The sequence below is a fragment of the Eublepharis macularius genome, chromosome 3 (genome assembly GCF_028583425.1).
Source record: "Eublepharis macularius isolate TG4126 chromosome 3, MPM_Emac_v1.0, whole genome shotgun sequence".
Lineage (NCBI taxonomy): Eukaryota > Metazoa > Chordata > Lepidosauria > Squamata > Eublepharidae > Eublepharis > Eublepharis macularius.
The window spans coordinates 51,710,334-51,854,512 of NC_072792.1; the positions used below are offsets into that span (position 1 = coordinate 51,710,334).

Sequence of the window (144,179 nt, forward strand, 5' to 3'; positions counted from 1 at the left end):
AATAAAGTTCTAGCATTGCCCCTTTGGAGTACCTAGAACTAAGCAAACAATTTCTACTGGTATAATGCTTAGCTCATGTCCGTACACCAGGGCTGGAAGGACCAGCCACCATACATCTCTTACAGATGGATATCCATTCTACTTGATGGCAGGGGCCCTTCACATCCATCTCAGTGCACCTATGAAGCTCAAGGACATTGCTGTGGTGTTGGTTGGAGTGTGGAACTTTGGCAAGGTCCCTGAGACCTTCCATTTCAATGGAAAATTCTAAAGCACCCATAACCCCACTAGAGTGGCTTATGCCAGCAGTATCTCCACTTCAGCTGAAGATGCCTCTTCAATTATAGTGGTGCCATTTATTGTACATACCAACATAGCTAAGCAGCAGTTTACAGAGGAACTGGAGAAGGATCACTCACCCATGAAATCTGCTGGGTGACCTTATCCTAGTCACCACCATCTACCTGCCAGGATTGTCACAAAGCAGGACAGAGTGAATTCCTCAGAGCCATTTGGATTTATTTTTTTAATGGTACTAAATAATAAACCAGGCTGCCAAAATTATGAAAGCCAGAATGAGGAAAGAGGAGAGGTTTCATAAGAACAATTTAAAACTGCAGCTCATATGTTAGCATAGAAGGGGTCTGGCAAGCGACATGTTGCCCAACACTTCTTCTGAATCCATTTCAAGCATATGCGTAACTCAGTGGGAAAAGAGTGGAATAAAGTTATAATAAATAGATACTATTATTGTTAGAAGAAGAGGATTTAATGCTATTCCTTTCCTCAGGTTTTAGAGAGGGACAAACCAGAAAGTAAGAAAGATAGAGAGGTCAGGGCATCTGTTTACTCCTTACAGCTCTGAACAATTCTTTGATGTATAAATTGCTAATTTCATGACTTCCACCTCCTGACATCCTTCTCTTCCTCGCTTTCTCACACAAGTATCTCTTCTCTCCATCTTGCACCATGGATACAGGACTTGTCCTGCAATCCACGCCCATTCTTAGACTAGATAGGTAAATAGGAATCTATCCTCTTTCCTATCAGAGTACAGAGTTCCTATAATGAAAAACTCTTATTTCTTTTGTAAACACAAACTAAGTGTAAGTTTGTAATTTTCTCTCTCACACTCACATCAGCCAGCAAGCTCCAAAAACACCCATCACGTTTTCTCTCCAATTGAGGCTACTCTGGCTGTTGTGGGTTTTCCGGGCTGTATTGCCGTGGTCTTGGCATTGTAGTTCCTGACGTTTCGCCAGCAGCTGTGGCTGGCATCTTCAGAGGTGTAGCACCAAAAGTTTGGTGCTACACCTCTGAAGATGCCAGCCACAGCTGCTGGCGAAACATCAGGAACGTCAGGAACTACAATGCCAAGACCACGGCAATACAGCCTGGAAAACCCACAACAGCCATCGTTCTCTGGCCGTGAAAGCCTTCGACAATACATTGAGGCTACTCTGCTACCCGCCTACTAGTTTATTGTCCAGTTTTTTTAAAAAAAAATTACACACACAACATAATCCTTAGTTTTAACAGCAGTTAAAAGTAAATGGCAGTTTTTAAAAAAGGAGAACCTAAATGGCCTCAGGAAGCCTCCATTGGGAGAGGAGGGGCTCCTTCTCCCCAAAGCCATTTCCCCATGTCACAATAGCATGGAGGGTAGTTTTGTCCCCGTTTTTACTACTCCATGTGCACGGAATACTCTATGTAGAGCAGAAAAAACAGGGGGGAAACCTCCCTCCCCTGCTAATTTTGGCATGGGAGAACAGATTGAGGGAGGAGCCCCTCTTCCCTCTGTGGAGGCATTCTGAGAGCGTTTAGGTTCTCCTTTATTTTTTAACAGCCATAAAATGAGTTCAAGACACCAAAATACCTTTATCCACCATGCAGACACTGATGGGGACTGACTGATTATACTAAATGGATTTTTCTCGTAGCCATTCTTATTCCCTTAATCAAATTTCCCCACATTGCCACTCACCAAAAAGGATTGAAATGGAAGTTGTACTCTAAAAGTGCAACCCACTGATTCAAGATCTCAAGATAGCAACACAATATGCGCTGTGTCCTTCAGGCATTCTCTTTTTACTAAGCTACACAGTAGAGAAAGGGCAATTTGGCTTTTGTAATTCAGCTGTTTCAGCTGTCATCTCTCTTTAAGTAGTATATACATTTATCAGTTACTGTTCAGATGGATTTCCAATTAAACAAAATATCATGCCTAAAAAAGAATTGAGTTGCATGACTTGTTTCTAAACTGCTCCTAAAAAGAATCCAGAGAGGTATATGCCTTCCCAGAGAGCCAGTTTGGTGTAGTGGTTAAGAGTGCGGGATTCTAATCTGGAGAACCAGGTCTGATTCCCCACTCCTCCACTTGAAACCAGCTGGGTGACCTTGAGTCAGTCACAATTTCTAGGAGCTCTCTCAGCCCCACCAACCTCACAGGGTAATTGTTGTTGTGAGGATAATAATAACATACTTTGTAAACCATTCTGAGTGGGTGTTAAGTCATCCTGAAGGTGATATATTGTTATTGTAAGGTTATTGTTGTTGTTGTTGTTGTTGTTGTTCCCATCCTCCACCTCCACAAGAGCAAAATCCAGTACCCAGTCAACATGAAACTAAAGAAATGGAGCCTATCCTTATGTTTCTCCTCCTTCCACACAGGGGCGGGGGGTGTAGCTCCGGCAGCTGTCCCAGTGGCAGGCCAAGCAGCCTATAAGGGGGCTTGACAGACAGCAACTGATCAGCCAATGGATGGGAGGAGGATCTCCCATTTCTTTTCATCTCTCTCAGTACACCCTGGGAAACAGGCCTCCCAAGGTGTGGCCGGTCAAGAAGGGGCTGCATTCTCCAGAGTCCACCAAGATGTAGGTGGCAAAGAAAACAAGGGAGCAGGGGAGGACGAGAGTTGCTGAGAGGCAAGGAAGCTGTAATGGCAAAGAGGGATAACAAAGGAACAGTATTGGTTCATTTCTCTTTATTTTCCTTGGGTTTTATTGCCCAAACTAATTAAATAGGCTTTTACAGCTGCATTTTTCACTACCAACTTCTAGAAATGACCTAGGGGGTGAGCAATGAAGACACATCAGCCAGCCCCTTTGAATTTAGGAATGGCTCTGCCTGTGATGGGAAACTGGGGGGCTAGGCATTATTTTGAGAAGTTTTATTTAATTAGTAAAAACAAAAAGAGTCCAGTAGCACCTTTAAGACTAACCAACTTTATTGTAGCATAAGCTTTTGAGAATCACAGTTCTCTTCGTCAGATGAGAACTGACGAAGAGAACTGTGATTCTCTTCATCTGCATCTGACGAAGAGAACTGTGATTCTCGAAAGCTTATGCTACAATAAAGTTGGTTAGTCTTAAAGGTGCTACTGGGCTCTTTTTGTTTTTGCTACTACAGACTAACATGGCTAACTCCTCTGCATCTATTTAACAGTAGGGATCCATGGGATCAGGCTCTACCTTGTACTTCGCCTGGCTGACCCCCCCCAGGGCCGCAAAAAGCCTCGGCTGCTGAGAAAGAAGGGAGTTGCCACCACCTTGTTCCTCCACCTCCCTCCCTCCCCAAGCCTGTAGAGAGCATCTCCTCCTCAGCTTCTAGAGAGCCTGGAGCCTCCTCCCTGGCCTGTTCTTTGGCCCCTTATATGGGTCATGTTTATTCATGCACAAGCCCGAGAGCCCACCTTGCTCTTCTGCACCTGATGGACTGGCCACAACCGATAGCAACGGCCTCTTAAAGGGGGTGCTCGATGAAGTGGTGTGCTGTACTTCAGCCAGTCAGATGGTGGTGGCTTGTGGGAAATTAGGGCAGCCATTGGGGCCATCAGCAACCCAAAGGCTGGAGCTGGTGGTATGCCACCCATTGCAGTCAGGAAGAGCTGAGGTGGCGTTGGGGCCTGCAGAAGGTTCTGTTGTGGACATCCTCTTCCCCTTGTGGGGTGGGAGGGCTTAAATAGCTGGGACAATGCTGGACTGTGAACCTAAAGAGAAGCAAAGAAAGGTACCATCTCAGCGCCAAAGCACTGTGGACCTTCATGCAGGACATCCACTTTAAAGGGCATGGTCAGTGACTAGGATGAATGGAATGTTGACTTGTGCAAGGCCCCCATGCTGTTGCAATTCCAGCCTGTGTGGGGTCTGATTTGGACTGGGAACACATTGCATGGGGGTGAAGGTATTTCCCTGACCTGGAATGGCCATGGGGAGCAACTGTTTACCCAACAATAAAACTGAATTAATACTGATAGCTACAAATCAGTCTTCCCAGTGGAGCAGGCAGCACACAGTCTGGCCTCAAAAAGTTCTCAAAATTCCAGGACAGCCCCACATTACCCCAACACTATTTTGTAAGAACAGCACAACAGACACCTGCACTTAACTATAAAGTATTTAACAACAGAAGAAACTGTTCTCATGATTCAGACAAACACCTATCAGCCCAAATGTCCAGATTTGAACTCTTCAGCCATAGATGAATTATTGTTTTGGCTGATTCAAAATAATTGCCAGCAAGACATAAAACAGAGGCTGTGGCTCAGCAGTAGGGCATCTGATTGCCATGCAGAAAGCATCAGGTAGTAGGTGAGGTGAAAGACGGATGCTTGAGACCCTGTGCCTGTCCCGGTAGAGAGAGTGGGCTGTGTTCCCTTCATAGATCCAAGGGAACAGCCATCAAACAGGGAGGAGGTGCTCTGGCTCAATGGTAATGCATTTGCATTGCATGTAGAAGGACCTAGGTTCAATCCCTGGCATTTTCAGCTAAAAGGATCCAGCAGTAGATGTGAAAAACTCAGGAGATTTGGTGTCAGTCAAAGCAGACAGTACTAACCTGGATAGACCACTGGCTGGCCTGCCTGGGTGGTATTTCCAAATAGAAAGGATCTGGGAATAATTATATACATTATGGACTTCAAAGATATTCTTTTCTTTGTTTCTGTCAGGGAACTAAGTAAACTGTCAGATAATCAGTCTTGATTCTTTGTACTAGGGATTTTTTGTAGATTTTCACTTTCAGGGTAGTGAAACCCTGCCAGCTTCTGGCTTCAGCAACCACTGCTGTGGCTCATCCACTCTCCTTCCTCAGGATTACACTCTTTTTCATGTCCTTATAAATAGATAAACGGTATCAGAAAAAGTGCCCAGGAAGCCATAGATCAGATACTGAAAATTCTGTGAAAAGCTGAACGCAAATGAAAGTGCATAGATTTTGTGGCGGATAAAATTATTACTGAGAAGTTGTTTTCAGTAGGAGATAATATCTCTCTCTCTCTCTCTCCAGACCTAAGTTGGCCCTTACTGGAAAACTTTGCAATTGGTTATAGACCATTCCAACAAAGAGTAAAGCAGTTGTATAACTCTGCTGCAAACAGAAATTGAGGGACAGGATTGAAAAAGCTGAGTGTATAGTCCCTCACGATGAACAAGCCACAAATCTCTAACAGCTTCTGAGGTAGGCTCCTCCTCAGTTATTGTGCTGTAGCCTTTGTGATGATCCAACAACATGTGGGCCAATTGTCTATTTGCTCCTGGGAAAGCTGAGAGTTGGCTCAGCATTAGTCCAAAAGCAATGCCTTAACTGTTGGCCCACATTTTAGGTGAGTAGCCATGTTGGTTTGCAGTAAACCACAAGTATTGAGTCCAGTTGCACCTTAGGGTGTAAGCTTTCGAGAATCAGAGCTCCCTTGCCTCTGTGAAGAAGGGATCTCTGACTCTCAAAAGCTTACATCCTAAACATTTTCTTGATATCTAAAGTGCAACTGGACTCAGATCCTACTGTTCTGTTGGCCCAAGCAATCATTGCTCAGGACGGCAACCATGTGTGGGCATCATCATGGCTTAGCATCAATTGTGCATGGTGGTGCCCTCGTACTACCAACTTCACAGCATACACCATCAATCATAGCATACACCAATTGTTGCCTGGGACCGCCCCCACCCTCCTGTTATGGAGCCCACTCTGAACTGTGCCAGTTTCCTGCCTTGCTGTTTGAGGCTCTGCCAAAGACTCTGTTAGGGGCAGCATTGCCTATGCCTGCTTCCTACCTCCCTACCAGTATGGACTGTGTTCACCAATGCCTGTTTCCTGCCTCCTTGGACACCTACTCCACCTGGGCCCAGAGCCATGCCACTAGCAGCACAATGCCAGCTGGAGGGACCCTCCGCGAACCTGGCCAGGCACCCCCTGTTCAGTTCCCACGGGGAGTTCCTTGCAGGACGGTCACTGGGTCTGCCCTTGCCACTAGGCAGCCTGCTAGCCAGCCCGCAAGATGTGCCAAGGAAGAAGCCATGTTCCCAGGCAGCAGAGATTCACCATGGACAGTTTGTTCTGGGGCTGCCATTTCAAGACCAGACTCCTGTCACATTCACGGAACCCAGCCTCACCCTGATATGCATATTGCTGGAAGCCGCCCTGAGATGGAAGCTACGTGCCGACTGTCCAGAACACCTAATGGACGCGTGTCAATACAACCACCACATTCCAGGGCAGGTGCCATCAAGACAACTCCAGCTTCCTGACAGATCTGATCAACCTGCCCGGCACTCCCATCCTTTGTCCCCTCTTCCCAAGGTGTCACTATCACACAATTAGACTCTAAAGTGGCCCATTAGCGATAGTTATAGAGCCATCAAGCTTTTGTTTCCCCTCCTGAGAACCACATGGAAGGCCCCCACCTCAGGGTACATTTTGGGGTATTTAAGCAGGCTCTGCCGGACACTTGGTGCTCAGCACCGTGCCCAGTGCCCAGCACCGGGCTCAGCCAGGCGCTGCGCCTCATCCCCAACCTCGCTGCTGGAATCTCTACTTCTCGCCATGATCAGGTAATTGTATTGCCTTTCTCTGCCATCAATCTCAAGTGGGAACCTGCTAATGCAAATATCTCTGTAACTCTTTCTAACTTTTATTTCTGAATTCTTGTATGTCTGCTGTATGTAAGTGCTATGTCAGGCATATGCAACACTGTTAGTAAACATTATTTATTTGAATATTAGCCTCCCGTTTCTTGTCTGAGTAATCTGATAGACTGAGTCTGGTATACATTGGTTAAAGATCCGCACTAGCTCAAGCCGAACTGCGTGCTAATTTCCCCTATAAAATAGCAGTTCTGGTAACACACCAATCATACACCAACATACACCCCCACCCACCGTACTGTCTTTTGCTGTTGTTGCTAGAAGCAGGGAAGACAGAGAGTGACGGGTTTCAAAAATCAAACTGGAAACCAGGGTGGGTAGGTGTTATTCCAATATTTCTTCTGTGTTCATATCTACAATCTGCATCCTGAATATAAATGCAGTTTTTTTTCCTTCCTGTAATTTTGCATCTTTAAAAAACACAAATTGTATTAATTTATGTTGCTGAAGATATGCTCTTCCTAAAAAAGTTTGGAAATAGGGTTTCCAAATAAAGCAGGAAACCAGGAAAGATATATTTTTTAAAAAATATCTTAGTATTAAATGCAAAATGCTTCAGGGTGTGCCAAGATACACTGGGGAAAAAGCACTGGCTGCTCTGCCTGTGAAAACATAAAATACAGCATTTGTTCACATCTGGCCCTAGCATACACTGGAACACTCAAATCTTCACAACATCTCCCTCTACCAAGAGAGAAAAAAAATGTGGTGGTTCTTATGTCAACAAAACTGAAGTTTCATTTTTGGTGGTGGATTATGAATACAAGCTACACTGGTAGAATAACCAGTCACAGTCTCAACCTAACCTACCTCACAGGGTTGGTGTAGGGGTAAAATGGAGGCGAGAATAATGATGTAAGCCATTCTGAGTCCCCATTGGTGAGAAAGGTGGGGTATAAATTAAATAAATACATGATTTGCAGGTCACTTTCAGTATTTTGGTTTAATGTTTTACTGCAGGTTATATAGAAAATACACAATCTAATATAAAACGGTACACATGAACACATGAAGCTGCCATATACCGAATCAGACCATTATTCCATAAAGGTCAGTATTAGCTACTCAGACTGGTAACAGCTCTCCAGGGCCTCAGGTGAACGTGTCTGACATCATTAACTACCTAATCCTTTCAAATGGATATTCTGGGGATTGAACCTGGGACCTTCTGCATGCCAACAGATGCTCTACCACTGAGCTACAGCCCCTTCCCCATGTTCATAATTTATCATCCAATTATTTCATGAACTGTATTAAGTATTAAAAAATGAATCCAGCGTATTTGGTAACATTTCTTCAGACATTTCTTATACTCTTTATCAAGCTTTCCAAATCAGCCCATTTGATGTACATAGTTCTTTGATTTCAAAAATAAGATGATTGCTTTGCAGATCATAATTCACGTTGTGTACAACGGCTCTTTCTCTCTGCTGATACAGTAAACACGCTGCAGGGAAGCAGAAAGCCTGGGCCCACTGGTTGTCAAGCACTGTCCGAGGAAAGACCCTATTCTCCTGGCTTAACACTTCAGACTCCCTGTGCTTTGTACCTGTGAGAACTGAGCCATGTGTACCAGTCTACAGAGCTGCCATCTTGAAGGATGAGAGGGCTTCTCAACCTAAATCCTGTTACAGGACATGTACTGTATGCACTGGCCACACAAAATGGAACTGCACTCAGGGCGGCCCAAAACCAGTTGCTCAGTCATTTTTTTTTTAAAAAAAGATTAATCTAGGATGCTTTGGGTGTCCTAAAACTGACAGATTGACTACATTGTTGTGGTCACCTTGTGATAGTCATTACTGGATTGCTATGAACCTGTGGCAATAAGTGGATTTCTGAAAGAGACACTGTTCTTCTGGGTGGCATTCGATACCTCACATTTTTCCAGAATCGTGTATTTGCCAATTGAGATTCTTCTGCAAAGTTCTTTTTCCACTGGATTGCCCCATGTTTCTGTTTAATGTATTTAATCGACTCTGGCATGTTTGTGTAGTCCTCTATCTTCTCCATTTCAATCAGTATCACTTTAATACCACAATGAACAAGTGCATTGTACATGGCTATGTGCTGTTCTGATGTTTCTTCCAACCTGCTGCAGCTTGATAGTTCTGGCTCCAAAATGATCATCAGCCTTCTGCTTTGTTGAATAGTATCTTCAGTTATGCTGACCACAGCTGTAAATAAAAAATAAATAAAAAGATTTGCTACACAGCCTTAAACAAAGTATCTTGTGCATAAGAAGCCATGGATTTCGGTCAACAATGACCTTGTCTCCTGCGGTCAGGGAGAATAGTATTCTACATTCATAGCTCAATGACACATGCATGGAATGCAGGAAGTCTCAGGTTTAATCCTCAGCCCTCCAGTTAAATGATCTCAGGTAAAAGGGCTCCAAAAGACCTCGACCTCTGACCTTGGAGAACTGCTACAGATCTGGGTGGACTGTACCAGACTGGACTGGACACACAGACTGATGTTGTAAGTCCGCTTTCCTATATCAAGAAGACAGTCAGTGTTTTTCCACAAAGGAGGATCCTATCCAATAGGAATAAGAATTTACGCTATCCTGCTGTCCCATTTAACACACTAAAAGCAAAATGACATTTGTATCTCCTCAGTCATGCACAGTTCATTTGGTGACCTGCATAGCGAGGAAATCCTTCAGGTTCTTTGTACATGAAGGCTTTATATGAACTACACAGGAGTTCAGCAAATTTTTTCTCCATGCAATTCCTGTGATGAACCAGGTGGTCAATGGAATATATGCAGGCCTTTTCATAAGTTCACAAGCATTGTCATCAGACAAGCGGCAACCCAAGGAAGAGCCTTCTAAGCTGTGGCACTGAAACTCCATCCTCAGGGAAATTCGTCTGTTTCCCTCCACCGTTGCCTTCTGCCTATTGTTGCCTTCTTCTTCGTGGAGTTTTTTCCTACATTCCCTCACTAACTCTTATCAGCCCTCCTCCCTCTTTGTGTGTTTTTGTGTGTCTATATACTTTGTTTAATTGTTTTAAATATTTTATATAATTTGCATTTTTAATTGTTTTTAACGTTGGAGATGTTTTAGTGTTCCATCCTGAATTGGGTAGAAAGGCAGCACAGAAATATTTTAAATAAAATAAATAAATATTTACAGCTCCTGCAATTGTAGAAATCATTTCAAAGACTAGTGATTATAAAAAACGGGAGGGTACATTTTGGTATATTAAACATACCTTGCCCTGGTATATCATCCCTTCCAACTATAAAAAGCTTGTATCCACACTGTTGCTCCAAAACCTCAGGTAGCAGATTTAGAACAAAGTTATCCAAGTGGTACATGTAAGCCACTGCATTGGTTGTTGGGTACAAGACAAAGGCATCGTAGGTCTTCCCATCTGAAACTATAATGAACAAAAGATGTTTGACACGCGTTTTCCCCATTCTAGTTATATGCAGCCAAACTGAGAGGTAGGGGCACTGAGAAGCATGAGACATGAGAAGCCACATACAGTTCAACCACCACTAAGGATATCCTTGAAAAACTGATGGTAACTCATATATCACATGTATGATTTTGACACATCAGTGCAGTCAAAGCCAAGATGGTGAAGGAGTTAAGACTATTTCTCTGGTTCCTCTTGAGCATAATCTTGCACTTTATTCTGTGCAAATGAGTAACACATTTTGAGGCACTGATATTATCCTTACACATCTCTTATAAATGCTTTTATTTCTGATAAAATCTTGTGACAACTGCAAATCTATGTAATCCACTACAGTGAGAAGAGGACTAAAAATAATGTACAAATGTAATGTAAAAAAATCTTGATTTGCCTTCAGGATTGTAAATTCTTCAATCATTCTTCAATCATATTCCTAAATACATAACCATAAGACCTATCAATTAGAAAAAAGTATAAACTCCTATACTGACAATATTCAGCCCAACATATTGCATCTAATCTAATTACTTGAAAACACTGAAAAAATTTCATGGCATAACATATTCATAGAATAATTTAGTAATTTTATGGCATTCTATAAAACCTGAGGCACTCTCTTCCCAGATGCAAACAGATTCTATTAATTTTAACATTACAGATTTCTAGAGCTTCGCCTTTGTACAATGGCATACCTTCTTTACTTGTAAAAGGACAGTGGAAACTCCGATACCAGAGAACAATATCTACCTTGAAGAAAGTGTAGAATAATATAGTAGCTGTTGTTAGGAGAAACCCCACTACAAAGATTCCAATCAGTGGTCCACGAAAATCTGGGACTACCTCAATTCAGAAAGTGGGGAAGGAAAAACATTTGTTAGGTGCAGAACTTTCAAACAAAAGAATCCAATAAACAAACTGAAACACATACAGACTTTGCCATTTATTTTCTTGCTTGCCGCAAATTACTTTGGATTGCTTCAAAATCATGCATATGAAAAAAACTTCTTAAAAATACTCATTACAGAAACATAAAAGTTTCACAAGACATGGGGGAGTGCAATTAATTTTTAACGGGATCACGTATATGAGCTGTCCAGGCACAGGAAACAATCTGACCCACCCACTGCTTTCAGTATACGATTGTGGATGATACCAGGGTCAGAAACACAAAGTGATGAACAGAGCTGGTTATTCTCAGTAATTCTCAGCTGTGTTCCCCACACTGTGAAACAGTCTCAGGGGATACCCTCCAGTCCCATCACTTGCTGTGTTTCACTGAAGGTTGAAGACGTTTATTTGTAAAAGTTTTTCCAATGGATGAATCAAGTATCTTGTAAAATCTATGTTGGCTTTCAGTAACTGGTTTTTGTATTTCTGTTGCAGTCTTTTTGTTTCTAGTGTGATTAATGTAATTGTTGTTTGGTAAATTACATTTACAAGTTGGTAGGAAAGAAATAAACTCTATAAATAAAATGAGAACAGGAATGGATTCTAACAAGTAATGCCCAAAGTCAGAACTCAGAATAAACTTCCTCACTTTTGGAACTGGATTAGTCTTTTAGGTGAAATGTTAAAAAAAGAGATGGTTCACTGCTGAGAACTTCACAATGTATAGACAAGATTTTCTGTCACCAGACTTCTGTGCTTGTGATTACACAAGTCTACACAGTCCTCACACAACTTTAGCCCCCCATACAGCAGAGAGAGCTGACAGGGAAAGGGGTCAGAAGGAAAAGAATCCTAAAGAGAGGGAACCAGGTGCATAAGGGGAAAAGAAAGACATGTCAAAGGATTGGATCTTCAATAACTTTTTGTTATCTAAAGGCCCTTTCATATTTCTGTTTTAACTCAGTTATTATCTGTTGCTGCCTTGACTTCATGTAAAGTGATGGGGGAAGTTTCAAACCTCATTTCTATCCATTTCTGAACTGTAGGTAAATCCCTGAGGCCATTTCAAACAGAACCGGTTTTTCTGGTGCTGAAAGAGGCAATCCTCCTCCCCTGGGCCACGAGGGCTTGTGGGGGCACAAAAATATCGCTATAGCACTGTAACATGATAGATGTCACAGGTTCTCTCAATTTCCAGCTTTCTTTTTTTTTAAAAGTAAGCCACTAGCTTTTTCCATTGTGGAGATAAAAGGCTGGGAATTCAGAGAACTGGATATATTCATTGTTGCAACACTATAATTCTAACCTATATATGTTCAAAAAAAAAGAGTGCAGTCAAAGTGGGTGGGAAAATAAAAAGGCAGAAGTCAATGGACATTTCAGACAGCATTCCACAGCAAACGGGAAGTGTGCTGAAAACTTGAGAGCAGAAGAAAACAATTTTCAACAAAAACAGCTCGACCCTGAATTACAAACAGGATACAAGTGGTTTTGTCCAAAATGATTAAAAGAAAACTGTTATCAGCCAGCAGCCAACCTGGTTCTGTCTGAAATGGCAGAAAAAAATTGTTAGCAACCAGAAACTAAAATGGATTACAAAGTCTGTGTGGAAATGGCCTTATTTGACACTAACCATCATTGTAACATTTTATAGCTTGGTATTTCATTTCAAAGGGAATGTCAATGATGAAATTCACACAGCATTATTGTGGGGAAGAACCATGTTCCTTGGAGAAACAGTGGTATAAAATATGACAAAAAGATTATAAATAAAAAAGAGATAAATACAGGCTTACCTTTGTGTCTGAGCATAACATGTGCTACAGCTTGACCAAAAGAATTCAAAGCATGACACACAAACACATTTTCATATTCCTTGTCACTGACTTTTGAAATGTTCAGTCTCACTGTTAAAAAAGACTTCCCTTGAAGGAAAATTTCTTTCCTATTTTTGTAAAAAAGAAAATAAAAGGACAGCACAAATTATGAAAAGGCAACACAGAAAAAAATACAGCATATGAACAAGAATACAGGTGATAATCCAGTTCCTTCCTTGTACATGCGCACACATGCACGCACACACGCACACACAGTTCTATGAGGGATGTGTCACTCCTTCAATATTCTTAATCAGTTTCTGATCACTGGCTGTAATCTTCTTCGTCAGAGACTGCTATAGACTGCTTTGTCTTTTGTTCATCAGTTGCTCATTTTATAAAGAATCCCCAATCCATGGCTCCATGTTATAGCAATGCTAGGATGGACAGCATGTTTGCATGTGTTTCCTTTTCGTTTCAACTGAGAGGATAGTTTGCACTTAAGTCTATTTTTATTTGCAGTTGTACAACTGTTGCTAAAGTGAAACAGAGTGTTGGAAAGCCCTTGAGGTCAGGAGAATTCTGTACAGACACGGAACGTCTGTGGTTATAAAAAAACCCACTTAGATTTGGCATTCAAATGTCTATACAAATGCTGAGATAAAACAGTGGTTTGGAATGCAGTGATCCTTGACCTTACAGTGGAACACAACTCAGTCACCATTAGAAACTCAGTTATAACTGAAGATGGGCAGTATTAATTGCAACAGAAATGTTGGACACAAACTAGTCAAAGTTAGAGTTGAATTTGCATTCTTAGCAGGGGAAAAAGAAACACTATACTTAACTGTACTTTCAAAGTGCTTAAATTTGACAGGATCAGGTCCCCTAGCTTAATGATTCCTAAGGCAGGGCTAGTCAACTTCAGTTCTCTTGAAGGAATCTCTACTGTTCCTAGTGGGTTTGCAGCCCAGAAGTGTTTTTGCCACCCGATTTCCCACCTTCAGGATGTGTTTCTGTGATAAACAAGCATCATCTAGCAGAAATACTGAACCACAGCTACTGTAACAGATAACTAGAATACACTGCATACAAAAGCTAAACATAATGTTACATTATTCTATTTCTTTACAACTCAGAGCCAAAACACACGTTAAGAAATACCTAGGTTCAGCACGTGTTCTCTTACCTCAAGGTTTGCCGGGATCTGTAGGCATCCTGGAAGCTTAAAGTTTAGCATTTACAGAGCAGCAGGGAGGGAAATACAGGCGCCTGTATTTCCCTTCCCCTTCCTGCTGCTCTGTAAATGCTAAACTTGTTCTCTTACCTCAAGGTTTGCCGGGATCTGTAGGAGCCCTGGAAGCTTAAAGTTTAGCATTTACAGAGCAGCAGGGAGGGAAATACAGGCGCCTGTATTTCCCTTCCCCTTTCTGCTGCTCTGTAAATGCTAAACTTTAAGCTTCCAGGGCGCCTACAGATCCCGGCAAACCTTGAGGTAAGAGAACACATGCTGAACCTAGGTATTTCTTAACGTGTGTTTTGGCTCTCAGAAACATTTTCCTTTTTCTTTGGGAGTGAAATTGTGCCCAGATATTTAATTAAAATCTAGCAAGGCCACTGGGAGACAGATGAAAGGGCATCCGGTCTGAAGACCAGAGTTGATCACAGTTGCACTCGAGGAACTAAAACATTTCCTAGTCTTCATTTTAGATTTCAAATTATTTAATGATTACACACTATTTAAACATCTCTGCAAATCACAACACCGGTTTTCACAGCTTGAAGGATAAGGGTTATTACCATATTAAACATTAAGTATCTTGTTCGGAGACACATTTTATACTGTTCAAGTTATACTGTCCAAGTTTTGCATGTATGGAAAAGCCTACTTACTCATAAATTTCAAAAACATTTTTGCTATGCTTATAATAGTGATCAATGTAGGAATCGTTCACTGTCCAGAACACATGATCTACTTCAGCACCTGATGTATTACAGTCAATTATGATATTAGAACCTAAAAAAAAAAATCCACAACGGCATTACTTAATTTAAAAAATGCAACACTGCATACCCAAGAGTCAGAGAGCACTTACGTCCTCTCAAAGCATCCTCTTCTTGAAAGCATGCGAATTAAAATGCAAATCTGCTATAGCCCCACATTAGAGATCGGCATGAACCAAAATACGAACCAAAATTCGTGATGAACCAGGCCGGTTCGTCAGATCCGATTTCTGACGAACCGCCATGAACTTTAGGCTGGTTCATTTGGTTTGTTTTTTGGTTTGTCACTGCAGACAGCCGGGTGCTGATCAATCAGTTTCCTAGGCAACACGGGATGGACTTCCTGCAGACCTTCTGCTAACCCGGAAGTAACCTTCCGCTGGCCTGGAAGTGACGATTTTCTAACCTGGGTGTGACGTTTTCATGAACCAAACGAACTAGTTCGTGAACTGGGGGGCAGGTGAAAGTTCGTGGTTTGTGAAATTTGATGAACCACAAACCACATCGTTCATTTTTTCCCAGTTCATGCCCATCTCTACCCCACATAGATCAAAGAACAGAGCAAGCATATATTTCCCACAGATCTGATAATTACAACATAGAAAATACAAAAAATGTCCTGCAATGTGATTCAGTACCAACAAGGTTGTCTTAAGGTTTTTCCAAGCACTCAAAGCAATACCTTCCCATAATACCACCTTCAACTAGAGGGTCATAGGTTTTAACGATAGCTAAACACTATTTAAATACATGTCTGGTCTCCTTTGTTCCCTCCCTGCATCATTAGGAACCTTGTGTTTCTGAACAACAATTCTGATGATCCCAGAGGAAGAACAGCTGGTCTTCCTCCTGAAAACTCAAAACCAAAGGAGTAACAAATGTCAAGTATCCGAGAGAGAGAGAGAGAGAGAGAGAGAGAGAGAGAGAGAGAGAGAGAGAGAGAGAGAGAGAGAGAGAGAGAGAGAGAGAGAGAGAGAGAGAGAGAGAGGAGTGCACCATGCTGCACTGAAGGAAATACATGGCCTCCATTCAATGTATCTTTCAGTTCACAACTTTAAAGATAGGGAGAAGAACTGTGCTTGCGGTTTTTCAAGGAAAGGAAGTCTGCTGTTGATTACTAGGAAAGGCATAGCATAAACACACCAGAAGGTTTGAACTGTGGGGCTTCCAGAGCTATCAACACAATGATTATGGGAGCAATAGTCAGGCAGAAGATTCCGCAAGATTAAGCGATGAACAGACACACAGTCCCTCTCCACAGGAAAGATGCTTACCAAGTTTTACTTCAACTGAGTGGTTTCTCGGGGAAAAAATCTCTGGAGGGTTCCTTGGAGGGCTTTCTAGGAATAATAATAAAAAAAGAGGCTCTTACTTATGGCACCAGTTTCATGGACAAGTATGATAGTTAGCACAGTTTTTGGAACTGCAGCCACGGATTATGCTGAGCTAAGTATCTGCCCCTCCTCTTTTTCCAGGTATCTGAAGACTGGTCTTGGTCAGAATCTAGGGCCTGCATGAGTCACGTCAGTGGAACAAGCACAACCAGACATGTCCTTATGACTCATCATCTGCTTTAAGACTGTAACAGGGGGCTGTTGGTTTGTGTATACTGTAATTTTCTTTACATATGTTTCTTTGTTGCCCTGACCTGGATAGCCCAGGCAAGCCTGATCTCATTAGATCTTAGAAGCTAAGCAGTGTTGGCCTTGGTTAATAACTAGCTAAGAGACTTCCAAAGAAGACAAAGGTATCTAGGCAGAGGCAGGCAGTGGCAAACCACCTCTGTTAATCTTGTGCTTTCAAAACCCCAGCAGGGGTCTCCATAAGTCAGCTATGACTTGATGGCATTTTCCACCACCGTATTTCTTTGTTAAGACACTCTGAGTCCATAGTGTGGAGAAAAGATAAAATGTTTAATAAAATAAATAAGTTGCCCCTCCTCCTCTTCCTGCTCTAGTCATCCTTACGAGAAGTCAGCGTAATAACTTTGAAATGGAACACTGAAACAATCCACAACTGAGGTGGGATTTGTATACACCTCTACAGCCATAATTATTTAGTTATTTTTCACATAAAATGTATGTAATGACAGTGCAACATATTTGAAACCTGGAGGTGAGGACTGACAGCGGTGAGAAAGGGTCCCCCCACTGCTATTTTTTCATTCCCTATCATCCCCTTCCAAAGTAGCTTTTGATGCAAGTCAAAACAAGAAACAAAAACAAGCGTGATGGTTGTTGTGGATTTTCCGGGCTGTATAGCCATGGTCTTGGCATTGTAGTTCCTGACGTTTTGCCAGCAGCTGTGACTGGCATCTTCAGAGGTGTTGCTACACCTCTGAAGATGCCAGTCAGAGCTGCTGGCGAAACGTCAGGAACTACAATGCCAAGACCACAACTATACAGCCCGGAAAATCCACAACAACCATCGTTCTCCGGCCGTGAAAGACTTCGACAATATATCAAAAACAAGAGTCATCATGCCACCATTTGGCCCTTAACTAAGTTTGCTTACCTGAAAATAAACTACACATTTTCCACACCGACTCTGTTTGATCAGTCCACCTTACATATTCCTCATAATGAAGGTTGTTTGTGGCACATATTTGTTTTAAGGAGACCCAAGTAGATCCTACAGCTACCATATGCCCCCCCCAATGTTTATTTAGAACAAACATTACAACCTATTTTTAAAATGTACTAGAACCAAGTAAGGCAACCTTTGCTTAATGGGCCCTGGGCCACACTGGAGTGTGAGAATGGCCAGCTTTAAAAATATGATACTGAATTCTATGGAGCTTTTCTGTTGGCACAGCAGCAGTTCCTCTGACAGAATGGTTTTTCTGTTTGTGGAGGAGGGGAGGGCAAAATTTTACTAATTCACTCCTGCAGGAGGTTTTCAGTTTGCCCCTGCTCCTTCAGTAGCACTGACCTGTAAGTTCCTGATTTCAGGAGGCAAAAAGGGGTCAGTGAGAGGGGGGATGTGGGGAAGTTGCCTTCCTCTAGTATGAATCCTCTTGCAATGCTTAGGATCCAAGCTGCAGTGTCCAAATGCTTGGATACTTGGAGAGTTTGGTCGCCCCTTCCCTTATATGACTTCCTGCAAGATTGTGGTTCTCCCCCTTCAAATGACTCACCCCCACCCTAGAAATGTGAAGGCCTGGGAAAAAATAACGGATTATTTCCATTTTTATTCTAAAGCCAAGACCCCAGCCTAAAGCTATCACAAATAAAAAAGAGTTTACCTGTAACTTGTAGGCTTATGTCTCTTGAAACATTATATTGTTTTCCCATGTAATTGAATGGCACATGGCATGTATAGTTTCCTTGATCTTCCATAGTCGTATTAGCAATCATAAGGTAGTTATCCAAAAGCTGAAATCTTCTGTCCTTAATTAACTTGCAATCCTAAGTAAAGAGAATCAAAAAAGTATGCATGTAACACAAATTTGTCAGGTCCCCAGGAGCCAAAGCGAGGTGTGCAGGGGGGGCAGGAAGCAGCTGGTTTGAAGGAGATTTTTAATGAACTGGGTTTTAGTACAACCCGCAACCCCCCTGTTGTGGCAGAAAATAACATCATTTCCAGCATGATGGGGGAATGCTGGAGTGCGCAAATATTCACGCTGTATTGCAAATATTCAGATTGGTTGCCACACAAAAAAAGTTATCCATCCCATCCTGCATGTAATCATGCGTGCAAAAAAAAAAAGTCAATTCAAAGTGAAATTGTTATCACTGTGAAATTCAACAGCATCTCTAAACATAAGTATATACTTGGAGAAAACGGCAAGGTGGGTCCCTTACCTTGTACCAGAGAACGGGTAAAAGGTGGTTTTCATTTCTGAAATCATTCAGATTAGGACACACAATTTTTGAATTTGTTGATGTGTACACAGACTGAGGGATGGCAAACTTGGCATTGAAACATGAGCCATTGCTGTTCCGAAATACTGTTAATTTTACATACATTTTGCTGCAGTGCGTCGAATTCCTACAGCAAACCAACAACAAAAATTCAGAAATTAGTTCACTTGAAATAGGATGTTAGTTTATCAACATTCTTAAAATGTGCAACTTCCTCCTATCCCATCCCCAAAAAACAGCATGCTGAAAAACTTACCTTTCTTTATACTATGTCAGCTTTAATGGGATAGAGTCAGAGTTCAAATTGCTGCAGAATATCTGCTTTGGAAAAGTAAAGGTGACCTCAGTAGCCTTTACAACTCATTCGGGTCTGCATTTGGTATTAACATCTAACAGATGACCAGGTATATTCCTGTTCATAATGGTCAGAAGTGATAACACCATATGCACAGCCTTTATAGTAGTGTCCTGTTCGGAAAAGGGCAGCACAACTCTGGCTCCAAGTGTGGTCCACCCTCTCTCTCATTCTCCTTTCTATCTTTAGAGACCCTTTAAGGCTGGAAAAGAGACAAACAGATGTGCAGCAGTGTAATGTTTTACTTTCCAAATAGTTTGGATTTTATTTCTGCTTGTTAGTGTGGGGTTTTTAAAATATTTGTTACTGTAGATTTTAATGTAGGCCGCTGAGGAAAGAATGAGAGGGGCTGGATAGGTGAACGAAGTGTGCTTTGATTGGACAGTAGCTGTACCCTAGGGAGCAGAGGCAACTGCAGTTTAGTTAGTGCTGAGAAAAGAGGTTTTCAGTTAGTCTGGGTTTCTCAGAGAAAGGATTCTGGCTAATTCAAGCAACTGTGTAGAAACCTGAGAACCTAATTCTGTCTAAACTCAGGCAAACTGTATGTGTGTCTGGGTCAGTTTGTGTATATCTGAGAGAGTGATTCTTCTGTTTTGGTCTTGTGTGGAAAGGCCTGAGTGAACCTAAGTCTGTGTGGATTAGATGAGAATTTAATCTGTTGGTGAAGACCTGTGTGGAAAATTATGCTGTGTGACTGAGTCTGTGAATATATCTTCATGAAGATATCATTATTTACCTTTCCCTTCCTGTCCAATAAAGACTCCTCAAGTTTCAGGAAGATTGGACACTGTGGTCCAATTCTGTGGGTGCCTGAACAAGGTGCCTCCTGCCAATCTCCATTGTTTCCTACGGAGGAAACATTTCCAAGGCTTTTCAGGCAAAGAAACCTTAAGCAAAAAGGCAGCCCCTGGCCAAAAGCCAGTCCAAATGCAAGTCCCAATACAAGCTGATTCAACAAAGCCCCACAGAACCAAACTGAAGCAAGGGAACCAACATCAAACCAAAGACAAGGCAGAATGGCATTTATTTCTCTCATTCACATTGTTTCCTATGGGGAAAACATTTCCAAGGCTTTTCAGGCAACAAGAAACCTTAAGCAAAGGCAACCCCTCACCAAAAGATAAGTTTCACTCCCAGTGAAAGATGAACCAACAAAGCCCAACAGAATCAAACTGCAGCAATAGAACCAATGTCAAAGCAGAGAATCCCAATTTTGAACCAGAGAATCCATGTCGAACCAGAGAAACTCAAATTGAAGCAAGGGGTGAGGGACAAGTTGGAGAATTTAAAAGGCGGCATGCAATGGTGGCTTGAAGGGCTTTTTTGGAGCTCGGGGGGGAGATGGTGAAAGTCAGGCAGCTCTTTTGTAGCTTGGGAGTAGGGGTGGAGAAAAGCAGGCAGCAGCAGAGGCAAAGCAGGCAGCAGTGAGAGGGCAGCGGCCCCTGGTACCAAGTGGCTCAAGTGCTGCCAAGGCAAGCTCCATGGCAGGAGAGCTGTGTGAGGCCTGCACCAGCAGGTAACAGGAGGCAGCAAGTGGCAGAGAGGATGGGAGAGCAGCCAGCTGAGAGCACGGGGAGCCGTGAAGGCACAGGCTGAGGGAGAAGGTCTTGCCTCTCTGCTCCATGCCTAGAGCGGAAGCTTAGTGAAGCCAGCCTGCTGTGTTTGTTGGATTAAGCTGAATTAACTCGATTTAAGACGGCCCATCAGGATCCAGCTCCCCAGATTCGATACAGGGTTCTCTAATTTGATCTGGCATAGCTGGATTATGACGGATCAACATAAATAGCTGGATTAGGATAAACTGGATTGCATACCCTTAATACTTATTTTTGAAACTACCAAGCTTAGGAACTATTCTGAAACCAATACAGTTATCAAAACTCTGCAATCATCAAGCTTATATACTCCATCTATAACAAGCCTTCCTATATTACCACTTAAACTGAGAAGGTTTAAGGCAAAAGCCTTTGGGGCAGCAAAAATCTTTTGAGGGAGTCAGGGAGGCAGCGATATATTGGTCATACAAACAAAAAAGGAAAGGTGCTCTTGAGGTAAAAGCCTGAGTAATGTAGAGAACATGTCAGCTCTGCGTGGGGGGAAAAAGAGGGCTGGTTGTGATCAGAGCCCTCCTACAGTATAAGGGCCAAGCTACAAGTGATGAATGACACTTGAACGGCAAGTGGATTGAGTGGAGCGCAAGTGAACAGGGAGAAATACACTTGCCGTTCAAGTGTCATTCGCCTAAGTTTAACGTCATATAAGGAGGAATTGAATTAAAGGTACAAAGATAAAGGTTTAAAAAGAAAACAAGCAAGCAAATCTTTACACTGACTAATAAATCTATAAAAGAAGCGTCTCAAATCCAGACTTGCCCCTTCCCACAAACACACTTGCCGTCAGCCTAAAGAATGTGCATCCAACCACATGATCTTCAAACCCATGGCATGCTCACCTCAGGTGGCCTGAGTAGCCCTACTGGCTGGGTTGTGACTCCCCCAGGTGCCATTTTTCTTCATTTTAGAATGGTCTGCCATGAGTGCACATGTTTAGAGAGCAAGGGAGTCACTCCTCCTGTCTCCTTTCCCACATGCAGAGAAGAGCAGCAGGACAGTTAAGCAAATTCACTCCAGGGTGGATTACATTTTAGTACTGGCAGGTACAGACACACAAACTTTCTAGTTTTCTCTCTCATCTTCCCATTAGCCAGCAAAGCCTGGACATCCCACCAGTGCCATTCAATGATCGGTACATGTGCAAAAGCTCTCTTTGCTTCTCTTTCACCCACAGTTTCATCTGATAACCCCCTGTGGCTTCTCCAAGGCTTTACTAATATTTGCACCACAGGCTTCCCCTCCCCACAGGTGAGATCGTAACTCTGGCTCCATCTTTACCCATCATGTGATGGTACTGTTAGCAGATGAATGTCACATGCTGACACTGGAGACTGAAGAATGGATGACTGGTCTGGGAAGGTCCTCCCACCCAGCACAATGCTCTAAAGTAGCTGTTGGTGGCTGCTGAAGCCTATCCCAACATGCAGGTGCTTCTTAGGCAGACGTGTCTGACAAGGTTAGAGAATATTTTCTGTTTGGCATACACCAAAATCACTACAGAAAATTCAGCTGCCATTCCAAAATCCTTCTGTCTCCATATAGCTAGGGCTCTTATATTGAATTCTAATCTTATAGCCTCTAAAGGGTTCTCTCTAAGACAGGTCAAAGAAATTAATTCCTCCGAACTAGAATACCAAGAAGATCATAGTCATATGTTTTGTCATACATTTTTAAATCTATCTTTTCTTTGCTCAATCTTTAACCAGGAGTTACATAACCCATTCATCATCCTGAAGTCTCATGGCTATAGAAATGGCACCCTCATGTGGTCAAATCGCAGATTTCAAGCCCATAAAAAGCCAGACAGAGATAAGAGTATCACAGTTCAATAAAACTTGGGCTAAAAGAATACTGAGTCAGAAGCAACAGTGCTGTCTTCTTCCTAGGAAAATGACATTTAGACTAGCAGAATGCAACTGCCATTGGAAGAAGAGGGGGGTGGCAACTTTTTTCAACGTCCTTTTCCTACTGGAGTCCCAGCCCCAATTTTGTCCTCAACATTGTTTGTGGTCCTTTTAACCCTGGGAGCAGAATGTTGGGAGACTCAGGAAGATGCAGGGGGAGAAGAGAGAGAGGTGGGAGACCTGCGCCCCACTGATGTCAGTTTTCATGCAACCCACTGTCCTCAGACCTCTCTGGCTTTTGAAGTATACAAAACTGGGCTTTTGGCATAGTTTGAAACTACTTAGATTGCTCTAAGTAGTAAAGGGCCCAAAACATCAGAGACAGCGGGAACTTTCCAAAATGCAAGAGAGTCTTACGTAAAAGTTACAGTAATATCTGTATTATTATTTATTGTTGTTAATCAGGTTTGAATTGTTAATCCTCTAAAAATAAAAGAGTGTTCATAAAGAGATATTAATGTAAGCTTGTTCTACAATTTTCCAATGGAAAAAATAAGGGCTTCGAATTTTGTTCCATAATAAAAACTAATGCTTAATTATTGGCTCCCAATATCAAGGCAGGCCTTATCACTTGTGTTATATTTAATCTTGTCTTTCTGCTAAATCATTTTAAGGAAATGGAGCCAGAATTAAATCTGTTTGAGAGAGTTTGGAAACTTGAAGATCTGGAAGAACTAAGGCCCTCTATAATCTAGCAGATTCAACTACCATAACCATAATTTAGGAGAGGAACAGGCAAAAATACTGAGACAGAGACTTGCTCCAAAAGTAATTCTGTTTTAAGATTTTAAACGTAATTTACTTTAAATTTTGAGCAGTGCAGTCTACACAAAAATCCTTTACCTTATAGCACATTCGTAAGACCCTGAATCTTCTAAAACAGCAGGAAGGAACCAAATGGAGCTTGCCTGCTGCTGAATTCTGGAATGTGGGTCTTCCAGCACAGGGGTGTGATGGCCAGCTTGGTACCAGGTCAAGCTGTGCTCTCCAAACTCCAGATTTGGCATTTTGCTCAACAAACAGTTGATAGCCAAAGGTTGGCCTTCAAGTACAAAATGCTGTAACTTGCTGTTCAGATTATATACATTGCAGTGATCTAAATAAAAACAAAGATTAAAGAGACACTTTGAACTATAAAAATACATTCATAAATAGCAACATGGTGTCTGTGTGTATAAAATCCTGGACATACCATATATATCATAATATATATCATACTTATCCCAAGAAAGGAATTGTCTTTAACTAAATAAACATGCCACTTTCCAGCTTAACAGACAGCATCCTTGTAACTTAAGAATGGAAAATTATGCATGGTATGCCAAAGCTATGCATGCTGTTAGATGGATGGCAAAAAACTGTTTTTTGTTTTATTGTATTTACTTCATTTATACCTTGCCTTTCTCCCTAGTGGGAACCCAAAGCAATTTACATCATTCTCTTCCCTGCCATTTTATCTTCACAACATTTCTGTGAGGTAGGTTAGGCTGAGAGTGTGTGACTGGCCCAAGGTCACCCGGAAATTTCCAAGGCAGAATCAGAATTCAAAACTTGGTCTCCCAGATCCTCTGTTATACAACATTTGTTATTTTATAGGGCCTTGGGAGCATTTAGCTAATGCATCTATGCTTGTTTTGAATTCCAGCCTCCTGTGATATTGATGTTGCTTTGAGTGTTTTGGTAAGATTGTTGGCTTGAAAAGCCCTTCAATTCTGTCTACAGTAATATATTAATATTCAAAGTAGAAATCTGAAAATAAGGTCACCACAGGTTTGTACTACAAATGGCACTACAACTGAAGCACATTCTGATCCCATCAAGGTGGAGCAGAGTTGCTTTACAAGAAAACCCGATGCTGTTCTTTAGTGATGACTACCCTAACTTTGTTGCAGCCTCTGTAGCGAAAGAAACCTACAAGTGGAGGGTAGGAGAAGAGATTTTACAGGACACCAAAATCTGGAGTAACAGCACTGAGAGTAGCTATTGTGCTGGGTCTATGTACAAAGATTCACAGCACCTGGCCATAAACTGCAGTTCTGACATGGGAAATGCATCACACCATGCATGGAAGCAGAAGCAACTTGATTTTGTTTATGGCCCAATGAAGCAGAAGTGTACAAAGCGGCATGGATTTGCTCCAACATACAATCCAGTGTTCTAAGGGTGAAGACACATTACAATTAAATCAGGTTGTCTACTTTGTTCAATAACAGAATTCCATGAGACTATGCCACAATCATATCATGCACAAATCCTCATAATTATATTATGCACAAAAGGGTGACATACTTGGAGGTTTTCTGTCAATAGCACAGAGATGATTGATGCAAAAGAAGGCTTGTATGAATTAAAAAAACACTCTGTGTGTGTAAAACCCAAACTTTCTAAAGCCCAATAGTAGCACACGATGGTACTTGACTCCTAAGCACCAGTAGAAAGGGAAGACCTGACTGATTCCACATAGAGATTTTTCTCCATTTCAGCAACTCTACCCATGTTGTGTTGTCCTTCATTCCTGTGCAAATTTTGAACAGTCTTTTTTTCTCCCTGCTAAAAATTGCACTTTTTTTTTAAAGCCCCTTTAAAAAAAAGATATTTCCTGGAATGGTGGTGGTGTGACAATCTTCTTCACGTGCTCAGAATGTAAGTCCCACCCTGAGTAAATGAAAGAGATCTCCCCGCCACACACTGTATTTTCAGCGAGCTGATGTCAACAACAAAACTGAGAATGAAAAAAAATGGGATCAGTAGCTGTCAATCTAACCTACATGACAAGATTGTTGTGAGGATAAAATGAAGGAGAGAATAACAATGTAAGCCACTTTGGGTCCCTACTGCGGAGAAAGGTGGGGTAGAAATGAAGTAAGCAAACAAATAGAGGGCTCTGCTCTCCTGACTGGTATTTGGAAAGTTCCTAAAGTACCCCCACACTTGGAGGCCAATCAGTCTTTCCAATGGAGATGACCACAACATAACATTCAGTACCATCCAGCAATTAGCATTATTAAAGGATTCAAGGATTGCTACACATGCATAAAGAAATATAAAAAGGTGGGTGGAGAATCACAAAGACAGCATGACAACTGTGTGGGGAGGGTGGTACAGTCTCCCTCTGATTTGAATGGGGAAAAGGGTGAAAAACCAGTTTACACTGTGCAGCATGAAATCTCTGTTGCAAGTAAAAATTGAGCAATATTGTCAGGGTCCCAACCTTTTTGAGCCTGCAGTCAGAGGAGGTAGAGCCAAACCTTTGAAAAACCTTGCATGAACACATGAATCTGCCTTATTCAGAGTACAGCCATTGTACCCTGGAGAACAAAAGGGTGGGCTTCTTACTCATGAACAATTAACTACCCTCATGGAATAGCCCAGTTCCCTTGGCTCTAAGGCAACAACAAAGCTCTCCCTCTGCTTTGTAAAGGAAGCTCATGGTAACAACTACTCAGGCCTAAGCAGGAATGAAACCCCACACTGGTGCTTCTTAACAGTCCCCGATACTCCAGAGGCTGTGGTAGCATTTACAACCATGGAAAATGCTTTTGTTTGAATGAAAGCAGCCATTTAACAAGCCTTGCCCACTTTCTGAAAAAGCCTGGTGGGCACTGGTAGAAGGAGTGGTGGGTGCCATGGGACCCCTGAGCACCCCACTGGGGAAACCCTGGACTATTGCATTAGCAACAAGACCCCCCACGGATAAATCCCCTTCTGTGGCATCAGCCCTTTTTGGCTCCACATGCTGAATCAGAGAAGAGTTACTGTTGCCACTACAGGTACAGAACTCAACAAACATCTCACACAGGGCAAAAGCCCTGTGAATCGGTGTTTTCATGATGCAAGATGGGGAGGAAGAGGAGAAGGTCTGTAGACTTCAACAAATGTTGGAATTGAAAAGAAAAGGACCTCAAGTTCATTAGCCAAACAACTAGACAGATCGGCTGAGACAGAATTGCAAAACTTAAGAAGCTTAATATAGTTCAACATACCTGCTTTAATAGAAGAAAGGAACACTGTTGTTAAACTGCAGGAGAATAATGTTGTCACTTTCATGCTGTACTACAAACAGGAGGAAATGACGTATCAATAATGTCTCCTTTAAAATGTCTGCATTGTAACTTGCTCAATGCACATTTCAAAATTAAGTATGCATTTATTTTAAATAGGGGATTCATCCATAAAAGCAATATTATCTGCCCATTATTGACCAATGAAAATGTTAAGGATATACCTTTGGTGAAAAACCATCACCTTGCAAACCAAAGGAAACGAAGGAAGTTGGAACAACAGATATAAATATATATAAAATCGCTGGAAATAACTAAAAATATAAATTAAAAACACTTTAAATTATAAAGTTTAATAGGGGCTAAAAGCATCACATAGTTGTACATATACATGCTAAAACCTTGTATATAGACAAAATAAGATATTTAATATACAGGTATAATAGTACAACTAATAGTCATAGGTACAAAACCAATAAAACTAGATGTTTTAGCCCAAAGGCCTTCCTCAGTGGTACATTAATATCAAAGACAGCACTCCATCAATAAAATGCATGAATACAACATACATGACCTAGTACATACTGAAATAGAGAGAAAAGGAGGTGGGGGGATAAAAATGTATAATGGTTAATATGAGGATGGTAAATTGAAAACCAATATCAAACAAATACGTTTTAATAAAAATTACTCACACTGAGATGAAATTAAAATAACATGGAGTAAACTCCTTTGAATTCTACACCAGAACAGCATAAAAAGAAGTCAGGGCACTGATACATAATAAGAGTTGTGCTTCCTTTGCCCATAAATCTACAAAAAAGAGATAAAGCCAATTAAATCTCAATAAAAAACATTTTTTAAAATGGAATGGGCCAAATCACAAAATGAAATATAGGAAATTTACCTCATAGACAGGTCAAGAATGTAAAATTCAAGATGGAGTGCTGGATACCAACCAAAGATTAAGCAAATGAAACAAAAACCTGCCTACATGTCTAAGATATATGCTGTAGAAAGGGGAGGGAGAAATGACACAATAGTATGAGAGACAATGAGGTATAGGGCAGCCTCTTGAACAATGATTGCATCAGCTCAAAAGTACTTTGCCCTATTTTCTGACAGCCCACTAAACTCCCAAAAAAGAAATACCTTGAGCAGCAAAAGGCCATACATCAACATCATTTATACACACAGTCAGTCGATTTTTTCATTTAAACCTTTAGGCACCAGGGTTTCCAGTGTGTATAATCTGAACATCTCTCTTTTCTTCAGACATTGGAATTGTTGTGAATTCTGCACCTATATTTTCTCAGTTATCCAGAACCTTAAATCCTTAACAGAATGGTTGAAGGCCAAGAAATGCCTAACCAGCAAAGACCATTTTTTTTTCATCCTGATGCAGCTTCTATATTTTATAATCCTTATCCATACAGGGCAAGTTGTGAGACCTACATACAGCAAATTGCACGGGCATTGTATACAATAAATAATGTCTTTGGAGTTACAATTGACAAAAGATCTAATATAGTAACTTTTGGGCTTCGGAGAATTGAAACACATTGGCTTTAAGATGGAGACCACAAACAATGTAATTGCCATATGGAAAGTTGGTGGTGGAGAGTGCTCTCAAGTCACAGCGAACCCAGGAGGGGTTTTAAAGGCAAGAGAGTAACAAAGGTGGTTTGCCATTGCCTGCCTCTGAAACCCTGGTCTTCCTTGGAGGTCTTCCATCCAATTACTAACTAAGGCTGACCCTGCTTAGCTTCTGAGATCTTATGAGATCAGGTTCACCTGGGCTATCCAGGTCAGGGTATACGGAAAGTTACCTTTGGGAATTCCACTTCCAACATTCAGGGTATTATCTGATCTTAGAGTGTGTTCCTTCAATGTGCTCTGACAAGCACATCTTTAAGATTTTTTGCTCTCCTGAAAGTGAATAAGGGGTTGGACTTACATCTTGGAATCTCTGACAAAAGTTAACAATGTTTTTCAATTATATTTCACACTCCTGAGAAGGTACAGTCATGTAGGTTAAAGGAATAACCATTCTGTTAGTGTTGTTATTACAGACCCTAGGTGTTGAAAGAGATTCTCTGGGTGCGTTCCTTATAAAAGGCTTGTTTAAGAACATCCTCTGTCCTTCAACTGGCTCATTAGTATGTTGGCTTGCCTGTGTTGTGTGTTGTCAAATCACTTCTGGCCTATGGCAACCTTATGAATGAAAGACCTCCAAAACGTCCTATCTATTAGAAGTCCATATCCTGACTGCAATTCCTCCTGATTCTCAGCATCATCTAGCGGAACGGCAAGTTCCTTTTCAAGTAGAAAGGGTGAGAACACCAGCTAAAAAAGAATGTGTGTCTGTGGGTTTTCTGAAAAGATCTGTATATATCATCCTGTCTTCCTTCTTCACCAATACATCCAAAAATTAACCCTTGATCATTTCAAATTTAATGCTGTTATGTATAATATTGATAAACTGACCAAACTGAGTAAGGAGATCCTCAGAGCCTTTCCAAATGATAAAAATGTCATCCAAAAAAGTTTGTAAAGAATAATGCTTTCCCTATAAATGTTATCTCCCTGGAGGATAAAATTAAACTGCAATTAAAAAATGCATATTCGAGTCCCCCAAGACCAAAAGTCTATGGAACCAACCCCAACAGCACTTCTGCAAGCGCAGTCAGGGGATCCATTGTGAAACAAGAGGGATGAATGGAACAAAAACAGAATCTCTGGTTTCTCCTTGGCACCCATAACAGCATCAAACACCTATAACTCCTCAGCTCCCGCACTAGGTAACTTGATTCAGAAAATTCTTTTTACAGATAAAAAGCCCTTCTCCTTTAAATGAATTTGAGACGTGGTGCCTTAGAATTCTTGTCTTATTTTGCTGGTCTATGACCTTACTAAAAAAAATGATTGACCTTGGGATTTTTGACATAATACTAAGGAGTTCTGTTTCTCGTTTGATAGTGTAATATGCTCGTAGGCTGTTCTCTGCTCAGAGGCTGACAATTTTTACCTCTAGGGGCTTTTAAACCTTTTTTTTTCTTTTCTCTCCCTCACTATTCTCTACTGAGTTTTCTTATCTTTATCTTGTAGCTCTTATCATTTCAATGTAGTTATGTAGACTTAGTCCTAAACCCACCCACCACCCACCCCACTTATCTATATAAGGAGAATAAGGGAGTAGGAGTGGTTATAAAAAAAAATTGTTAGGACTTGTTAGGACACTGGAGGTGGTTTTTGTTTTGCTTTCACACTGATTTTAGCCTTCTTTGCAGTTTAATTAATAGTATGCATGTTGGTTTATGTTTTAACTACGACTGCCTAATAAGAGCCAATTCGCTTGAGGAGGAGCTGTTTTGATTTCCTTGGGCAATTTTATCTTATTTTACTTGCTATTTAAAATGAAATTGCCTTTTTGGAAATAGGCTAGGGAACAGGTTGATAGGCCATAGTAGTGTACTTTGGACACTATAGAGCACCTCATAAATTATTAGTTTTTACAGGCGAGGAGACTATGTCTAGACTGGGTCCCTCCCTGCTTGTTGGTTTGCCGGCTTCTTCATTGACTGGCTGTTTTAAAATCCAAATTTTACTGCTCTCATTCTCACTTCTTATCTTATGTGCTAGTTGTTTATTACCTATGTATTTATTTTGCTATCTTGTGCTGAAGAAATTGTGTCTTTTAAATCTCGTAGTATCTACCACTTTTATCATTTTAACCAAAATCATAATTTTAAATTTATTATATTTTTAAAGTAACTAATTTATCTGTTTAACTTTTTTCCACCGATCACATTACATACTACCATAGATGACTGGAATGGATAAGAAGAGGAGCTGTCCTTATAACTGTGTTAACTCTCCCAACCTGAAACAAAGCAAGTTAGAAGTATTTTTTAATTTTGGAGGTGAAACTTAAAATAGATTCCATACCCTACAAGGTGAATGGTCAGAGAACAATGCTACTGAGGGACAAGGAGGACTTCTAGACTCTACTGTCAATGCTGACCAGGGTTTGCCCAAAAAATGTTGTGCTTTGAAAAAGGGGGAGGAGAAAAAGGATTAGTCTGATATTTTGGGTATTATGGCTTCGCAGACATTCTTAATAACAGAAACCCTCCAGAAAATATATAAGGTTAATTCCCATGGGGATAAATTAGCTTCTCTTCCTATGCTGAGAACTGATTTTAGTAAGCAAACAGATGAAGGCCATCCTATTTCTTCAAACAATAACAATAACAAAGACCCTTTGACAGCGTCCCTTTTTTAAAACTCACCTCTCTTTCCTTCCACTATGGCTTTAGATACATTGCCTATCTTTTTCTTTTGGGGAAGAGTGGTATCTTGGCATAACAAATGGTGCATCTTGGACATAAGGCCAATTGACCTAGGGACTACATTCTCCTGGGTGCACCAGGATGGCATGTGGGGTGGGGTGGGGGCTGCATGGTCAGTCTCCCAGTCAGCCTTTATCACAAGCCTTGTACAGCTGCTTCAAGTGGTAGGGGATGGGGAGAATTTTAGATCTGTTTTTCCATTCGTTTGGAAGGGGACGCAGTGAGAACAAGCCAGAGCAAACTGAAGTTTTGTGTTCATAGTCACACAAGATTGTTGCTTATTCATTATTGTGCTGCTGTGCCACAGTGACATCCTGAACATTTACCATTTTCTCTTACGCTTCAGATATTCTTTGTCAGAATTGTACTGTAACCAAAGAAAATGAAAACCAACTGGATATGGTGGTATGTGTGTATGCATGTGTGAGAGGAAGTCACTACTGTTTGTTGGCATTTCAGCCAAAGAAATGTGTGTGTGTGTGTGTGCGTGTGTGCGCGCGCAGAGTGAAGGGCAACTGGCAGAGTGGTTTTTTTTTTAATAAATCAGTAGAAAACACACCCTTTCAACTTGGCACAGATTTGTCACGCAGGGCATTAATTCAACTAATGAGCAAGACTAACCTTACTTTATGAGTTATGCAAATGACAGAGAAACAAAGTGAATATAGGTAACTGCAAAGGATCATGAAAGTCAAGAATATAACTTGCTGAATTTGGTGCATTCTTGAGTAGCTCATACTCGGAGGGAAAGTGGTCCAGTGCAAGGGATCGTATCCCCCTATTATTCCAAAACTGTACTAAGCCTCAGGCACAACTAAAACCAGCATAACCACCTTTGGTCAGAATCTCCAGAGAAATTTCCCTTTCACTTCAATCTTTAGGCAAATTACACACCACACATGTAAGATTATCCAGATATCCCTCTTTAAAGTGGAGAAACTTGTTCTGAAGGGGCACTCAGAACTGAAGAAAGAGGGGTGCTTTCCCCCAGTCTATAATTTCCTTATTCAATTATCTTCTTCCAACTTGCTCTTGCCCCTGCCCCCGTGGATTCCAAATGCATGCAACTGTGAGTACCTTCTTTTCTACTTAAGCACAAATAAATAAATCTATAAACTTTAACAGCAATAGGATACAGAAAAAGAACAAGTTACAATCTGTATGCTGAAATGGATTAAAAATTTTGGAGAAGAAATAACATTTCAATAGTGGGAAAACTTATGGACAAAGGATATAAAATTTACAGCAAGTCAAACACTGAGAGAAATTTGGTATAAGATGTTTTTTCAATGGTATATCACTCCAAAAGACATTGGAAAACATGGATAAGAAGTACATAGGGACATGCTGGGAGTATAAGAAAGTAGAAAGTACTTTCTACCATATGTAGTGGACATACAACCCCTCCCCCCAAATTCTGGAAAGATATGCGATTCAGAAGATTTTAAACACTGATTTTGCTATGAAACCTGAGACCATGTTTCTGGGAATAATACCAGACAATATTGAAAGAATACTACACGAATTATTCAGATATCTGATGGCAGCTACAGTAGTAACGGCAAGCAAATGGAAAGAATGTCTAACCAGAGAAAACTGGAAGACAAAATGTTAGTATATGCAGTAGTGGCAAAACTGATGAATTACAGACCGATGAAAGAATTTGAAGATAAATGGGAAACCTATTTTGCCTATTATAGATAAAAATTGGAAGTAAGACAAATTAGCTTTTTAAATTTCATTATGAGTTTGATTATTAGAGGCTTTAGAGACGTTGTTCACTTTAAGCTTTAAATTTTTGAGATGGAGGATAGAATCATAGGTTGATTTAATAATGAGATTCTCTAGGAAGAGGAGAGGAAGTACACTTGAGTTTTGTTCATGTTGCTTATTTGAAAAAACATTATTTAAAATGTTTTATGAAAGCTTTTATGAAAAGCTTTCATGAAAAGCTTTTATGAAAGCTTCCAGAAAGCTTTTGACAAAGTTCCTCATCAAAGGCTCCTAAGTAAGCTCAGTAGCTATGGGATAAAGGGCCAAGTCCTCTTGTGGATCGAAAACTGGCTAATTAATAGGAAACAGAGAGTGAGTATAAACGGGCACTTCTCACAGTGGAGGGTGGTAAGCAGTGGGGTGCCACAGGGGTCGGTATTGGGTCCAATGCTTTTTAACTTGTTTATTAATGATTTGGAATTGGGATTAAGCAGTGAAGTGGCTAAATTTGCAGATGACACGAAATTGTTCAGGGTGGTGAAAGCCAGAGAGGATTGTGAGGCACTCCAAAGGGATCTGTCGAGGCTAGAAGAGTGGGCATCCATGTGGCAAATGAGGTTCAATGTAGCCAAGTGCAAAGTAATGCACATTGGAACCAAAAATCCAAAATATAAATACAAGTTGATGGGGTCTGAACTGGCGGAGACTGACCAAGAGAGAGATCTTGGAGTCATGATAGATAACTCACTAAAAACGTCAGCACAGTGTGCGACTGCCATAAAAAAAGCTAATGCTATGCTAGGGGTTATTAGGAAAGGGATTGAAAACAAATCAGCCGGTATCATAATGCCTCTGGCTATTCCATCTTATTGCTATTCTTTAAAGATTCCAGCTCAACGCAGAGCCTTCACATTGGCTAGACTTAACTCCTTCCCCTCTAAAGTGCTTTCTGGTCGTTTCTCTGGACTCCCTTATTCTGAACAAGTTTGTGACTGAGGACAAGGAAAGTTAGAGACCTTGGATCATATAATAGTTTTTTGCCCTAAGTGGAGTAAGGAAAGAGAGAGATTTATTATTCCTATTATGTTAAAAGAAAAGCTTCCCTTCCTTCCTTGGGCAATCTCAGTGCTACTGTCTGATAACTTTCCTGACAATCAAACCTCTGCTATAGTGGCTTCCTTTTTAGCCACGGTGATAAAGAAACAAAATCTTCATGAGCTTAGATAGTTTAAAGTGATAATGACGAGTTATGTCTGTGTGAATTGGGTCTGTTCAAGTGTACAGTTCATATTTTGTTGGTGTTTGTATGGCTTATGGCTTCGGCCGGAAAAGCAATAAACAATATTATTATTATTAAAAAAATAATGCCTCTGTATAAATCGATGGTGAGGCCTCATTTGGAGTACTGTGTACAGTTCTGGTCGCCACACCTTAAAAAAGATATCATAGCACTGGAAAAAGTACAGAGAAGGGCAACTAAAATGATTAAAGGGTTGGAACACTTTCCCTATGAGGAAAGATTGAGGCGCTTGGGGCTCTTTAGCCTGGAGAAAAGACGACTGAGGGGAGACATGATAGAGGTTTACAAGATAATGCACGGGTTAGAGAAGGTAGAGAAAGATGTGTTTTTCTCCCTTTCTCACAATACAAGAACTCGTGGGCACTCTATGAAATTATTGAGCAGTCGGGTTAGAACAGATAGAAGAAAATACTACTTTACACAAAGGGTGATAAACACATGGAATTCGTTGCCACAGGAGGTGGTGGCAGCTACAAGCATTGCCAGCTTCAAGAGGGGACTGGACAAATATATGGAGCAGAGGTCCATCAGTGGCTATTAGCCACAGGAGATAGATGGTATTCTCTTTGTGGGAAGGTGGTGCTCTGTTGTCTTGGTGCTGGAAGGAAGGCAGTGGGAGGGCTTCTGGTGTCCTGGCCTCACTGACAGTCCTTTAGATGGCACTGGATTTCTAGCCACTGTGTGTGACAGAATGTTGGACTGGATGGGCCACTGGCCTGATCCAACATGGCTTTGCTTATGTTCTTATGTTCTTATGATCACTAAATTCTGATAGTCCTTGTAACACATAGTTTGAAATATTTGTTCCCCTTTCCCTTTTCTTTTTTGTACCCCTTTATCTGTTTTAAAAATAAAAAAATAGATTATAATAAATAACTTAAATGGCAGATGTGCATGCCGGCACTGGAGACAGGCAGCAGCACACAGCTTTGAAAGAACCAAATTTAAAATGGATAGAATTCAATAAAAAGGCAGCAAGGCATCGCTGTGGGAAATGTAGGAGCGGGAGGGGATCCCCTGGCAGTCACTCACTACTACTTTTTCCTCCCTGCTCTAAACGGACTAGGTGATTAAGCCCTTGCTTGAGAAAACAAAAAAATTAAACATATTAGTAAAATGGCCCAAAGAATGTGTCATTATCACCTCGGATTATCTTTAGACAAATGGGAAGCTCAGGCAACTGCATTCCATTCATCACTTCCGATTACAACAGGCACGTTAATAGTCATGCAGGAATAACTGCACTTATCTCCGGCACCAAAACACTGCAGATTTAGTAGTAGGAATATGAAGTTTTCAGCACAAGGAAACTGTGCTGGAGAACAGAGATCTGTGCATTCATGGTGCAAAACCTGAACAGCGGGATAGGTCCTTGGAACCCACAACAATCTAGATGGGGGGGCAGAGACTTTTAATCATTTCCACTGGTGGAAAAGGGGTCAGTTCCATTGATTCTCCCGTTCATAGCAGGCTTCCAAATCCAAATCCCCTCTCACACGGTTCCTGGGGCTCCCCTGCCCCCCCCAAGAGCAGCATGTCAGGGGGCCATTGTGGGTTGTAGTGGGAGGAGGGAGGCAGAAGTCACTCTACTGCTAGAATCCTCTTCAATCATCAGAGATTTTTAGTAGGATTCATGTCAGGTATTGTAAATGCCTGACATGAATGAAATGAAATACAAAAGTGAGTGTAGTGTGGTGTACTGGTTAGAGCACCAGATCTGGATGATCAGGGACTGAATCACCACTCTGCCATGAAGGTCACTGTCTATGTCAGGCTAAACGACCTCACTGAGAGTTTGTGAAAATAAAATGGAGAAAGTTGCTCCTTGAAAGAAAGACGGGATAAAAATGTGGTAGATATAAAAAGGTGACCCAAATCTTTCTCTGGATGGGGCTGTGACAGGTAGTGTAGTAGCTGAGCAGGGGAAAGCCAAAGTAGGAAACAGGAAATTTTTGACAATGGCTGTTTTATCCTTCACCTTTTCAGGACTAATTCAGGTTCTTCATGGAAGTACTTGCATTGGAACCATTCCAGTCCAGCTTCAGGCCTGGATTTGGTACTGAGACAGCTCTGGTGCTGCTGCTGATCTCCAACTCCACCTGGTTAAGGTAGACATGTGCTGATTTTGTTAGATTGGTCAGCAGCATTTGAAACTCTTGGCCACTTAGTTAACCTCTTGGCCTCACTGAGGGTGGCTTGGTTCTCTTCATTCCTCCATGGACACTCTTTTAAGGTTGCCATTGGGGAGGAGAAGTTAGCCCAGCGGGAACTCTCCTGTGGAGTCCCTCGGTGACCAGTTCTTTCCCAAATGCTATTCAATATCTATTTGCTCCCTTTAGTAGATATCATCAGAGATTTTGGAGTTGGGTGCCATCTGCATGCTGATGACATTCAGTTCTATCCTACGGATAAGCAACCAGAGGCAGAGATCTTGGTCCTTGCCCAGTTCCTGGATGCCATAGTTGGTTGGTTGAAGGATACTTGGCTGAAGTCTTGCAGCTGGCTCAGTCCACAGCATTAGTGGGCCCTGATCTTCCATCACCTGATGGGAGTCCAGCTTACAGCCGTGGCCTCTGTTAGGAGTTTGGGAGTGTGGCTGGATTCCGTTCTATCCAAGCAAGTGTCCATAGTGGTGAGGTCAGAATTCTACCATCTCCACCAAGCCTGCCAGTTATCTCCATATTTGTCTTGGTTTGACCTTGCCAGTTATTCATGCTATGATTACCTCTCATCTAGACTACTGTAACTCACTCTACATAGGCACCTTGAAGGTGCTTTGGAGACTTCAATTGGTACAGAATGCAGCTGCCATACTGCCAAATGGCACATCATGGCCAGTGCTGATTTTGTTAGATTGGTCAGCAGCATTTGAAACTCTTGGCCACTTAGTTAACCTCTTGGCCTCACTGAGGGTGGCTTGGTTCTCTTCATTCCTCCATGGACACTCTTTTAAGGTTGCCATTGGGGAGGAGAAGTTAGCCCAGCGGGAACTCTCCTGTGGAGTCCCTCGGTGACCAGTTCTTTCCCAAATGCTATTCAATATCTATTTGCTCCCTTTAGTAGATATCATCAGAGATTTTGGAGTTGGGTGCCATCTGCATGCTGATGACATTCAGTTCTATCCTACGGATAAGCAACCAGAGGCAGAGATCTTGGTCCTTGCCCAGTTCCTGGATGCCATAGTTGGTTGGTTGAAGGATACTTGGCTGAAGTCTTGCAGCTGGCTCAGTCCACAGCATTAGTGGGCCCTGATCTTCCATCACCTGATGGGAGTCCAGCTTACAGCCGTGGCCTCTGTTAGGAGTTTGGGAGTGTGGCTGGATTCCGTTCTATCCAAGCAAGTGTCCATAGTGGTGAGGTCAGAATTCTACCATCTCCACCAAGCCTGCCAGTTATCTCCATATTTGTCTTGGTTTGACCTTGCCAGTTATTCATGCTATGATTACCTCTCATCTAGACTACTGTAACTCACTCTACATAGGCACCTTGAAGGTGCTTTGGAGACTTCAATTGGTACAGAATGCAGCTGCCATACTGCCAAATGGCACATCATGGCCAGTGCATTTCACTTTGCTTTTGAAGCAACTGCTCTGGCTTCAGGTTGGCTTCCAAATCAAATTCAAGATGTTGGTCTTAAACTTTAAAGCCTTTAACTGTCTGGAACCCTCATACTTACAGGACCGCCTCTCCTGGTATAACCTCCCTGCGTGCCTTATACGCTACAACTCAAGGCCTGTTGGTGGTTCTCTGACCTAGGGCTGTTTGACTCCCCGTGACCAGAGGGAGCTTTTTCATGGTTGTGAAATACCTCTGAAATACATTAATAGAGGAAATACACTCCCTCTGGGATTTGGTGAAATTCTGGAGGGTCTGCAAAGCAGAGATATTTTGTCTGGCATTTAGAGGCTGATTCAGATATTTCTATTGGCTTGACTCCATATGATTTATTGATTATAGACAATGGGCAGAGTAGGATTTAGTGATAGTGCTGTTCTTTTAGATGCATAGGCTTTACTGTTTGTATTTTAATATGTTATTAGCTTCTAATGTTTGTATTTCTATTTTAATACTGCATTACAGGATGTTAATGTTTGTATTTATATTATTTTAATAGTGTATTTTATATGTATATTGTGCACTATTGTGCACCTTGCACACTAAATATGTTGGAGAGGCGGTAAAGAGCACAGAACTGGACGCTCAATGGGGTCTTGACAGCTGCTTGAGCGGTGAGGAAATTCAGCACATGCTCAGAAAGCTGCTCCTGATGAATGAGCTCTTCAACAGGTGGCACAGTCCTTGAAGAAATGATGGGCGCCCCATCATGTTTGGCCACTTAGCTCAGAGTCCTACAGACTGATCTACACGGGAGGGTGGCGGGACAAAGAGCGCCCCTGGGTGACAGTGCACGGCTACCGGCGCTGGCATGCTGCAGAGCCCTAGTAGATGTTGCGCTGGCGTGCAAACCAAAGTGCGTACAGCTGCTCTGCCGTACCGTTTGGACCAGGTACCAAGGCCCTGCAAAGTCGCCTGGGGACGCCCTTTTGCCTTTGGAAAATCCCGTGCTCCGGTTTCTCACGTTCAGTCCAAAAAGGTTTCCTGTACCTGTTAAAGCTGCGACGGCGGCAGCATTTCAACCGGCGCAACTCTGCCCGTCCCCCTGCAGCAACGCTACAGCCCTTTTCACGACTCCTTCCATCTATAAAGGCAAGTTCTCAGCGTCTGGTCCTGGCAACCGGACCCAGCTCCAGGCTGTCCACATAACAATTCCTGAATAACATGAACCTCCCGTGGATTCTCCTGCTGCCGCCGCCGAGTAAGTTGCTCCACTTCTGGACGTAGAAAAGGCGCCGCCTGCTCATTTATCTGTTAAAGGAGACGGGGGAAAGGGGGTGGAAAGGAGTCCCCTCCCGCCAATTGTCTTTGCCTACCTTGGGCTGAGTAATTAGCGGGTGACGCTGGAAAGACGCCGCGACAGTCCAACGCCAGGTGGGCTCTACGCAGCCACTATTCGCCGCACTATTCAGGTAGGTGCCGATGGCGGCCCCTTACTGGCCGAACTCGCTTTCAGTGGGCGCCGCCCACAAGCTCCGCTGCTCCCTACACGCGGCGGTTGGGCGTGTGGGAAGAAACTGGCGGAGAAGCGCTCATCGACGCCAAGCACCGTAGAGCCCGGGGCGTTACCCTCCCTCGCATTGTATTTCAAGCCGCGTGGAGGTTCGGCTTGAGACACGCCTTTGTATAAGCCGCTGTTAAACGCGATTAGAGTTCTTTAAAGGCTTGTTGGAGGCGCTTGCTGTGATTTTTTAAGATGTCACTTTCTGAAGTGGCAATACTCCTGGCTGTACCACAGAGTCAAGGAGGCTTAGGAGAACAGGCTCTGCTTTGCATGCAGAATGCGCCAGATCACAGGAAAGCCGTTGCCGAGCTTGTAGACAATACTAATCTTGGTAGGACTGATGGTTTGATTCGATATAAAGGCAACTTCGTGTATTCAGAATAATACGAAACTTTTAATTGAATCAAAGTTGCAGACTTGTCATTGGAAAACATATCCTGATATACAGTGTATTTCCGTCTGTGTAGGGCAAAATCCTTCCCCCATTTAAATTTGTGTTTGCTTTGTAGTAACTTAATGCACAGAAAACACCAGTTGGGGTGAAGGTGAATTAATATCCAGCATTTTTTTCAGGAAAAGTTATTCATGCATGTTAGTAATCATAATTCAACTCTGCTTACTTGAGTATTCTAAAACAGATGTAAGTACAAGTTCTACAGCTTTCCCAGGGCTTGAACAAGCCCATGTAATTTAGAAAAAATCTGGCTAGGAGTAGGATGGTTACATAAACCAGGACCCTGAAGCTAGGCTAGAAAATAATTTCTAATAAACTAGATATAGCACAAGTCTACCTGGGAAGGCCAGCTCAAGGAAGGGGAACTTGATCTGCTCATGCACATGGAAAGATATGATTTAGTAGGCATTACAGAGACTGGGGGGATGTTAATTCCCACAATTGGAATTAGTAGTGGATGGGTATGAGTTACTCAAGAAGAACAGGAAGTGTCATAGAGGAGGTGCAGTGGCACTGTATGTGAGGAAAGGGCTTGATTGTCAGGAAATACTTGAGGAGGAGGAGTGACAACCCAGTGGAAAGTATCTGGTTGAAGATAAGGAAGGATGAGCAGTACTGTGATTGGGGTCTCTTGTAGACCGCCTGACCAAGGTGATGAGGTAGATTCTGCCCTCTGTGAGCAGCTTAGTAGAGTATCCAAAAAACATGGCCTTGTAGTCATGGGAGACTTCAGCTTCCCTGATGCATGCTGGGAGACCAACTCTGCCACATGTCCAGGTTCACGCAAATTCCTGACCTGCCTGACTGACAACTTCTTTTCTCAATGTTGGAGGGAAAGATGGGGGGCTTGGCCATACTGGACTTGATATTAACTGACAAGAAAGAGTTGATTGATGGGGTAAAGATAGTGGGAACCTTAGGGAGAAGTGATCACGTCCTCCTAGAATTCCTTTTACTATGGGGTACCAAGGGAGTTTGTAGCCAAACATGCAGGTTAGATTTTAGTAGGGCAAAATTTAATATAGAGATATGATTAGAATTATTCCATGGACAAGATTGGTGGAGAGGAAAGGAGCAAGTGAAGGGTAGGCTCTCTTAAAAGAGGAGTGGTTACAAGCTCAAGCTATCACTATTCCAGCAGGACAGATATGCAGTAGAGGATCTAAGATGCCAATGTGGCTGAACAGAGAGCTCTGCAATGAGCTAAGGGGAAAAATCCTGCAGTCACTCCATTGGCCACCTATCAGTTACAGTACTCCGTTCAAGGTATTGGTTTTCACATACAAAGTTCTTCACGGCCTTGGTCCGGCATACCTACAGGACCGCCTCCCTCCCTATGTTCCTCCATGGCAACTTCACTTATCTGAACAGGGTCTCCTGCAGATGCCAGGCTGCACGTGGGCGAAATCAACAGCAGCTCGTACATGGGCTTTCTCTGTGGTGGCCCCTACCCTGTGGAACAGCCTGCCTGAGGAGTTCAAGAGAGCCCCCACTCTCCTGGTTTTCCACAAATTATGCAAAACTGAATTATTTAAAAAGGCTTTTTACTCAGGAGGGCTATATTGTAGGGAGGGAGCCTCAGATGCTATGCTAATGAAGTAGAGACCATAGACTTCACCACTATGTTGCCTTACATACTATCTGTTTCTTTAAATATGTACTCCTATGTACTACCTGTGCTTCATGTTGTCTAATGTCTGTCCTAGAATTGCTTTATGTTCTGTTCCAGCATTTCTTCAACTCTGTATTGGATTCTTGCTAATGCTGTGTCTTTGTAAACTTGTATTTATTTACCCTATGGCATTGTTTATGGAAATATCCTTGATATTGATTGTGCTAATCTCACACCGGCCATTACCATACACGTTGAATAATGCACTTTCAATGCACTTTAGCAATCCTTTGGAAGTGGGTTTTTTGTTCCACACATGGAAAAGCAGTTTCAAATGTTCACTAAAGAGTATTGAAAGTGGATTATCCAATGTTTGTGGAAGCAGCCACTGTGTAATCCACCTTGAGTCTCAATGAGAAAGGTGGGCTATAAATAAATAAATGGAGATGTTCAAGAAATGGAAGGAAGGAAATGCATCCAAAGAAGAGTATCTAGTGGTAGCATCCAAAGAAGAGTATCTAGGGCTAGGCACTGCAAGGCAGCCATCAGAGATGTCAAAGCTCAGAATGAGCTGAGACTGGCCAGGGGGGCTTTCTACAACAAAAAGATGTTCTTCAGATATATGAGAAGCAAACAGAAGGTGAAGAAGGTTCACCATTCTCACCCTGATTACTGGGTGAGAATGGAGACAGAAAAGGCAGAAAGGCTCAGTGCCTAGAGATGGTAGTAGGCAAAGCATGGGTTCAGGGCTGCTGGTTGACTCAGGCAGAGAAGTTGTAAAGAAGCATCTTGCTGCACTGGATGTGTACAAATCCTCTGGGCCAGATGGGGTGCACCCAACAGTGTTTAAAGAACTTTTGAAAAAGCTTGCAGACCCTTTGTCAATCATCTTCCAGGCCCCATGGAGGGCAGGTGATGTGCCAGAAGACTGGAGGAGGGCAAATGTCATCCCAATCTTCAAGAAAGGGGAAAAGGATGATCCTGGGAACTATAAGCCAGTCAGCCTGCCCCCTGCCCCAAAGAAGACACTGGAACAGATATTAATGGTGTCACTGTCAACCTGTAAGCATCTGTTGCATTTTGTGCACTGCTTGAAAAGTGCCTTCAGCGACATGATCAGTGGGGTACTGGTAGGCCAAGGTCGGTCAGTCCAAGTCAAAAGTCAATCAAGCGTATAAAATACAGTCCGAAAGGCGAAAATCAAAAGTGAAGAGACAGTCCAAGGTCAAAATACAAAGAAAAGCCAGTCTGAAGAATAGGTTTTACTCACAAAGTTCAAGTCAGATGAACAGAGCAAAGATCCTCTTATCACAGTGGCAAAGAGAACTGAGGGAAGGCATTGCTCCTCCCGTTAGTCACGTGCCCATTTAGGTATCTATGTGACTTGGAGAAGTGGCCCCTAATGGAGCTTTTAAGAAGCTCTCATGTCATTTTGACATGTCGTTATTTGCCTCCATTCCGCCTCCCAGCAGAGAGAGAGTAACCTGCATATAATGCTATGTCTGTGGCCAGGTGGCTACAAGAGGTGGCACTACATGACAACTTGTGGTGTGTGCTTTCAGGTATCACAACAAGATACACTTAGCAGATACTATGTTAACAGACAGCTATGAACTATAGTGAGGAATCCTGGTTTGATGTTGTGATAGGCCTTTTCTTCCAACTGAAGGAACCTACACAGACTCCTATAATTTTGGGGAACTAGGGGAGGATTCCACATGATCAATTTTGATTGGACTTTCTGAGCAGTCATGCCGTGGTGGAGTCCTACGAATCCACTTCTCCCCGATTCCACATTAGGCTTTTGTTTCGCACATTTCATCGGCTCAAAGTCCATCATGCGGAATTTTTGACAGGATAAAAATCGATTCCTCATTGCTTTTTCCGGGGGAAGTGTCGAATGATGCACATCTTCATTTTTTAAAAATTTTCCCCCCAAAAAAACATTGCTATACATAAACGTTGCATCAAATAAACATATTGGATAGGCCAGAGCACTTCCCGCCGATATTGTGGAAGAGTATTGGCTATTGACATTTGGAGGGAAAATTATTACCAATGACCCCGCATCTATCTTTCCCGCTTTCTTCATGAGCAGTGTGGTTTAGTGATAGGTGTTGTGTTGAGGACGGTCTCTTTCTCCCTCCATGAAATGCCTAGACCACTAGTTGAACGCTGAAGTCCCTCCATCACACTTTCACTCTACCTCAGAAGCTGTCAGCTGTCAGCGAGCAACAAGTAACAAATTTGGTGTGTTGTAAAATGGACCCAATATTGGTCAGCTGTTGTCATGTGACACAGGATATGTTTCTGCATAGGTTTGTAAAAACGTTGCAATGTTTTTTTACATTTTTTTTTTAAAAGCGGGAAAGGGAAAGGGTAGTGGGTGTAGCTTAGAAAACATGATTGGCCAGTCAAATTAAGTTGATTCAAAGGGCGAGAGAAAAGGGCAAGGGTGGGGAGAACATCGGATAAAGAATTCCGCATGATTAAAATCCCTAATCTGCTGCACATGGACAAATAAGTTGGGGGAAAACAGGATGGAAAAAAATGGACAAAACGTGCAGTGACTTCGAATCTGCTGCTAGGATTGCCTTCCCACGTGTGGAAACAAGAAAAAATGGAGGTCATTTAGAAGCTGAAGCAGGGGAAACCATTAGTGCGGAATCACCCTACGTTTGTTTTGAATTGTGAATCTTCCCTTCAGCTGTGAGATGCTTATACGGTGGCAAGTAAAGAATTTGGTTCTCTGCTGTGAGATAAGTTTTGTAGTAAGAGATCACTGAAGTAGGAGTTTCATAAAAATAACAAAGATTTATGCATGTCTAGGTTATTTCTAAAGACCAGATCAGCAGCTCAATCTCCCAACTTTCAAAGGAGAAACCCGGCTGAGGCACATACATTTATGCTAGTTATGGCTTCAGATTGTGATTTTAATTCCTTTTAATGCTTTCCAGTACAAACAGCTTTCTCATACTAGCCCCCAGGTTAGATCCTTTCACACACACGATTCCACCCACACTATCCTGCCCTTTTCCAAGAGTCAGATTAAAGGGTCCAAGGGCTGCTCATCACCAAGACAATCCCTCACAACTCTGCCCCAATATTAAGCAGAGCTATACATGACACTGTCTGCTCTCTCATTGAGGCAGACCTGCACTGAACTGCTGCTCTGTTTCCCTCCCAACATTCTATCAGCTGAGTGGCTGTTTTACCTTTCAGGAGCAGGGCAGCCTCCTGTCCATCACAGATGCCAACCAATAGATTCTCATTTATTATACCCTCTGCATTCAGCTGTCACAGTTAGCTGGGGTTTAATCAAACCACACTATTACAATGTCTCAGTGCAGCCATAGTTGATTCAGCTTTGTATACTATCTTTCCTTATAGTCTATTCTGTTCCTTTGTACTATGGCATTCATGTCATCCCTATCTCCAACGAGCATCAACCACATGCCCATAACTGCATTTTCTAAAGGTTTATTTAATTTTAAAAAATGATACCTTTGATTGGCAAGGAGGTGACTGCAATGCTTTGTGAGGTATTTTGCCTTTAGGAAGGTACTGTGTTCCAAGCTTCAAAATAAGGTGGAAAACCCATGGTTATAGCAATTGTGCAGTATCTTGCACGACTGAAAAATTGCTTCTTGACAGCCCTTCTCCACACCCATAATTATACAAGCTATGCTATAAATCTTGTTCATTATAGAAATAAGCCATGTAAATACAAGTAAGGAGGCATTTAATTTTCTGAATGATGATAAAAACTGAAGCAATACGAATGATCACAATGCATATTAAACTTTTTAGTCTTTACCAATCAGCTAATATCATCATCATCATCATAAACTTTTTATTGGCATAAAATACAGTAAAACAAGATAAAAAGAAAAACTCGAAAGGTAGGTACGAAGAGGGTAATATGGAATCTCAGCCAGTTAAAAACCGTGATAAAATAAATAACACAACAAAAAGGTACACACAGTAAAGTCTAAGTATTGTAAACTCCTGCCCTTAACATGTGAAAGGAACTCAGCGACAGATGCAGTGATTTCAGGGGACTTATCAGATGACAAAAAAATAATTTCATTATCAGTCATGGATTTTGCAGAAGACAGAAGAAGACAGAAGAGGGCAAATCAGATGATGATTTTGCTAATACTTAATAACACTGATCCACACCAACGATTCAATAAGATGAAGACCCAACTTGATGCGGAGAGTAAAATAAGCTACAGAATTGGGGAGGCCGAGGATCCTGTGTAGGAAGATAGCATTAATGTGTTCTACTTTGTTGTTGAAATTCTGGATCCACACAGGAATCCCATACAGCAGGCATGAGATGACTGTAGCCTAAAAAATCCGAAGCGCAGCTGGGACAAATTGGTTACCTCTTTGATGAAAGAAGCATGTTATGGCCGCGATAGGGTTGCCAGGCTTCCTCAACCTCCCGGCGGGGGATAGGGGCCTGGCACTTACCTTGGGGGTAAGTGCCCCAAGGGGGCATTTTTGAGCCCCCTCAAGTGCGATGATGTCACTTCGGGAGTGACATCATCGTGTGGCCCCTGAAAGCGCACCCAGGCTCTGCAGGGGCTCAAAATGGGCCCGATCCATGCTGAAACGGGCCCGCTTTGAGGCTCTGCGGCGCGCAGGAGTGCTCCTGCGTTCCACAGCACCCGAAAACAGGTCCGTTTTGCTGTGAATTGGGCCCATTTTGAGGCACTGCAGAGCACAGGAGTGCTCCTGCGCTCTGCAGCGCCTCAAAACGGGCCCGATCTGCAGCAAAATGGGCCCCATCTGGGCCTGGGGCTTTGCTAGACTTGAGAGTATTGATAAGTTCAGTTACTTCATGGAGGGAGGCAGGAGACCAATTGGGCACATCCGCTGGCATTAGAATGGCATTGATCGAGTCAGAAGAGGGTGGATCATTAAAAAGATCAGCGTAATAAGCACTCCATTTCCACACTGGAATATTACATGTGGAATAAGCTCCATTTGAAGAGTTAAGGCCTGCTACCAAGGACCAAAAGGTTCTATTATCATTACTTCTAGCAGCATTATAAAGTTGGAGCCATTTCTTCATATAGAAAGAGTGTTGCTTTTGAGCTAACAGCAATCTCTCTTTAGCTTATAATACAAAGAGGGGGTTCCATGGGAGAGTTCCCAGTTGAAACTGACGGAATAGCTGACGCAATCTGCTTTTAGCAACGAAGCATTCGGTGTCAAACCAGGCATTAAGCGAGCATTTCTGACACTTAAAATCAATTGATTTTGTAAAAAGAAAAAGATTATCGATAATAGAGTTGAAGGCTAAGAGCACACCTTCTAGGGATTTAGCATTGGCAAGGTTGTAATTTAATTGCAGTCCTAGATCACTGGACATCCAAGTTTGAATCTGGGACAAAGAGGAAGAAGTACAGTTTATCTTTTTGTATTGAGGGAGTTCAACTTCCATAGGTTGAGGGAAGGACTGTCTGTCTATGGCATAGCTTGTCCTAAGGGACAGTAAAATAGGCAAATGATCGCTTTCCAGTTACCAATAGAGAACTTAATAATAGAATCTCTCAGATCCATGGAGGATATTGCATAATCAGCTAATAAATGTTAATTGTGCACCACTGATAAATCAAAGATGCAGGTATTTTAATTTTACTCTTCAATTTCACCTATATATTTGCTACAATTTAACACAACTGACAAAATGTAAGATTTTGTTCCAGATTTAACTTTTTGGTAATTCTGCTGCTATTCTGTAATCGGTAAACATGATTAAATGAAATGTATCTGGAACACCTCCCCCCTAGAACTTCATATTTGTTTCTGGAAATGAATCATAAAAATATTTTCAAGATTATATTTAATAAATATAAAGTTACAATTGCACCAATCCATCAGGGGCCTACACATACACACAAAAGTAGGCTTCCATAGACATCCCTTGAATTGGTTTGAGAGTTGTTGTAAACAGGTATTCTATGTATAATTCTCACGATTGATCCAACAGTTATATAATGGTTTCAGTCTAACAATATATGTATGAAAATAGTAAAAAGTCCAGTAGCACCTTTAAGACTAACCAACTTTACTGTAGCATAAGCTTAAAGGTGACACTGGACTCTTTACTATTTTGTTACTACAGACTAACACGGCTAACTTTTCTGAATATATGTATGGAGCAGCCTGTGGAGCAAGTATGTTGCCCTTTAAAGCTAAGCCTTGTTGTCTATCGTTTTGGAAGGGAAGTTGGAGACCGGGTTCACCAAACCACTAAGCAGCAAGGTCTCAACTTTGTTCAGTCTGTGCATGGGCAGCCCTGGCTCTTGTATGGACATTCTGTTTGATTATAGCCATTATTTACATGGTCTCTTACTAAGGAACAGCATGGGAATTTTAAAAAATCCTGTTCAATACACCTTTATAAAATGTGTTCTTTCAGGTTTATTTTCATTTTAAAATAACTTACAGTGCTTATGTACATGAGAATACTAATTATGTATAAGTACATTTAGCAAATGCAAAAACATGAAAGTCCATTTTCTGGTGTCCAAAGGGCATCCATCAAAACACAAAAATCATCTTCCTATTGTTTGACATGTGTTGAGCGATGTTTCCACCAAAGGTAATTCTGAGAAAATCTGATGTCCTGGTGGCATTCGATACCTAACTTTTTTCCAGAATTTGGTACTTGGAGAATAAGATTGTCTCTCTGTGAGGTCCCCTTTCCACTGGATGGCTCCATGTTTTTGTTTAATGTATTGAATGGATTCTGGCATGTTACTGTAATCCTTGATTTTATCCAATTCAATCAAGATTACCTTCATCCCGTCATGAACAAGAGCATTGTATACAGCTATCTGTTGCTCAGGAGCCTCTTCTAATAATTTGTAGCTTGGTGATCCTGACTTTAAAATGATTATCAACCTTCTGCTTTGCTTAATAGTTTCATCAATAACACTGACCAGAGCTGTAAATTACAAATGATAAATACAAAATAAATTACAAAATAATATTATATCCTACAAAACAATCATCTACTGTAACAAATACGAACATTCTTGTAACAGCTGCTGGAAAAATCCTTGAATTTTGATCATTTGTGCTTTTAGAAATTTGGTACTGGGATCTAAGAATTTGAAATACTTATTTATCATCTATAAAGTAGTATTAATGTTAATAAACAAAAGTCAAAGGGTACAGATCCAGTGATATCATTTTTCATCTATACAGCACATAGCTGGTGCTTAAAGCTCATCTGAATTAAACAGAAATTTAGATACGAGTTACCAGTTGCAACACCAATGTTTTATTGGGTTGGCATATGTCTTTCCAAAGTTTACGTAGTAGTTTGCTATAAAATAATAATTATGTACTGTACACATGAGCCCCTGGATCACACCCCAAATGAAAATTCAAGATGGCTATTTTTTCAAGTCATCATTTAGCATAGATACAAGACAAAGATGAAATCATATTTTGTTTAAAAAGGTAAGACTAAACATGAATATATGAAGTTTTACCTTTTCCTGGTAATTCATCTCTACCCCATATAAATAGAGTATATCCACACTTTTTCTCCAGAACCTCAGGAAGTACTTTCAGTACAAAGCAATCTGGGTTGTGGGTTTTTGGATACAACACATATGCATCGTAGATCTTCCCATCTGCAACTGAGCAGCATAAACAAAAATTATTTGCAGAACTAAACAGTCTCAAATTTCAAGTATAGTATATATCGTGTCCTCTTTTAAAGCTACCAATTACCAGCCAATGGAGCTTGGATCATTATTTGAGTAAGTTATGAATCATCTCGATTTAGAGGTCATGGTTGCTGATTCCTTGTGTTTGTTTCCAGTCTCAGTCACTGCAATAATATTTTGAACTGTGGAAACTGCATGGGAGGGACTGGTAACGGGATTACTTATAAAGCCAACATCACCAATCCTTGCTAGTAAACAGAACACAAATGGCTGGAATGAGAATCCTGTCCATGAAGTCTCTAATGTTCAATTATTACAGACAGTATGAAAAGTGACACAAAAAAAGCATCAGTCACACCATTCTCATAACATAAACACTAGTCTCCATTCCTAGCAGTTACCAGCAGCCTTCTTACCCTGACATCTGCAGCAGTTGCTGCTATTTGCCACTGCCAGTCTATTTGTTGCAGTTTTTCTTCTTTGCCGTCTGGTTACAGATACAGCATTTATTTAATCCATTTACAGTAATTTAGAATGTAATATGGAACTACCTTTTTTATGAAGAAATGGATGACATGACTTTCGGTACCAAAGTATGATGTCAATCTTGAACAACAAGTAGATTAATACAAGAAGAGCTATAACGAATACCAGTGCAGCAAGACTTCCAACCAAGTATCCAATATAATGTCTAGCTGCATGAACAAACAAACAAAAATAGAAGTGAAGTCAATCAGGCATATCCAAAGCAGGCAAACAATTGTATATAACGTAAGTGCAGAGTGCAGTTACAACTGGAAGCCTATGGGCAAATCAATCCCATTGCCCGGATGCCACTTGGCCTTCCAAATGCAAAAGCGGTGCCCATGGCCCCCTAATGTAAAGTCAGAACACTTAAAGGGACAGTTAAGGCGACTGGCCCAGCAGTTTCGTATCAAATATTAGAACTGATTCAAAATTTGATTTGCAAACAATTCTATTATAACATTTAATTTTTGGAAATGTATATTCTTGTACATTGCCAGTACTGTTATGCACCCATGTTTTTATAAGCAGACTGCAATGAAACATAAAGATTACTTTTGAGGAAAAACAAGTTCCCCAAGAGGCACTGATTTTCCCACGATTCCCCAACCCCCAAACATTGCATTAATATGACACGGTATTCAATTAAAACAATATTTCTAAAATTTGTCATTATTTTCCCACTAAAACTGAAAGTATGGCAGTAGCATGACAAATTAAATTAAAATTTCCTAAATTTAAGGGCACTATCTAGAGCCATCCAGGCAAAATTAAGATTGAAAATTCTCAGTGTATTGAAAACAGACCTCACTGCAATTAATAGCACTAACTTACAAGTAAATACACCGAGGATCAGTGTGCAAGTTTCAATTAAATCAATGTTATTTAAGCATTTAACTGCCCAAAGGATTTAAGGATTCTAAATTTATATTAATCTGTATAAATGAAAAAATCTTTTGAGCTGGTATAAAATTCGAGATGAAACTGCAATTTAATGTTTGATGCCTTTCAGAACACAACAGTGTTTTTCCTGACATACAAGATGCTTCAGGTCTGATTTCAAATGCAATTGATATGATTTCCTACTTGCCAGAATAATGTCAGACTTACAATAACCATATTGGAGAGCTGGTGTAGTATAGTGGTTAGAGTGTCAGACTAGAATCTGGAAGACCCAGGTTTGAATCCTCACCCTGCCACAGAAGCTTGCTGGGAGACTTTGGGCCAGTCACACACACTCAGCCTAACCTACCTCACAGGGCTGTTGTGAAGATAAAATAGAGGAGAGGTGAATGATGCTTTGGGTCTCAAGCAAAAGTCCTTCAAGGCTTGGTGAAATAGTGGAGGACCAGCCTATGAGCTACATCCATTATTCTGAAATCTCAACTCTTAAATTATATTTAGTCACCACTGTCGAGATTCTCCCAACTTTGCCAACAGCGGGTTGCACGTGCTAGCCTCAGGCAGCTAAGTTTTGATAGGAATAATGGGAAATTGCAAGGTTTCAGAGCTTGACTTGAGGTATCAGGGATTTGGCCTTCTCAGGATCTTCAAGGAAGCAACAAGGATCAAGGTGAGGCTTGAGAGCTTGCTCTGCCCTGAGTCCATCAGGTTTCACTTCTGAGAAACCAGGCATAATCAGCCTCTTACCCATTCTCTGCCCCACCATGTCTTATCTGCCAGACACCAAGTTTTGGCTACATCCTTTGAGACTTAGGAATCTGAGACAGAAGATCTGGCAACCCTAGAACTCTGAAGAAGCCAGATTAAAGGTGCTTATTTGGGTAGGAAACTACCATATTTTGTTCAGCAACTGTCGGTGATTTCTGAACACACACACAATACACACAAATTAGTCCTATGCTTTGCTGCCTTGCCACTGCATCTGAGATATCCCAGATTATACAGAAGAGATATAGCTGGGAGGATGAAAGGGACTCCTCTTCCATCCTTTTGCCTTGGCAAACCACCGATAACGGCCAAAGCAAGGATATCCTCTTTGCATTCCTCTCCTCCAACCCTCCCTCCATCACCATATTTTCACAGGTCTCTAGTATTTCCATTTGGAAAACCTTTTATTTCTTTATTCCCTTTTAAGTCAGTTCACTCTTCCTTTTAAAAATATTTTTCACAGTTAAAACTTAGTATTAACAAAAACTAGATGACGTACTTGGTGCTTGCACTGTGATGTAAGCTGCTACTTCTCCAGCATAGCAGACAAACTGCTCGCCATAATCATCACGTTTCAGTTCTGTGATGTTCAGAGACACTACGGAAAGCTCTCCTCCTTCTGTGCGAAAATCTTTCCTGTCCAAAATGTAAACAGCACATTGAAGATCTGCACTGAAGATCCATTGTGCTCTCATGAATAAAGTATTGCAATCAGATACGGAAGGAGCTGGTGGTACTAACAAAAAGCTCAGCTATAAACTACTTGTTAGAGGTCACATATCAACCATATTCAGGGCAGACTCAACAGTACAAAAATTGACATGCTGTACTTCTCTCAAGGAACTGTACCCCTTCACTTTTTATATATGGGTGCAGCATACACGTGTCAACATGTTGGTAGCGTTTTCACTTTCTGAAACCAGGGAAGACTGCATCAATTTGTCTCCAGAAGAACTCTTTAAGCATTCAGCAGAAAGTTCTATGGTACATGAACGCAGAGTTTTACAAGCCTGCTGAGCCTGCCCATTGTCCCATGGGAACTGAAAGATACAGAACACTCTCCAAACTCGCCTGCATCTGCACTTCTCAGGAAAGATCTGCAAGTGGGAAACAAGTTGTTTTCCAGGGAAGATTAACTCTCATTACTGACCTTCCAAAGAAATTTGGGATTTCTGAGATTACATGAAAATCGCTGTTCTTTAGTATACGAACATTATATAAAGAGTCATGAATGCTAAACACTGTTCATTAGAAATAGTAATCCAAAATAGCTGACAGAACAATAAACTATTAGCATCCACTGAAATTGTTCTGATTTCTAGGTGTCAGGATTCGTTTTCACCATCTTGAAATTAGCATTCATTGCATTAAACAAAGAAGCAGGCCAGTTACCAGGTCATTTCTGCTTAATTTATTCACATACAATATAGGTATATATACTTACTGATAGCCTTCTTTAATTCTACCTTCATACAGTATATCAACAAGAGTTTTATTGACCTTCCAAGATATAGAAATAAAATTGTCTCTGAAAGTTGATACATTGCATTCTACAAACACATTGGATCCTGAAATGAAAATGGTCATTTGAAGACTTTAATATGTAGTTGCACAATACAATGAAAACACAGATATGTAACCTTTTTCTAAGATACTATGTTCTTGCAAGCTTTAACATACAATTTCCTTCCACTCAATGGTGAAGTATAACAGGCCTAGTAATATTAAATCCATTGTGGCTTCTTTCCTATTTTCAGCTCCCTGGGGAAATTCTTGATCTTCACTGTAGGAGTATCCTTCCCATATCTTTGTGGAAACAACTAAGAACCAAAAGTGATAGTGAGGATAGCAGAATACTTCTAGCACTACATCCACATTCACAAGCATATAGTGGAGTTGACCACCCAGTTTTCAGCCTGTTTGCATGTCCTGCCTGTATCTTGTGTGAGTTGCCAGAGAGCCCTAATCACTTGAATGCGAAAGCTTTGTTTGCCATTGCCTATTAATTCAATGAGGAGGTTGGAAAAGGGACAGATAGGGTTGCCAGCTCCAACTTAGGAAATTCCTGGAGATCTGGGGGGTGAAACCTAGAGAAACCTGGAGAAAGTGGGGTTTGGGGAGGGAAAAGACTTTGGCATGGCATAATTCCATAGACTCCACCCCCCCCCAAAGTAGCCATTTTCTCCAGGTGAACAGATCTCTGTGGCTTGGAGACTAGTTGTAATTCCGGGAGGGCTCCAGCCACTGCCTGGAGGCTGGCAACTGTAGGGGCAAGAGGGGAGATGGAAATAGGCCCAGATATTTCTTTGTGCATGTGCAAACACACATACGTGCATGCATGTGTGCATGCGTGAGAGAGAGAGATGGTACTAAGAAGTACCATGTCAGTCAGGCTCCACCTGGAGTATTGTATGCAGTTCTGGAGGCCTCATTTCAAAAAGGATGTGAAGAAATTAGAACAGGTGCAGAAGAGAGCAACCAGGAGCCTGGAGACCAAGCCCTACAAGGAACGACTGAGAGACCTGGGAATGTTCCGTTTGGAGAAGAGGAGATTGAGGGGAGACATGTTTGCTCTCTTAAGTATTTAAAAGGCTGTCACTTAGAGGAGGGAAGGGAGCTGTTCCTGTTGGCAACAGAGGATAGGACTCAGGTTTAAACTACAGGAGGGAAAGTACTGGATAGACATTAGGAAAAACTTTCAGGTTAAGAGTAATTCAGCAGTGGAATCACCTGCTTTGGGATGTGGTGGTTTCCCCCCTCGTTGGCAGTTTCAAGGAGCAGCTGGACAAATACTTATCGGGGATGCTTTAGGCTGTTCCTGCATTGGGCAAGGGGTTGGACTAGGTAGTCTGTAAGGCCCCTTCCAACTCTATGATTCTATGAAATGAGGGCACAGGAAGCCCAGAGCAAAAAACCCAGAGCAAGTTAATAAACATGGGGTAACAAATTAAAAAGCAACGCAATAAAACATTAGTTCAAGGAGCTCTAAGTCACAAAAGCTTGTGCTGGAATTAATAGCTAGTCACTGGACTCTTATTTTGCTGCTTCAGACTAACATGGTTGCCCATCTGGAATTTTCATCATGGCAAGTAAAGAGCTAGAGAGAATGCTACAGGATGCAGAGAGAATGGGGGTGGAACAGGGTAAAGTTAGGAAATGGCGGGTGGCTTGATCTGTGGGAAAATGAAGAATGAAAGCAACAGAAATGGGGATGTGGCATAGTGCCATGGACTCAGACTTCTAACATGACTTTCCAACTCTCAGACTAATATTTAACTAGACAAGACAAAACAGGTGATCTGGTTTTTTCCCCCCACGTTTCCCTCACAGTCGTCATCTAGCTATAGATACATAGATCTGTATGTAAAAAATACAAAGAGAGAGTTTTACCAAGTTCAGCTTCAATCGTATTGTTTCTTGGGTACAGAATCTCAGTTCTCTTTTTCTCTGGACTCGCTAGCAAAAAAAAAAAAAAGCCAATGTTTTTTTTTTAAAAATATGCCTGTACTTGGAAGTTCAGAAAACAGGATCAGCATATAATCCCAACAATATAGGGCTTTAAAGAGTTCAGAGCACATAATATGAATTCACTCAGTAATCCTCACAACAAACTTGTTGTCTGTGTCATTACTTCATCCAAGTACAATCATACAAAAACTCTTGCTGAAGGCCACCTATTCATAAGAGGCGAGTTTTCATCAGAAGATTTATAGCCTTGTCTCTTATGTACTGTTACTGTAATATAAAAAAAATTGTATCTTTCCCACTGGAATGGGCAAACATTCCATACTGTCACATTGACATAGCCCACAAACTTGTTAGAATTGTGAGAATACCAATTCGTTTACAAAGAAACTCCAAAGTAAAACTCACTTGCAATTGCACAGCAGTGAGAAAGGTGGAAACAAAACTGCAGGAGGTGAGAAATATAAACAAATGGAAAGTCATTTCATGTCAGTTCACAGAGAGGTCAAATTAGGTGCGACAGGGAAGCAGCAGGTATTATCCATGTGACTGCCCTATTTGTGCAATAAGCAGGCAAAGAAGACTATTGTGTTATGTGAAAACCTACATGTGGATGAGGTCAGTATTGAAGCTGTCCACAAGATTCAAGCAATGGAAGAGAGGAATGTGTGAAGAAGGCAATCCACTGTACACTCCTTTCCCTATAAAGAAGGTCTGCCTTATACGAGCAAAGATCAAACCAGCAAATCTGTGGGTCTGTTGCGGGGAGACTGACAGGGGAATGCCACAATGTTGTTAAAAGCACTGAATGTGAAGGTGACACTACTACCATGTCCCAGCAAGCCACTGTCAGTCACTTCCATAGTAGCAGACTTCAACTTCCCCAGCAAAATTCTTCACTGCTCCCTGCTTGTGATGTCTACCAGAACTTACTAGCAGAACAGCTTTTCAAGGGTCCCCTGAGACCATTTAGCCTGCACCCAAAACTGTGCCTGAATAACAAGATGGGCGGTATATAAATTGAATAAATAAATAAAATAAATAAGATAGGAACAAAAGAGAAAAGATTTCAAGCAGGGAACCCAGCTGCAAGTGTAAACGAAAATAAATAAAAAACCTGATACTTGCAACCAACAGCTCAACAGGCCAAATAAACATAGACCCATATGTATTTTACATTGTTAATGATGCAGGTAAGGTTGATCTTGTTAGATCTCAGAAGCTAAGCGGGGGTGGGCCTTGGTTAGTAATTGGATGGGAGACCTCCAAGGAAGGAGGGCTGCAGAGGCAGGCAATGGCTTGCATCCAAGAAAGATTTCTCTAGTTGGAAGGATTTCTGCCTGCAGAACATGATTTTCTTGCCTCCCCCTGCAATGCTGCCCCAAGAACAGCATGGGGGATGCATTCTGGGCTGCAGCAGGAGGGGGAGGCAAAGAAGTCATGCTCCTTGGGTGGAAATTCTTCCGTTGAAATTGTTCCGTTGGATCCAATCCAATACCTAGGAGTGTTAATGACAAAACATTACCAGTGAACTAACAAAGTGCATTCACTTACCTACAGCGATTACAAAAATGCTTCTTGAAATGTTATATTTATTCCCCTCATAAGTGTATGTGGCTTTGCATTGGTACTTTCCAGAATCATTTGAATTCACATTGTTTATTATAAAATCCTCGCCATAGAAGACATATCGTTGCCCATCCAGCTGCTTACATTCCTAAGTGCAACCAAGGTAGTTCTGTTTCATCATACACAGCATGTGAAAAGAGGACACTCACAATTAAGTCACAAGATATTTCCTACAGACTTCTGCTTATCCTAGACAAACCGCAGTCATGATTCACTAAAGAGTGGAAAGCAATAAATGAGACTGTCCTTCTGTTTTATATTGCGGATAACAGGTGGGCCAAATCCACATTACTTCTTTTTTTCCGTGTTTTCCCCGCATTCTCCCCGCAATCCCGAGTGCTGGTCACATTACCTCATTAAACAGACGCATTTCATTCGCATTTCTCCCGAATATGTGGTCACAGTTTTTCAACGGGAGTTTCACGGTGGCCGTGAACGGTCCAATGCGCAATTTACGCGGTTTTTTTAAAAACCACCCCCCTTCCTGTCTCTCCGGCCGTTCCGAGAGTTCCTATTGGCTGATTCAACTTGCAAGTGCTCCGTAGTCTGCAAAAGACTGTTTTTGACTTCATAGCATTGGATTTATTGATTATGCTGTTTCTGGTAGTTTGAAAAATCATTTTGGGGTGAATCCATCCTCAGAACGGACTCGCAAAACTTCCTTTTTAACTGTTTTTTATTTTTTTATTTTATATTACTGTAATATCGAAATTACAGTGAATCAATCATTCAAAATAAAGAAAACAGTCGCTGCCGAGGGCCGCCCCAGCGGCGGGGCTGGAGGCGCTGGGAAGCCGGCGGGCTCATCACTCGCCTCCTCTCCCGCCGGGGTCAAGAAGGTGCCCAGCAGACCGAGTCGAAGCCCAGGCACAGCTGGAGGCTCCCGGCTCAGAGCGGAGAAGGGACTGGCCAAGGCATCCCCGGCTGAGCCGAACGGCGGGGCTTGCAGGGGCTGCCGGGACAGCAAAGGTGGCTTGGCCCGTGGGCTGGCACATCCGCGGAGGGGGGCTGAAGACGAACAGGGGTTTTAAAAACTGCTGCCCCGGCGGCGGGCTGGGGATGCCGGCCGAGGAGACAGCCGCGTCCCTCCAAGCCTCTCTCTGCAGTGAGCCAGTGCTGCGCTGCCGGGGGGCGAGGATGCGCTGCGCTGCAAGGCGCCCTCTCCACTGTGGGCGCTCCGGCTCAGGCGCTTGCCACGCAAAGGCCCAGCTCGCGGGGCGCCTGCCCCTGCGAGGTCGCCCGCCCATCAGCGCGGCGGTCCGCGGGAGGGGAGGGGGCACAGCCTTCCCCCCCTTGGGGTAAACGGCCCTCTGGCCACCAAGCCGGCTTGACCCCGCAGGCGCTGCCGCTCCAGTCTTGGAGAGGGGGGAAGGGGGAGCGGACGGCTGGGTGGCGTCTCGGCACGCTCCACTCGCACAGACATGCAACCCGCACCTTTCAAACAAGCCTTTCAAACTGCACCTTTCAAACCACCTTTCAAACCAGCCTCTTCATCCAAAGTGACTGACCGGCCTGAACCCGCCCAAAGCTTGGCTTTGTGAAATTTCAGTAAAATTTGAGCACTGAACTGTCCTGCATAGGAAATGCCCACGAAAGCTTCCCGCATGCTTCAAAATTTCCAAAAAAGAAACGGAAGAGCCATCAGTGCTGTCAGTGGGGGAAAGAGAGGCATCATTATCTTCAATGATGTTTCTTTATAACACAAGATCGAAATAACGGAAAAGTGAGCTCAAAAAATTTTTTAAAAAATGGGCGGGGAAAAAAGGTCCCGCCCAAAAAAGCAGTTTTCGAGCAGCCGTGTGTCCGGAGGGGCGTGCGAGAAAGGCGGATTGGAAGCAGGGATGTGAACGAAGAGGAAAAAATCACGGATTGGAAGCAAACGGAAGATATCCGATAAACATGCAGGTAATGGGTGAATGTGGATTCGACCGTGGTTTGGTCTTCTCACTTTCCTAGCATGTTCCTAATGGGCTACTCTCCTACCACACTGGCAGTGTTGCAGGGCCTTGGACCCATTCAATGGCTGGGTCCTCCAACTGGAGCCACCCAGGGCTGCTCAGCCTGTTCCTATATCCATGTCCAGTGTGCTCCTGATGAACAAAATACCTGTTCAGTCAAAAAAACCATACACTATATTAGAGTTCTGAAAAAAAACATTTCACTGTGACATTTTTCCTTGCAAAGTAACCTGGCCACATTCCATGAAGAAGAAGAAAAGGAAAAGCAGAAAGGCATGAATGATTTGTCATTAGTCTTCTGATTTTCTCTTCTGTGATGATATAAATGCAGTGTATAGGTTTATCGTATATACTGAAATTACCTCATGTTTCCATCCCTCCCTTCCTCCAAGGAGTTCTGAGTAGTGTACATTTTGTCATTATGAGAAGAACCCTGTGAGCTAGGTTGAAGAAAAGTGATTGGCTGAAGACCTCCCCAAAGATTCACAGCTGAGAATTTGACTCTAATCAAAGCCTCATATTCCAGACTCTACAGCACAATGGCCTCCCAATATAATGATAGTGATCTACATACCTAACATGTAGGCATCTTGAACACATGAATCAGCTCAACTATAGCCATGTTCACAAGCTATAGTGAATGTGCATACAATTCATGCACATGGTACACTTGATTTTTCTTTATACATGCATGAGTAATTTTTCATGTTACATTAAACACCTGTATAATTAAACATGCAATTTAAACTCCACATTTATCTAGGTACTAATCCCCAGTTTCATTTGTGAAGTGAACACACATTGGCTCTTTCTGACAAATGGATGTATGTGTGTTCACTTTAACATATGAACAGGGATATCTCAAAAGAATTATATGGAACTACCACCATGAAACGTAGTTCCAGCTGGGGTAGTATAATGGCTATGAGACTGAACTGTGAATCAGGGAGTCCCTGGTTCAAATTTTATTTTAGTCATAGGCAAACCACCAAAATTGTCCTGCAAATCCCTCCTATGTTGTTATTACAAGAGAAATGCAGGTTTGGGACTCCACATACTCCCCTCATAATCCTTAGGAATATTGAAACTGCTAACAGAATTTTCTAACATTTTAATGTTTAGAATGTTAGAACAGAGCCAATGATTTAATGCCATAGAGGGGATAATTTCATTATATCCGTACCTTATACCAATGAACTGACAAAGCATTCATATCTTCTTTAAAATTGCCCAAGGCAGGACACACAATCTTTGCATTTGATCCTATTGGTATCTCTTGCTCATAGAAGAGTTCATCATGAAAACATTGGCCGTCGCTGTTATTGAAAACTGCGACCCTCACAACACTTTTGTAACATCTTGCCGACTCTCTGTAACAAAAAAGGTAATGTTAAAATGTTTTTATAGAATGCACATACAGATATGAACAAATTACCAAAGAAAATACATGCTTCAAGTAAGGGGTAATCATGATACTTCTTCAATAATCAATAAATTAATAATTGGGTACACTTCCAAAGGTACAGCAGTAGTTGCCTTATTCCTGTCTGCTAGCAGCAACCTTCTTCTCAGGCAATTCAACACACGCAATGGGCGTTCACTTTTCTAACATTTTTAACTACAAGTTCTATGGACACCAAGCAATTTGTGGGACAGATATTGGGCTGAATCCCACAGATTTTTTTCTGCTAATGCTGGCACCCGTGTAAGAAGGAAGGCTTTCCCCAATCTAAGAGGCATGAAAAACTTCTTGCATCACTGTAAGGTTCCTTCATCTGGAGAAGACTGCCAAAGTTAGGGGTCCTACTTTTTGTGATTATATATAGCAGAATGGTGCAGAAAGTTCTACAAATTCAGAATCATCTAGCCTTCACATATTCCCAGTTATCCCATACCACTTGTCTCTAAAACCAAGAGGTTAACTTGGCACCCCCATTATATAGACATGAAACTGACATCTGTTACCTGACACTTCCACAATCAGCTTGATTCAACTTGCATATACTCCTTGTGGAGTGAGATAGCTGAGCAGACAGATTAATGTTCACCTATACCCAGTAATGTTTTTATTTACCTACCCAGTTTTCCCCATCTATTTTTATATCTTCCTTATATATCTGATATCAAGCTTATAGAGCTTTGTTAAAATTGTTTTAGTTTTACTTACAATTCTACATTCTTCCCAACCAACTCTTCCTGACCAACTCTCGAAATACACTTTGCTGGAATTTACAGCCAGAAATATGAACTTCTGTTGCTCTTTCTTTTTTAGCTAATTCTAATGAAGCTTTTAGCATTAGAACAGGAGGCCAGAAATATAGGTACCTTCACTTTGAACAATAAAGAAGCAATTATTAGCATGCTTCTACCATCAACTTCAGCCGCTTCTCTAATCCTTCTGTGAAGAAGTCTCTTAAAGGGTCTAAATATACTAACCAATCAAAATTAAAACATATGGGGTTGGATCCAGTGCCGTGTTTCTGTGGGCACAAGGAGATACGAGTTTTTATTGGTTTTCCCCTCCCACAGAAGCCCCCAATGCCCTCTGAAATCCTGTTACTGTAGGCCCTGTTCCCTTGAGGAGGCAATTTGGGCCACCACATGAAGGGATGAGATGGATATACATCACAGGTGAATGTTCTTGCACTTCCAAAAACACTACACTGGATCCAATCCAAACTCCTAAAGGATTGTCTACAACTATGCAACTAGGACTGATTCTACTAGCTAACTCTATATCCTGTTGATTCTATGCCCAAGAGGTAATTAACATTGCAATTCTATGCAACATTTCTCCAAGCTAAACCCATAGAGGAGCAGCCTCTAAATTTCTGTAACAGTTCTCATTTGAAGATTTTTGCATTGCAGCTCCAACGGTACATTGTGGAAACTTCCAGGTTATTATCCTAAGTCCTATAATAATTGGTAGGGTTTCTCAACAATCTATAATCATTAAGCTTTTTGAATAATCCTGGTTTTAATAAATATTACTATAAAGTTGGAAAGTTCTGTGAAGAAAAAAAGGAATGTGTGCATCCTTTATTCAAACAAATGGTTCATACTTAAATCATTTGTACTACCACAGATGAGCAATTATGCTGAAAACAGACCTTCGTACCAAATTGCATTGTTTATTAAATGTCTCAGTCATTGATCATATTGACTTACACTATGTGTGTGATCCACCTTGAGTCTCAGTGGGAAAGGCAGACTATAAATAACATAACATAAATTCTACCTAGCATCTTTCTTTAAACTGGAGCATTAGTCTCGAGTCCTGAACTATTCTAATAGAATCAATGGCCAAAAGAGAGGCACTGAAAATTGTACATGCTTCTCTGACACAGAAATTCTCACTGGGAAAGCAAAATCTATCTCCTCCCCAAAGGCAACACAGATAAAAATGAATCCTGACCGTAGAATACATGTGTAGAATCCAGAATCTTGAAAAATTGCAGAAAGAAACCAGAGCATGTTATCATGTTGATGTATTCTTGAATCTGTTTTATTAGTGATGGGCACTTCACTTCCATTTCTATACCACTTCAAACTATAGGTCGTCTGATTAAGATGAAGTATTTTGTCCAAATAACAATCAATCCCAACAGGTTGTCCCACTATGACAGTTTCCAGGCCAGCATTGTACACTTCTTCATCCCGAACTGTACATGTCTCTACAGAGAGAAGGGGAAAGTGAGTTAAGATGTCAAGTGAGAATTGCTTGGCTCTTTCAAGAGAAAACAACCCCAGGCAGCCAATATATCCGCCGTATGCAACTAGATCCACACCTGGCTGGGCACCATGTCTAACATTGCCCATTCTTATTCCAGAGACATTGCTGGAGCCAAGGCGCCTGCCAGCTTCCCTCAACTGTTACATTTCCTTGAGCAGCCATATTCATAAAGCCACTGAACTCAAGTGCTGCTCTTGCCAGTCTACAGATAACAAACAGAATTAATTTGGAAAATTTGCAAGTCTTTTGCTGCAGGGTTCTGGATACTTCCTTCTGCAATACACTTAATTTTGACATTGGCTGAATCCACACTACCTCGGAGCATCTCAGCGTTGCGCTAAATGTTCGCTAAACACCCGGAAGTATAGCGTCTTTCAAGCATGATTTCTGAATCGCGCTAGAAAGATGCTATACTTCTGGGTGTTTAGCGAACATTTAGTGCAACACTGGGACGCGCCGAGGTAGTGTGGATTCAGCCATTGTTTAGGTGTAACTTTATCGTTTCAAAAATCTCAACAGTAGCTTAAAAATCTCAAGTTTTGGAATAAAGTAATGCCCTTCTAAGCTTATCAGCATAATAACCACCAGGCTAGAAAGGCACTGACCGTTTTATGCTTTATTTTTCTATTGAACTATAAAAATTAGGTGGAATGGCGTGGTTCAGTGAGAGCATCTGCTTGGCACATTCAGCCCCTGTACTGCTAATTAAAAGGATCAGGTAGAAGTTCATATGAAAGACCATTTCAAAGAGACCCTGAGCAGCCAGTACCAATCAGAGTGGATAATAAAGACTTTGATAGACCAATGGTTTGATGCAGTTTAAGGCAGCTTAATGTTTTTAATTACATTCAATGTTATCTGTATAGCAAAAGTATACTTTTATTGGCTGCCTGCCACACATAAAGGTTAAATTTATCCTTGCATAGTTTTGATTCTGCATGGTAGTATCTACAGCAGTTCTTTCTCTCATCGGCACAATCCAGGAAATAAATAAATAATAAACATTACAAACAGCTAATGCAACCTGCACAGCATTCCAGCTCCACTTTTAGGTTTGATAATGGTTCGGTCAACACTTCATTAAATAAGTACAGTTTCCAAAATAGTCGCTTGGTATCTGGAGAGGTGTTTCAAGGAGTACATCGTTCCATTGACCTTTTCTCTGCAAACTACAAGTTATACACCTAATCACAATTATGGGCAATCAGCTCGACACCAGAAACAACATACATGTCCAACCATTCATAAGGCTGTTTTTCTTTCATTGCTCCTTCATCCTGTAAATATTAGAAATGTAGCACAGAAGGGACAAGAAAGGCAACTGGTACAAACTAAAATAAAAGGAAGTGAACCATAACAGAGAGACATTGACATCAATGTATCATAAAAATCTCAGTTGTGGAAAATCTTTGTGTTTTGAAACCTAACCTAACATTTACAGAAGACAAGTGGCCAATGACAGTTGGTGTTTATTCATGACTTGTGTGAAGAGATAAAGCATTCCAATATTCTCAAGTTTAGACCTTATAGGCAGATTGTATCTCAAGAATTTGAACTTTGACTAACCTGGGACTCTGCCCTGAAAAGTGCCTGTTTATGCAATCCCAGAGTTGTACTTACAAAGCTATACTCCAAAATGCCACCCCCATAAATTAACCCAATAGCCAAATATATTTTTCTCAATATTTTTTAAAGTCCAAAGATAATTGTAGAGACACCAAACTGTACACCACACACAGCACCATAAACTAAGCTCATTTTAGAAGCTCAGAGCTAAAGCACCTGATCATCTAACTGGAGCCAGTTTGGTGTAGTGGTTAAGAGCAACAGGACTCTAGAGAGCTGGGTTTGATTCCTCACTCCTCCGCTTGAAGCCAGCTGGGTGACCTTGGGTCAGTTACAGCTCTCTCAGAGTTCTCTCAGCCCCACCCAACCTCATAGTGTGATTGTTGTAGGGATAATAATAACATACTTTGTAAGCCTCTCTGAGTGGTGTTAAGTTGCCCTGAAGGGTGGTATATAAATCAAATATTATTATTGTTTAAAATGTTTTGTAATTATCTAATCTTCCTCTCTTTAAACAATTGGAATTTTTTTTTACAAAGGCTTATTACTTCAAGTTTTAATTGTCTGAACTGCGTAACTTACCTGATTTGAACAAACAGAAAGACATAAACATAACAGAAAGCCTCAGTGTGGACTTCATGATTTACTACATAGAAGAAAGAGAGGAAAGGGGTCAGTTATGCCACCCCATTTAAATTAAAGTACATGATAGTACTTGTTTTTACACTACCCACCATTAACAAGGCTTGATTTTCCATTATTGTGGACCATTGCATACCATAAATAGAAGAGACAGATTAATAGCTTGCAAAGACTTCTCATGAAGAATAGAAATTAAGTCAAATACAACATCATTAATATACCCTATGAAGGGAGGTGCTGTTTCTGTAGAAAACATAGCCCCCTGCTCATTGAGAAGGACAGAGAAACCCCTGCGAAGCTGATCATTAGTAACATATGCACAATAATGTTCGGCAATTATTTTTTTCAGTACAATACTTCTGACTTTTGAGTATGACCAATTAAAAACCTGAGTCTGTGTTTAATTATTTATCATGTACCATGATTTTACATTTTAGTTTAACTTTTAATTTGAAATTGTATGTTGGTGTTTGCTTTTCTGCTTGTTTATGCAGATAATGGGTCCATTTTTGGAACCTGAATGGTTTCATTTCCCTTTTTGGTTTTGTCAAGGCTGATACAAATAAGCCTATGACAATATACTTATGCTATAATGAACTGATAGGAGGAAATGCATATATTTCAACAGTGCTGTACAGACTCAGGGTCCTCAGGTCCTTCCCAGATATTAAAAAAAACATTATTTAACTGCTATGATATTTAAATTTGTTTTTCTAGACCGTATTCCTAGAGACTATTATAACTAAGTCCCTATTGCAGTTCTCACAAGATTTTAAAATATCTAAGTCTTTCTAAAAAGAGAAAAAATGGAATATGGGTTGGATCCAACCAGGTTTTCTTCTGGCCACCAAAAAGACTAGGCTGGGGAGCATGGCACCTGCATGGACAAAAGGCATGTAGGATCAGGAGGACTTCTGGGATTCCCCTAACAAGGAATGGATGAGGCTGACTGGATTCAGCTCCTACATTAATTAACAGGACAGACTGTCACATGAATGAGTTCAGTACTAAATAAGAACACTGTCTCTACTTAAATGCACTTATTTATGACATTTCTTTCTCATTTATTGAACAGTTACAGCTTTATAAGTTATAAAGTAAATACCACAAACCTGAATATTGAAATGTTGGGCATAGACAACCAAGCAGCTACAAAAACTCTGCAGCATTTCATGATGAAACACCAAAGACTTCTTCCCAGAAGAATTTTAAGCCAGACTTGATGTCCTCTAAATTGTAATCCATCCAAAGCAGAGGATCAGTATTTTTTAAAAAACTTGAAAAAGTGTTTCTTCAGTGTTTTCTTTCCTGAATTTATCTACAAAGAGGTAATATCTTCAAATATCCCTGTAGTGTATTTAGATTTTAAAATGCTTATAATTCCCTTCACTTTTTACAATTATGCTAAGGAGGAAAAATGATGACTTTTTTACAACTCTTCACTGCAACAGATCTGCCTGTCAAAACAAAAGAATAGTACACAACACATCCTCATTGTAAAAACAGTTGATTCTTCAGACCATGTGAAACCAGCTTCAGTAACTGACACCTGCTATACCTCTGATTGTATAATTCTTTCTGCCTAATGAATTTGCTAAAACAGGTTCCATCAGCATCCTACAAGTCAGAAGTGGAAAACAACAGACAGGAGTTATTGCAACAGCTTCTTACAGGTTCAACCAGTTTCCACCTTCAAAGAAGAGGGAAGTCAGCAAGACTGTCACACAGCAGTGTGGAATAATTGAGACACATAAATCAAAAATCTAAAAGGAGCTGCTTCATCCAAAGTATTTTTCGGGAACAGAGCGAAGATGTTTGTTCTGTAAAGAAACTGGACAAAAGACCTTCTGAAAGGAGACGTTAAAATGCGGTTAGCTGGTATGCCTTCATACAGGAAATACTACATAACACACATGGTTGGGTCAGAATCCACATTTCTAAACTTCTGGATGGACTGCTTGTGACTAAACAAGTGGGGAGATGCAATGACCTCTTTAAGGATAGGAACATTTGGGTTAGTAAAATGAAGTTATCTAGTGTAAAGAAGCCATGTATTTGGGGGAGATTACAGGAAAAGAACAATATCTGATCCTGGGACAACAAAACTATGCCAAGTAAACATCCCTTTACTTTATTTGCTTCATTTATACCCCACCGTTCTCCCCAACGAGGTCCCAAAGCGGCTTATGTCATTCTCTTCCATTTTATCCTCACAATAAACCCTCTGAGATAGGTTAGGCTGAGAGAATGTGACTGGCCCAAAGTCATCCCAGTGAGCTTCCATGTCAGATGGGGGATTATAACCTAGGTCTCTCAGTTGCCAGTTCTAATCACTACACCACACTGTCTGACAATTCACTATTCGTAATCAAATCCCTGTTTTCTTGCAATCTAAGAGAAGGCAATATCCAGAAAGCGATTGTTTAATTAAGAAAAGGGACTTTTAAAAAAGTCTTGCATAAAGCAGCATAGAATTTCTACTTCCTTCACCCATCCCTCCCAAGTCTAGCAGGAATCCTACAACCACACCAATACTCAGAACACCTGGGCCCCACTCCACACAGTTGCATTTACTGAGCTACAAATTAAATTAACCCAACAGCTGCCACAACTAGATCTATATGAACTGTGTGCCATTGCAGTAATGAGGGTGAAGCAAGGGAAGAACAAATAATGGGAACTTACCAAATGATCACAACTTGTTTCTCAGGCCTTCTGTCATTTATCAGAAGTCAAGGCAGGGGCTTTCAGTCTCAACTGATCACATCTAAAGGAGAACTGTGAAGCAAGACAGTTTGGAACAGTTCCTCAGTCTGACCGGGAGCGGTAGGGAGGAAACTGAACCTGAGGATTATGTGGGAGGAAGCCAAAGAAAACACTAAACCAAAGTGGAATGTAGTCAAATGCGGAAGATCTAAAATACAAATGATTCATACTTGCAAAACTGAACATCATATTCTAATACACTTTCTACTCAAGCCTAAATTAGCCATTATGCGTGCCATGGACCCAAATATCACCCAGATTATATGTTACATTTGTGATGATCTCCAACTCCAAATCTGTATCTTAGTGGCTGTCAGTAAAAGTTGGAATCCCCAGTACACAGTGACTCGAAATAATGCATTGAGTAATGTTTGACATTAGGACAGGAACAGATGGGAAGGTTGATACAAGACTAGAGATGGATCAATGTCTTTAAAAAGTTGGTTCTTCTCCCTTCCTGATAGTTTAGAAAAATACAGAAATTAGTGCAGGGACTGAAATATACTCAATACTTATAAACCATTGTATCCAAGAATTAACGATAAATGCTGCCAGTATTAGAGATGGAACTGCAAACTTCTTGGTTGTAGCTTTCCATTTCCATGATCCCAAATTTGGGCAGCCCAATTAACTCATTGTCCTGACCTCAATAGACCAGGCAGGCCTAATCTTGTCAGATCTAAGAAGTTAAGTAGGGTTGTCCTTTGTTAGTAATTGGATGGGAAACCTCCAAAGAAAATGAGGGTTGTTATACAGAGGCCACTGCCAAGCAACGGCAAACCACCTCTGATAATCTCTTGGGGTTGCCATAAGTCAGCTTCCACTTGACTACTTTCCACCACCGTCAGTTTGTTCAGTACACTAATAGTGTACAAACTATGCAACAAACAATGCAATCCTATGGAGAGTTACTCCAGTCTAAGCCTATTGAAGTCAATGGTCTTAGACTGGAGTAACTCTCCATAGGATTGCTCTGTAAAGTCTCCTACCACTTATTTTGTATCTGCTGCTGACGAGTAACCTTCTTACTTGATGTGGCTCAAAGAAACAGTTGGGATGGGGGGATGTGGGAACAGAAACAGTTGGGATGGGGGATGAGTGTAGAAAGGGGAACCAATCAAGTCTTCTACAGTGGAAATCGCATTTCCCTCCAAACCTTAACATATGGTATTTAAAGGTTTGGGAACAACTTATCATGGAAAAAACTTTTGGAAAGGTTACAATTATCAGTAGATTCTCTTAAATCAACAAATTTTTATGAGAAATGGTACCCTTTTTTGGACTTTCTCTCTAGGAATAATCTTTTAATTATGAGATTACCTTATTATATGATCATTAATCCAGAAATTTGAATCCATATACTTAAGTATTTTATATTAAAGGCAGTATCAATAGATATAACTGCTTTAAACTTAGAAACATATAATAATGTCTGATATGTATTAATATTACCTGTTTTGTTGTGAAACTTTAATAGCAATATTGCACTATGTGAATTGTTGAAAGTTATTGTATTTTTTGAAAATTTAATAAAAAAATATTTTTAAAAACTTCATGTGCATAACAATGTTCAATTTATATCCTGCCCTTCAGAACAACTTTAACATCCACTCAGAGCAGTTTGCAAAGTATGTTATTGTTATCCCCACAAGAATCGCCCTGTGAGGTGGGTGGGGCTGAGAGAGTTCCAGAGAGCTGTGACTGATCAAAGGTCACCCAGCTGGCTTCAAGTGGAGGAGTGGGGAATCAAACCAGATTAGATTCTCCAGATTAGAGTCCCATTGCTCTTAACCACTGCACAAACCGGCTCTCCAACTGACGCATGTGCGTGCACACATGCGCGCGCACACACACAGAATTGTTCAGCCTGTTGCTCCATTACTGGAAGTTAACACTAGAAAGCGTAGTTTCTGCTGGAAAAAATCTGTTCCATGAACTTATTCTAATCACAGTTCATTATATATCATTACTTAACAGTCACCAAATCTTTTCAGAAGTCTCCCGGGCTGCTTTTATATACATTTTTCTTTGGCTTTTCTTCCAAATCAGAGTGCTGTGTTTTGGAGCATCTACACAACCTCCTCAAACAGGCCACTTTCCATGTTTTTCCTATCCTCAGTACATATTTTTACAAACCTGCATAGCTAATGTCATTTTAGAAAGAATACAGTCCAAGCTTGTTAAGCACACTGTATGGATAGGAAAGGGCACGATTTTAAAGTCCTACCTATGCTGGCACTAGTTTTCTTCCAGCAGCCCCTTGCAGCTGCCATTTCCCCCTCAGCACCACTAGAGGGCTCAAAAACTTGGCAGCTGCTCCAGTGTATAATGTTACAGTGCCATAGCAATTTCTAGTTTTAAAAGCAAAACTTCAGTCCAGTAGCACCTTAGAGACCAACAAGATTTTCAGGGTATAAGCTTTCAAGAGTCAGAGCTCCTTGACTCAGCTACCTATTTGAGAAATAGGTAGCTGGTTAGTTGGTTACCTATCGGAAACCAATAGGTAGTTGGTTACCTATCGGAAACCAACTCACACTGATCGGTACTTACACAAAAACTCCAATCACCACCCCCGACAGAAAAGAGGCATAATGAAAACATTAGTGGATCGTGCAAGACAGATATGTGAGCCGCACTTTCTCAATGAGGAAATTAATCATCTAAACCACGCACTTCAGGCAAATGGCTACTCCAGAAATGAAATCCGAAGAGCAATCAAACCCAGGATGAATCAAACAACCAAGGAAAAACAGTCTCCTACAGGAAAAGTGTTTTTGCCATATATCAAAGGAATTACTGATCAGATGGGAAAGCTTATGAAAAAGCATAACCTTCAAGCAGTATTCAGACCCACCCGAAAAATACAACAGATGCTATGATCAGCAAAAGACAGTAGAGACCCCCTCACGTCTGCAGGAGTATACCGTATACCCTGCAGCTGTGGACAAGTTTACATCGGGACCACAAAGCGTAGCATCCAGACAAGAATAAAAGAACATGAAAGACACTGCAGACTTGGACAACCTGAAAAATCAGCAATGGCTGAACATATCCTAACTCAAACAGGGCACAGTATCTTATTTCAGGACACCAAAATACTGGACAACACTTCCAACTACTTTGTCAGACTGCACAGGGAAGCCATTGAAATTCACAAGCATAAGCAAAACTTCAACAGGAAAGAAGAAACCTTAAGAATGAACAGAGCATGGTTTCCAGTTCTGAAAAACACCAGGCTAACAAAACATTCTATCCCCGACAATAGCCCTGCAGAGAAGATTAGCACATCAAGTACCAATCCATATGCAAAAGAACCTCCTCAGGATACAGTGAAGCCTCCCGCCATTAGCATTCCACACCCTGGGAAACTCTTACAGGATGACTCAGCTCAACCCCACCCCTCCTGAGTAGATACAAATGACCTACATCTTTTCCACACTGTGACACTGAGAGATCTCTGTCTTTTGGTGCTACACCTCTGAAGATGCCAGCCACAGCTGCTGGCGAAACGTCAGGAACTACAATGCCAAGACCACGGCAATACATCCCGGAAAACCCACAACAGCCATCGTTCTCCGGCCGTGAAAGCCTTCGACAATACATATTTGAGAAAGTTTTAAAATAAATCCTCTGGTGGAAGAATAGAGAAAAATGCAGGGGAAATGGATGCTAAAGTGCACAGACAACAATGCAACAAATGCAAGATGGAGTATCCTTGCTGTCAGGGCTTTTTTTCTGGGGAAAGAGGTGGTGGTACTCAGTGGGTTGCCCTCAGAGAAAATGGTCACATGTCTGGTGGCCCCGCCCCCTGATCTCCATACAGAGGGGAGTTTAGATTGCCCTCCGCGCCGCTTAGCGCGCAGAGGTCAATCTAAACTCCCCTCTGTCTGGAGATCAGGGGGCGGGGCCACCAGCCATGTGACCATTTTCAAGAGGTTCCGGAACTCCGTTCCCCCACGTTCCCCCTGAAAAAAAGCCCTGCTTGCTGTGATGATTCGCTCAGTGTGTCTTCTTTCATCTAATATATATTTATTCAGTTGATTCAACTCTTTTGGTAATCTTTCAGCTTTTAGCTATCTGGTCTGATGCTGGAAAATTAGGATATCATTTTAAAGTTATTTTTATAAGTTACATTCCAAAGCATTTCATAATTGTTGGCAGAGACCTTTATGTGAACTTCTTACACAATGCCACTCACCAGAAACTTCCTTTCACAGGTTTGGGGCTTCTCAGGTCATTAAGGGCAGTTACAACACACCACCTGTTTAGCCTCTAATTTATCAGGTATACACTGGCACCATTTAAACTTGACCCATTGGTCATGACCGGAATGCTTGAGGTTTGTGTGTTTTATTTTCCTTCGACCAACAACTTCATGCCAGCCAGCCAGCCACAAGAATAACTTATTTACGAATTCAAAAAGAAATGGGAAAATTACTTTGCCTATTGTAAAGATGAGAAATCAAAGATAGGAGTAAATAATGTAAATTTGGATAGCTCAGATTGTCAGAGGTAATTGAAATGTTTAAGTCTCAAACTTTACAAAATGGAAACATTATTTGATTAGTATAGTATAGTTAGCAGAGTTTGGTGCACTGTAGAATAGTATTGCCAGAAATGTACCGATCATGGGGTGTTTTATGCTACTGATTTGGAAGTAGAAGGGGTACAGCAGCAAATAGGGATAAATAATTTATAATAATATTTTTAGTGTTTGGTTCAATAGCAAGACATAGTGGGAGAGAGAGGAAATGTCTCTGAGAACGGTTGTTGTGGGCTTGAACATGATATTCAAACGATGTATGGTGGTTGTGCTCTAGACAATCTGTGTAAAGGGTATCCTAATTTTCCTTAGTGTAATAGGTATTTGTTTTTCCTTATTTTTTCTGTATCCCCTTTGTTGTTTAGAAAATTAAAAAGAATAACTTATTTACAACATAGAGCACTGGAATGAAAGATTTTAAAACATATATATTATGGTTAAACAGTGGTTATTATGTACCAGAACATGCGTCAACAACAAACTATATATCTCCTGCTTCTCCTCAGAAGCCTCCTCAAAGCTCCTCTCTTCTCTAACTCCCTTAATGGATTCTAACTGTCCCCAACCCCAGCATTCCATTAGCTCTGATTAGGGGTGTGCACACACACAAAAATCAGTAAATCTGAACTAGGAATATCAAACCAGAGGAAAAAGTTGGTATTCCCCATATACAAAACTGATTCTCTAGTTTAGTCATATAAGAGAAATTAGGTAATATATTTTTTTCCTATGGGAAACACAATCCAGGGGTTATCTAGTGGGCTGGGTGTATGTGTCATTTTTCAACCAATCTCACCGAATTTAGAGGGAACCTACTCCTGATTGTCCTCTAAAGTTTCATAAAGATTGGACCCCAGAAGTCATTTTTGAAGCCCTAAAGAAGGTGCCCCCAGGCAGTCTTTGTTATTCCCTATGGAGAAAACTATATAGGGGATATTTAGGGGCATGGGGGTGGCCTTTTTTCAACCTATCGCCATCAAATTTGCAGGAGATCTACTCTGGGCTGTCCTCTAAAGACCCCCTATGTTTCAGGAAGATTGGATCCCAGGGACCAATCCTATGGGCCCCCAAAGAAGGTGACCCCAGCCACTCCATTGTTTCCTATGGGGGTTTTAAGAGGACAGTCAGAAGTATAGGCCCTGCAAATTTGGTGCAGTTTGGTTGAAAAATGACCCACTCCTACTCTCTCTGCAAAAAAAAAAAAAAAAAAGAGTCAGGAACTGTTGGTTATTTGCTGTTTCTTTGCAGGGAAACAACAAAGGAACAGCCCAGCCTTTATTACTGAATTTTACTGAATTAATTTGTTAAACCTGAGTTTTGGAAGAACCAGATTTGGTATTCATTATTTTGATCTGGCATACCTGGATTTTACCGAATCAGCTAAAATTAGTTTTTAATTCTGAAAACTGAACTGCACACCCCTAGCTCTGTTTGGCTGGACCCCAGGAGAAGCAGAACTGGAACTAGCCCTGTCCATCCCAATAATGCTCTTTGGATAGAACAGGATTTGCTTCTATATTGAGAATTCCCTGCATAAAAACCTTTTATTAAAAAAAAAAACAGTGGGAAGTTAGAGACTCCCTAAGTGACTCAAATACCATCCATATGACCTGCTTAGCTTCGTCTGCCCAAGTTTTCCTTCCACTCAGCACAGACTGTTCAAAAGCACTATTCACCTTAGTCATGTTAGTTAAGTTACTATGACTAAGCAAGAAAGACCTCTGCCCGAGATCCTGAAGAGCTGCTGCCAGAGGAAAAAAATACTGACTTGGATAGGCTTGACCCAGTATAAAGTAGCTTTGTGTGGTTGCATGTTCGATGAAGGCAGACTCAAGAATTCATAGAAACAATTTTATTATGCTATTCATAACAATTATAAAAATTATACAATTCTTAGAAATGAGTCTATTGCAAACCTCTCCCATAAAAAATAAAGCATGTATGTTTAAGTACAGCTACTACTCATTGCAAAAAGTGCTCATAACTGAACAAAATGTTTAGCTATTTGGAAAGCTGTGTAGATGCTTTAAGGGTAAAAAAATCTCATCCTACTACCCAAGTAACATCAAAATCAATCACATGATTTATGTCAGCACTAAAAATTACATTTGCATGTTATCCACCGTCATAAAAATATGAATCAAGCTTTTTTTCCCCCTTTGCATTTACACTTTGGCATGACAGTCTACCTAGATAATGAGTTACAGTGCTGTTTCTCCTTGGGAGATACTATAGTAATATGCACAGTATATAGAATTATGTTTTTAAAGAGGGAACAAAAAAGGCCATCAAGGGTGCAGCAGATATAAACAGCAGCTGTTTTAAATCAAGCCCTTGACTTTTCAATAAAAACTTTTAAAGCTGTGCATAAGCCGAAAAGTTTCCTTCACATTCATTTCTTTTGTCTATAGAGTAATACTCTTATATGAAGTAGCAGCTGTCTCCCTTTTCCTTTCAAACATCCACACAGTAGTTCCCATGGCAGATCCAAAACTTCGGGTGTATGGCTGAATAAACTATTGCAGAAGGAACTTGCCAAATGTTCGAAACTGTGTTTCTGAAGACTATTCCAACCTTGAACACCCCGTATGTGGAAGTGTATGTATACCACACCCACAAGAACCTTGGCACAAGTAAACAATGTAATTCAGCCATAGCCTTCAGATATCCGAGAAGCTGTAAGAGTCACGGGTAGCAAGTGATGGTCCAAGGAAGGTGGATTTTGTCTCGTTGGCATTCGATACCTCACATTTTTCCAAAACTTTGAAGATGCTAACTGAGATTGCTCCAAAAAATCTCCTTTCCATATAAGTACTCCATGTTTTTGTTTCAGATACTTTATAGATTCCGGCATGTTGGCATAGTCTTTTATTTTGTCCAGCAAAATCAATATAACTTTAATTTCGTCCTGAATAAGGGCACTGTACATAGCTATTTGTTGCTCAGTAGTATCCCTCAGCATGCTGCAGGAATATGAACCTGGTGCTAACACAATTATCACCCTTCTGCTTAGTCTGACAGCTTCATCAACAACACTGATCACCGCTGTGGAAAAAAGGAAAGGTCACGTACATATGTTTACCACCATTTAACAGACTGTTTGCATAGAGAAATGTTTAATTCAGAGGATGACCATTTTATTGTCCATTTTACAGCCAGCCTTCATTTTCTCGAGCTCCCTATAGCCTTCTTTTTCATGTACAATGTACCACTGCTCTCTTGGCAGGGCCCCAATCAAGATGGGGATGAGATGCGATTCATTTTCCACTGGATGTCTGCCTGGCACATTATGTGCTGCTGGTAAAACTGACCAGTGACACTCCTTGAGTAATTTTACTTGGCAAGTAACACTGGGCAGCCCAAAAGTACTGACAAAATCATGCTCTACACAGGAAGACACTTCAAAAAGTAACACGTAGAATTTATGTTCAGCAAAATTGGCTGCCTGTGGGAGCTCCTTTTAACTAGGCTACAATGAGAGAAAGGAGATGGTTTGACTCATCTCCACTTCAGTTGAAACTGATTTACCCATCCTTCAAAGGTCGCTAGCAGCTCCGGAAAGAGGTGGTAGGGGGTCAAAAGCATACTGGTAAATCCATGCAAGGCTAATTCCAACCCCCCCCCCCCAAACACACACACATTATGTTACTATTCCAAAACAAGGCCCCATACAGCTTCTACTGCTCTTTAACAACTTACCAGATATTCTGCTAACTGTAAATGTGTGTGTATATAGTACATACCTTGCCCTGGTAAATCATCCCTGCCACATATAAAGAGATTATATCCACATTGTTTTTCTAAAACTTCAGGTAGTACTTTCAGGACAAAGGTATCAGATGAATATATGCAGTTTGTTACACTTGAGGGATACACGACATAAGCATCATAAAGCTTTCCATCTGAAACTAGAGAGAAGTAGCTTGATCAGTACAAAATATTCTTCCTTGTTATTAATGATTCAAAGTTGTTTCACACATGCCTATTCACCACCTTCTGACCGTAGTGTCAAATGATACCTTATATGCAGCAGACACCCACTAAAGAGTAAACAAAGACCTTTCTATTCCCTAAATGACAATGCAATTACTTTTTTTCAAAGACAACAGGTACATTAAGCCAAGAGCAAGATTTGGGTCCAACTAGATTTCCAGGGTATGAGCTTTCAAGAGTCAGAGCGCCCGTCATCACATATCTGACGAAGGGAGCTCTGACTCTCAAAAGCTCACACCCTGGAAATCTAGTTGGTCTTTAAGGTGCTACTGGATTCAAATCTTGCTCGTCTACTACAGGCCAACATGGCTACTTATGTGGAATTAAGCCAAGAGTCATCGAGAGAGAAATCAAGCGGTATGAGCATGTGTGAATCAGCCCTTTAGTATGACAAATTCCAGAGCTGAAACTCAACATAAATATTATTCTCCTGCTTATCAAGAGATAAGCAATCCTGTAAATTTACCCATGAATGGATCTTCTTCTGTTCTGTTACTGCTAAGCTTTTGAACAACCAGCCAGGCAGCTTTTTAAACTTTCCCTGAGTTTAAAGATCCTTGAAGGGATTAGTGGTGGCAACTGCTAAAACTTGGGAATGAGTTCAGACACGTCTGACGATTCAACTCAAAAGCAGTTTTAAAGGGAAAAGCTATCAGATTTTCACTGACAGCCACTTCATCGTTTGTTCTTGTGAAGAGTTTGCAATTGAAAGAAAACAATTTAGAGAATTTCTGAGTAAGCAGTTTTTTTAAAAAAAAAAAATTCAGGTCTGTACACAAAATTTATGCATCTTTTCAGACTACATCTCCAAATCTTAAAGCTAACTCAATACAAATGAAACACTGACTAGAGATGGGCATGATCAGCATTACGATAGAAAAATACCCACGATAATGGCATTCGCGCGATCGGGACCTGGCGGATCAGTGCCGTCCACGGCGACCGATCCAGCGTTCGGGGGGGGGGGGCTTGATCGGGGCGATCGGTATCTGATCGGAGATCCAGTCACTCCGGCGGCAGTAATCTATTCCCCTGGCAACGGAGCCAGGGGAATGCCTGAGCTGAGTTTGCTCTCCTTCTGTCACCCTGGAAACCTGAATGGAAGCCCAGCTTGCCTTGATCAGCAGGGCTTCCTTCCAACCACGGAGCAGCAACGCACTCACCAGTCGGAAGATAGCCAGGGAAGGGTGGGGGAAGGGGGTGTTCTGTAGCCATGGGCACTCCAAACGTATTTTGCTTTTTAAAAAAACAGGGCTTTGTAGGAGGAATGGCTGTTTTTCTGTCTGTCACTCTCTGTTTTTAACCTGCTTTTAAAACACTGTATTTTGTGGGAAAACCTCATTCACGGCTCTGTGTGTGTGTTTAAAATATGCTTTTGGAAGACTGGCTGCTTGCTTTTAAAATTGGATGGGGAGGAATGGAGGATTCTGTCCCTGCTTTTTTTAAAAAGCTGGCTGAAACATGTTGACGGGGTGTCTCTCTCTCTCTCTATTTGGAGAGGCAGCGACATGTTAAAAATGTTTTCCCACCCTCTGCTCTAAGTGTGTGTGTGAACGTCCCAGGGGAGGTGGCTTGTCGCCGCCTCCCCATGCCCACTGGACCCGGCGGTCGCCACCACCACCCACCTTCCCACATAGCTGGGAACAGCAGGGCGCCCCTCCGCTTTGGCCTCCCCGATCCACGGATCAGAAACGGGAGATGATCGGCGTGGATCGTGATTTGGGGTTGTCGCCGGCGCCGATCCCCGATCAGCTTGATTGGTAATTTTTTTTGGATCGTGCCCACCTGTAACAGTGACACTCACTCTTACACTATGCTTCTGTGCAATTTGTTTAAAGAGAGGACATTGCTGCTTTTTTTATATCCTGCTAGGAAGGCACAGATGACAAGCACTGGACAATAATTTAAGTATTAATATGCATAATCCTCTTTTTGAAAAATATACCTTTTATAGGAAAGCGGTCACAGTGTGTCTTTATAAGTAATTACAGGGATAAAATAAAATGTACACTTTATGAGTCAGAGCTCACTTTGCCAGACACCCAAAGCTTACGCAACAAAAATGAGTTCATCTTTAAGGTTACACAAGACTCTTATTTTAAAGTAAGGAAGATATTTTTAAAAGCTGCTTGATCTTCAGGGTAAGTATGTAAATTTAATTTAGGTTCAGTTCTTTTCATGTCCTCTGCATTGAAAAAAAAAGTCCAATCTGACAGGATAAGGGGGACGGAAGAATCACTTACGGTTGTAATAATCATTCTTACCATTAGAGTGATTCTAGCTTTGCTCTCTGCAGCCAGTAGAGGGGGTGAATCTACAGAAATTACAGAACTTGACATACCTTCCTTTCTGAAAAGAGGCTGGCAGGACTGTCGATACCAAAGCACTATGTCCACCTTGAAAACCTTGTAAGTAAGAACTGCAGCCAGTATAATAAGTAGTGGTGAAACCAGTCCTCCAATCAAATAACTCTGAATATGTTTAGCTGTTTGGACAAAGAAAGTAAGATTAAGGGGATAGCATAAAAAAAATTATGAACTGAAATCAACAAATATATACATCAGATCAGACTGCCATTATTTTGCAGAGGCAATTAGAGGTGATAGCCAAGACCCATTCACTCAAATATGGCAGTGTCCCCTTGCCATCAGATGACATCAACTGAAATTGCAGACACTGTGGAGAAAAATATTTTAATGCGCCGTTGTCATGCACTTCCAGGATCCTATGATTTAGGAATCATCGGGAAAGCACCTCCTGGCTTACTCAAGGTTCTCTATTATCTTAAGCACAGAACTAGAGAGATTTTTGGGGGGAAGGTCCCTAGGTCTACTTTTTCACAAATTTCCTACATACCATTTTAGTATCACGTTAGAATGTCAAAAATATGATATCCTCTAACTCACGTCACAGAGTTTTACAGATCAGAGCCTAAAGTTTGCCATTTTATATACCAAATTAGAAAACAAAATAACTCGCATTGGAGATTGTTATTGGATGAGCTTTTCCACAGATCCCTGGATTACTAAATGTACCCAGGGAGTTCAGGAAAAAACTGCAGTGTCCATGCCTGGCAGACTCTGGAGGTCCTTAAGAAACTATCCTAGGATCTGTAAGTTACAGAAATACTCATAGTACTTTTATTACTAATGTAAACAACTGTCACTGGCGGGAGGGGGATATTTGATGAATATGATATGGTACTATACTGGAACATTAAAAATGCCGTTAACTGTTATTTCTATTTTACAGCATGAAAACTTGCCATATACTTTGAAGACATTAGGCCTCCAATCAAGATGGGTCCAACCAGCAGACGCCTCTAGCTGCAATGTTTATTTTAGCATGTGATTTTTAAATAGTTTCTATATGATAAGGAGCAAAGAATAAATTTATTTTTGTCTTGATCTTCTATGTTTCTGGATATTTTCATTTAACAAATTTGGTTTTAGTTGTTTTAAAGGTATTTTGTTTTGGACTAGTCAATGGGCTGTAGAGATAGCGATGTGAGGGAGTATCTCTACTTGATCTGTTAAGAAGCTGTAAGGCAGACAGGAACCTCTGGAACTAAGCCCAATTTAAGTTGGCTAATTCATTTTACCAATTATGGGAAAGAAGTGTGCAAGAGATTATTCAGATCATTGTGCAGCCCTGAACTGATGACCTCCTTATCACTGAAAGACCCAGTAAGTGTAACTTCTGATTCCTCCCTTTTAAACAAGTATGAAGTCATGAAGTACTAGAACCCAAATATGTAACTTAGAATCATAGAATTGGAAGGTACCTCCAGGGTCATCTAGTCCAACCTTCTACTCAACGCAGAAAACTCACAACTACCTCCCCACGACATACCCCCAGTGACCCCGCCCCTGCCCATGTCCAGAAGATGGCAAAACACCTCCAGGATCTCTAGCCAAACTGGCCTGGAGAAAATTGCTTCCTGACCCCAAAGTGGCGATCAGCATTACCCTGGGCATGTAAGAAGGGGTCACAAGAACTAAGCACTGATTTAACCCTTCCTGCCCTCTGTCTCAAGATCTGTCTAGGTTCACAGAATCAGCATTGCTGTCAGATAGCTGCTACCTAGCCTCTGCTTAAAAACCTCCAAAGAAGGAGCGGCTACCACCTCCAGAGGAAGCCTGTTCCACTGAGGGACCGCTCTAACTGTCAGGAAGTTCTTCCTAATGTTTAGCCAAAAACTCTTTTGATTTAATTTCAACCTGTTGGTTCTGGTCTGACCTTCTGGGGCAATGGAAAACAACTCCACGCCATCTTCTATATGACCGCCCTTAAGTAAGGTGGTTATCATATCACCTTTCAATTGTTTCCTCCCCAGGCTAAACATACCAAGTTCCTTTAACCTTTCCTCATAGGACTTGGTCACCAGACCCTTCACCATTTTCATTGTCCTCCTCTGGACGCATTCCAACTTATCTATATCCTTCTTAAAACTGAACACAATACTCTAGGTGAGATCTAACCAGAGCAGAGTAAAGCGATACCATCACTTTGCGTGATCTGAACACTACACTTGTTGATACAGCCCAAAATAGCATTTGCCTTTTTAACTACCACATCACACTGCTGACTCATGTTCAGTGTATGATCTACTAAGACCCCTATATCCTTTTTACACATACTACTGCCAAGACAAGTCTCTTCCATCCTATAAATTATGCATTTGATTTTTCTTACCTAAATGCAGAACTTTACATTTATCTCTGTTGAAATTTTATTGGTTTTAGCCCAGTTTTCAGCCTGTCAAGATCATCCTGTATCCTGACTCTGTCCTACCATATTTGCTACCCTTCCCAATTTAGTATCATCTGCAAATTTAATAAGCATTCCTTCTATTTTTTCATCTAAGTCATTTATAAAAATGTTGAACAAAACAGGTCCCAGGACCAATCCCTGAGGCACTCCACTTGTCATTCTTCTCCAAGAGGATGAGGAACCATTAACAAGCACTCTTTGGATGTGATCTGTCAACTAGCTAGATCCACCTAACAGTAATAGGATCCAACCATATTATGCAAACTTGTCACAACAAGGATATTATGTGGAACCTTATCAAAAGCCTTACTGAAATCATGATAAATTATGTCTGCAGCATTCCCCTGATCCAGCAAGGTAGTAACTTTCTCAAAAAAAAAAGAAAAAAAAAAGAGTAAGGTTAGTCTAACACGACTTGTTCTTGAGAAACCTGGGCTGGCTCTTAGTACTCACAGTTATCATTTCTAAATGCACAAGGGCTGACTGACGATTTGTTCTAAAACTTTTTCAGGTATAAATGTCAAGCTGACGGGTCAGTAGTTACCTGGATCCTCCTTTTTCTCATTCTGGAAGATGGGAATAATATTTGCCCTCCACCAATCTTCTGGCACCTCGCCTGTTCTCCAAGAATTCTCAAAAATAATGGACAGAGGCTCAGAAATTACACCTGCATGTTTTTTTAGTACCCTTGGATGCAATTCATCTGGCCCTGAGGACTTAGTTTCATTTAAAGAAGCTAGGTGTGTATGTGCTACCCCTATGCCGATCCTAGGCAGAAACTCCCTTCCCTCATCATGTGTTCTGTTTTTGCCATGCTGAGCACCATTTCCCCCACAGGATAGGACTGAGGAAAAGTAGAAATTCTGCCCTCTCTTCATTGCCTGTTACAATCTCACTTCCCTGTCCCTGCAATGGGCCTACCATGTCCTTGCTCTTTTTCTTACTTTGAACATAAGCAAAAACCCATTTTTTGTTGTTCTTAGCATCTCTTGCTAGCCTAAGCTCATACTAAGCTTTAACTTTTCTAACACTCTCCCTACAAGCACTGATTATTTGTTTATCTTCATCCTTGATTATAAAGCCCTCCTTCCATTCCCTAAATGACTCTTATTTCTCAAACCTTTAGAAAGCTGTTTATGGAGCCACCTTGGCTTCTTTAGGCTCCTCCCATTTTTCCTTCTCATAGGAATTGTTTGTGATTGTGCCTTCAACTCCCACACCTCTTGAACTCCCTTCTCCTTAAGTCTGACCATGGCATTCTACCCAGCATAACTTTTAAGTTTGTTAAAATATACTTTCCTGAAGTCCAACTAACTACATACAGCTTTTCCCTTCCCCAAGACCGTAAATTCCAGAATTACATGGTCACTACTACTCAGGGTGCCCACCACTTTCACCTCATCAACTAGTTCTTCCCTGTTGGTGAGAATCACATCCAAGATAGCAGATCCCCTTGTTTTCCTCTCCACTTTCTTGAAAATGTTGTCAGCAAGACAAGAATTTATTTGATCTTTCATTTTTAGCAGACATCAGGAAACAACTTCTTTGCCTCCTGATGGTTATTTATTGAAAGCTCACAAGACCCCTAAAGAAGTAGACTTCCCTAGACCTGGAAGGGAATCTATCAGAAAACCCCCTTGAATGTGGGGTCTAGCCTAGATTTGCAAAAGAATTTCCTCCTGGAATTTAAAGGGAACTGATATTTCTATGTGACAGCATGAAAGCACACCATATACTTTAATGTTTGAAGACACACTACTTAAAGCAAGAAAACAGCATCCTCATGAAGGCAAAGGGCAGGTGCAAATTTCAGCCTGTGAAAGCAGTGTGTCTCAAAGCAAATATTCAAACAATCAGTACTCTGACTAGTATTCTTGGGTGTTGTTCAAGTGACAGAAAGGAATGAACAGCAACCACAGTTATGCATTTCTGGTTTTTCCTTCCAAATACATTCCTTTTCGTGCATTGTACAGCCAGGAAACGACGACAGATTACTGGTTATGGAACGATTCATTTGCTCTTTGCTTAGAATGACTAATGCAACTATCAGGTAACCTGTTATCTCCTTTTTCATGGCTGTCTGATATGCCAACTATCTCCATGCTACAGTAAACCTCTGCGTGCTATCAGAAACCTACATGTTTATTTATGGGGGGAATTAACTTTTGAGTGTGGAAGCAGCTGAAACTACCAACAAATCCTGAACAGAATATTAGATACAAAGGAATTTGATGAATAAATCTGTCAAGACCTGGGCTGCTTCCACACACATTGGATAATGCACTTTCAATGCTCTTTAGTGATCATTTGGAACTGGATTTTCATGTGTGAAACAAAATATCCACTTCCAAAGGATCACTAAAGTGCATTGGAAGTGCATTATCCAACGTGTGTGGAAATGGCCCTGCACTAGCCCAGCAGACCCTTGGAAAGAAGACTCCTCAGACAAAGGAGAGCTCATGTTTTTCACTATGCCTGAGGCTTCACACACTCCAGAAGGTCCAGGGGCTGACCAGCATCCTCCTTCCCCAACAGCAGCCTCCTATTCACATTCCTCTGGAACCAACAGACTAGGACCCCACCCCCAAATGTGCCCATCTCCCTCCTGCACTTCCAGAGTCCCCTCTCGCCCCCCTACCCCCGCACAGGACCAGACAAGGCAGAGGAGCAAAGCTGATGCCTAGATCAGGAGGAAGAGTGCAACTTGGTGTTTGGTGCCTGCTCCTCTCCAGTCACTCTCAGGAGGAAGATGCAACTCTCTGGATCATGGCAAGATCAAGGAATTGGCTACAGGAAGGGCATTCAGCTTATTACTATGTAAGTTCCAGCTTTCCCAGCCATGCCTGCTTCCTGGGGAGATTCCTAGCCTCCAGTTCCTTTCTTTGACTGCTGGGACCAGCTCTGATATTTCTTGCCTGCCTCTCACTCTTCAGCCTGGGTGCTCATCTTGCCACATACATAACGAGACAGAACCATATGGTGTTCAGCTGGGCTTATAGCACCATAAATCCTATTTACGCTTATCTGCAGAATGCTAAACTTTTTTCCATCATTAACTATGACTTTCATTTTAAAGGATTCAGGTCCATAAACCAACATGAACACTTACACCAACACAGCTCAAGTTCACTGTCTGTGATTCTCAACAAAAAAGGGGTTGGGGCAAACACAATCCTCCCACCTACCAGTTATACCGGGGGGTGGGGGGAGGCTCCTGAAAAACTCCTCTCCTACACAGGGAACATTGTATCTTGCAGTTCTATCCCAAAGATTATGCTCATACTTTTAAAACAGTTTCCAACCTGTTAACTGGGTTTTAGTTTTTCTCAGGTTGGCTTAAGTGGTCTTTGAACAGAAATGTATTTGTTCAATAGATTCTTCACACTAGCAGATGCAAGCCTCCAGACTGCTAAGAACTTTACTGAACAAGGTTCCATTTTAGAGAAACCTAATTAACAGTACCTTGAAATACATTGTGTTTGATTCTATTAAAGTGTTCTGGAATCAGTAGATTTGGGGCCTAATTTCAATGAAAGCAAATTAAGTAAAGATTAAAAGACAGTTAAACACTTTTAAATATGGTTTAAAATTTAATTGTTGGAACAAAAATTCAAACCTGAGCTGAACACAGAGAAATAAGTTATTTATCACTGCCATACCTCAGCTTTATCTCTGTAAAATGGATATTTTGAAACACTAATTTTGAAATCTGCCTTGAGTCTCTGCAAAAAAGGCAGACTATAAGTTAATTAAATAATAAATTAACAAGATGGTTGTGAGAATGAAAGCTGACTACATAGGATTTCAGTGTTTGTTTTCTTCCTAAATTCTATGACTTTCAACAGAAATCTTAACTGTAAGATTTATGTCATATTTAGTGCTATGTAAAATTGTTTTATTTTTTTTTTTAATTTGAAAAGACAAAGTAATAGTATAAGGGGTACAGAAAAAAGAAAAGGGGATTATATAACACATGGATCAGAATAATTATATATAACAAAATATTTGAAACAAAGAATATTTCTTCCCAACATCTCCTTCTAATACTTGCTTATATTAGAATTCATTTATATTCAACATTTTAGGTTTCAAATTCGTAGTCAACATTTGTATTCAATATTTTAAGTTTCAAATTTCATAGCTAATCTGTTTTGCACCCTCATTAGTAATTTCAATTTATTGCATATTCAAGACATATAATGATAAACACTACTACTATTGCTTATGGTGATAAACACTACTACTACTACTACTACTACTACTACCGCCTCCAGAAAAACAAGCATGTGTGATAATGAAAACAGTAAGAAAATATTGCAAACAGAAGCTGTCAGTTCTGGTTGGAGGATATGCTGGGTGAGGGTTTAGTGGCAAAAGAGCAGAAACATATTGGAGAACAAAAGGTAAAGAGATCTGAATCGACCTCCTTGCCCACTGGACTGCAAATTCCCAGGTATATGAACAAATTTTCCAAGGCTAGACTGATTCATTATAAGAATATCAATCATCATGATACACAAGCTGCTAGAAGATCTAACCCAGACTTGTAATGCAAACCAACTGGAAAAGATGCTTGCAAAAATCCCAGTGGATTAGGAACCTCCATACCTGTTGCCAACTCAAAAATGCTTAATTAATCTTTGCAAAATAAACTTCATGAAAAACTCCTTAGATACTTATCTCTTAGCACGCTAGGCCATTTGTATATGTGACTGCAATCATATGTCATCCAATTCAGACTTTGAAAAGCATCTTGTCGTTATTAAAGTACCAAAAAAATAAAAAGATACTTACTTGGATGTAGTAGCGTGATATACACAGCTATTTCATCAAGTGTAGGAGTCCATACAAAACACGAAAACGTCAAGTAGTGTTTGTTTTTCACCACAGAAATATTAAATTTTGTTCCTACTATCCATTTTCCAGAAAGGGATACATACCTAATGTTAAAAAACAAAAATCAAGCGAGAGAATATAAGAAATTTTATTTGTGTGAAATTACAGGAAGACAGGAAGAGCCCTGTTGATCAGAACAGTGGTCCATATAGCGTTTCGCAGAATGGCCAAGCGAATGTTCTGAAGAGCCGACAGGGCAGAGGGGCCAAGGCCTTTCTCCAATGCCTCCTATCCCGAGTATTCAGAGATTTACGGCCTTAGGACGTGGAGGTTCCCTTTAGTCATCATGGTTAGTAGCTGCTGACGGACCTCTCCTCCATGAGCCTCTCCCTTCTCAAACCATTTTTTGCTTGTGGTCTTCACCACCTCCACTGATAGTGAATTTATTTCATCCATCCTGAATCTGCTGCCCACCCCCATGTTGCATATCCATGATTTTAATTATAGGTGTCCATGTTAGTTATATATCTTCTAATCTAGTTTTCATAACTTTTGTAGAGTTCAGTAGCTCATCCGGAAAAGTACAGGACCACCTTTAAACCGGACAGTGCATTAGAGTAGATTAACAAATAGTAGATTTATTGTTCTTTTAGTTGTGAACAAGTGCCAAGTTTAGCCTTATAGCTTTGCTTTGAGAAATTAATAAGCATTATCAAGATGTATTCAAAGTGCACCTGTTACTTATCTTTATAATCACTTGGGGGATCAATAATTTTATTTAAGAGGACAATCATGTGTTAAAGTTAGAAAGATTTGTCTCTGTTTCTAACCACCACTTTCTCTTTTAAAAGTGTCATATAAAGAGCTAATCAAGGCTTCTGCTGATGGCTTCCAGTCAGAGAAGATTCTAGATGAGATCTGTGTGTGTGTGCACGTATGCTCGTGTGCAGAGCTTCAAAACATTGCATAGCATTCTGCTAATCAGCTAAAACCTGATTTGTCTTAAAATGAATGTATATAGCTAAGTTTGACAAATACTAGATCTGACTTTTATTGCATGTATTTCTTCTATAATAAAAGGATCAATTAGTATCAATATATACCTGTAAATTTCTTGCCTAATAAAAAGAGTTATGTTTTATTTTAAATAAAAATTATTAACTCAAAGAAGCTCTCTGTTTGTTCTGCTGGCTAAAGATCAGACACCGAGACCCCTCATATTTCACTGTGCTTTAAAAGATAAGTCTCTCTCAGAGAATTTCTCTCACATAGATACAAGAGGTATTCTACTACTGTTCGAGCTAATGAAGAAAATTCTCAAAAGGCTGAATGGTTCATACAAACTAAAATTGGATACAAATTAGGTAATTAGTCACACCCACTGGGTGCTGCTAAGTTGCTGAATTTTGGAAGACAGAAGCATCTAGAGAGATGAGCATTTCGATCAATGAAGATGTGGACTATTTATGTTTCAATATGAGGGAAACAAATTTCAAAACTTTTCTTTCCATAGAAAAGCTTCAATGGCACTTCTATGAGCATGCATCCTAATATCCAAATAGATAGTAAAGATTCAATTGGTTCCAAAGAAAAGTCAAGTTAATACAATACACGAAATGTATAAAAAGACATTAAGCCAAACTAGTACAACTGATTATATGCATTACCCTTGGTTGTTTCATTACACTCCCTACTCTCTATATATCTACTGAAATGTCAGCTTTATAGAAGTTTATGATTTCAAAGTACGCACTGAACCAAGTCCATTTAGTTACTTTAAAGGATTATACAAAGGGCTGGTGTAAAGTGAATGGACTGCGACTGCGGAGCACAAAGTGTGTACAACAAAGAGCTTAACTGGCTTGTTTCCTGCTACAATTCATGTGCGTTCTTTTAAATTTATAATACTGTTTAAGACCAGGATATTGGGAGGCCCATCTTCTCCCATGTGAACCTTCCCAGGAATTCAGATAGTCTTCCAGTGCCTCCTGCGTTCAGAGATTAAGATAGTGGTTAATGGAAGGAGTACTTTTTCTGTAATAGTGGCTTAGTTTTTGAACTTCCTCCTTAGGCACCATCACTATTTAGGTGAAAGAGTAAGTCAATCCCATTCACGCAACCTTTTAATAATGTAACTTTTAATGGTTTTCAGGTGCTTCTTAAATTGTAATTTATACTATTGATTGACTTGATTCTTGTTTTAGCTTTTTAGTTCTTTAGTGTTAGGTAAATGTTAGCTGCATTGAGTTCTGAAAGCAGAAAGAACAAATAAAAATCCTTTAAAATAATTAAAAATATGGAGGGGAATAAATGTTTAACTGCCAAACTTCTGCACTTCTCTGGCCTCATGCTTTGACCTCTCAGGTCTGTCTATCATGGGTCAGGCAACAAGCCACGGACTGAGCATCATTCAGGCTGAAGCTAGATGACTCTAGTCATCTATCAGGCTATAGTGGTATCTGCTATCAATTTTTTACCGACAGGAAGTTAACTGCCCTAATACAGTTGTCAAATTTTATTCCTAGATGCCTGAAGAATTCAAGAGGATTGTAAATCCTTGCAGTATGAGATACAGCACTGTTGTTACCTTAGCTATCTCATAAGGAAGACCTGAACTGTAAGTTTTCTACATATGAAAAAAATGTCTCTTCTTCAGAAAATATGCCACTAAAAATATTCCAGTAACTCCACAGTCAAAAGATAGACACCACTGCTGAATTTAGGTAAGTTGAAGGTGCTCCAACGAAAAGGAGTGTTTTCTCATGGGTCCAGCTGAATCTGTGGACACTAGAAGTGCTTAGAATGTTGTTTCATAAAAAAGACCAATGGAAATTTCATTTATCACTTACTCATATGTTTCCACTATCAGTGAGTTATCAAAATCTTCAAGTGCTGATCCATTGACCTCCCAGGATGTAAATATCTCTCGTGTTTCTCCAGAGGCATTACACTCTATAAGAAAATTGGATCCTACAAACAAGAATAAAATATTGCAAGTGAATATACATAAAGTTAGGAAACTTAAATAGCACTAAACAAAAATGTTTTTAATATTAAGAGAATGGCTTACCAAGTTCTACTTCAACTGAATTATTATGGGGATAAATAATTTGTGGTAATTTCTCTGGAGAGACTAGCAAACAAAAACACAAACCATTATTCCACAGTCTATTGCACTGCTACATTTTAAGTTGTTGAAATTGTTACTTTACTGATTAACAGTGACTAACTTGCCCCTGATGAAATGACCATTGACCCATAAAAAAAATTATGCTGGAATGAAGTTTGTTACTTGTTAAGGTGCCACGTGACTCTTGTTCTCTTTTAATAAAAATGTAAAGCATGCCCTCAAGTCACAACCAACTTATGGCCATTCCAAGCACTACCACCTCACAGGGTTTTCATGCAGGAGATGATTTGCCCTTGGCATAGCAATCCCAGTCTTCTTTGGTGATCTCCTTCCAAGTACTGACCTCACTTCGTTTCCAAGCTCTGATAAGATCAGGTTAGTCTGGGCCGTTAGGGCTGCTAGTCTCTTTTAATACTAAATACTTAATGCACAGAACATACAAATACTATTACAGCTTCATTACAAAACAGTAGAATAGCAGCTTGAACTACTCCTGAACATTATAATATCTAGGACAAATAGAGGATTTCTGACAGCCAGAAACTGACACAATTCCATTTCTGGGACTAGACACTAGTCTTTGCTAATGCACATATGAAAAAAGTTATCCCATTACCCACCACAAAAAAGCAAAGCGTTTCCACAGTGTAAGAACTTTTGATCAGTGCAGATACAACACTATAGTCTAAGCAACAATGAATAAGCAGAAACCAAATGTACAACCATACACTTAATCTCCCATCCATCTCGCTTGCAGGCACGAATTCCCCTTACTGAGCCTTAATGTTGTACTGGCTAGGAAAAAGTTAACCCAGGATCTGAAACTAGTTGCAAGTCATAAATGTTCTGGGAGAGAGTGAGCAGTAGGGGTGCACATCCAAAAAAGATTTGGGTTTCGCGCTTCGGGTTTACCCGAAGTGGGGGAAAGCTTCGGAAAAACCCGAAATCCAAAGCGGCATGCTGCTTTGGATTTGAGTTTCTAAGTTGAGTTTCGGTAAGCTCCGTAAAGATTCGGAGCATACTGAAGTGACAGGGGAGGGGGGAGAGGAGTGGCCCACCCCACCCTTAAACTCCCACTCACACCCTTTAACCCCATCCCTCCACCCCATTTACCTGGTCAGGCAGAAGGCTGGAGGCAACGCTTTGCTGGCCAGCTGGCCGGTGGAGAAGGCCTTCCCTGCCGCCGTCGCTGTGCAGCTGTGGCCGGCTGGCAAAGAGGGCCTTCCCTGCCACCACTGCTGCTGTTGCTGCACAGCCACGGCCAGTGGAGAGGGCCGCCACTGCCACCACCACTGGAGGCCAGTGGGGAGGCAGGAGGGCCACCTCCTCCAGCATAGTGCCAGGTAAGTGGGGGTGGGGGGTAAGGGTGGGGAATGCTCAGGAAGCTTTGATTCGAAGCTTTCCAAATCAGGCCTGATTTGGGTATTTTACCCGAATCGGATATCCGAATCGCACACCCCTAGTGAGAAGTATTTAAAAATACTGGATTTGACATGCTTGGGAGGGAAATGTACCATGTGTGGAAAATGATTATCTTATAGGAAAGGGAGCAACAGAAGAATCAACAGGTGTTTATTTTTTATCCTACCCTTTCTCCAAAGGGTTCAGAGTGGTGTATATCATTCTACCTTCCTCCACTTTGATCTCACAACAATCCCATGAGGCTGACAGAGACTGGCAAGGTCACTCAGTGGCATGGCAGAGACTGGTAAAGTCACCTAGTGGTATGGCAGAGTGGTGATTTGAAACTGGTCTCCCAGGTCTTAGTCTGATAGTGTACCACTACCATCAGTGATTAATTCCTAAACCCCAAAGTCAAATATAAGAATAAGAATAATATTTGATTTATATACCCATCAGGACAACTTAATGCCACACTCAGAGTGGTTTACAAAGTGTGTTATTATTATCCTCACGATAATCACACTGTGAGGTGGGTGGGGCTGAGAGAGCTCTGTGAGAGCTGTGACTGACCCAAGGTCACCCAGCTGGCTTCAATCAGAGAAGTGGGGAATCAAACTCCTGCCCATATCTGGACAGATCATGAAGAGGAGGGCAGAAAGGGTTACATCAGTGCTTAGTTCTCATGGTCCTTCTTACATGCCCAGGGTAAGGCCCATCGCCACCTTGGGGTCAGGTAGCAATGTTCCACAGGCCAGTTTGGCTAGGGATCCTGGAAGGTGTTTTGCCATCTTCTGGGCATGGAGCAGCTGTGAATTTCCTGCATTGTGCAGGAGGTTGGACTAGATGACCCTAGAGGTACCTTCCACCCCTATGATTCTAAACTTGGTTCTCCAGATTACAGTCCTGCTGCTCTTAACCACTACACCAAACAATAAAAACAAACACCACAAACACAAATATTGTAAAAAAAACAAAACACCACAACACATACCATAAGCATTCAGATGAATGGCTCGTGAAACATTATATTGTTTTCCCATATAAGTATACATTGTTCGGCACACATAGATTCCTTTATCTCTCTCATTTACATTATTAATTGAAAGGCTATGTCCTAAAGCTTGAAATCTCTTATCTTCAAATAATCCTGGATGGCAATCCTAAAATGTAATCATTATTCATATTATTAGAAGACAGGCAAATAACAAATTCTGTTCCTATACAGAGAGACCAAACGTTAATTATACAAGAAAAAAATTATACATAATCAATAGAATTTACTCCTACAAGCTAGAACTGGTGGACAGAACAGGGTTGCAGTTAAGGACTTTAATGACATGCAGTGTAGGACTTGTTGCCCAAGAATAGCAACTATTCAGTTTGGCTTTGTATTCCAATTCAGGTTTACTACATTTCTTACAGAAATGTATGGAATCCCAAATATATAACACTTAGAGATTTGCCCTTCTGGTCATCTTTGGCCTAATTTTGGATACTTGGGAAAAATCTGTCCATAACAAGCAAGCACTCAGTTCATTTCTCTCTCCCCTAATGTAGCACACCAGGATTGAAGATAAAAGTGGTTAAGAAGCCCAATTACCAGGAAAGAAAGAAACCTCAGTTAGTAAAGGTGGTCATATTTGGACTAATTGGAGTCTGATGGATTACTTCATCCAGTCTTCACACAACATGTGAGGAGAGGAAGGTGTATACACTGCTGTTAATATGCTCCCTATCAGAATTAATTCTTAAAGTAAAAGTGACCACATTTTTTCTATTACTGCATAAATGGCATTGTATCTTTTGTTCATACTATACCACATTTCCATTTTTTTCTGTAGAACAGCTTTTGCTTGCTTTTGGGGAGGGGGGAGTGTATATTATAAATGGGCGGTGTAAAATTCAGAAGGTAACCACACTAAGTAAAGGGATATTTTTAACATCTGGCTAACAAACAGCACTTGAGATGAGATTTATTCTTTAGAGCAATTTAAAAAAATCAAGATTCTATACAAGATTTGTTTTCTGGATTAGCACTGTGGATAACATAACATGAAAAAATCCTTTGATATAAAGTATTAAAATCATTAATATGAAATTTCATCCATTATAAGAATTTTTCTTTCAATATGAAGGTTTTTGGTCTTGGACTCTCGTTTCATATGAAGTATTTAGATATGAAGAATTGATGGATTTCTAGTTTTTTCCTATTGCTCCTAACATCACTAAACATTATTGGAAGACCAAGATTACCATGTGTATTATTTCAGTGTATTTTGGTCATGATCAGTTCTTTATTTACAAAATTTGTGTGCCCCCTTTCTGCCCATTTAGGGCCAGGAACAGTTAAAACAAAACATAAAAACATATCCTACAAACAATTCATTAAAAATGTATTGTCGAAGGCTTTCACGGCCGGAGAACGATGGTTGTTGTGGGTTTTCCAGGCTGTATTGCCGTGGTCTTGGCATTGTAGTTCCTGACGTTTCGCCAGCAGCTGTGGCTGGCATCTTCAGAGGTGTAGCACCAAAAGACAGAGATCTCTCAGTGTCACAGTGTGGAAAAGATGTAGGTCATTTGTATCTACTCAGGAGGGGTGGGGTTGAGCTGAGTCATCCTGTAAGAGTTTCCCAGGGTGTGGAATGCTAATGGCGGGAGGCTTCACTGTATCCTGAGGAGGTTCTTTTGCATATGGATTGTTACTTGATGTGCTAATCTTCTCTGCAGGGCTATTGTCAGGGATAGAATGTTTTGTTAGCCTGGTGTTTTTCAGAACTGGTAACCATGCTCGGTTCATTCTTAAGGTTTCTTCTTTCCTGTTGAAGTTTTGCTTATGCTTGTGAATTTCAATGGCTTCCCTGTGCAGTCTGACAAAGTAGTTGGAAGTGTTGTCCAGTATTTTGGTGTCCTGGAATAAGATACTGTGCCCTGTTTGAGTTAGGCTATGTTCAGCCACTGCTGATTTTTCAGGTTGTCCAAGTCTGCAGTGTCTTTCATGTTCTTTTATTCTTGTCTGGATGCTACGCTTTGTGGTCCCGACGTAAACTTGTCCACAGCTGCAGGGTATACGGTATACTCCTGCAGAGGTGAGGGGGTCTCTACTGTCTTTTGCTGATCGTAGCATCTGTTGTATTTTTCGGGTGGGTCTGAATACTGCTTGAAGGTTATGCTTTTTCATAAGCTTTCCCATCTGATCAGTAATTCCTTTGATATATGGCAAAAACACTTTTCCTGTGGGAGACTGTTTTTCTTTGGTTGTTTGATTCATCCTGGCTCAACCCCACCCCTCCTGAGTAGATACAAATGACCTACATCTTTTCCACACTGTGACACTGAGAGATCTCTGTCTTTTGGTGCTACACCTCTGAAGATGCCAGCCACAGCTGCTGGCGAAACGTCAGGAACTACAATGCCAAGACCACGGCAATACAGCCCGGAAAACCCACAACAACCATAATTCATTAAAAAAATTAAAACCAAAACTAAAAGGAGTATCAAAAGCTCATAAAACGGTAATTAAACACAGGGCAGGAAGGGAGAATCAGAGTAAATACCAGATGAAACACAAAGGCCTTCACCCATTGGCATTGAGACAGTGACAGAAAGGAACAGATGGATATCCCATGGTACAGAATTCCATCATCCTGGTGACATGTCTGAAAAGGCCCTCTCTTGGTTTGCCACCTGCCTAATCTCAGAAGGTGAAGGCACCAAAAGCAGAGCCTCAAAAATGACCTCAATGGTCAAATAGGTACATATGGGAGTAGGCGGTCTTTCAAGTATTATGACCATGTCTAAAATATTTTGAGCAATTGTATGTTTTCAAATGGTAGCAATGGTATTTGACTTATAGTTTGGAACACCATCCTTATTCCCTGAAGACACCTTCTTTTATATGTATATGTGGGTACAGATGTGTACATTAAAAATAGACTAGTATGTATCTTTTAAAAAATAACCATACTCTTACAGGCTGAAATCCTTCGGAAGTTTCTGCTTAATGTAGGCAAAACTCAAGAACAGCAGGTTTACCAACACTTTTGCATACATTCTTTTTTACTCTTACTGTTATCCTCCTATACGGAAAACAACATCCAAAGTTTTCTTTATCAGACAAACATATGCACACACATTACCTTGGACCACTGAACAACAAGGGGACTATCTTCACTTTCAAAATACTCCAGGTCAGGACAAACCAAATTTCCATTGTTCTCCAGGAGTAGTTTTTGCAGATAGATTACATCTTTATTGAAACATAAACCGTCATCTTTCTCAAAAACCTGCAGTTCCTTGCTCTCCCTTTTGGAGTTTCTGTAAAAGAGGATTATCAGAGTAAGTCTACCTATACTGGTACTTTAATTATTAAGTAGTAAGTATACACTAGTGACATTAACATCCTATCAAACATGTTAACTAAAAAATGGTAACATAATTATTAAAAGATCTAGCATGTTAGGATACAAAATTGGACAAGGGTTCAGTAGTGTAACAACTTTGTAACAGAACAGAGGGAAATAGATAATGAAGAGATTAGAAGGGAAGAAGTAGAAATAGAAGTTCATTTCATAAGGCTTATACAGTTTAATATCTGTGAGAATCTGAACCTAGGTCTCCTACATCAATACCTAATGCTCTAGCTAGACTCTGTATTCATACCAGTTCTAGATGACCTGTTTGAAAAATGTAGGAATAATGCGCTCAGACACTAAATTGCTCTTGGATAAGCAACTGACTGTTGGATAAACAGGTAACAATGGTAGACAGCTTCGGTTAATGAGCCAGCTCTGACCATTCCCGGGCAGGAAAGATCTTGTCATTGTGGTGTACACCCTGGTAACATCTAGATTAGATTACTGCAATGTCCTCTGTGCGGGGCTGCCTTGAAGACTGTCCAGAAGCAACAGCTGGTACAGAATGCTGTGGCCAGAAGCTGACTGGAGTGGGTTGTAGGGACCATCTGCACTTATTCCCAGTCTGATTCTGGGCCCAATTCAAATTGCAGGAATTGACCTTTAAATTCCTATATGGCTTGGGGCCAGCATACCGGAAGGATCACTTACTCTAATCTAATCTACCTGACCACTCCAGTCATCTTTGGAGGCCCTACTTTGGGTGCCCTTATCATCTTAGACTAGACCTGTTGTCTTCTCAATCATGGCATGTGGAACTCCCTCCCCAGGGAAATTTGTCTGTCTCCCTCTTTCATTGTCTTCCGCCAATAGATTAAGACTTTTCTATTCTGTTTGGCACTCTCTCACTCTTATGAGACATCTCCCTGTCTGGGTATTTTATATGTTTACAAGTGGAGGACCTGCAAGGACATTTCCCCATCCCCCAGCATATCCTCTTTCCCTTCCCTGCCCGCCACCAGCCTCTCATTTTCCTGCTTCCTTCCCACCAACTTTTGTATGCGCCCCCCCCCCCGGTCTTCCAGCCTCCCTCCTATGGCCCAGTTGCACAGTGCCAACTGATCTAGGTCCAGCTGCATGGTGAGGAACACGCAAGGACTTGCAGGATATATTTCACTCCCCCCCCCTTCCTGGCACCCTCTCTCTTTCAAATCTGCTTAACAACTTTTATTTGCACCCCCCCAACTTCACCTATATTTCTTCATTTACTTCATTTATATACAGCCTTTCTCCACAATGGGGACCCAAAGTTGCTTACATCGTTCTTCTTTTCTCCATATTATCCTAACAACAACCCTGAGTAGGTTAGGCTGAGGGTATGACTAGATCAAAGTCACTCAGAAAGTTTCCACAGCAGAGTGATGATTCAAACCTGGGCCTCTCAGAAGAGGAGGGGCCTACTCCTACTCCGAAACTCTGGCTTTGGGGGTGGGGGGGGGGGGAGAAGATTGCTGTTGAACAGCAGCAAGCAGTCAGGTCTGGATGAGTCATTCCACTCACATTAAGTCATTCTATGGTTGCTTCTCTCCCTGGCCCCAGAGTCCTCCCTCATAGTCCAAAAAAGCCCTGGGAAGGGTCCTGCCCCCTTCCCTTGTCTTTTAATGTCAGAAATGAAGCTTGGAATACTGTTATGGTTGCCTAGCAACAGCCATTGAGGGCATCTGGTTAAAGCTACAGGTACTCTTATCATTTTGGGTTTTTTAACCCACCGATGTATTTTGTCTTGATTATAGAATTTTCTAACATTGTTTAAACAAAGCTTAAATCCACTAAAGTCAATCAGCTTAGAAGGATGTAACTCTGCTCTGTTACATTCAGCCAGAACAGTTTCTGGACTTTAAAGTCTGTGTAATTAAAACCAACAGAAACTGGACAATTCAAGATTTTATGTTTTACACATGTCCTTTCCTATCACATCCTGCCATTATTTCTGAAGTAGCCTCCATTTTCTGAACTATCCTTTAATATTGCTTTTCCAGCTGCTACAAAAAGCATTAAGTTCACAATGACATACCCAACGCGACATTCATAAAATCCTGAATCTTCTATCTTGGCAGGGATAAACCAAAGCAAGTTTCCTTCCTGATGAATCCTCAAGTAGTTATCTTCCATTAGAGTTATAGCACTACCATTCCTGTACCATGTCACATTGTGGTCAGATTGCTGAGAAGGTAACAATGGACAGCTGACAGCCACAGGTTCTCCTACAGGCACAAGGACAACAAGACGTGACCCTAAAAATGCAAAAACATTTATATAAAGCATGTTTACAACCATGCTTCGATTGATAATACTCAAATATTCGAAACTATACACAGTCATTCAGCTTGCATAATATTAGAGCAAAATCTGCTCAGTGTTAGACCAATGTGGATTTATTTGAGATTTGCAGTACTGATCATATAGGAAAAAGGTTAGTTACTTGGCCTTGGGGCTGCAAGCAACCCATTGTCTACTAAACACTGTTACAGATATTGCCTTTTAAGAATCAGAAAAATTTCTAGCAATAACAGGACAGTCGGTATACTTCATCCCCTCCATCTTCTATTGCTACTGGTCTTTCCAAATATCACCTTCCTTCCTAGCTCTGTATTTTCAGCTGTAAGTGAAATTCTCTTAGTTGTATAAACAACATTATACAGTGCAAACATAATGAATTTATTTCACTTATACCCCCACCTTTCTCCCAAATGGGAACCCAATAAAATAGAGGACATCATTGTATTTTATCCTCACAAGAACCCTGTAAAATAGGTTAGGCTGAGACAGTGTGACTGGCCCATGATCACCCCAGCAAGCTTCCATGGCAGAGAGGGGATTTCAATCTAGATCTAATCTATTCAGACATTCAAACCACTACACCACACTAGCTCTCAAATTTTACAAATGCAACACTAAACACCACAATCTTCATGCTTAATCTAACATGAATTAATCAGAGTACACAATTTGGCTTAATAAATATATATATATACATACCAAAGCCCAGAATGCTAGTTCTTTCTCTCATTCAATATTACACAGAATGCAAAATATGCATAAGCCCAGTTGCTGAGTCGGCCAAGAAGTAATACTAAGTGTGGAGTGTTGGTTGTAATTGTTATACTGAAACAGCACTGCCCATTAAGATGCCATGAAAGCGTAAACTTGCTTTCTAAAATCACAAGCTTCATTACAAGTGAACTAACCATCTTTCTTATGGCATTTGTTTGACATTTAGCTACAGCCTGATGCACTGCCATAAAAGCAGACTGAAATTTTCTGTCTGTGAGGATGTTAGTACAGCTGCTTCTTTAAGGGTTAATTTATTTTTTTATTAGAGGAATTTTACCTAAAGATTTTCCAAGAGACATTTAAGATACTTACAACAAACGCCTCATGTAGCAATGAAAATCATTAGCAACTAGACCCAATATGGGCATCACTGTGACAAGCATGAGGGAGTTTGAAATGATTTAGAGGAATAATAGCTCTCAAATACAGTAATGATCCCCCACTTCTCGTTTTACAGAAAAGCCAGGTAAAACTGTATCCTCTAATCATCTGTCATTAATTTTGGGGGGAGAAAGGATCACATTTTTATTCATTTATAAGTTTATGAAAAATTATAGATTTATTCAACTACTTTATTGGAAAAGGGGAGGCAAGGCTGCTCAACAAAATTCTTGTTCACTGCAAGTCATCAAATGATGACTTGTGTGTTCAAATAAACTACAAATAAAATTTTATATGATCTCACGTGCACTCTTTTTCAGTTCTCACATACTAAAAGCGGGCAACTGAGCAAAGGTAAACTTTTATGTAACATGCATGTGTGAACTAACACATTTGCAAACATACCGAAACAAAGAAACCAGCTTCTCACTGAGATTTGGTAACCAACATGTACAATTTTTGAAAACTAAACCTAGATGATGATCATGTTCTATCTGTATTGTAAGTATGCAACTTGGCAATAAGCACGTGACTTACTATTATGGAACGAATAAGCCAGGGAGATCCAGCATGCAAGCCACAACACAGAGATCATTTTCGGCTGGCAAAGAAATAGAAATATGTTTGAATTTGCACTGTCTTAAGTTCTGAATTTCAGTCAACACGTTCACAAAATCTATATATGAGGAAAGAGGTATTACCATGAAAGATCACACGTTAGCATACATTTAGTTTGGAAGAATATCAAACCAGACCACAAAAGTTATGGGCTTGGATTCTAAGTAAATTTTCTATTCACATAACAGGAGGAGCATTTTTTGCCAACTCCATACTCCCACTGCAGACTCCCATTTCATCCCCCTCCTTACTCTGAGGTTCCACCAGCTTCTGAGGACAAGATTTCAACGAGTACGGGCAGGCTGGGGAAGGCAGCTAGAAGGGATATTTTCTTTCCACAACCACTGCTGCACTTACATAGCATAAGATCCAAGCCACAAACCTGAAAAGTCTTTGATGGGTATGCTCAGGCTGGTAGGTTAGTCAATCAAGTATAGTTTAAATGAATGGTTTTTTAAATCTGAAAGCAGATAAAGAAATCCACTCACAGGCCACTGATATGGTTGCCACATAGAAGCCTGAAACAAACTTAAGATTCTTCAGAACAGAATGCTAGCACACTACATTGCCAAGCCAACCTACTTCCACAAGATCAGCTAAAGTATGTTTTCCAATCATATTTTTTACCTTTTCCTAATATTCTCAATAGTAAAACTGTCTGACTTAACATGCAATTCACATTTATTGCACCATAAACAGATTACGAAAAAAGCTCCTCAGGCTAAGGATACTGAACACATAGTATTTTCTCCTTGAGGAGAGAGGAAAATGCTGCTACTATATCACCCTCTACCGGTGGACTAAAGAGAACCATTAATTAGATTACTTAGCTGGAATCATTTCAGCATACAAGTTGAAATTCTAGAATCTAGAATATATCCATATTTTATTCTACTTCTCAGAAATGCGCTCAGAAGCCATTTTATAGTACTTACACATTATTTTTACAGCACTAATTCAGTATACGTTTCAGCTTATGGCTCAAGTGCCAACACAGAACGCCATGTATAAACAAAGAACTTTCTTCAGTGGCCATATCATTTATTTATCTTTACCTGTACCTTTACACTAGAACAGCCAGACAGTAAAACAAATGTCAGTCTGTAAACTCATGGATTTTTTTAAAAAAAAAACTCATCTTCATTTTCACATGTACTATGTATAATATTAAATGGTACCATGTGAATCCTTAATCTAACAGTAGCAATGTTACAAATACACCCAAGTATTAGGAGGTAGAGCTGCCAACAACTGCACTCTAAGGTACTTAAGCATATCTTAGTGACTGCAAGTTTTAAAAAATAGGAGATGAAGCAGAGGTTAGAAACCATCAACATTATAGTTAAAAAAAGGAAGATTTGTTATCTGGTCTTATGAAGAGTAATCAGTAGAACCATTATACAGAAACAGCTCATAGTTTTAGAGGGAAAGTTCATAAAAATAAAGTATTTCTGTAATATAATTAGAGAGGAGTAATGGTAGTTTATATTTAACAGCACGTAGCATCTCAGCAGCATATTACAATGCACCATAAATGTCACAGTAACTACACACAGCATTAAATGTCCTAATCCCTCTTGGATTTTTACTTGATTTATATCTTTTTCTTTCCATGTCGGTGACATACCCATGAAAATGTGACTGTAACTCAAATTTATTTCTCTAACCATTAATAGTATCTCAACTTTCACATTGAACTTCATGGATGTCAGATAACGAAAGGCCTGCATAAGCCAGCACTGTTGCTAGAATGCTAGACTGCAGGCAGGAACAGCTGGCCTTGAATTCCAACTCACCTTTGACATTTACGGGGTAATCTTGGGCCAGTCAAACTCTCCAATCCTAAACTACTTCACTGAGTCACTGGCCAAACAAATCTCAAAAACAGGTCTCAAAAGAGCAACTTGCTCTTCATTACTTCTGCCATACAGTTTATCCATTTTTTACCTGATGGATGCCAAGTTTACAAGATATTGATTTTCAAAAGTTTACTTACTTTAAAAAAGCCACGCATAAGCCTGTACTGAAAAAAGTGTTTGGGCGGCCTAGGACCTAAGTTTGATTAATAGACTGCAGATACTTAGATAGACCAGACTAGCAGATAACTGATGTGTACCTAGGTTTGCGTTAATTTGCATGTTTAGACTCATGAGGCATGTGTTGGAAAAGGCCACCATGACTAGGAGAGGGGGTATAATGCAGGACTAGGCTGAAAAGAGTGGAAGGGGGTGAGGACTGCTGAAGCTAGTGCTCTTTGGAAGGCAAAGCTTGTTTCCAAGCTTTAGATCTAAGAAGGTCACAGAGCTGAAACTGCTAGCTGGGAAGAGTTGAACACTTCTACCTGGGAGAACAGCAGTAGCTGGGAATAGCTGAAGAAGCAAGGAAGAGCAAAGAACAAGAATTGCTGACAGCTGAACTCTTCATTGGCTGCTTGAGACCAACACCCTAGCACAGAGCTGCCCCACTTTGTCTTGCCAGGAGGAAAGGGGAACTGCTCCTAGGGCAACAAGCAAGCTCCAGGATTCAGACAGCATCTTCATAAAAAGAATCCTGCTGTTGCAAGACCTTCTGGATATTTGGAACTCTGTTCCAGGCATAGCCTCTAGCCAAACCCACAGAACTGTCTGTGCCCTCTACAAAGTGGATTGTGAGTAGGACGCTGCTCTGAGGTCACTGTTTAGAGAACCAGTATTGATAACTTTGGGGACATTTTCACAGTTGTGAAAGATGCAGCATTAACAAGGATCCAATACAGAGTTGAAGAATTGCTATTAACTATTGTTAAAATTATTTACACTTAAAAACTCTTGGCAATATTGATTATGTCTACAGTATGAGTTTTTTCAGCACTCCCCAAATTTTCCCCATTTTTTCATCAGAAAACCTGAAAACGTCCTCAGACTTTTTCATGTTATACATTTTGTATGTGAAAAACCTCAGATTGAGAAGCATTTTACTCATTTCAAAAAAAAATATTTCATAGTGCTTCCTCGCATTTTTCCCACTGGAAAAATGGAGAGAGGCATAAAAAGTGGGGTAGAGTTCAAATATTTCTGGTTTTTTCCATGCCACCTCTGAATTGTACCACTGCTTCAATTATAGAGGATAAGGCTGAATAAACACATAGCAACATTTCTGAATGTAGAATTCAACATTATTATGCATACAGTATTATATGACAACACTAAGTAGATTCTACACACAGAGAAGCCATTACACACAGAAGGAGAAAAGAGGGGAGAAAATGTACCACTCAGTCAGTACAAAGGAAAATGCAATTGCTTGGCAAACTACATACACAGATGGCCATTACATCCCAGATAGTTCATTACAAGCCCAGATAGTTCATTTGCTCAATCCATAAACGTAAGAAAAGCATAGTTATAACAAACTTCACAGGGAACATTTTACAAACAGCCTTCAAAGAATAATTCTGAGAATGAAGAAAGGACATCATGTTTTGGGTTTGTTAGTTAAATCTTTAGAAAAACTGTAAGATTCAGTAGGTTTCCACTGCCTTCTTGAAAGCCGAGCTAGAAAATCCTTCATTAACTTGTGCATCACATGCTAGACCAGATAGCAGCTACTGACCTGTTCATTCAGTTTAACAGTTTGTGCAGAAGATGTTAATGTATCTTGAGCATCCGTTGAGTTCCCAGCTTTAGGGGTTCAGTCAGAGGCTGATCATCATTACAAATTCCTGGAAAGAAATGACCAACATTAAAAGCAAAATGTACTCCAGCACTATGCTAAATATGCCATTAGCAAACAGATACAAGACTAGGCATCAGGAAACAAAAGGTGATGCTTATTCAAGTCAAGTAAGATTTGCCAGACAAACTTCCAAGACCACTAGAAAAAAATATAGGACTATTTCCAGGTACATCACTTGCAACAAAAGAGAACCAATGGAAAATGTGCAAAAACAAAGAACAACAAATTACCAACATGTCAGGGCTAAGCTTTCTATTTTGAGTGCCAGCTAGCTCAATAAGCAAAACATCTTCACTATTAGAGAACAAATCAAGGTAGTCTTTCCAAGCATCTTTAACCATCTTTTCAGTGATTATTTGCTACACTGTGTTTATTAGCTACTATTATATGAGACATGAGGCAACAAAAAGAACCAAGACTTCTATGATATTGTTACTGAGAGCCAGTTTGCTGTTGAGACCCAGTTTGGTGTAGTGGTTAAGAGCGCAGTCCTCTAATATGGAAAGCCGGGTTTGATTCCCCACTCCTCCACTTGAAGCCAGCTGGGTGACCTTGAGCTAGACACAGCTCTCTGGAGCTCTCAAAGCCCCACCCACCACACAGGGTGTTTGTTGTGGGGATAATAATAACATACTTTGTAAACCACTGAGTGGGCATTAAATTGCCCTAAAGGGCAGTATACAAATTGAATGTTATTATTATTATTACTAATTATCAAATTACATGAGAAATGTGGAAAGATGAAAGCGCACTTAAGGATCTAAAACCCATGCCATGAACATTGGGCAGAAGTAGATGGAACTAAAGAGGAACCTTAAACACACACTTTTGAATGAGACAGAATTCACATGTCCCCTTTTGCATATTGAACAACTTGCACCAGTACTGTTCCTGTGTAAATCTTAAAAGAAAACATGTAAATCATTGTAACTTGTTTATATCTTGGGGTATATTTTTATTTTGTGTGCATGTGCTAAGTGTTCTCCAGGTTAGCACGAAAGGTCATCAGGTTGTCAGGAGGAACTGTATCTCACCAGGGCATTTAGAAATACTTCCCTGTAACAGTGTTTTCTGGGGGGGGCAGGTTGGGGGGGTTGAATCTGATAGGGTATTTTTGTACCCCAATATGTTACAGGGATGCAAATTTAAAAGCACCACCAAAGGCAAAATCAGTACATTTCTAAGGTAATTTTTTTACCCCAGGTTCTTTCTTTGTTTACATAAAGAAACTGGGTGTCTGTACTTTGGGGACTGTTCATTAATCCACAAGTTAGAAAAGTTATAGAGCAACATCTCAATTCGGAAATATAACCAGGGCAGGTATTTCACTCCAAGGCTGCATTTGCACAATTATATAATGACCATTAAAGGCAGTGTTAAACTAACAGACAAGAGTCTTGTGGCACCTAAAAGCCTAACAAAATTTTATCACAAGTCCATGCAGTAACTTCAGTTTATGGGCTTAGTTTGGAGTTGTCTTTATAGTGCCACAAAACTCCTGTTTATTTTCTCACTCCAATAGACTAACACAGCCACTTGTCCATAATTGCTGCCAATCCAATTTCAAGCCTTTAGGAATTCATGACACTGCTTGGAGTCAATAGTACTATGCTGTCTTACAGAAGCAATTTTCTATAGCTGTAATTTGGACACTTTAAATTCTCAGTATTCCTTTACCACAGCCAGCAAAGTAAGCTACACACCAAACACTTTCTCTTCCTGTCTGAGGAAGATTAGACTTCATAATTCAAATGAAATGATCTTTCAATTGTGAGAGATTTGTTACTCAATTGGCTTCTTCAGAATAAGGTAATCAGGTATTACTAAGGAGGTTAATTGCAGGTCAGGAACAGAACAGGATCTAACAGAGTTTGTTGTGATAATGGCTGTATTTGATTTTAAAAGATCTGGAAACCTGAGCAACAGCTATCCACTAGGAAGGAACTGTACAGTGTGTGTTGAAACCCAGCTGGAAAATAGATCTGTTTCTTACAGCATAACATGAACTCTTTATAAAGGTCTTTGGATTCCGGTTAAGAAATGACCATGAAGGCCAGAGAGGCAAATTATTTAAAAAGTGATGATATGGTAGCAAAACTAAGCCATCCATTTGCACCCGAAGAGCTGCCACCTTTCTTCTGACTGGACTCTTCTTACTTTAGTAACTCCAACAGAAGCAGAAATATGAATGAAGTGCCCCTCACCACTGTAGCCCCGCACTGGCAACGTTTCCCACCGACTGAGTTTTCTACCTGCATTACAGCCACACAAGGCCATGAACTGGGGAAAGGGGAAAGCAATCCGAGGTAAGGTTGTCAACTCTGAGTTAGGAAATTCCTGGAGTTCCGGGGATGGAGCCCGGGGGAGGGCAGTTCGGGAAGGGGCTCAGCAGTGATTTGATGCCATGCAGTCCACTCCTGAAGCTGCCATTTTCTCCAGGGGAACCGATCGCTGTAGCCTGGATATCAGGTCTGACTCCAGGAGAACTCCAACCCCCACCTGGAGGTTGGCAACCCTGCGATGCAATTCTTCGGCGTGTTCGCCTCACGCGCGTCCCTTGCGAAACTGAATTAAGAATTACAACCAGGCCCTTCCACGCCCAACAGAAGCCTGCCTGCCTTGCCGTCCACTGGCGCCCTATACAGGACTCTCCGGTAAAGGCCCCAATAAGGGAGACACGCCGGCTTTAGGAAAGCGGCGACCGTGAGTCACCAGAGCCGGGAACCGGCCACAACGATCCTGCGGCACGGGGTCTCGCTCCACGCTGGAAAACCCGCGAAGGACAGCTACTCCCGCTCTGCCTCCCCAGCAGCTACTTGGTAAACAGCCTAGCGGCTCCTCCGCCTTCACAGCAGGCAGCTCCCCGGCGCACAAACCACCTCACCTGGTCTAGCAGTTCCTTGAGGTCTCGCCACAGGCGTAAAAGGAGCGCCGCTATCCCGTCCTCCGCCTGCCGTTGCGCCCGAAGCTCCTCCCCTCCGGCTCTTGGCCCCAGCCCAGGCATTGCAGACGAAGGGGAGCGAGAGCTGCTGAAGCCGCCCAAGCGGGAGTGAAGGCGCCCGGGCGAGCAGGTTGTCAGAGAAAGCTGGCGCGCTGCGCTTCCCGCGGCGCTGGCGGAAGCTGCGGTTTTTGCGAAGGAGGCCTGCTGCATTCCACCGGGGGGGATTTGATTACGGAATTAGAAGCCGTAGAGAGAGAGAGGATGAAACGTTTTTAGCACCCTCTCGTGGCTACCTTCTCTCCTCCAGTGCCACAGCTCATTCTTGGAATGAGTGACCGAGCCTCTTCGGGTGCCAAAGGATCCACTTCCCCCTAAACCTGGAACCCCAGCCCTTCTCCCTAGTTCAGAGAGAGCAAACGATGATTACTTTTTTAGCGTCTGGAAGACAAATTTATTGTGTGACGTCGTCCAGCTTGGGTACGATTAATTTGCGTCTGATGGGCCATGGCAGCAGGATTGGGAGCGTGGCATGTTCGAGTTCTTCATCGTTAGACAGAACAAATTCACTTAAACTATATAGCTAAGTTTGCGACCTCCAGGCAAGCACATTGATACCTGAAGTATCTTAATACCACAGGTACTCTGTCCCAAATAGACGAGTTGCTCATTTACAATTCATGAAAAAAGCTAGAAAGATCTGTTTTTGTCAAAAGAGGAGTTAATCCGAATATGCAAATATTTCGACTTTAATTAGTTCAGAATCTTTCAGTACATAATCACTCCTTCAATACATGACTGAATTTTGACAATCCAATGCAAGAGGGAAAATATGTTGTAGTTCCTGCAATGTAGTAGGTTTTGACAGGTGACTCACTGAAGAGTACCATAATCCACATATAAATTGCCAGCCTCTATCTCAAGGCCTCACACTACCTACCTCATATATTCAGGATTGGGTAAAGATCACTGTATGAGAATGAGAACCAAGAGAGCCACTAGAACAAACAAACCATTGAGCTATGGACAGATGGCTTAATTAAGTATAAAGGTCCTTCCGACCTAACAGCATTCACACTTAGTTCCTTTTATAAAAAATGCAAAACTGCTATCTGCCAAAGTACACATGATGTTATTGATTGGATCTGTCAATATGTAATTTAATTGAAAACAACAGCTGCATAAAGACCCAGTATATGCTAGGGTAGGCACTGCACCATTTGCCTGATGGAAATGCTCTCCCTCCCTGGAAGATTTTAGGTACAGTACAGAAAAAAGACAGGCACAGTATGCCTTCCCCCCATAACAAGGCTAACAGCAGTCATTTCCAATCGTAGAAGTCATGAGGTACAAAGTTATCGCCCCCTTCCATCACCGTGGCTCTGAGCCATATGAGCCATATGAGTGCTGTCTGCAGCTACCTTGTATGTCTGATGATCTGATCCTAAGTCAACCAGTGCCAATGTACTTTGGCCCTTAAATTTAAATAAGCTTCACCTTAATTAAATTGTAGATCCTCATCAAGCTGTGAATTAGTGCATTTGGACAGTCACAGTAACATGTTCAGTTGAGCCATAACTTTTCATGCTTAGTAGCTTAGGGGCCAGATGTGGCTCTATGACATTGCAACTGCAGCTCTTCTGGACACTCTTCCCCAGTGTAGCTCACACCTCATGTTTCAGAAAACTCAGCAATGCCATTGCCCTTTAGGAACCCAATTCCTCTCCACCTTGAAACAATGCTTTATTGTTATTGGAAATACTGAACTGGTCAATTGATTAACACTGAAATCCTAAGCAGAGTTATTCCAGTCAAAGCCCATAGGTTTAGACTGGAGTAATTCTGTTTAGGATTTCCCTGTAGATCTTTGTAGACTAGGAGAATGCTTAACTGTATATAAATGATTTCCTTCTCACAACATGTTATGTACCTCTTTTAGACTAACATGTACACATGCTGGAAGAAATATGTCATGGTAGCACAACAGAATTAAGAGTAGGAGTTCAGGAGCCCATTGCTTGCCTTGATTCTCCTACCAGAATCTTTAGAAACACAAGATTCTGGGAAAACCCAGAATTGCCACCAGTTGAAATAGGGCCTAAAAATGTATTTCACAACTCTTTAATTAGTTCATAACATCGTATGATAACTAATCATGCTTCAATGTGGATGTTGTGACTTTTAATCACTGATTAGACAAAGTAGGAATAAGTCTGTTTGAAACATATTACAAACAGATTAGCAGGCCTTTTAGAAGTTTGCCTAGGAACCTAAGCAAAGCAAAAGAGTTTTCTTTCAATTTCACAGTAGTCCCTTAAACGAAATGATTTATAGTGCAATCCTAAACAGAAATACACCCAATTAAAATTGCCTTCAATGGACTTAGAAGAGTGTAATTTAGGGGTCACCAAACATTTTGAGCCTGTGGGCACCAGCTGGCCACTAGGGGAAGAAACCAGGAAGTTCCCACATCAGTATGGGCTTTTCTGGATGACATAGTGACACTGCCCGGGACAGGACAATATCATTTCCTGTATGCCCAGAAGTGATGTCATCACATTGCCAAGTGAAGCCCTGATATTTGAGCAAAAACCATAGAGTTTTGGGATTTGAATCTTTCACACCTTTGTCGTCTATCTGCTTTCTTTCTTCATTTCCCCCATAGTTTCTCAAACCACCAAAGTTTCCTCTTGGGCTGAATCCACATGGCTCAAGTTTGCCGCTATTTTCCCACCATTTATGCATTTCTCAGAGGGCTGTTCACATACTCCTACCTCAATCCCGCCATTCTATCGTATCTGTTGCACTGCGCCTCAGACGAGATTGTCACGTTTTCCAATGCTTCTCTTGCGCAGTTCTCACTATGGATGTGAACAAATAGAAGCGGTTCCCAAGGAGACTGCCCCCTCTTAACTACCCCCACTTCCTTGTTTCTTGCCTTTCCGGAACACCATCTCTCTTTGCAAAATCAAAAAGAGTCCAGTAGCACCTTTAAGACTAACCAATTTTATTTTAGCATAAGCTTTCGAGAATCAAGTTCTCTTCGTCAGATGAGAATTGCTTTGCAAAGCAATTCTTATGGTCCCAACTCTGTCCGAGGCATGCCCGCCCCCCGCCCCCGCGTCCTGTTTATTTTTATGTTTAAAAGGGGGGCATTCCTAGCTCTATTGCGCAATTCTGTTCATGAAGATCACCCAAAAGCGGTTTGGGATGTGGTGTTGTAAAAAGTCCGTGGAGGCATCAAAGGGGGGGGGGTGACTTTTTTTACAGTAAATAATGTTTCACTGCCGAAGGAGAGCCTGGGTAATTTCTGATAAGTGGACTGTGCCTGCAAAGGTTGACTCCGGGTTTGTTTGTTTAAATATTAAAATTATCGGTATAGCGAAAAATCGCTATCCTATAATTATAGTTGAGCAGTAACATTAACCAATCACAGGCATCAGTGGGGGTGTGGCCCTGCCATTGCAATTGAGCAGAAAATCGATATAGCGAAAATCTAGCAATTTTTTTTAAAGGCTACATGATGTTGTCATAGGCGATGGCGGATCTAAACCCGCCCTGTATCGCGCGATTCTCCCAAGGATGTGAACAGAGTATAGTGCAACACTGGCACAGTAAAAGAGAGGATGTGAACACAGACTGGGACATTGCGGGATAGAATCCAGCGCAATTATTGCATATGAAAAGCGGAAGGTAGGGAAGTGTGGATTTGGCCTTTGTGAGCAGTAGAATTTTTTGGCATTTCATCCGAGAGGTATGTTGTGCTTCAAAAGGGGCCACCCATTGTTTCACTGCCATTTTCTGTAGCAGTTTCTGCTTTTTAAAAAGTTATTAATATCAGTGTACTGAATTCATCTTTGTTTAATCCTTTATTTAATATTTATGCTTTATAAATTAACTCAAACAGGAGACGCCTGGCAGCAGCTACCTTAGCTGCAGGCTTTTGCACTTCCCCACATGCAGCAGGAGCAGAAAGAGAGAGCAAATGTGCCTTTAAATGGCCATGTCCAGTAGATGCCAGTGGCTGGAGGGATGATGTGGGCAGCTGGGGCTGGTCAAGGGCAGGGATGGGTGAAAAGGGCTGGCCCACTCACTCTGGACCGCATGTGGCATGACTCCCCCACCCTCTAGCAGCCATAGGGGTAGCAAAAGCCTGCAGCCAGCCCAGTGTTCCCACTGACTTTCCTCCCTTACCCATCAGCTGGGGAAATCTGGCACTGCCTGAAACAGAACAAGCACTTTATGGGTGAGCGAACAACAGATTAACAAACTGTCAGAAAAGGATTAGGCAGAGAAGGATTAGGCAGCAACAGAGAAACAATGCGGTAAAGTAACAGCGAGAAAGGACCCTCAGTGGGATTGCAGCCTTCATTACTGAGCTATGGTTGCTTGCAGGGATCATTTCGTAGAAAAAGAGCTGGAGGAACTCATTAGCATAACTCATCAGCATAATTCATTAGCATATACCACGCCCCTTGACATTACCAGAAATGTGCCATTAGCACAACTGATTTGCATATGCCATACCCCCTGACATCACCTATCCTGGCTGCTTTGGACCCAATCTTGGCCATTCAGACCAAAATTGGGCCCAAATGGCAAAAAGGGGCTGAAAATGGCAAAAAAGGGGCCCAAAATAATCAGGATTGGGCCGCTGCCAAACAGGAGAGCGATCCACCCAATCCGGGCCATTTCGGCTCCAATCCAGGATGAAATGGGCCCAAAATGGCCGAGAGTCAGGGGGGCAGGGCTACCTGACATGCGACCTCTTTTGGGAACTGCCGGAACTGTGTTCCGGCATGTTCCCCCTCGAAATGAGCCCTGGTTGCTTGCATGATTCGTTAGAAGAAAGTTGAATTGAATACCAGTTGCTGTGAACCTGTGGTGGTTACTGTACATGCTCAAGAAGATACATGAATCTAAACACCTTTGTGAATGAAGCCTGCTTCCTACTGGGAAATCCAAGCATGAGAATGCAATCTCTCTTCTACCACCTCTCACTGTCGTTCTAAAGAAGCTGCAGGGGTGTGCAAAATGAAACAAACAAGCCTGAAATAAACCCAGAGATCGCTGTTTCGTTTTGTTGGAGAAGCTTGCAGAATGGTGAACCAAATCTGGGAAACTAAATTATAATGACACCCTCCCACCGGTTTTTACCTTGCAGCAGCAGCAGTAGCAGCAGGACTTGCATGGCAGCATCTATCCAAAGAGCCTGGGCCCTTGTTGCAAAGAAAGGACTAAAACCTGCAATATGAAAAAACAAATGGAATAGTTTCCAGTCAGCAATGCTCTATCCAGAAAAACAACAACAATAAGAGTACATAGTTAGTCCAGAATCTACTGAAATGGAATTTTTTTCAGTGCACACCCCCACTGAGCTCTAAAATGTCATTAAGGGAATAACTCATATGCAAGGCCTTTGTGGAAAGAAATCAGGGATACAATATTTAGTCAAAGTAATACATTACAGAACAAATATTCAAGCTCCCACATCATCTGTACACAGTCCTAATGACAACACAAAATTCTTCTGAAACATGATCTTCAGGCAATCAAGCATGGGAGAAGAAAGAAAGAGAAAGGTCAAGATTTAGGTTGGGTAGCATTTTAAATATCAATAAGATTTCCAGGGTATAAGCTTTCAAGAGTCAAAGAGTGTATAATAAAATTCCAGTGGATAAAGACATCGCTGTTTCAAATCATTACCTTGATTTTCTGGAAAAATAACACAAATCCAAGATACTTGAGGATTACAAAGACCTTTCCCTGAAAAATTCCATGTTTTTTTTAAAGTTCTGGTGCTTACCAGCTGTGCAGCATGAGCACCTGTTTTTCTTTGATTTTACTGATTCCTGGACAGTGACAGTTCTCTCTTCCAGCTGGATCCTTGCAAGGGAAGGGGACACAGAGCACTCCTAGCCAATCCCAAATTTCTGCCTTTTCCTCTCCCCTCCTCCTCTGTGAGAATTTCCTTCTGAAAGAAAGCCTGGGGGACCAGTAGCTGTAGAACCGGAATGAATTGAATTGGGTGTAAAACTGAGATTTGAGTGGTCTTTAGTGGACAGGCAGAAGTCACTTCCCTGCAATTTTGGGGTCACTTGGTTGAAAAACAGCCTCCCCGGTCTCCTCCCCCCTCATAGGGGATAACAAAACAGCTGCCAATCTCTTTCCTTACTTTGTTAAAAAAGGCTACAAGGAGACATGGCAAACAGAGTTTTCAAGAGAAAGGTTAAAAAGGGGGGGGGGTTGACAGTCAGTCACTGTAAATGTAAGAAAATGGAATGAATGCTGATAGCTTTGTTTTGTTTTTTAATGACAATGCTCAATGAGAGCTCCCCTGCTAGGCTGCCACCAATTTAGGAATCAGTAAAGAAAGGTGCAACTGTGCAGAGAGAGACCTATTTCAGGGGTCTGTAAAACTGTACCCCTTTGTCCAATTTGCTTGAAACTTAGACGGTCTTTAGATTAGAGGGAGTACTGTGTTCTGTGCACATTTGGTGCTATTATCTTTATAAAGAGCTGCCGCAGACTCTTGAACATGTTCCCTACTGAAAATAATAGTCCTGAACTAAAACCACACATATTTGACTCCCGAGCAGGTAATAGCCTACCCAGAATAAGCAATCAATAAAAAAAAAATCTCCTGAAGTCCAGATCAGAAATTGTAATGAAAATTTTCTTAGTGCGCACCCCTAATTTCAAAAGATTATACTTGGAAATCTTGATGGTCTTTAAGGTGCTACTGAACTTGAATCTTACTCTTCTACTGCTGATCAACATGGCTACCCATCAGAGAAAGGACAAGAAGAAGAAGAGAGGAGGGAGATGTTGATGGAAATGCCTTAGACATTGTGGGGCACTTCATGTCTCTCTCTGTGTATGTGTAACTCTTTTGATAGTAAGCTGCTTCATCTAAGGCAGGAATGCCTCTTGACTCCTTCTCTGACTGAGTCTTTTGAGATATTTCTTTTTCTTGTCTCATCATGACCTTCCAATGGGGAAGGATCAAAGATGTATTTCTCAGAGCTCCTGCCATGAAGGCCTCATCCATAGACCCACTTGCAGCCTCGCTGCTGGACTATCTGACTGTAGTATTTATAGGGAAAGTGATGCTTTAGACTAAGGCTCTTTCTTTCTATTCCAAGATATTGCCATGAATGGAATCTACCTCAATAAACTGTAAGTCTATCTTTCTACAATTTGATCGCCTGAGGATTTAATACTGCACATTGGGTAAAATGCTTCTGACTAATTAACTGTGCTCTCAAACGAAATATAATTATTACTAATAGATATTACCTATCATTTTCTGTACTGGGAAGTTAACCTGCATTGCTTACAAGTGTTCAGGATCCAAAGATTCAAGCGGAGCTTAGATGTACACAGACTCAGATGTTTATAATCCTAGGTGGGATCTCTTTGTGTAAAATCAAGCAGTGAGACAGGCAATAATGGAAACAAAATCTCTGGAGGAAAGCATGTGAAGCAGGACAGGGTTTGGCAAGTGAGTCAGAAACTTTGGTACAGAGTTCAAAGCTGAACATGAATAATGCTAGCAGCTTCTGGGGGGGTCAGGGAATAAGAGTAACAAAAGTCCCCTGGGCTGGGAAGTCCAAGTCTCCTGATTGCTGCCAGGGAGAGGCTTCAGGTAGGAAGATGTGCCTGGGAGGTTTTCCAAATAAGGGGAGCAGAATGGGTAGGAGATTAGCAAGACATTAGTTATGGAAGCAAATCAATTAAAATTAAAAATTGTGATCCCTAGGTGTTCTTTTGTTCAGCAAGACTAAGGCAAGATAACAGTGAAGTGTTCCCCAAATCACCTGGTCTGGATCGAAACGCTTAGAATAATAGTTGCAGAATTGGCCATGTTTGATTGGAACATTTCTCTCTGGGCTTCTCCATGTGCCAGTCTGCACCTTTCTGCATCTAAGCTGGTTAGCTATTATGTGTCACAGCTAAAATACAGTCAAATAAAGTTGTCTACTCCTGCCTATTCGCCTGCCCAATTTACCTCCTTTGTCTTGCAAATACTCTCCAGAAAAATTCTGCCAGAACTCTTTGAGTTTAGGAGAAGAAATGGTCAAATCAAAGGCCAAAGGGTAGAGAGTAATGCCAACAAAATGGAGTTTGAACGGTCATGGAAACACAGTTTGGATTTCTGTCCTACTTGTGGACTTTCCAGGAGCATTTGGGAAATGACTAAAGTTATCACATCACCTACTGTAGCAGAGTAAGCAGAGCAATTAATCATTAGCCTCATCTTTCTGCATTATCTATCAGTCTTCAGTAGTACTATTTCCATCCTTTCTTGTTTCTAGTAAAACTGACAAAGTATCTGTATGTGTGGAGGACAACAAGGCTTGTTAGTTTGCATGCTGTCTGCTTTTTAGAACATAACAGTTTGCACCAATGCTCTCTGCAACATCATTTTGAGCAACCCAACATGACCTTTGGAAAGAAAAAAATATCAAAGAAAATACTCTCAAAGCGGCAGCTTTCTTTTTGGAGGGGAGATATAAAAGAAAGGAATTGACTCTCTCGAAGCCACTTTCCACTTGCCCTGAATGTAGAGAGTGGGAGACCAAAACAACGTTAAATGGCATGTTTAGATTTGATCCTGAGAGAGTTTTAGGACAGGAAGAATAGATTAAACACTGTTTTCTGTCACCACTGATTACACTGCAGGCACCAGATTTTTTGTGGTGCTGGCTTGGCTGTTGTGAAGCGGCTGACTAATCTACAGGAACTCCAGCTCAATGCATTCTTATGTTTTTCAGCAAAGAAAGTAGTAAAGAAAAATGAAAATGGTATTGTGGTTGACCAACATCCTCCTTTTTGCCCAATCAAGTACGATAATGAAGCAACATAAGGCATAATCCCATGAGGGTCTTGTATCGGTTGCAAGATGCTTTCAAGCATAGGCATATTTTATTTTGTATATGTTTGGCTTTTGACTCCACATAATTGGTTAGTCTGTTCTTCAAGTAGGAGAAGAAAATTAAATATGGCTAAGTTATTTCATTTTTGTTCCATGCATTCCTTTACAGATCTTCATTAAAGACAAAAACATTTCTTTTCTTTAGACACTGTCAACAGAAAAACAGCGAAGTGTGTGAGAAAATGGGACGATGTGGTTAAATGACCTGAATTTAGAAAAATGTCAAAGGAAACTGGCTGATCTGTTACAGAACTGGCAAATGTAATTTTGTATGTGGTATATGCATAGTGCATTAAGAAAATTATGGGCTGCAGATGATAATTCTGTTCTTTAATTTGTAAAGTAGTTTAAGCAGTTGTTAATAAACCTCACGTACACAACCAAACATTGCAGTACTACTGATATTGTTTGATTGATTAAGCAGAATGTGTTGGATCCAAACAGCTTTTCTAATGGTAGAAATAAGAGAAGAGTTCCCCTTTGACCACGCAAAAAGACTATGCTGAGAAGCAAGGGACCTGCACAAAGAAAAGTCATATGGGTCAGGAGGAGGAGGATTTAGTGAGATTAAGCGAGAGAGCTGCTTGGATGCAACCCTATGTTTCATGATCCCCAAAAGGTTTTCAAAAGCCTTTTGAAAGTCCAATTATATAATGTCTACCAAGTGTATAATGTTGCTGTTATCTACATGCTTGTTCACTTTTTCAAATAACTCTGAAAGAACGGTGAAACAAGACCTCCCTTTGCAGAAGCCATGCTAGGGTTGCCAGCCTCCAGGTGGTGGCTGGAGATCTCCTGGAATTTCAACTAATCTCCAGGCCACAGAGATCAGTTCTCCTGGAGAAAATGGCTGCTTTGGAGGGTGAATTCTATGGCAATATACTCTGCTGAGCCCTTTTTCCTCCCCAAGCCCCGCCCTCTCCAGCCTCCACCCCCCAAATATCCAGGAATTTCCCAACCTGGAGCTGGCAACCCTAAGCCGTACTGATTTCCCCTCAGCAGGCTTTGTTCCTCTTTGTTCCTCTATCTTTGTTCCTCTATAATTCTATCTTTGATTACAGTTTCTACTAATTTGCCTGGAATAGAAGTTAAGCTAACTGGCTTGTAATTTTTCTTATTTTTAAAAAAGTGTAAAATTATTACTTTCCAGTCTTCTGGTACTGTGGGTGATTTTAGTGAAATATTACATATATGAATTAGTAATAAACAATCTCACATTTAAGAACTTTCAGGTATGTCATCAGAACCTCCAGAGGTTTTGGTTTTTCGTTTCCCCAATATGTCTAAAACTTCATCTCTCGTCGCTCAGTTTGACTCAATTCTTCAGACTCCCTTCTGAAAAAGTGTGGCTGTGGAGTGAGTGCATGCCCCATGCTTTCCACAGTGGGGAAAGAATCCATTGAACTTCTGCGCCATCTCCCTGTCTTTCTTTAGTAGTCCCTTTATTCCTCGGTCATCCAAAGGACCAACCGCTTCTGTGGCTGGTTTCCTGCTCTGGATATATTTAAAGAAATTTATATTGTTTGTCTTGATGCTTTCAGCAATCTGCTTCTCTAAGTCTCTTTTTGCTTTCCTAATTGTTAACTTACACTTATTTTGCCAGGCCATGTGTTCCTTTCTGTTCACTTCATTGGGACAACCTTCCACTTTTTAAATGAACTTTTTTTTTTGCTTTTTATGGCTTACCTGACTTGGATCATTAACCATGCAGACATTCCCTTAGAGCCAAAATACAAGTGACGCCTTACACAGGTTGGACACTTGTCAGCTTCCCTCAAGTTTTGATGGGAAATGTAGGCGCCCTGGTTTTACAGCTTGGCTCTCCATTACAGCTGCAAGACCAGGATGCCTACATTTCCCATCAAAACTTGAGGGAAGCCGACTAGTGTCCAACCTGTGTAAGACGTCACTTGTAGTTTGGCTCTCAGACTAGGCAGTACCTTTCCTAACCTAGGAAAGGGCATTCTACCTAGGTTTCTCTAAGGATTTGACACTTGGTTGTTGGGGGTTTTCCGGGCTGTCTTGCCGTGGTCTTGGCATTGTAGTTCCTGACGTTTCGCCAGCAGCTGTGGCTGGCATCTTCAGAGGTGTAGCACCAAAAGACAGAGATCTCTCAGTGTCACAGTGTGGAAAAGATGTAGGTCATTTGTATCTACTCAGGAGGGGTGGGGTTGAGCTGAGTCATTCTGTAAGAGTTTCCCAGGGTGTGGAATGCTAATGGCGGGAGGCTTCACTGTATCCTGAGGCGGTTCTTTTGCATATGGATTGGTGCTTGATGTGCTAATCTTCTCTGCAGGGCTATTGTCGGGTGTGGAGTGTTTTGTTGGCCTGGTGTTTTTCAGAACTGGAGCCCATGCTCTGTTCATTCTTAAGGTTTCTTCTTTCCTGTTGAAGTTTTGCTTATGCTTATGAATGCTTATGAATGAACAGAGCATGGGCTCCAGTTCTGAAAAACACCAGGCCAACAAAACACTCCACACCCGACAATAGCCCTGCAGAGAAGATTAGCACATCAAGCACCAATCCATATGCAAAAGAACCGCCTCAGGATACAGTGAAGCCTCCCGCCATTAGCATTCCACACCCTGGGAAACTCTTACAGAATGACTCAGCTCAACCCCACCCCTCCTGAGTAGATACAAATGACCTACATCTTTTCCACACTGTGACACTGAGAGATCTCTGTCTTTTGGTGCTACACCTCTGAAGATGCCAGCCACAGCTGCTGGCGAAACGTCAGGAACTACAATGCCAAGACCACGGCAAGACAGCCCGGAAAACCCCCAACAACCATCGTTCTCCGGCCGTGAAAGCCTTCGACAATACATCGATTTGACACTTGTTTTTCCCTTTCAGCTTTAACTATTCCTGTCATTTTTGTAAAATTCCCTCTTTTGAAATCAAATATTACTGTTAGGGATAACTTTCCATTGACCTGAATGCTGAATTTAATAGCATTGTGGTCATTGTTACCAACTGGCACAAAAATATCTACATCTCTCAAATGTCTTGAGCCCTGATCAGAATCAAGCCCAAGATCACTGCCCCTCTGGCTGGCTCTGTTCCAGTGTGCAGTCATTTATAATGTCTGTGAATCTCATTTCTACAGCACATGTTTACTCAGCCAATGTGAGGGTAGTTGAAATCACCCGTTATCAGAACATAATCTGCTTTACTCACCTCTCTTATTTCCTTCTACACCTCAAGATCAGCTTCAAGGGTTTTATCTGGTGGGTAATAGTACACTCCCAGTTTGAAGTAACCCTTAGGTCCCAGTATTTCTACCCATATCACTTCTCTCGAGAGTTCGTTCCACATATGTTTCCTGACTCATTTGATTCTATGCCCTCTTTGATATACATTGCAGCACCTCCCCCAACACATCCCTCTCAGTCCTACCTATAGAGCTTATACCCAAAGTTGGCTGTATCCTGCTGATTTGCCCAATTCCATGATGTTTTAGAGACACCCAGTATATCTAAATTGTCATTTAGCACCAAGCCCTCCAGCATTCCCATTGTCGGATGTGCCCCGCTTATCTGCCATGTATTCTCTGTATTGTAGTCTGAGCCTCTGAGAATATGTAAAAGATCTATCTGTGCAATTGTCTAAATGTGTAGCTGTGAGTTGCTTATCTCACAGGTGGTTGCTTTCACTTTCTGGGCTGGCATGGGAAAGTGTCCTTGAGATGCCGGCCTGAGCCATAACTCCCAGAGACAAGTGATGAGCTCATCCTTCCCTTTCCTATCCATTCCCACCCCCATCCCCCTCCTAGGCCATGCGTGCCTAAACTTTAATGGTCCTCCTTATCCCAGGGTGGGAACTTCGCTCTATAACTAACATTGCTTTCCTCTTCTACGTCACTTCTGCCAATGTAGTTGTTTGAGTGCACTGATACTGATGGATCTCTAATAAAGAAACTTTAACTGGACTCTTGAAGTGTCTGCAGTGAAGTAACTGGGGATCTAACTGGCAGAGCCTGACACCCATCTTGACTCAGAGGCTTCTAGCATTCGCATATAGACATCTGTAGCACATTTCCCTCTCCTTCAACCCCTTTATCTCCCACACATGGCCCTCCCATGTTTGCCAGAGTTGATTGGGAACACCTGCAGAACAGTCTCTAAGTTCCCTAGCGATTCGACCTTGAAGAGACTGTTCTCAAGAGGGCTGTGCTTAACATCCTAGTTTTCATACAGCTGTAATGCCAATTAATGGCTTAGCCCTGATCGGTTCCTTTGTTGCCAGGTGATTCACTAAGGCCTGGAAAGATGGCTTCTCAATGTGCTTTGGATGTGCCGAGAAGGACACTTCTAGAGGTCTGGGGACAAACTTGGGTAGCTGTTTGGGTAACACTGTTCTCAGTTCTAAGAATGCTATCTTTGAGGTTCTGGCCTTTAACTTTCTACCTAATACCTAGGTTTTTCCTACAGGAACACAACTACATTTCCAATATCATTGGTGCCAACATGCGCCATGACTGCAGAGTCTTCCCCAGCACTATCAATCAACCTCTCTGGGCAGCGCATGATATCGGCAACCTTTGCACCAGGCAGGCAAGTCACCAGAGACCCAAACATCTCTCAGAGACATCCTCCATACTCTTAATAATCAAATCACCCACTACTAAAAGCCCATTCCCCAACCCCAGAGGGCTATCCTCTGTACTAGAGGATATTAGTCCATCATTGGAGGAAGGGGGTGTCTTCTAAGGGATCATAACTCTCCTCCTCAACCTGATGCCCTCCAACCTCAAGACTCTCATTTGTCTTTATCAACTCAGGAGGGGGACTGGTCTAATAGGTCCCTGAAGATCATGTCCGTAGGTCTCTCTCCCCCTCCTTCCTAGTGGCGTTGTGTGCTTTGGGCAGGCTTGGTCAGGCTGTCAGCTGAAGTGGGGTAAAAGATTGAAGTGCCAGAGGGGGCCCAAAATACCTGAAAGCCTAGGGGCTTGACCATGGGTTAATATGGCCCTGGCTGGAGTATGTGTGTGTCCAAAAAAAAAGGCAGTTTAGATACTGGTAGAGACACAGAGAGAAGCAGACAGACAGCTGTGAGTCTGCTGAAACATCAGGAGGGTGCAGGATTGCACTCTAGGCATCTAGTATGGGATGGCAGATCTGCTGTCCTATAAGAGTACTTCTTGGCCTCCACATGTGCTCCACTGGTATATCCCCAAATTAAGTAAATACTCCATAAGCAACACAAGTCTCTAGTTTTCTCTCCTCCAAAGAGAATCAACTCAGGTAAGAGCTGCCCTGAAACTTCTCACCTGTCAAGGGAGGTAATAACAGTTATAACCTGGTTTTACCCATAAAATCCTTAAAACAGCTTATAGAATTTTTAAAATAGTTAAGAATCTATTCCTCCCCATTTCCTTGCATTCCAATATATTAGACCCCATTGCTAAATACTTCAGCTTTCACCCAGGATAAGAGTTTTGAAGTCCAATTCTATGTGTAGCTACTTGGGGAAAGTCTTGTTAATGTCCTATATTATACATACATGAATTGCAGCCTTCATGTCCTGAGAGCCCGACAGGAAGAGGTAGGTGCTCTGAGAAAGCAAGCCAAAAAACTCAAAGCAATCTGGCTTGAGTCTCTGCAAGAAAGGCAGAGTAGTAACTAAGTAAGTCAATATTTCTATGCCACAGAATGCCAAGGCAGCTATTAATATGGATTAAGGATCTCAGCATTTGACTAAAACCATTGCAAAATAAAATCAACCGACACATAACAACAAGAAAAAGTTCTGGCCCCAAAACTGGAACAGACACCACCTCATTCTGCTGTTTTCCATTTCCTAAGTCATGAACACTTCATTCTAGCACTGGCCTTTCAAGGTTTTTTTTTAAACAGAATGGAAAAGTGACAAAACAAACACTTCCCATAAACTACAGTTGGATATCCTGAATCTCTCTTGCAACGTGTGCCAACTCTTTATATGCTTTTGATTAAAGTACATACATAAAAGGAAAATACACTGTATGTGTGGAAGCAAGATGTTTGTTTGACTCTGTTTGTTAACTGTCCTCCAGGAATGGCAGAGCTTAGTCTGAACTGGAAACTGGGATCTGTTCACATTGCCAGAGAGTGTCGGCAAAAAGCAAGGAAATTGCACAAGATGAATTGTTGACTCAGCCAGACTCTTGAATGACACAATAACCTCTTCTCTCCTTTATTTGCTCAGGCTTAGTTTTCATAGGCATGACCATTACTCATGGGAGATGTTCATCTGTGTGTCCATCTTCTTGCACTGCAGGAAAGAATGTTTTCTCTAGACGTGTTTTACCTGGATGGGTGGTGCTTGTCCGGGGATGCTGAGCCTCCCCTCCCTGGACTTGCTGTCACTGGGTCCTGCCCCACAGAGTGCTAGCAGAGGAGGAACGCCCGGCCAATGAACGAAACTGCCCTAAACGGCCACTGTGGTGGAGTGGCCAGGCCAACACTGCACCAGGAGATGTCCAGCTAGCCCCACCCAGTGGCCGCTGGCTGGCCGATGGGTAGGATCTTGGTGTCTGCAGCCACTCCGCAGCCACAGGGGGAGCTGTTCCGGCAGCAGCATTCTCCCCCATCATCAGTGACCATGGCACAGCCTGCAAGATGCCCGCAGTTGCCCCACTGAAATCAATCACCAGGGCCAACACCATGCCAGGAGAAGCCCAGTCAGCCCCACCCTGCAGGAAAACCCAGACTGGGCCAGAGAGGAGATGGCGGAAGGGGAAGCATTGCCCAGGACCCCTCCTCCAATTGGGCCTTATTGCAAACCAGTGTCATCCCATCATTCTACATTCTTTTTTGTGGCTTCTGCCCATTATTGGCAGCATGCTGTTCTCTGGACATTACCTTGTAATATGCATGACAGAATACTATTGGGTCACCCAATATGTCACAATCCCCAAATGACTGACATAGAAAGGAGGGCTCAGCTCCATGCTAAAGAAACTGATTGTCAGGTCAATGTGCCACCCAAACGACCAAGTCACATACAGAGACAGAGTGATGTTCCCATATAACAGTGGGATTGGCCTTCATTATAAAAATAATTGTTGCTTCTCCTAAAATACTGCTTAATTCAGAATGTTATGTGAACTCCAAATAGTCAACAATTCAATTTTATCACATTTTGGACAATGAGAAGTTTACACGCTATGCTTTATTATCTTTTACATATGTTGAAGAATGTTAACAGCATGTCCAACCCACCATGGATTTTGCAGAACGGGATTTTCCAATTCCTCCTTCCACTGGAGTTTTATGAGCCCCCTGGAATTTTGTTCCTATGGCTCAGTGGGCTCTCCGAACCAGCATATGGGACAAAGTAAGGATTCTTGAGTGAGATGGGGGATTAGTGGAAATTACCGCCTCTGCTTCTGTAAATGGAAATGCTGTTCTGACGAGGAGATGTGTGTGGCTGGAAACAGGCCACTGTTTTGTTTACATGTATCCTAAGAGATTCCAGGTTTCAGTGAATAATTTCCTGACCAAAGCTATGAAAAATGTGTCTACAGATGCAGTTTTGTTCTGACTATTATACTGAATTTCTGCTAGAGCTTTATGCTGAATTTAAACCTTTGAGTCTACAATTTTATGAGTATTTAAGGAGAAATGAAACTTCCTACATATTGTGTGCTAATAGAACAGTTAAAAACAGCAAGCTTGTTTAACTAGGTTATTTTTTGCATATAGTATAACCACAAACAATATATTGTACCAGGGTTTTTTTTCCTTCAGTGGCTCGTCCACAACCCGTTCAAATAAGCACATCCGACTTTGCTGTATTATCAATAGGCGACTCAGCCTGCCTTTGGACACTGGAGGGCGCTGCATGTCTCTTTGAATGTAATGTATAAGTCTAGCAATCTGCCACTCTCTTGTCTAAGGTGGGAACGCTTACTGACTCTCCTCTCTTTCCCTCTGTGCCTCTTGGAACATCTCTCTCTCCACATCATCTTCTAAAGAGGAAGGATGTAAATCCTCCATGCTCCTCTATGGAGCTTCTTTTTGTCCACAAACCCACACCTCCAGCCTCGCTGCCTATATTTTCAGGCCGTGGCATTAGAATAGGGAATGTAACTCTTTAGATTATGATCTTTCCCTTCTTATTACCAGAATATATTGCTATGGAAGAAATCTGCTACAATAAACTGTAAGTTCTATCTTTCTATGATTTTGTCTGAAGATTAATTAATTAATTAGCACGGTTTTAAGAGTTTAAATACTTCTGACTCTGCTATGTTACTCTGCTAAGTTACTAAACTAAACCAAACTAAATATATATCCCCAGTAGGGTTATGGGCCCAGTCTTGAATTTAATAAGTTCCTCGGGGCCAAAGAAAACCCATATTTGAATCTAAGAAGCAAAGGAGTTTTTTTAAAAACTGCACAGCCTAAACTTGAATCTAGAAGTAAGGAGTTTTAAACTGCAAAGTTTTTTCCCCCTTGACTCTGCTGGTCTAACAGCCAAGCAGGACAAAGGATTTAATTAGCACATGAATGCCCTCACAGGCAACTTCATGAGGAACAAAAGAGAGGAATTACGTGAAAGGTCTAGCAGCCTTTTTCCAACCTTAAAACATGCACAGAAAAGCAGAGAAACCTCCTTAAAAAACTTGTGGCTAACTTGAGCTTAGCAGACAGAAAACTAAAAATTAAAGAAGGAAAATAGTTTTCTAGAGAAATACATTGAAATTTCTTTAAAATGTTGAAAAGACAGGCTGTTTTGGAATGGCTTTCAGGAGAAAATTTTAAATCCTGGTATTTTAGATTACAATCTCAATTACAAGAAGAGAAAGTATATTTTGTATTAACTGATGAAAAGCCGTCTGGCTCAGATGATAACTCAAATGAACAAAAGTGGCTGGATGCTGATGCAAAGGCCAGAAATCTCATTACAACTAGGGGTGTGCAATTCGGTATTCTGATTAGGTTAAAAATACTGAATCAGGGCCGTTTCGGGTTTTTTCAGTATTACCAAAACTTTTTCTGAATACCGAAAAATTTCGGTAATACTGAAACAGAAATTGCCAAAACGATTCGGCCATTGTTTTCAATGAGAAAACCTTCTCCCGGCTTTCCAGGAGTCTGAGGGGGGGGCATTTTCTGTCTAAATCACACCAAACTTGGTGGAGAACTTCTCCTAACTCTCCTCTAACTACCTCCAAAGTTTCAGAAAGATTAGACTTTGGGGGGCCATGTTATGCCCCCCCAAAGAAGGTGCCCCCATCCTCCTACACTCTCCATGGTTCTCTATGGGGAAAAACAAGTCCTCTTTCTAGGTGGCTTGGGGTGGCATTTTTGCAAGCAAAATGCAACCAACTTTCAGGGGACCTGCTCCCACCTGTCCTCCCACCCTCCACCAAGTTTCAGGCAGATTCCACTTTGGGGGGGCCATTTTATGGCCTCCCAAAGAAGTTGCCCCTATCCACCTCCACTCCACTATTCCCTATGGGGGAAATAAGAGAGACTTGTCTGGCTAGGGGTGGCATTTTGCATGCAAAATGCCCCAAAACTCCAGAGGACCTCCTCCTACCTGTCCTCCTTCCCTCCACCAAGGCTCAAGCAGATCCCACTTTGGGGGGCCATTTTATGTCCTCCCAAAGATGCTACTTTCAGCCCCCCCTTCTCCACTATTTCCTATGGGGGAAATAAGACAGGCTTGTCTGGTTAGGGGTGGCATTTTGCATGCAAAATGCCCCCAATCTTCAGGGGCCCATCTCCTACCTGTCCTCCCACCCTCCACCAAGGCCCAAGCTGATCCCACTTTGGGGGGCCATTTTATGCCCCCCCAAAGGTGGTTCTCCTGCCACACCACTTTGTCTTTCTACTGTGGGGAAGACTTCCACACCATAGAAACACATGGGATTGCAGCTGCCAATGGCCACAGCCACAGTCCACCTGCACCCAAACTCCCAAATACCACACACACCCTCCCCAAAACCTAACCTCCCCTGTCCTGTGGCCGGCCACTTTCTATTGATTCCTGTTATGGGAAAATCTCCCACAGCAGGAACCCACAGAATGTGGCATCTATGGCCACAGACACAGTACCGCTTTTAAATCCACCCCCCACAGCCCCACACTGACCCAAAGACACCCTCCCCAATATTCCCACACCGGCCACTACCCCAGGAGCAGGCTGGCCAGCTGTCCCCATTGTTCCCTGTGATGGAAACTTTTAAACTCTCTTTCCCAGGGCAATTATGCACAGCCCAATGGTGCCACAATGGTGGGCACACTCCTGAGTGCGAGCTTGTCCCTGTGAAAGAGCACCTGAACCACAGACACCCTCCCCCAAATCCCCCCCCACCTACAGAGATGGCTGGCCAGCCAGCCCCATTGTTCCCTATGATGGGAACCAACTGTACAACAAAGAATAAAACGCAAACACACTGAATAGTTTTTAAAAAAAATATTTTCTCACTTTCAAAGTACAAGTAGGCAAAGCATTTTGACACATTACACCAGCAGTCCCCCCACAGAAAAATAACACAACTCACTTCACAGTAAAGAATCACAAAAACACAATTCCTGTCAAAAACACTTTATTTCTTGAACAGCTTTAGGTTACACAGTAGGAGGGCACAACAGGGCATAAAAACAGTCTACTACACAAATATAACACAACTCACTTCACATCAGAGAATCACCCAAACATAGTTGCTGTCAAAAACGGTGATGTGAGTTGTGTTATAAGATGACTTGTTTTCCCCCATAGAGAACCATGGAGAGTGTAGGTGGATGGGGCACCTTGTTTGGGGGGACATAACATGGCTCCCAAGGTCCAATCTTTCTGAAACTTGGGTGGTAAATAGAGAAGAGTTAGGAGAAGGTCTCCACCAAGTTTGGTGTGATTTGGACAGAAAATGCCCCCCCCAGACTCCCAGAAAGCCGGAAGAAGGTTTTCTCATCGAAAACAATGGCCAAATCAAGCCGAAACGCGAATACCGAATCAGCTTGCTGTTTTGGTATTCCCTGAATACCGAAACAGTTTCCTGATTCAGTTAAAACCAAATCAGGTTTACCGAAACAGATAGGCCTTGCACACCCCTAATTACAACCTCACTGACAAATTCCCAATTGGTGCATATTAAAACAAAGATAACTGCAAAAGATATAGTGAATGCTCTTAAGAGTATCTTTGGGGACCAGGACCAAGTCAGCAAAATAGTTTTATTCAGAGAGCTATTTTCTACTAAAATGGGAGAAAATGATGTTGCATATGCCCATATTGAATCCTTGTTGAACATAACTGATAAACTGGCAACAGCTGGTCAGACATTAGATGATGATTTGAAAATTGCTTTAGTCTTAGGCTCACTCCCAGAGAGTTACTCCAGTTTCACCAGTTCTGTTACTACACAAGGTGTTACTCTGGAGGAAGTGTTAGCTAAGATCAGATCAGAGTACAACAAGTGAAGATCTTATCATGAGAAAAAGAAATGCAAGACTGACTCAAATTACATGGTCAGAGAGGCCAGACCCATAGGGGCGGGACCTAGAAAAATTGATTACAGGCAAAGAGCCAATCCTAGAGAAAGGCAGACTCCTCCCTTCTGCCGCTAATGCAATAAGCCTGGTCACCTCCAGGGGGAGTGCTTTAGCAACAGAAGCTACAGACACAAGGGCAGAAACAATTATGCTGCTGCAGGCAGGAAGCCACAGGCAGAGAGAAACAGATAAGATTTTTCTAAAGCAAGAGCTAGTAATTTCAGAGATTTTCCTCAAACAAGGGCTGATAGTAATTATCATGTGTCTCAAGTGGCTTGAATAATTGATAGCCCACAGTGCTGGATATTAGACAGTAGTGCAACTGTGCATATGACATCAGATATTAATCTGTTTGATGAATTGGATACCAGTGCATCTGAAAAAGTTATAATGGCTGATGGCACATGTGTGAATATTGATGACAAAGGCTCGATTATGCTTGATTGTAATACTGGTGTCTCTAAAAAGATAATTAAAGTAGAAGAAGTTTTATACATCCCTGATTTAAAAGCAAACCTGCTAAGTGTACCTGTACTATCACAAAAAGGATTTTCTATACACTTTGAGAATAACAAATGTACAGTTTCTCGCAAAGGAGAGATATATTCCACAGGTAGTCTCAGAAATGGAGTCTTTGAACTGGACTGCCAAGGAGAAAAGGCCTTCAGGGCAACAACAGCTACCCCAAAAGGAGAGCCAATTGAACTCTGGCATAGAAGATTTGCTCATCATGATATGCAAGCTATAAAGGAACTGCAGTCTAAGGACTTGGTAACAGGTATTAATATAAGTGCATGTGGCAATGATGTTGAATTATGTGTTTGTTGTATAAAAGGAAAGGCAACTCGACCTTCAGTTCCCAAACAAACCCAAAGGTGCTCAAGGCAACCACTTGAACTAATCCATACTGATTTATGTGGTCCTATTAAACCAGCATCAACAGGAAAAACCTTTATATATTGTCTTTCATTGATGATTTCTTGAGATATACAGTGTGCTATTTGCTGAAAGAAAAATCGCAGACTGAGCAGAAGCTGCGTGATTATGTTTCCATGGTGTCTAACAAGTTCAACAGGAAACCTCAAACCTTTCAAAGCGACAATGGCGGTGAGTACATTTCTCATGCCAGAGATTTCTCAGGGAAAACGGAATTCAACATAGATTTACTGTTCCCTATAACCCCGAACAGAATGGGGTCGCCGAGCGTAAAAAACCGTTCTATCATGAATATGGTCGGATGTATGCTAATAGATTCAGGACTTCCGTACAGACACTGGGGAGAAGTGGCCATGACTGCTATCTACTTACAAAACAGATTGTTTGTACAAAAGCTACAAACAAAACTCCTTATGAGTTATGGCATAGTAAGAAGCCAAACATAGAACATCTTAGAGTATTTGGATGCAAAGCATACGCTCACATACCAGAAGAAAAGAGATCCAAACTAGAACCCAAAGCCTTAGAAGGCATCTTTGTAGGATATGCTCTAGGATGTAAGGGATACAGAATTTATAACCCAGAAACTAACAGTGTTATTATAAGCAGAGTTGTGCAATTTGATGAGCGACAGAGGAGCAACCAGAATGCTGCTAGACGTGACCCTTCAGAGGGAGATGATGATGACAGCCAGCTGCTGCTGTATCGGCCAGATGACATCGCTACGCAAATGTGACCAGATATCCAACCCAGTGATGAAGCAATGGGTGCAGCCACTGAGCAGATGCAACCAGAAGCCTGACCAGGTGAGACAATAAAGGCGGAAATTCCCAGGCCAGTAGATGTGCCTGAGGAGCCAGAGCCCGCTGCAGAGGCAGAGGTGACTTGGGACCTCAGGCGCTCTCAGCGCATCAACAGGGGAGTTCCAGACAAGAGACTGACCTACCTTGCAAGGTCGTCGCCACCACAAGAACCAACTTCATGGGCCGAAGTTCAACAAATGCCTGAACCAGAAGCAAGAAAATGGAAGCAAGCAGCACAAGAGGAAATAGATGCTCTACACAAGAACAAAACATGGACTCTCACTAAACTACCTAAGGGTAAGAATTTTATTGGATGTAAATGGGTTTTTAAAGCTAAGAAAAATGAAAATGGTGCAGTTGAGAGATACAAAGCTAGATTAGTAGCCAAAAGATGTTCTCAGATTTATGGAACTGATTATGATCAAACTTTTGCACCAGTTGTAAAATATTCCACAATCAGGATGCTTTTAAGCATAGCGGCTTCTAGAAACATGCAAACAGAACACCTGGATATAAAGACTGCATTTTTACATGGTGAAATTGAGGAAGAATTGTATATGAGTCAACCTCCAGGATTCATAGATGAAAAAAATAAACACTTAGTATGCAAACTTCAGAAAAGACTTTATGGTCTTAAGCAAGCTGCCAAATCTTGGAATGATAAACTGACTAAAATGTTACTTGATCTAGATTTTAAACGAGGCATAGCTGACCTCTGTCTTTACAGTAGATACAAGAATGGGAGATGGACTTTTATTTTGGCTTATGTTGATGATCTTCTTTGTTATGAAAATTCAAGTGATTGTGCTAAAATTATATCTCGTCTAAACAAGGAAGTTGAGGTGAAATGCTTGGGCAATGCTAATTTTTACTTGGAGATCCAGATTGAGAGGGAACCAGATGGCAGTTACCTTCTCAGCCAAAGACAGAAGATACTAGAACTATGGTTGTTGTGGATATTCCGGGCTGTATCGCCGTGGTCTTAGCATTGACGTTTCGCCAGCAGCTGTGACTGGCATCTTCAGAGGTGTAGCACCAAAAGACGGAGATCTCTCAGTGTCAAACTGTGGAGAAGATGTTAGCAGGTAATTTCTATCTACTCAGGAAGGTGGGTTTGGCTTGCATCATCCTGTAAGAGTTTCCCAGGGTGTGCTAATGGAATGTTAGTGCTTCAGTGTATCCTGAGGAGGTTCTTTTGCATATGGATTGGTGCTTGATATGCTAATCTTATCTGCAGGGCTATTGTCGGGTATAGAGTGTTTTGTTAGCCTGGTGTTTTTCAGGACTGGAAACCATGCTCTATTCATTCTTAAAGTCTCTTCTTTCCTGTTGAAGTTGTGTTTATGCTTATGAACTAAACTAAAACCAAACTAAACTAAACCAAACTAAATATATATCCCCAATAATCATAACCTTAAGTTTTGCCTAAACCAGCAATAAAATTATTTTTAGTTAAAGCAAATGACCATGGCCAGCTGGTCGTGTAAAGCAATGGCCGTATTTAAAGTTAAATTATAGTCAGAGAATGAAACAGAACTTCATTCTTTTTTCCCAAGTGAATCATTGCATAAATATGCTCCAAGTGCGATTGGAAATGTGGAAAAAGACGAGCAATTAATAATGCTGTAAGGTATTCTTCGATAAGGAATACTTTTTTTAGTCATGTTAAGATTTCTAGAGCAATAAGAAAACCTTGCTTGGTTTATCATGGAGCACACCCTAGGGAGAATTACAGTAAACTTCTTATGTATCATTTGTATCTTATCTAACATCAGCAAACTAAGTGGACAATGTGTCATTTTGGTAACGAAGTTTGTTGTGACAATCTGATGAAATCATTCAATAAAAAGTAATTCAACCTAAGTCAGACTTCCAGTTTATGAAAAACATAATAGAAGTCATGAAAGAACACCTTCACATCTGCTTTAGTTGAATTTGAAAAAAACATTCTTTATGATTTTAATTTTTTTCAAGAGAAAATAAATATGACGTCACATGCAACAAAATATCCGATGAAACACTGACGGCTTGAAAAAAAATCTTTTGTTCTTATGCTCTACCATGTGTCCTATAACTGGGGTTAGAATCAGCCCCAAAGGTTATGGGTCAGGAATGCTGACTCAAGACAATGTAAAACTGTATAAATGCAGAAGTTTCCATTTGGTCAACAGGGTCCTGCTTCTTTTCCTTTTTGTATCATTTGCAACCCAGGCACCTGGACCCCTACCTTAGAGTTGGACCCTTCCTGAGTTCAGATTGGCAGCCTCTCCTGCTCTGTTCTTTTCAGCCTCTTTCTTCCATTCTCGAGTAGAAAAACTGGCATATTTTTCAGGTGTCTGGAATTGTGTTTGATATTAAATGTTTGTTATTATTTTAACTGCTTGATATTTCATTGATTGCTTGTATAATCTCTGTTAATCAAGTCTTTCACCTGGCTTCACTCGATACTGTGTCTCAATACTTTCTCCAAATTGTATTGACACTTCATCATTTAGTCACAATGACCCTTTATTACTGGTATGTGATTTATTGTTGTGGATTTAAGAGGTTTTATGCCAAGTGTCCACTCTAAGCCAGCAGCTACATAGGCATGGATCGAGAGGTGATAAAAGGTAACTTCCTTACACCCAGTATCCGAAGAAGGAAACTCTGACTCTCCAAAGCTTAGACACACACACACCCTGGAAATCTTGTTAGAATCTAAGGTGCAACTGGACTCAGATCCTGTTGTTCCTTACACCTGGGCTATTTTACTGTAGAGTTAGTCTTGAATTGGAAAGTGAGCCATATTCTCACGTTCCAAAACACCCTCAGTAAGAAAGAGAGGAATGATGGCTATAGCATCCCAGCATGTGTGTGCTGCACATGATCATACTGAAATAGACAACTGTAGTTCTATATATCCAACCACAAATAATGCAAGAAAAAGAAGGAAGCAAAATATTTCAAGGCAGATTGACAATCAAAGGTGTCAAACAGATTGTGAAGTCTATAGTTTTAAAAATAGAATGGATGTTTTCTGAGAAGAGTACTTGATTGGGAAAATTTAAGGAAGGATATTTCCTAATGCACAGTTCTATGTATCTGAAAGGAATCACAGCTTGGGAATGCTGTAACTGACAAGCTGGATCATATTCCATCATTGACAGATAATGTTTGAATTCTCCAGTGTTTTTCTTGGCTGGAACTAATCTGAAAGCATGAAAATGTGGTTTGAGAACATTTTCTCTAGTGGTCATGCATTTACTGTTTTTGTAGCCAAATCTCAAAAGACCTATAATGACATCTTCCTCCTTAACCCACTGATTGTTAGAATTCTATTTGCTTCAACTTTCCTCTCAAGTTTAAATAATCTAATGATAACATTTGGCTACAACTAGACTCCTAAACTCATAAAACGACATAGACTCATAAAACTAGAGTAAGTAGGAAGGTGCAATCAAGAAAACAATATAGTAATTGGACTGTTTTATGAACGAACCATGAGTGTGCTTAATGTTAGATCCCCATTTGGGAATCCCCATTTGGCTGGTAAAATATCAACTTTCTTGCTGTTATAAAATACCTCTCTGTTATGATTTACCTCTGTAACATGAGCTGTGACATCCAAAACCACTGAAATCAATGCAGATTTGTTCTACCGAAAAGAAAAAGAAATCTATTGAAATGTGCCAAACAGCTACCAGATTTCATGGCATCTTCTAATTTTAGCTGGATCAGTAGCCTAATAGCCTGACCATAGGAATGTTTACTCAAAAGCTAGTCTATGCTCAGTACTGTTTTCTTATAGTTAGGCTCCACAGTAACAAAAAATAAAAAATCCTGACTTTTCAGCAGTCACCTAGACAAGAAAGACTCTTATGCAAAGAATCCATAAAAAAGCTACACAAACCTGCCATCGACTAGGTCACACAATAATAGACATACAGTACTATCTTAAGCAGAGTTACTCCTAGAGATGTGAGGATATGGAATGAAAAAAAAAGAAAATATTTGGGGGAGGGGCTTCATTATTCCAAGGTCTTTTTTCCATTTTTTTCTGATGGGGGAGTATTAAAAGAAAACCTCTGATAAAGGTTTTTGAATGAGAAAAACCTTGTATTTCCAAACATTTCATCCAATGTACAGCATGAAAACATAAGAGCAGTTTCTTAATTTTTCCAATAGAAAAACTGGGAAATTTGGGAGAACCCTGGAAAAAAATCTCAATCTGTGGACATAAAATGTTTTAACACTTTTGTTTAAATAGTGATGATAACAATTACTATGAAATAATGTGCTTAATGATAATACATTATTAAGGAGTTCAGTGTTTTCAATGTTAGAGTTTAATATTCAAACACACCGACAGTCTTAGCTATTGTGACTCTACGAAAAAGTTCCCGTCCAAATAATATACTTTTTGTTTACTAGACAATTTGTTTTCTACCCTCAGCTTTTATTTTTTCCTACCACTTGGACAGCAAAAATTGAAGAAACATGTGCTATGGTAGCATAGGGTAACAGCAACTTTCAATTCTTTGTCAAGTATTGGGTATGCTTCCAAGTTTTCTTATAGAAAACAGAGATTTTTATACCTTTAACAGCACAATCCTAAAGGCAGGGGGATGCTTAGGAAATTGACTAGCCCCCAGGACAGCATATTTGGCACTTATATCATTGTAAACACCAGTTATACTGACAGAGCTCTTCAGTGGCTCCCTGCCTGGGTTTCACAATGGCGGGGAGCTGCAGTGACCTGGCCGCGGTGGATCTGGAGCATAAACCCCTAAGCTGACAGGGGTAGGGCAAGAGTTAGTTGGCTCCCTAAGCCATACCAGACGTGGGAATGCTCCTCACTGCCGTGGAAAGTTACACCACAAAAAAAAGGTGGCATAGCCCATAGGCACCCATGTTACAGGTAAAGTCAGCCCCATCCCCATACATGGCCCTGCCCAAACAGCCCAGAGGAGCACAGGAGGTGGACTAAAGCCACAATCAATCTGCTTATGCCCCAGTGGCAGCCAAGGCCCCTCCCTGGCACCCAGTCACAGCCCCTTCTCACTGTACATAAACTCCAGCCAGGGTGCCCATGGACTCAGTAAGTAGGAGCATGGCATGAGACTCTGGCCAAGAGTCCTCTGCCATGGGGACTTAGAACAAGAGGCACTTTGGTGGCAGGGAAAGTACAGAGTGGAAACTTTGAAAAATTGGGTAAGCACTTAATGCTCACACACCAGGGGGAGGAGAACTAAGTCCAGATTGTTTGACTAACATCTCCCATTCCAGAACCCTAACAGCTACCTCATCTCCAAAGTCTTGACTCAAAGGGGTGAGGATGTACTGACAGGTAAGAAGGAGCTGGGGAACTGGCTGCCCTGGCTCGCTCTCCACATCTGTCTCCCCTGTTCCCTTCACAATTGGGCCAGCACCTCCCTCCAAATGCTGGCCTCCATATTCAAGGCTGGTGGAGAGGGGGCTGACCTTGCCCTCTGGGCACCATGGCTCATACCTGACAAAGAGGGAGCCACCCAGGCAACTGTGCTCGATAGAGTGCTTCAGACCAGGAGTGGGGCAGGGGATGCTTGTAGCTCATGACAGGGCTGTGTGCAGACTGCCTTGATTGGGCACCCCGCCTTCCTGGGGCAGAGGACAGAGCACGGCTGTGGATCAGGGTGCCTGGGTGCCAGCTCTATGTATTTCCCTGGCCAAGCAACCCTTGTACTCATTTAAACACAGGATCAGAGCTCCAAGCAGCAGGAGCAAGCAAGCTGACACAGTCGAGGAGTGTTTCTGAGCTGGATGGGTAGGAGCCGTTTGGATGCTCATCTCTTCTGCCTCAATATTGTTTCCAAACTGCCCCTTCACTTGGGGCCATGGATCCTCCTGAAGTGCAGCAGACCTGGCCTCACAATTGCTGCACGTGTCTCTGTTTTCCTTCAGGCAGGTGGCAGTCCAGCCAGGAGACATGGGTGTGTGGCCATCACAGTCCCCGACTAGCCTCTCAGTCTGCATTTTCAGTCCTGCTTTGGGAACTTTCGCCCTGAGACAGCCATTTGAGACAGACTTGTTTGCATGAAAGTTTATGGATGAATAATATCGGATTTTAGAGGGAGTTTCCAGGTGCCTTCCACTTAGATTACAGATCAGATCTACATCTTCTTAAAATGCTGCAGCATTTTATTGTTTCCAGACCATTCAGAATGCTTGAAGTTTGAAACATTAATCCTTACTTTGCATAAGTATTTCAATCTGTTCACATTCCTGTTCAGAGCAACTGTGTGGCCAAAACCCACAGCATATTACTGTATGTCACAGAAACCTTATTATGCTACAAAAGTAAACAAATGAATTCTGGTATTCAGAGCACACAGCATAAAAGGGAATGCCAGGAAAAGGAGGCGATCTTCCTTCCTCCTCCTCATCTAAACAGAAACTTATAAAAGCAGTTACAGAACATAGTCTGCACTAGAGAATTGCAATACTGAGGATAATCTGAGGGCAAAGGGAGGGTCAAAACACTCAAAAACATTTGGTTTGTCCTTGATTGCATTACTGAGAATATCTCAGTTCATCCGCCTGATTCTTGGGATCTGGGACAATAAAGGAATAACAAAATCTAAGAAGAAAAGTACCAGTAAATTAAAAAAAAAACAAAATGAAAAACAGTTGTATGCTCAAGTAAAATATTCTAGAAAACAGAAACCAGGTACATGAATGTGTGAGCAGTTTTTAAAGTGGTTGAATACTTGTGGGTTTTCTATGAGAAGCAACCATTACGCCACATTTTCCATTGACTGCCAGGAGTGACGGGCATGACAGACACACCTGAGCCTGCTTGTGGGGAGGGCAGGCTAAATACAGAATAAACTAACTAACTAGCCTGTAATTGGAGTAGAGTTGTGAGTTGTGACAGCACCGTATACATATTGCTAAAATATGCAAAGATGTCATAACCTAGAGCCAGCTAATTGTGCCATAGGGAAGCTGATACCCCAAGGACAGCCCTGTCACAGAGTGTAGATAGGCAGTACACACTGGTATGCACACCTGGGGTTGAGTGACCCCCTCCCCGCAAACAGACCCATAGCATCCATGGTAGAATTCAGTGCCCTAGAGGCGCAGTTCTTGGGTTTCCACCACCACCTCACGTATACAGAGGAAAAAGGCTTCTTGCATATGCAAAGGAAGAAAAAAGGCTTCCAAGCTTGAGGAGAAAGAGGTGCTGCCACCGTCTCACTCCTCACTCCCTTGTCTTTCTCCTTTCTGCCTTCTTGTTCACAAGCAAAAGGATCAAGCCTTTCAGTGATAGCTTGAATATTTTAAAAAATAAATATAAGAGTTTTTATGAATATAATGGTTTCCATACCCTGACCCTGAATAAAATAATAACATCAACTTGAACTTAAGAATTTCACAGTTCTTCATGTCCTTTTAGTACATGGATAAGAAAATGCATCAACCCATCTGTTATATCTATAAGGGGAAGCTGCCCTCATTCACAGTGGCCTTGATCTCCAGGCAGGCCAGGTGTAGGCTCCTCTGGAGTAAGACCCCTGGCTTGGCTGGAGCTTGAAGCTGAAGGCAGGGAGCATGGAGCACAGGGCTTGTGCCTAGTGGACTGGTTAGTCCAGCAATGCAGCCTTCCCAAGCCTCAGCCTAAATAGGCTGGGAGTTGATCTGGCTCAGTTCCACTTGCTGGCAGCTGTGGAGTATTACATATTGAGATTAACAGCTCTTTATTATAGTAAATCTTTATTGGAAGCTGGAAGCAGACAGACAACACTCAGGCTCAACAGTAATAAATTTATACTTGCAGAAACCACACCCATGGTTAACAACAACCAATACAAGGTAAGCAGCTAGAATCCTTCATTTGCATGAACTATATTCAAAGTAGCTACCTGCAGCACAGTGATTGGACTATAAGGCAACGGTTATGATTGGCCGTTACTGGCACAAAAGACCAATAGTCTTGTAGGCTTCAGGAGCCTTCGTTCCTATTCAAGCAATACATAACACCCCTCCCCGCTAAGTTCGGGCTACCCTATCGCAAATAGATCCAGAGGAGTTAGCTGTGTTAGTCTGTAGTGGCAAAATCAAAAAGAGTCCAGTAGCACCTTTGAGACTAACCAATTTTATTGTAGCATAAGCTTTCGAGAATCACAGTTCTCTTCGTCAGATGCATGGAGGGCCAAAAGAAACTGGTCAGATATAGAGGAGGAGAGGGGAGGGTGGGTTAGATGCAAACAGCTCCTTCCGATATGTAGATGCAAACAGCTCCTTCTGATATGGAGATCACTTTGCTTCTGTAAAGGTTCAGAAGAGTTAGAAGTGTTAGTCTGTAGTAGCAAAATCAAAAAGAGTCCAGTAGCACCTCCAAGACCAACCAATTCCATTGCAGCACAAGCCTTCGAAAATCACAGCTGATAATGAGATAACCATTCATAATCCCTATTCAGTCCCAGCTTGACAGAGTCAAATTTACATATGAATTCCAATTCATATGTAATTCCAATGGGAAGCTGCTGAATTGGACTTCATATGCTGGCTGGGGTGGCAGGGATGCTGCCTCCCGGTTGCCTCCCACTGTTCCCTCCTGGCAACCTGGGGGCTGGGACTCAGACCCCGGACAATGGGTGGATTGGCGATGAAGTGATGTGTCGGATGGCATTGTTCTCCAGGGATCTCTGGAATTCCTGGGAAGTGAGTTGTGTGCCATTGTCTGAGACTATGATGTCTGGCAGGCCATGGGTGGTGGTGGTGGCTAATGACCACCATGGACATCATGGTTGATACGGGAATTACTTCCAGCCACTTCAAAAAGAAGTCCACTACGATGAGAAAAACGTGCCCCTGAAAAGGCCCAGCGAAGTCAATGTGGAGCCGCGACCATGGTGTGCACATTTTCTCCTATGGGTGTACTGAGGCCTGTGGCATGTTGGGGCAAGACTCCTGACAGGGCTGATAGGTCCAGACCAGGGCCGGATCTAGGGTTGTCGGCGCCTGGGACAACCCAAGTCTGGCTGCCCTTGCGCGTGCTCGCAGCGCTGCATGATGATGTCACTTCCATGACATCATCATGCAGGGCGGGTGTGCCACCAGCGGAGCAGCAGCAGCGCGGGGCAGGTGAATGGCACATGCAGCCTCCCAGCCCTCCATCCCACTCACTTGCCTAGCAGGACAGGGAGTGCGCAGCAAGCTGGCCGCCCTCTCAGCCGGGCAGGTGAGTGGCACGGAGGGCTGGGAGGCCACCCGCTCCATTCGCCTACCCTGCAGGACAGTGAGCACACGGCAAGCTGGCCACCCCCTCAGTGGGGCAGGCGAGTGGCGCGAGCGGCTTCCCAGCCCTCCGTGTAATTCACCTGCCTGGCTGAGAGGGCCAGCTTGCCACACGCTCCCTGTCCTGCTGGGCAGGCAAATGGCGTGGGCAGTCGCTCAGCCACCCGCGCTGCCACTGGTGTGCTCCTTGCGGCTGGCAGCTGCACCCAGTGCCCCCTCTTTGGCAGTGCCGGGGGCAGACTACCCCTCTGCCCCCCTCGATCCTGCCCTGGTCCAGAGCCATCCTTCCACAGCTTGGTCCATCCCTGGTCACCACATGTAGCTGCGGACTAGAGCCTTCATCTTGACAATCCCTGGGTGTCCCACTTGAAGTGCCTCCAGCATGCACTGATGCAGCCTGGGTGGAACGATGACTCTGTTCCCCCAGAGCAGGCATCCCTTGTGGACTGATAACTCATGCGGGCGGGAGCTTAAGGGCTGGAACTCAGTGTCCAGCTGGCTGGTAGGCCACCCCTCCACACCCAGTTGAGGACCGGGGAGAGGATGGGGTCCTTAGCAGAGTGGGCTATGAGGTCTGCCACATGGAGAGGTGGTTGGGGCAGGTTTTCCAGCTGCATGACCTCATGAGCAGGAACAGGGTCTGCAGTTGGGCCCTGCAGTGGCAGGTGATTGAGGGTATCGGCATGTCCCAAGGTTTTGCCCGGAGGATAGAAAAGTTTGTAATCGTATGCAGACCGGAAAACTGACCAGTGCAGCATTCTCGGGGACATGATCTGCAGGGTCTGTCGGTCTGGTGCAAAAAAGTCTAGGAGTGGCTTGTGATCTGTGGCGATCTCTAAGTGCCATCTGTAGACATAGTTGTGGAACTTCTTGACACCAGCGACCAGAGCAAGAGCCTCTTTGTCAATCTGAACATAGTTCCGTTCCACCTGTCATAAGGTCCTGGAAAAGTAAGCAATAGGTGTCCGGGGTCTGAGCCCCAGCCCCCAGACTTGACAAGAGGGAACAGCAGGTCAACCGGGCTGACGGGCAAACAGAGGGGGCAGCCAGCAGCCAGCAGGTCAACCGGTCAGCCAGCAGGCAGTAGGTCAACCGGTCTGACTGGCAAGCAGAGGGGGCAGCCTGGGGACAGCAGGTCATCCCCTCCCACGGGCAAATGGAGCCAGAACCTGCCGGCGCCAGGGGCAAGAGGCAAAGGCCCAGGGCTTCAGGAGTCAGGGGGAGACAGAGAGAAGCCAGCGAGTCCCACTCCCCTGGGGAAGGAAAGGGAACTAAGCAAGGCAGAAGGGGGCAAGGGCAGAGGGATTGGGGGCCCAGCAGTCACCCACCCAAAGACCTTACCTAAGGAGGAGAAGCAGCAGCAGCCCCAACAGCCCAAAGCCACGCCCCAGCTAGAAAGTAGTAGCCTGGCCCAGGAGTTGCCAAAAGCCAAGCCACTCCAGGTGGGGCTATTGGAGGCACTCTGCAGGAAGCCCTGGGCAACCAGCCAAGGAGCCGCAGCTGGACCCACCTTCAGCCATCAGCTCAGCCAGGGAGGCCGAGCTGCTAGCCAGGGGACTGCAGCTGGACAGGCCTTCAGCAATCAGCCAAGGCAGGGAGGCTGGGCAGCCAGGGAACAAGGCACAGCTGGTGCTGGTCAGTGGGGCCAGATCAGCTACCCCAGCTGCAACTGCTTGGTGCAGCCCAAGACTGGGCTGGAAGAGGGGTGGGGCAGTAGAAGGAAGCCCTATAAAAGCTGGCTGGGAAAAGCCCTGTGGTGGTGGATGTGAGTAAGGAGTGATAATGTGGAGTGAGAGTGGTGCAATGCAAGAGTGGAGGTTTGGAGGAGAGTTCTGGAAGGAGGGGATGAAGAAGGACACAGGGGGCAAGCAGGCCAGGTTGAGCAGGCCAGCGAGTGGACTGAGAGGGAGTCTGGGTGAGGTATACCGCCCCTCCTTTCACAGAGCAGGGTCCTGCAGCATCCCTGGCCCCCCTATGACGTCAGGAGCAGACCGCCCAATGCCACGCCCAGCGGCAGCGGCGGCAAGCCCTGACAATAGGGGCCTCCTGCCCCTCAGGTGTTCGATAGCTCAGGACTGCACCAATTCCATAAGGTGAGGCATCACAGGCGAGCACGAGCGGCTTGAGTTCATCATAATGGGTGAGCATGATGTCTGATGACAGGAGTTCCTTAACTGCGGAGAATGCCTGGTCATGCTTCCAATTCCAAACCCAGGGTGCTTTCTTCTCAAGTAGTCTATGCAGTGGCTTGGCTAGTGATGCCTTGTGCAGCTGGAAAGAGTGGTAGAAATTCAGGTGCCCAAGAAATGCTTGGAGTTCTTTCGTGAGTAATGTGTTGGTGCACTGTGGATGGCCTGCACTTTACTGGCTTTGAGGTGGATGCTGTCAGCATCAATCAGGAATCCTCGGAATTCTACATGAGACACGCGGAACTGACACTTTTCCTTCTTAACCTTGAGTCTGGCATCCTGGAGGCAATGGACTACCTGTCACAGATGGCCAGCGAGTTCTGTAGAGGATGTTCCCACAATCAGGACACCATCAAAGTACGGAATGACACCAGGGATGCCCTTGAGTAGTCCCTCCATAAGTCCTTAAAAAATTCTGGGTGTCACACTGACCCCAAACTGGAGCTGCTTCACCTTGAATGCACCTCGATGAGTCACGATGGTCTGTACTTCCATGGTGGCTTCATCTACTGGCAGCTGCTGGTATGCTTGTGCCAGGTCAATCTTCGCAAACATCTTGCCCCTGCTAGCGATGGCAGGAGATGACTCTCTACCGGGACCAGATAAGCATGCTGTTGCAGTGCCTTATTTAGGGTGCATTTATAGTCCATGCAGATGCGTACTGCCCCGTTGGCCTTGATGGGCATGACAATGGGAGTCTCCCAACGGGCATGTGACACAGGCTCAAGCACCCCTGGTGTGACCAGCCAGTCCAGCTCCTCATCAAAGTGTGGCTTGAGAGCAAAGGGAATACATCAAGCTTTCAAACGGATCAGTAGCACTATTGGGTCCAGGTCGAAGGATACCGGCAGTCCAGTGTACCACCCCATGAAGCCCACTGGAAAGTTTTAGACAAGCCATTCTCTTTCCCCCAACCTACCTAGTAAGTGTGTTGTGAGAATAATAATCCCATGCACAACGTTTTAAGCTCCTGGCAGGAATGCCTGACTATAAATGTAATAAACTAATAACCGCTATTGGGTTGGGAAGAATAAATCAGTGGCATTGACCTTCATGGTATTGAAATAATTTAATATTCCAACAGAATATTATAATGTTCGAATGATAATTGGATTTGGGATAGCGTTGTCTTCATAAAGAGAGAGCCAGTTTGGTGTAGTGGTTAAGCGGCAGGACTTTAATCTGGAGAACTGGGTTTGATTCCCCACTCCTCCACTTGAAGCCAGCTGGATGATCTTAGGTCAGTCACAGCTTCTAGGAGCTCTCTCTCTCAGCCCCACCCACCTCACAGGGTGATTATTGTTGTGGGGATAATAATAACATGCTTTGTAAACCACTCTGAGTGGGTGTTAAGTTGTTGTTGTTGTTGTTGTTGTTTTTGTTAAAGATATTTACCACCAATCGTGAACCACAGCCTGAACTTGTTTGCAGTGTATCTCATAAAATATACATAGGTCTGAAAAACTGGAATGGAATAGTAATATAGTATGAGATTCCTGTTTCTACAAACTGTAGTAGAAGATACTGCAAAATTTAGAGGAAAAGAAGATGACTGAATGGTGGTATTTCCCTTGATTCAATATTATGTAAAGGTAAAGGTAGTTCCCTGTGCAAGCACCAAGTCATTACTGACCCATGGGGGGACAAATGGGGATATTCTTTTGTATTTTTGCACAAGTTTTTTGTTGTAAGTTGTACAAATTATACATATGATTAGTTATTTGAGTTATGGCTATGTCCCTGTTGCTATACTCTGATTTAATTTTTTGAATTTATTGAATTTGTATATTATTTTGAATTTATATATTATTTTTATTTCTGCAGGTTGCCCTGAGACCTTTATTAGGCCACATGGCATAGTATATACTCTTTAATTAAACAAAATAATAGAGTAAGATTTCATTGTACTGATTTCTTAATATTATGATTCTGAAACTACATTGTTTTATTCTTTAAACTTGATTATAAACTTACAGCACAAAAAAATGAAAATTATCACTATATCATCTTTGAGCATTTATATTTTGGATATTTATAGGATGTTGTCTTAGGTAAGGTACAGCAGATTTATTTTTGTGGAAAATTGTTTAAAATTATTTTTAGTTTATATCTACTGTATTAATATCAAATGAATCTATCAGAATTTTTAAAGGCACAAATAGACCACATCAACTGTGTAGTCTAAAGCAGAGTTACCCTCTTCTAAATCCATTGACTTCAATCAATTCAGGATTGCACTGGAAATTACTTTCACACATGCAATTTGACTAAACAAGTGAATCACTTAATAAAGACTTAATCAAATCTGCAACTCCGGTAAAGATTACAAGAACCTACATTTCGCCTTCAGCAAAATCAAGATTTTATAGTGAACCTTCCAAGGCCTTTTTCACATATATGCATGTCCTATTAAGATTCAAGGACCATAAATCAAATCAATAAACCAATACACTAAACATTTTAATGGAGGCAGTACAAAGGGAAGCCTTTCTATAAATAATATGAATAACCAGGCTCCATTCACACATGTGTGAACTATCATGTTTTGGCATGTTCCATCATCAAAGTCAGCCTGAGAAGCTGGAACAGTCTGCCTGTGCTCTCATGCGGAAACATTAACACTGCTTCTCATATATTGGAATCCCTCATCACACACTTGTTTTCATGCATTTTGTAATGTGAAAATTACTGCACAACTGTAGCTTTGTGTGTGTGTGAATAAACAGCTGGAAACAATTGAGTTACACTGAACTGGGATTTGATTATATGAAAATTAGGAAAATTTGAAAGTAGAAGACACTTGGACCAATTTAATATTCATAGTCTTTATTAATTCTTTGTTTAAAGCTCCTAGCATTAAAAAAAGAAAACAATCCTAGTACATCAGTTTCCAATAATAAGCAGTGCAGATGACCTAAAACCACAGTTAGATCCAGAATTTACTGTTAGATAGAACAGACGTCCAGACTGGCACTGAAATAACATAATCCAGTAATGTTTGAAGATTCCAAAATGTGATCAATTCAATAGTGTTACATTAGTCATCACATCTTTTTCTGGAAATGAGATCATGGTTAGCCAAAGAGTTTCTGGAAAACAAACTCGAATTTGTAAGCCTACTATGCTTCCCTTCCAATTTCTTTTCTCAAAGGTAAATCATTTAACCTATTTAGTTCTCCAGCTATCAACTTCCCAACTAGAGCAAAAACATTTATCTGTGGAAGTAATTATTAGAACTACTTATGTTTTTTCCCTTTACGAATACAGAGTCATGCTTTGAAATGAAGCAACCTAAAATGCAGGAAATATGGAGTTGTTTGTGGAAATTTACAGTCAATATGGGGTTACTATGACATCAATACTTGGAAAGAAGTCCCACTTTGTTTTTTTAAGTAAGCACAATCATTGCAAAACTCACTTTATCTTTTGCCCTTAGGCAGCCAAACTTCTCCAATTTCAAAAGGAATCTTATGCAAGGTTTTAAAATAATAATTTTAAGGAAAATGGGTTGGAGAAATTGCCTGGTGTCAAATATGAACAGGTACATTAATTGTTTGATACACAGAACAATGAAAATTCTTACAGTATGAAATAGTCTACAAAATTATGTACATTTCCCAGGATCCTAGTATTTGAGATTAAGGGAACTTTAAAATATGTTTCCATCAAGCAGCAGGGTCCAATGCCACAACTCAGGACACTGCTTCTGAGGCAGAGAGGTGTTTCAAAAGCAGTTTGTGATATGCCCTGGGACCAGCTGTTAAAGGAGGAATAGCAATAAATTCCAACTGAGCCAGCAGGAGCCTAGCTTACTTGCTTTCTTCTTCACACATTTACAGCATAATAAACCAAACACCCAGTTCCTCAAGTAAGAAAAGACCCAAACTGCAAATAACATGTTGCTGAATCGAGAAGTTAGCATTTTCTTGATGCTTTAGCAGGTTTTATTCTTTAGAGTTTGGTTAATACATATCCTCTTGCAGACCGTTGCTTCCAGCATACGTGAATGTATACCCCTCCCACAATTAGAATGGCCAAAGCAACAGGAATTGCTGTAAAGTACCAAGACAGACCGATCTCTGTTTTAAAAAAATGAGAGAGAACATGTTTGTGGAAAGTCAGCAAAATAAACATGAAGGTCAATCCCTGCACAGCCTAGGATTTCAGCCTGGGATTTCTCTATTTTGCCCAACCAATGTTCACATACACGCTAAACATTCATAGCTCTTGTTGGCAAAGAAAGAAATGTAGTGAAAATATATACATCTTTTACATAATACAACCTTGATGGATCAGAATAAGGGTCTCTCTACACTCTTGCAGGCAATAGAAGTACTTCTAGGTGGTTAAAAGGGAGAACTGAAGGATTTCACTGATTATCTGACAGACAATATACAACCCTTGTGGTGCGCTGCCGTGTTCCATCCAGAGTTGAGGGATGTAACACTTTCAAGGGAAGAATTGGTTGCAGGCCACATGTTGCTGCTTCTTAAGCTGCCCTCCTCCCCGCAAGACACCTGGAAAGATTTTAACTAAGGGCCACTATACATTTTTATTGAGTTGTTTCTGGGTTTCCCAGACCCAATTTGTTTTACCTCAGTCATATGGCAGCTGCAAAGAGCATAGCTCTTTACAGGAGCCTATTTTCCACAAGACAGCCCTGTGTGTGGGGGGGGCTCCTAATTCCCACAGGCAACCTTTTGCCTCAGGTGAAAAAGTAGTGGTAGGGAGCTGTTTACATAACGTTGGAACTGTCCATTCAGTAGTATTAATACCAGCAAGCTCCAAAGTTATAGAAATAGTTCTCCAGCTCAGGAAACAGGTATGGGGAGGCAGGAGTCCCCTTATCCTTTCAAGCTGCTGTCCTGAACAAAATTTGCCCCTTCAGGCTCTAAGAGCGACAATCCTTGCAGCTGCCATATGACTGAGGTAAAACAAGATGAATCCAGGGAACTTGGACACAACTCCTTTTTAAAAGCATATGGTATATTTTAACCCTAAGCTCTAGAAATTCTAAGGGTACAATTGAGGCTTGCCATTAAATTGACTGCCCCTCCCTGCTAAGTCACTCCAGCAATAAAATTCTTCTGGACCCTGTTTTCATAGATTACAACATAGCATTAAGCAATTTCATTCCTTATCTCTCAGCTCTCATAGCACAAGTTTTAATAATATCTCCAGCAAAGAAGGTTAACCATTATTCCTCAGCAGGAGACAGTAGGCATATGACTTACTGTCAGTACTTCTCATGCTTAAGGGTCAATGCAAGCCAATGGATGGAAAATTGAACCTGGAGTAGGGTTGCAAGGTCCCTGACTCCCCTGGTGGGAGATTGGGAGCCTGGCACTTACTCTGCGTTGTCCTGGTGCATGTGAGCTCCCAGCTTGTGTGATGATGTCACTTCCATGAAGTGATGTCATCCTGCAGGTCAAAGGTGGCTGCACGGGGCAAAGGGCACTCCCAAAATGGGCCCGTTGTGGGGCACTGCGGGGTGCGATTTGGGCCATTGTGCTGGGCCGCCCAGAAGAGCCCCCTGAGCCCCCTACTGGTCAAGTAAGTGGGCATGGGGGAGGGAAAGGTGGGAGAGCAATGAGCAACTGAGTAATGAGTAATAACACAGTAATGAGCAATTAAGCACCAATTTGTGGATTTAAACTCAAGTTCAGTTTAAGATCCACTGGTGGGCCTTGGGGAAGTCATGGGAATGGAGAAAATTAATTGGTCCAGTTTACTTTCTGGTAAAACATTAATTAAAATCATTAATTTCCTTCA

At 41.7% G+C, this 144,179-nt stretch overlaps 4 protein-coding genes across 10 annotated transcripts in view; all 4 read right to left on the reverse strand.

The window, feature by feature from the left end:
- Nucleotides 1–7,844: 7,844 nt before the first annotated feature.
- On the reverse strand, nt 7,845–39,176 carry LOC129325913 (interleukin-1 receptor type 1-like). 2 transcript variants are annotated; one of them, XM_054973907.1, is made up of 12 exons: nt 39,090–39,176; nt 27,489–27,606; nt 26,776–26,845; nt 23,636–23,888; nt 18,861–19,047; nt 18,302–18,464; nt 16,332–16,397; nt 14,947–15,070; nt 13,033–13,181; nt 11,041–11,184; nt 10,139–10,306; nt 7,845–9,097 (listed from the first exon to the last, which is right to left on the reverse strand). In XM_054973907.1, exons 3-12 carry the CDS (start codon nt 26,837–26,839, stop codon nt 8,703–8,705), a joined length of 1,713 nt encoding a protein of 570 aa, XP_054829882.1. In that variant the 5' UTR covers nt 26,840–26,845; nt 27,489–27,606; nt 39,090–39,176; the 3' UTR covers nt 7,845–8,702. The 2 variants fall into 2 exon arrangements, with proteins under 2 accessions (XP_054829882.1, XP_054829883.1); XM_054973908.1 differs by having other exon boundaries at nt 11,096–11,188.
- Nucleotides 39,177–47,183: 8,007 nt separating this feature from the next.
- On the reverse strand, nt 47,184–67,001 carry LOC129325912 (interleukin-1 receptor-like 2). 4 transcript variants are annotated; one of them, XM_054973906.1, is made up of 12 exons: nt 66,915–67,001; nt 65,342–65,458; nt 64,170–64,233; nt 61,704–61,962; nt 59,472–59,658; nt 56,256–56,418; nt 54,627–54,692; nt 52,681–52,804; nt 51,736–51,872; nt 49,592–49,735; nt 48,861–49,010; nt 47,184–48,307 (listed from the first exon to the last, which is right to left on the reverse strand). In XM_054973906.1, exons 3-12 carry the CDS (start codon nt 64,225–64,227, stop codon nt 47,916–47,918), a joined length of 1,680 nt encoding a protein of 559 aa, XP_054829881.1. In that variant the 5' UTR covers nt 64,228–64,233; nt 65,342–65,458; nt 66,915–67,001; the 3' UTR covers nt 47,184–47,915. The 4 variants fall into 4 exon arrangements, with proteins under 4 accessions (XP_054829881.1, XP_054829880.1, XP_054829877.1 ...); XM_054973905.1 differs by having other exon boundaries at nt 65,342–65,547; nt 66,915–66,992; XM_054973902.1 differs by lacking the exons at nt 64,170–64,233; nt 65,342–65,458; nt 66,915–67,001 and having other exon boundaries at nt 61,704–62,277.
- A 6,374-nt stretch (nt 67,002–73,375) lies between these two features.
- LOC129326742 (interleukin-1 receptor type 1-like) lies at nt 73,376–104,879 on the reverse strand. Of its 3 annotated transcripts, none has more exons than XM_054975052.1 (12): nt 104,738–104,879; nt 101,731–101,839; nt 98,059–98,122; nt 96,101–96,290; nt 93,811–93,988; nt 90,666–90,834; nt 88,211–88,273; nt 87,990–88,110; nt 85,099–85,244; nt 77,873–78,016; nt 75,282–75,446; nt 73,376–74,583 (listed from the first exon to the last, which is right to left on the reverse strand). In XM_054975052.1, the coding sequence occupies exons 3-12, from the start codon at nt 98,114–98,116 to the stop codon at nt 74,186–74,188; spliced, it is 1,632 nt and encodes a 543-aa protein (XP_054831027.1). In that variant the 5' UTR covers nt 98,117–98,122; nt 101,731–101,839; nt 104,738–104,879; the 3' UTR covers nt 73,376–74,185. The 3 variants fall into 3 exon arrangements, with proteins under 3 accessions (XP_054831027.1, XP_054831026.1, XP_054831028.1); XM_054975051.1 differs by having other exon boundaries at nt 96,101–96,320; nt 104,738–104,878; XM_054975053.1 differs by lacking the exon at nt 98,059–98,122 and having other exon boundaries at nt 104,738–104,877.
- Nucleotides 104,880–142,268: 37,389 nt separating this feature from the next.
- LOC129326206 (interleukin-1 receptor type 2-like) overlaps nt 142,269–144,179 on the reverse strand; it is a 16,329-nt gene continuing 14,418 nt past the window's right edge. Inside the window, exon 9 of the mRNA XM_054974369.1 lies at nt 142,269–142,486. Within this exon, the coding sequence (XP_054830344.1) occupies nt 142,359–142,486 (128 nt within the window). The 3' untranslated portion in view covers nt 142,269–142,358. The remainder of the gene's footprint in view (nt 142,487–144,179) is intronic.

Excerpts from the sequence above, each read along its gene's own strand:
- LOC129325913 (XM_054973907.1), bottom strand. The coding sequence starts at position 26,839 with ATGAAAGTGACAACATTATTCTCCTGCAGTTTAACAACAGTGTTCCTT. Across the intron at positions 23,889-26,775 it reads CCTTTCTTCTATTAAAGCAG|ATCACTGCAATGTATATAAT; the intron begins GTATGTTGAACT and ends GTTTTTATTTAG. Across the intron at positions 16,398-18,301 it reads CATAAGCCTACAAGTTACAG|AAAGCCCTCCAAGGAACCCT; the intron begins GTAAACTCTTTT and ends TATTATTCCTAG.
- LOC129325912 (XM_054973902.1), bottom strand. The coding sequence starts at position 62,107 with ATGGGCAATGTTAGACATGGTGCCCAGCCAGGTGTGGATCTAGTTGCA. Across the intron at positions 59,659-61,703 it reads TTCTACACATGTATTCTACG|AGAGTCGGCAAGATGTTACA; the intron begins GTCAGGATTCAT and ends TTTTTGTTACAG. Across the intron at positions 54,693-56,255 it reads CATTTTTGTAATCGCTGTAG|CGAGTCCAGAGAAAAAGAGA; the intron begins GTAAGTGAATGC and ends TTTTTTTGCTAG.
- LOC129326742 (XM_054975051.1), bottom strand. The coding sequence starts at position 98,116 with ATGATCTCTGTGTTGTGGCTTGCATGCTGGATCTCCCTGGCTTATTCG. Across the intron at positions 88,111-88,210 it reads TTCAGTTGAAGTAGAACTTG|GATCCAATTTTCTTATAGAG; the intron begins GTAAGCCATTCT and ends TCTTGTTTGTAG. Across the intron at positions 74,584-75,281 it reads GGATGATTTACCAGGGCAAG|CGGTGATCAGTGTTGTTGAT; the intron begins GTATGTACTATA and ends TTTTTTCCACAG.